This window comes from Phyllostomus hastatus, unplaced genomic scaffold (genome assembly GCF_019186645.2).
Source record: "Phyllostomus hastatus isolate PE091 unplaced genomic scaffold, TTU_PhHast_1.1 phas_scaffold_216, whole genome shotgun sequence".
Taxonomy (NCBI): Eukaryota; Metazoa; Chordata; class Mammalia; order Chiroptera; family Phyllostomidae; genus Phyllostomus; species Phyllostomus hastatus.
In genome coordinates, this window is record NW_025334018.1 from 2,807,189 (window position 1) to 2,948,613 (window position 141,425).

General features: G+C 45.5%; 4 protein-coding genes and 2 non-coding genes across 12 annotated transcripts; 5 read left to right on the top strand and 1 right to left on the bottom strand.

Annotated features, from left to right (window-relative positions):
- Window positions 1-2,947: 2,947 nt before the first annotated feature.
- On the top strand, window positions 2,948-60,666 carry ARHGEF2 (Rho/Rac guanine nucleotide exchange factor 2). 6 transcript variants are annotated; one of them, XM_045816548.1, is made up of 27 exons: window positions 2,948-3,188; window positions 12,727-13,010; window positions 14,489-14,606; window positions 30,595-30,712; window positions 31,297-31,339; window positions 32,505-32,598; window positions 45,021-45,165; window positions 47,365-47,432; window positions 47,767-47,830; window positions 48,472-48,601; window positions 48,827-48,936; window positions 49,063-49,209; window positions 49,946-50,196; window positions 50,405-50,530; window positions 50,901-51,018; window positions 51,215-51,463; window positions 53,055-53,131; window positions 53,779-53,948; window positions 55,154-55,221; window positions 56,255-56,455; window positions 56,856-56,975; window positions 57,069-57,136; window positions 57,279-57,314; window positions 57,529-57,579; window positions 57,788-58,231; window positions 58,533-58,716; window positions 59,551-60,666. In XM_045816548.1, exons 2-27 carry the CDS (start codon window positions 12,748-12,750, stop codon window positions 59,622-59,624), a joined length of 3,537 nt encoding a protein of 1,178 aa, XP_045672504.1. In that variant the 5' UTR covers window positions 2,948-3,188; window positions 12,727-12,747; the 3' UTR covers window positions 59,625-60,666. The 6 variants fall into 6 exon arrangements, with proteins under 6 accessions (XP_045672504.1, XP_045672503.1, XP_045672508.1 ...); XM_045816547.1 differs by lacking the exon at window positions 2,948-3,188 and having other exon boundaries at window positions 49,069-49,209; XM_045816552.1 differs by lacking the exons at window positions 2,948-3,188; window positions 12,727-13,010; window positions 14,489-14,606; ... (1 more) ...; window positions 31,297-31,339; window positions 32,505-32,598 and adding an exon at window positions 35,617-35,637.
- A 3,126-nt stretch (window positions 60,667-63,792) lies between these two features.
- Window positions 63,793-65,188, bottom strand: RXFP4 (relaxin family peptide/INSL5 receptor 4). The gene has a single exon (XM_045817109.1). The coding sequence runs from the start codon at window positions 65,151-65,153 to the stop codon at window positions 64,029-64,031; it is 1,125 nt and encodes a 374-aa protein (XP_045673065.1). The 5' UTR covers window positions 65,154-65,188; the 3' UTR covers window positions 63,793-64,028.
- Window positions 65,189-104,063: 38,875 nt separating this feature from the next.
- KHDC4 (KH domain containing 4, pre-mRNA splicing factor) lies at window positions 104,064-120,205 on the top strand. Of its 2 annotated transcripts, none has more exons than XR_006783193.1 (14): window positions 104,064-104,163; window positions 104,652-104,868; window positions 107,544-107,672; window positions 108,034-108,113; window positions 110,108-110,160; window positions 110,407-110,570; window positions 111,351-111,562; window positions 112,136-112,196; window positions 113,469-113,526; window positions 113,770-114,029; window positions 115,900-116,079; window positions 116,996-117,080; window positions 117,967-118,058; window positions 118,920-118,976. XR_006783193.1 is itself a non-coding variant. In XM_045817107.1 (14 exons), the coding sequence occupies exons 1-14, from the start codon at window positions 104,126-104,128 to the stop codon at window positions 119,117-119,119; spliced, it is 1,857 nt and encodes a 618-aa protein (XP_045673063.1). In that variant the 5' UTR covers window positions 104,064-104,125; the 3' UTR covers window positions 119,120-120,205. The 2 variants fall into 2 exon arrangements, 1 of the variants encoding a protein (XP_045673063.1); XM_045817107.1 differs by having other exon boundaries at window positions 116,968-117,080; window positions 118,920-120,205.
- Window positions 110,871-110,999, top strand: LOC123804891. The gene has a single exon (XR_006783241.1). It is a non-coding gene; the product is annotated as a small Cajal body-specific RNA 4 (non-coding RNA).
- On the top strand, window positions 114,923-115,059 carry LOC123804886. Its single transcript, XR_006783235.1, has one exon. It is a non-coding gene; the product is annotated as a small nucleolar RNA SNORA42/SNORA80 family (small nucleolar RNA).
- A 1,163-nt stretch (window positions 120,206-121,368) lies between the features above and the next one.
- On the top strand, window positions 121,369-128,050 carry RIT1 (Ras like without CAAX 1). Its single transcript, XM_045816726.1, has 7 exons — window positions 121,369-121,496; window positions 121,727-121,830; window positions 122,174-122,321; window positions 122,497-122,553; window positions 125,133-125,206; window positions 125,434-125,625; window positions 127,275-128,050. The coding sequence occupies exons 3-7, from the start codon at window positions 122,216-122,218 to the stop codon at window positions 127,503-127,505; spliced, it is 660 nt and encodes a 219-aa protein (XP_045672682.1). The 5' UTR covers window positions 121,369-121,496; window positions 121,727-121,830; window positions 122,174-122,215; the 3' UTR covers window positions 127,506-128,050.
- Window positions 128,051-141,425: the final 13,375 nt, after the last annotated feature.

Sequence of the window (141,425 nt, forward strand, 5' to 3'; positions counted from 1 at the left end):
TGCAACCCCCCAACTGGGGACTTGGCCACAACCAGGCATGTGCCCTGACCAAGAATCAAGCCAGCAACCTTTCAGTTTGCAGGCTAGTGCTCAATCCACTGAGCCACATCTGCCAGGGCTGATTTTATTTTTAATGCCTCCACTTTGAGCTCTGGCCAGGCAGAAGCACCTGGATGCCCCGAGTCGTCCCCTAAGCGTGGCCTATGGGAAGGCAGTGGTTTCTGCTGTGGCAGCAGTGGGGAGAAGGCACTCTGAGCTGACTCCGTCCAACCCAGGAATGCCGTGGTCCGAGAACAGCCTCCCAGGCAGGGGAGAAGCCCAACAAACACCCGCTTTGTTCCTGCTACCAAGTTTCCCAGTTTAGATTCTGTTGGGGATGCGAAAGGGAGGTTGCTGCCCAACTGGTTTAACCTTTCCTTCGCCTAGCAGTGAGCCTCTGGGCCCCAGGAAGGATGAAAAGGACATGGAGACAACGGGAGGCTCCAAATGGAGTCTCTCTCCACCAACTCACATCCCTCCTTCACGGGCTGTGGCTGGGACACCCCCGGACTGGCCAGGTGAGAGTGCAAGGAGGACGCATTCGCTCTTGTGTTTCTAGTGGGGACCTGGAACTTGCTCGGGAGAGGGGGAGAAAGCAGTGGGTCAGCAGTTTAGGGTTGAGAAGTGCAGGGAAGGAAAAGGGAGCTGTTTGATACGTGTCCTCTTGCTCTCCAGGGCTATGAAGTATTAATCTTGGGAGGAGGGAGCACACTTTCCCTTCCGTGTGGCCTGCGCTGAAACAGTGAGCTCACCTGTAGGAGGAGGTGTTCTGCTTTTAGAGGACAAGATAAGCTTCATAACCGGAAGGTGATGGAGTTTTCTTCCTCAGTCCAACCCAGAGGTCCTCCTTTCCCAAAAACAGGGGCAGTCCTTCCCTCCCCTTGCAGAACTCAGCATTTTGTGTCTGGGCCCTTGTTAGAATGGAGGAGACTGGAGAGGGGGTGGGGGCAGGCCAGGCAGGTAACAAGAGAAGCATTGTGAAGGCAGCTAGTGTCGCAGGCACCTTGCAAAGCAGCCAGAACCAGATACTTCCTCTCTGAAGAGGTCCGCTTCCAGTGGTCGGGATGGAATTTGAGCTTCCCCGAAGCGGTGGGCTTGGGGAATGCTAAGAGCCTCTAAAATCTGTGGACAGACTTAGCTGGAAGAGTTGGCTTTATGATTGAATTCTTGTAACTTCTTGAGGTAATGGGACAGGAGGAGGAGTGGCAGACAGCAGTCCCTTGCTCTCACAGAAACCGCCCTAGGAAGGAGGGAACTCTGTCTCCAGATTGCCTGCAGATCTGCCAGGGAGAAGGAAAGGAAGCCCCGGCCTTATGTCCTTCCGGGAGGTTGGATACCCAAACGGAGGGGCTCCTCCCTAAAAGGCAATACAGACAGTAACCCAGCTGCCAACACATTCCAAATCCCACCTGCACAACCAGCCGTCCATTTCTCCCACGTCGTCCACACTTTCAGCTGGCACCTGCTCACCCACAAACCCAGCCCTGGTCCCAGGAGGAACCGGTGCTCAGGTTTTCACCTCCTTCACATACTGGCCTTGGGACCCTACCTGAAGAGTCAGTGGAAAACAGGTGTAAGAATTTCCAAGGAACTGGAGTAATGCAGCAGCTCAGGGTGGTGGAAGCAGCACCGACCACAGACAGCAGCCAAGCTGGGTGTCCCCAACCCCATCCACCACTCAGTGGCCTCAGGTAAATCAGCTCCTCCCAGACGCTGTGTCTGAGCAGTCAAGAGGTGGTTTACTGAGAGGATTTCTGAGGAACCCCCACACCAGTCAAATGAGGCAGGTGTTTTCCCTGTTCTTGGGAAGTGAGAAGCTCCCTCTGTCACCCATCATGTGACTTGGGGCCCAGCTAGGCAGAGAAGGTGCACAGTTTCCACATCTGGCAGCAACTGCCCTCCTTTCATCCAGAGTAAGAGTTTTAGAGCGAACCCTCTTACTTAACGGGTCAGGAAGGCACAGACAGAGTGAATTGGCTCATCCAAGGTCACACAGCAAGTGGTAGCTAGCTTATTTACTGAATAACTGGTACAGGCTTGGCATGTGCGTGTCACTATGTGCAGCTATCTCACTTAACACCCCCTTTTGACAGACGAGGACACCAGGCGAACAGGTCACTTCTCCAAGGCCCCATAACTAGGGAGCTGGCAGAGCCACCCAAGGCTTTCCCGCTCCAGGAGGGCTGTCAGGAGGAGGACTCCTCCTTACCTCAGGAAGTGCAATGTCTGCCCAGCTGTCCTCTGCCCCAGGGAAGAAGCCAGAGTGAGTCAGTCCCCACAGGCTGTTATCAGGGAATGGGTGGAGAATGGGTCAGATAGCCGGTGCCTGGTATCCACCACAGGGTGGAAGGGAGAAGGGAGTGGGAGCTGTGTGTATGCTGAGCTGCCTGGTCACTGTGGACTTGTGGGCAGAAGGGGGGGGCCTCCTCAGATGTAGCTGCCCCTGTTCAAGCTCCTCCCTGTATGCATTTCATCACAGAAAATACAATCTTTCTTCCTCTACCCGCTGCTATAACCTGCCTCTTAAAGGGACCGACAAGCAGTTTTGGAGCCAAATTTGAAAGAAGGCAAAGGGCCTCCCTGACCCCAACAGGACCTTGCGATTAAGTTTCCAGCGGGGGGTCTTTCTCTGAGATGTCCCGTTTCCCCACTCAGCTTCACCCTGTTCTCACTGGAGGGAGGGGAAGGTTCCCTAGGGTATCAGGTTCCCACATACTGTCCCCTCAGTGTGACCCCAGCTTGGCTCCCTCTACCTGTTTCCACATGAGCCTGAAATCCAACACGCCCTTTGTCCAGGGAATGCTGGGCACGGGGAGCCCAGGAAGCCTCCAGAGCAGCGATGGCACCCAAGGGGTTAAAGGCCAGCGCACAGCACGCCCTGTAGAAGGTGTTTGAAGTGGAGCGGGGAGGGAGGTGCTGGAGGGGTTTAAGTGGCAGCTGGTCTGGACTGGAATGAGTCCCCCCTGTCTCCTATGCAAACTTCTGGATCATGAGCCCTTCCCTTAAAAGGACCAAGAGAGAGGCACCCCCATCAAGGTGCTGGACTGGATTCTTAGAGGCTCTACCTGAAGCAGGACTTTTTCCTATATCGAAGTCACCAACTGAGGGCAGGGACAAGTCCCCCATCTTTGGGACATCTCCCAGGTCTGGTGAGTTTCCCCCTTCCCTTTTCTTGGGTCCTTACCCTATAAATCCCTATAAATGGGCATTCCCCCAGGAGCAGAGATCTTCAAGTACCCCCTACCCCCCAGGAAGGAGCAGAGCAGTTTGTAGCTTCTCTACCAGCCCCCTGCATTCAGCTTCCATTTTTAATTAGGGGGCAGTGTGTGTGTGTGTGTGTGTGTGTGTGTGTGCACATGCATGGGCAAATTGGGAATCACAGTTATGGCCAACAATACTTAACTATTTGTGTGACAAGTGATGCTACACCCTTCATATACATTCTTAATCTCCCCAACCCTATGCGTTTGACATACCATAATCATTATACTAAAGATGAGGTTTAGAGGAGTTAAATAGCTAACCTTGTCAACTGAGGTAAGTTGCAGGACTGGTGTTCGGACTCAAGTTCCTCTGACACGGAAGTTTATTATGTTGTCTTCTGGTCTCGTTTCTTACTAAGGAGGTATGGACAGGAAGGATGGCTCTGGGATTTTTAAACCTCGATATCCTGATTCATTCAGGGTCTTCTTCCTCCAGTACCTAACATTGTCCCTTTATTCTGCAGGTTAGTTGTGAGATTTAAAAGGCCACCAACTCATACCTGGAGCCAGAAACTTCCTGATCCTAATGATCCCATCCATCAGATTAAAGATTCCTTGCTCTGCCCACTGCATTTAGTTGTCCCCTGGGATCTGATGGGTTAATTCCCCGAGACACAGTGGCCAAAGTCTTCTCAGGTGTGTCCCTCTGAACCTCAGACCCTTTCTTGCCCCACCTTTCTGGCACAGTCCCCATGACACATGCCAGGAAACTGGCAGGAGGATGTAAAAGAGAACTGATTGGTCCCTCTCTTCTGTAGGCCCCACACGTCATGGGCTACCCTGGGTCCCAATAAGCATGAAGGTCCAGCAGAAAGAAAGAAGGTGATTTTGCAAACCTAAGTTTGGTTTGCAAATCAATTTTAAAAAAAGTGGTCACACTTGGAAACCCAAAACAGCAAAATTCTTGGGTAATTTGTGAGCCTAACGTTTACCAAAGATGTGGGGCTACTTGGGGTGGTTGTTTGAGATGCCTGGCTGCTGGCTGAGAAGAAGATGTGCTTAGGTCAGGGCTGGGGACGCCTGGCTCTCCAGCTTCGAACTTCGGGATTGAGTCATAACAATAAAATCGATAACCCTGCCCCATGGGCCCCGGAAGCAGGTGGGCGCCTCTCAGAAGTCAGCCGGGAAGCGGATGTGGCAGACGGCTTTTGCCTGGACTTAGCCCAGTCCCACTAAGAGACAGCACACATGTCCCCCTGTGGTGTTTGCGCATGGACCCTTCTGGGTGCTCTTCTCCGTGTCTGACACCTGAATGAATGACTCCTTTCTCTATATATACACTTTGCCTTTCCTTTTATTTTTTTTAGCAGTTGACAGGAGAGTCAGAGAAGAAAAGTGAGTTCCAGGACACCCGTGTTCAACACATGTCAAACTCTCATGTGTCTCACACTGAGCAATAGAGCAATGATGTGGCCAAATCATTGGGTGAGGAGGGAGATACGAGAGGCTTGTGTGCTATGACGTGCCATAGAATGGGATGTCCAGGGTCCAGGGCAGGAAGGAGCTGTGGTTCCCGGGGCCTCCTTTACCTGAGGATAAGAGAAGCCCTGATTTGGCCCCCTTTGCAGAGGCTCTTGGATTAATGGTTTACTTGCTACGGAAGAAAAAGCAGGTAGGTTAAATTTTGAACCATCAAAGGGTTTTCTATGACCCTGTCCTCCCCAGGCCTAGGAGATCAGGGGGAGAGCCAGCAGGCCTCTTCCCTCTATTCTGTATTATCTGCTTTTTTGGGTCTTCCACCTTTTTGCCCTCCTTCAGGAGATTCAGGGCCCCAGAGCTAGACCCAGGAGGCACCCCCCCACGCTATGGAAGGGCTGTGTGGTTGCCAGCAGCAGCTACTGTCCCGTGTTTGCTGGCAGTGAACATGGGCAGAGAAGCCCACCTGCGCCCACGGCCGCATTCAGATTTGTAAGGGAGCAGAGGGAGTAGAGAGAACAACTTTAACTTCTTTGGAGGCCCCATCTAATTTCTTCAGAAGTTTCTTCTTTTCTTTGGCTGGGGTAGGGGTGGGGTGGGAATGGGGGTTGACGAATAACAATATTGCCAAGTTTCTTTCAAAACTAGCTACTTGTACTCTTTGCTGGCTTCTCTTCTGGTTTCAGAAAAAAAACCCAGGCCTGGCTGGTGTGACTCAGTGGATTGAGCTCAGGCTGTGAACTAAAGGGTCACTGGTTCGATTCCCAATCAGGGCACATGCATGGGTTGCCGGCCAGGTCCCCAGTGGGGGCCACATGAGAGGCAACCACAATCGATGTTTTTCTCCCTCTGTTCCCTTCTCTCTAAAAAGAAATTTTTAAAAATCCTAAAAAAGAAAAGAAAGAAAAGAATTCAGGCCCCATAGTGTGACAAATTTGCTTTGAACACTCAGCTCCCCTCCTGCAGCCTTGGGGCCTCAGCAGGTGACTTTACCTTTCTGTGCTGCCTGTTGCTTCAAATGAAAAGTAGGGATAATGGTGTGTTTCAGGAAATGGTGAGGATCCCACAAGGTGATGTGGGCACTCATGGGTTAACTTTCTTCCCCATAGGCTGCGGAGGCTATTTAGGAAACAGGTACATTGGGGTCTTCAATGCCCCTCCTCCCCCAGCTAGTGGCAGAATGACTGGTTGGGGTGCAGCCCAGCCTTGATGTCTGTCTTTGATCTCTTCTTCCTGCCCCCTGAGAGTTAGAGAGCCAGTTGCTCTAAATCAGGAGTCTGCAAACTTCTTCTGTAAAGACCGGGGTAATAAATATTTTAGGCTTGGTGGGTCCCATGGTCTCTGCTACAACTAGCGGTTTTGCTGTAGTGGTGCAAAGACAGCCCCAGATTAGGGTGAGTGAATGAGCATCGCTGTGTTCCAGAAAGACTTTATGAACGCTGACATTTGAATTCCATATCATTTTCATGTGTCACAAAGTAGTATTCTTCTTTTGATTTTTTCCAACCATTTCAAAAAGATAGCAGGACAGTGTGGCCCGTGGGCTGCAGTCTGTCCACCCTGCTTTGAAGCGCTAGGGCCACTCTGTACCCCCTTCTGTGTGAAGTGGACAGCGTCATCAGGGTTTGTCAGGGGCCCAAAGGACAGAAAAGCTGTTTCTTCTTCTTGTTCGTTTTTAAAAAGATTTCATTTATTTATTTTAGAGGGAAAGGGAGAGAGAAAGAGAGGGAGGAAAACATCAATGTGTGGTTGCTTCTCACACGCCCCCAACCAGGGACATGGCCTGGCCCACAACACAGGCATGTGCTCCAACTGGGAATAGAACCAGCAACCCTTTGGTTCGCAGACCAGTGCTCAATCCACTGAGCCACACCAGCCAGGACAGAAAAGCTGTTTCTTATTGCTCCTTCTTGCTTTGGTTGTGTGCATTCTATTTCTATCAGGAGTTATTTATGATAATTAGTTCCCAACACAGTTGTGACTTGTGGGCCTATGGGTTATTTATTCTTTCTCTTTTATAAGAGAGGATGGTGGGGAAACCATCATATAATACGCATTCCACTTCTGGTTTGGTCCTTCCTTTCTCCAGCTCTCTGTTTCTCTATGGCCCTGATAAAACAAAGCAAAACAAAACAAAACAAAACAAAAAACAATAATAGGGACAACTTCCGGCCAAGATGGAGGCATAGGTGGACGCACCATACCTCCACGCACAACCAAGAGTGGAACAACAACAATTTAGAGGCAGAATAATGCCCAGAACTGATAGAAAATTTATCTGAATGGAAGTCGGACAGCCAAGAAGTTGAAATAGACCCATTCATCCAGACTGGTAGGAGGGGCGGAGACAAGCAGCTGGGCGCGGGTAGCAGCGTGGACAGCAGGGAGAGTTGGGCGCCTAAGGCAACTGGGAGCGCGTAAGGCATCTGGGGCACGCAAGATCGCAGTGGATGGACCCTGAGTTTGCAAGTGGCAGCTGGCAGACCCAGTGAGGCGGCGATTGTGGACCAGGGCAGAGCGCACAACCCAGAATCCCAGGGAAGGGACTGAGGTCCTATGGAGAACAGAGCTACTGCCATTGTTCCCTCTCGACCCCGCCCCCACATACAACCTCACAATCTAGTAACTGGGGTGCCCAGCCCTGGTGAACACCTAAGGCTCTGCCCCTCACCATAGCAGGAGCAACTAGGCCAAAAAAAGAGAGAGAGAGATGGCTCAAACAGAAGAACAAATCAGTGCCCCAGAACTCATCCTTTTGAACAACCAAGAGATAGCTAACCTATCAGATGCACAGTTCAAAACACTGGTGATCAGGAAGCTCACAGAATTGGTTGATTTTGGTCGCAAATTAGATGAACGAATGCAGGTTACCATAAAAGAAATGAAGGAAAATGCATAGGGAACCAATAGTGATGGGAAGGAAACTGGGACTCAAAACAATAGAGTGGACCAGAAGGAAGAAAGAAACAACCAACCAGGAAAGAATAGAGAAATAAGAATTCAAAAAAACGAGGAGAAGCTTAGGAACCTCCAGGACATCTTTAAACATTCCAACATCCGAATTATAGGGGTACCAGAGGGGAAGAGGCAGAGCAACAGATTGAAAATGTATTTGAACAAATAATAAAGGAGAACTTCTCCATTCTGGCAAAGGAAATAGACTTCCAGGAAGTCCAGGAAGCTCAGAGAGTCCCAAAGAAGTTGGACCCAAGAAGAAACACACCAAGGCACATCATCATTACATTAACCAAGGTAAAAATGAAGGAGAGAATTCTAGAAGCAGCAAGAGATAAGGGGACAGTCACCTACAAAGGAGTTCCCATCAGACTGTCAGCTGATTTCTCAAAAGAGACCTTGCAGGCAAGAAGGGGCTGGAAAGAAGTATTCCAAGTCATGAAAGACAAGGACCTATATCCCAGATTACTCTATCCAGCAAAGCTTTCATTCAGAATGGAAGGACAGATAAAGTGCTTCTCAGATAAGGTCAAGTTAAAGGAGTTCATCATCACCAAGCCCTTATTTTATGAAATGTTAAAGGGACTTATCTAAGAAAAGAAGATGAAAAAAACATGTATAGTGAAAGGACAGCAAACTCACAATTATTAACAACCACACCTAAAGCAAAACCAAAAGAAACTAAGCAAACAACTAGAACAGGAACAGAACCACAGAAATGGAGATCACATGGAGGGTTAGCAACAGGGAAGTGGGAGGAGGAGAGAGGGGAAAAAGGTACAGAAAATAAGTAGCATAGATTGTTGGTAGAAAATAGACAGGGGGAGGGTAAGAATAGTATGGGAAATGTAGAAGCCAAAGAACTTATATATATGACACATGGACATGAAATAAAGGGGAGAAGTGGGTGGGAGAGGGTGTACAGGGTGGAGGGTAGTGAAGGGGGGAAATGGGACAACTATAATAGCATAATCAGCCCTGGCTGGCATAGCTCAGTGGATTGAGCTCGGGCTGGGAACCAGGCATCGCAGGTTTGATTCCCAGTCAGGGCACATGCCTAGGTTGCAGGCCATGACCCCCAGCAACCACATATTGATGTTTCTCTCTCTCTCTCTCTCTTTCTCTCTCCCTTCCTTCTCTAAAAATAGATAAATAAATAAATAAATAAATAAATAAATAAATATTCATTAAAAAATAGCATAATCAATAAAATATATTTTTAAAAAAGGACATAAAAAACAATAATAGTACCATTTATTAAGTACCTAATATGGTGCAAGAACAATCTTAGTATAACATACATTGGCATTTAAGTCTGTCAGCATCCTTATAACCTTGGTATTATCATTGCCATTTAAAACAAAATACTTATCTGTAGAGAGAGAGGAAGGGAAGGAGAACTAGAGGGTGAGAAACATTGATGCGAATGAGCAACATCGATCATTACTCTCAAACACACCCTGACTGGGACACTACCCATAACTAAGACACGTGCCCTGAATGGGAATTGAACCATCCACCTTTCGCTTACAGGACGACACCCAGCCGGCTGAGCTGCGCTGGTGAGGACTCATCCCTTTTTACAGGACATCAGTGTCAAAAACATTAAGCAAGTTCCCAAGCCATGTGGCTTTTGAAGGTGGCAGAACTAGTGAATCTGATGGGTTTCAAATCCACTATAAAAGAAAATAAAAATAAAATAAAAAATATACATATGGTCTCAGAGTTTTGAATAATGGATGTCTCTCTCTATTAAAATGTTGTTTGCTCCCACCTCACCACCTGCAATCAGCTGGTGGAGGTTACACACTCAGAGGTGGGCAGAGACATAGAGGGTCTCTGCTGGTGGAGAAACCATCTAATCCAGGAGCAGGAAGTAAAATGACTTTTTTTTAAAAAAAATTGATTTCAGAGAGAGAGGAAGGGAGGAAGAAACATCGACTTGTTGTCCCACTTGTTTATGCATTCATTGGCTGATTCTTGTATGCGCCCTGACCAGGGATCAGACCCGCAAACGTGATGCAGCAGGACAATGCTCTGAGCAACTGAGCTAGTTGGCCAGGGCTTCAGATGGCTTCTGAGAGCCCTTCTTGCTTTCCTCCCCTGCCCCATTTCAGGCCTTTGATCCCCAACCTATGGTATTTCAGCACCTTCTGTCTCTCTGCTTAGCAGAAGCAATGACGTGATGTGATGTGATGCGATGTGATGTGATGAGATGACATTTGGGAGCTAAACAAAGCCAGCGCGTGAGACCCAGCCCTCCCTGGCTGCTCCCTTGTACAATTTCCTGAGCTCAAGAGGACAGGGGAAGGCGGAAGGGGAGCTGGAGGGTCAACACCAGAAGAGGAGGGAAGCCCTGGTTGGGTAGCCATGTGGTCAGAGTGTCAGCCCAATATGCCAAGGCTGCAGGTTCAGTTTCTGGTCAGGGCGCATACAAGAATCAACCATTAAATGAATAAGTAGAACTACAAATCGATATTTCTCCCTTTCTGCCTTCCCCTCTCTCTTTAAAATCAATTTTTAAAACCTTTTTTTTTAAAGAAGAAGCCCTGGTCGGGGTAGCTCTCTGGTTGGAGCATCTTCTTGTAGGCTGAAAGGTCATGGGTTCCATTTCTGGTCAGGGGACACACCTGCGTTGCAGGTGTGGTCCTGGGGCATACGAGTGGCCACTGATCAATGTTTCTGCTTCACATCAGTGTTTCTCTCCCTCCCTTCTCCCCTCTCTAAAATCAACAAGCATGTTCTTGGGTGAGGAAAAACAAAGGAGATAAATAAATAAATAAGAAGAGGAGGAAAGCAACCACAGACAGCTGTGGGGGCCCCAGCTTGAATTCCAGGAAATGGAGGAGGGGATATCTCTGGGAGGGGGCTGAGAAAACCTTATCTCTTTGCAGGATAGAATAAAATTATTGACATTATAGCATGGAGGGGTCGAACTTAGGAAACAGGAAAAACTTTCTGAGAAATGGAATGAAGATATGAAAGAGAAGGAGCTGAACGGATTCCATTTTTCCAGAAGGCAGAGACCATGAATGAAATGGCAAAGATGCTTGGGAAAGGGGCATCTTTTAGAAGAGGCCAGAATCCAGTTGTTCTGAGGTGGAAGGAGAAGGGTGAGATCTCAGAACATAAAGATCTCAGGATTGGATCTGTCCACCAACCAGGCCGGGGTGGCAGGGTGCCATCCCTAGCAGGTGGCATTTCCAGGGATGGAGGGAAAGGAAAAGGCTTCAGGTCACTGCATGTCATTAATCTTGCCGAATCCAGCCTTGTGGGCAGAACTGGGGCAAGGAGAACAGATAGAGACTGGGTACAGTAGGTATAGCTCAAGCAGTGTTTCTTCTTTTGTAAGGCCACCAAATGCCAGAGCCCCCTCAGTGCCTCTCAGTATCTGACCTGTTCCCAGTCCCCATGCTTCAATTCCCAGTGAGCACCGCCAGTTGCTGCTCTTCCCTCCACTCCTGCTTCTCACAATACTTTTGGTGGACCCCCTCACTCTCCCCAAATCTTAGCTTTGGAAACCACTGGTTGGCAGGGGCTGGCACTAGGGCTCTGTCCTGCTCCCTGCAGAGCCGCACATCTTGTTTGCAGCCGGCAGGAGGCCCGAGTCTGCAGGCCAGGAGAGGGTCCCTCCTGTTGGCTGCTGAGGGGTGCCCTCTTCATCACTCCCAGACATCGTGATCATGGATGGACACAGGGGTTTCCTAGGCCCGTCTGTTTTTATCCTCAAATCTACCCATCGGAGTGACAGAATGCCACTGCAGAGGCCTGAGCACTTGTCTCCTCCCCTCTGTGGGAGACAGGCAGAGCGCCTTCTCAGCAGTCCTGGTGGGCATGGGGGCAGTGCACAGATTGAAGTGAGAGGCAAAAGGAGATTGAAGGACAATTTTTCAACAAGCTGGAGGCTCCTGGGTGGGTGGGGTAACCAGATAACAAGAGGAGGCTTGACACCCTCATGGAAAGCCTGGGAGGAGGCAGTTTCTGCCTCACTGCTTCCTGGTCCTCCTGGGCACACCCAACAACTCAGTGGGGGGGAGGGGGAGGCGGGGGTGGTGGGGCTGTCCTGGGAGAAGGGGAGCCTGGGAAACATATTCTAGCAGAAGGCCCAGAGTGACTGGACTGGAAGTGTGGTGTTCAGAGGTTGCAGTAAATGTAATCCTTCACCACCTTTGCACTCTGGCATTTGGTACTTCTTCCTGGAATGGGCTTATCGTTTGCAACTTTAGGAGCACCTGAGGGCTCTTACCTTTGACACACTGAGGTGAGCCCTGGTGGCGGCAGAAGTGCTGGGCAGTGAGAACAATGCCCACCTGGGAGACAGAAAGAACTGCCACATGTTTGGTTTTGGAGCCCTTCTCTCTGCTCCTTGGGAGGGGTCACAACACTGCTCTTACTCCCCATAGAAGAAATCAGTTTCAGAAGAAATCATAATACTTCCTTACTCATGAGCCTCGTCTCCCTACTGTTTTATCTGCCTAGACTCCTCTCTCTCCAACTTGGTCAATCCTAACCACTCCTCGCCTCCAGGCTCATCTCAAAGACGGTCACCTTCCTTCTGGTTCCCTTCCTCGAGTCCTCCAGCTGGAGGACATTCATTCCTTTGATAGCACAAAGCCTTTCGTTGAAACTTCTCGTGCCATTTGACACCCTCCGGCCCAGTCGTCATTTGTGATTTGTGTTTTTGTCTGTGTCCACATGTGCACATATGCATGAGTGTCACTCACTAGATTGTACATTCCTTGAGAGCAAGAATATTTCATTCTCTTTGCTCAGCTTGGTTTTCTGCCACACAGGTGCTCACCAAAGATACAGGAATGAGTGATTTAGGGTGTCGTTACGAACGGGAAAGAGCACTAGGCCGGGAGTCAGAAAACCCCAGTGCTGGGCTTGGCCGTGCAAGTCCCCGGTGTGATCCTGAGCCGTCTCCAAGTCTGCGCCTTGGTAACGGGAGGGGTGACTCGTGCTGTAGGCCTGGCTGACTGTGACATCTTTCTAGTTCCAAGGCTCCAGAGTTCTAGAACCCTGCTCACCCTTCTCTGTCTTCTTGACTCAGACTGGCCTTCGTGTGCCCCCCATGAACAGCGACACCCCAGAGGTGTCCATCACAGGTGGAGACCTGGTGCCCCAAGACCACACTCGCTGCTGCCTGCCTGTGGTCGAATCCAGAGAGCAGCTGGAGGAAGAGGAAGAAGAGGAGGGGGAAAAAAAGGAGAGAGATGGCTTCCACGCTGTGCCCCTCCGAAGATCAGGAGCCTTCCATCTCCGTAGCCATAGCTACGACCCCTTCAAAAGACATAGTTGGGGGCCAGACAGGGTGCACCAGGATCCACTGAGCAGGTAAATCCGAGGGGCCTCCTACCCCTACTTCCCTTAAATCCTAGATCTGGTTGGAAAGTAACGACGGGGCTTAAAGAGACCAGGGTCCCTAGTTCCTTCCCTGGAAGCTTAGTACCCACACCTACGGTGAGCCCTTGGGGAAGCTGGACCCTGTCTTTCAAAATGTGGCTTTCCCTCATATTTCTAGCTCTTTCTTTCTACCTGGTCTCAAGGGCAGTGGGGGGGTATGGAGATGGGGTGAGTGTCAGGACACCTGGATCTTGTTGCCTCCACCTCCTCCTTTGGGTTCCTAAGAACATACAGTGGTTCAGTGCTGGAAGGGATTCAGGGGTCACATGGCCCAATCTACTCATTTTACAGATGAGGAAACTGAGGCCCAGAGAACTGGGAGTTTCTTGGAAAAAGTGGTCCCAGGATCGGGGCATTGAACTCGCCCCTTTCCCAAACTGCTGCCTACTTGCTAGCTCCAGGCTGAGGCAGAGGGCAGAGGGCAGAGGGCAGTGGTGGCGATGTGTGTTTCAGGAGCAAACTGCAAGCCCTGAGATGCACCTGGGGTTCTCCCTTACTGCAGAGCCAAGAGGACCTGCACACCTTTCTGTCCTTGTCCAAGATGTCTTGGACATGTCAGTGCCCCCCTCAGTGGGGGAAGTGTGGTCTTGCTCAGAGGGCTGCGTATGCTTAGCAGATGGGAAGAGAGGACCCTTCTCTTCCCCTCTCCTGGAAAATCCCTGACCACTTCCCCAAAGACAGAGGAAGTCAGAAAGAGAAGGCCCAGGGGTCAGCATAAAGAGTTCGGTGTGGGTGGTTATTGTGAGGGCCTGCTAGCGATGCAAAGACCCTGTCTCTCTGCGTTGGCAACAGTCTTGCACAAGTTTCCTTAGCTCTGGTGAGTGGACTGATCTCTTCTGGCTCTTGGGCAGGGCTGGCTGAGTGGGTGAGGGGAGAGGACCCTGTGGCTTGCCCATGAACTGACTTGGACCGAAACTGTAGTGAAAAGCCTTGGCTCATGGCACCTTGTAAGAACAGCCTGTTGAAGACAGATGCTCTGGGTACCCCTTATGTGGTACCAACTGTACCACAGGTCTTCCAGGTGTCACTTTTCACTATCAGGCATTAATTATGCTCCCTGAGTAGAGAGAGAAGGGATCCCTGGATACATCATTTCGATGAATAGGGGCAAAAGCTGGCTTTAGAAAGCAGGCAAGGAATGAGAATCCAGCTTGCTCTTTGCCTACCTGGAACATGAGCTTTCTTCTGGGGGGCAGTACTGTCTTTTGACCACCAGAGGCCACCCTTACCTGCAGCCAGCTCTCAAGCACAGCTCCAAAGGAGGCCACTTTGGGTCTGGGCTGCACCAGTGCCAACAGGAAGGGCTGGGCTGGGGGCAAGCAACAGGGCTGGGCTGAGGCGGTGTTCCTCTGTGGTGCCCGTCACTGGCCACTGGATACAGAGGGAAGTGGTGGCAATGTGTGTTTCAGGAGCAAACTGCAGGCACTGGGATGCGCAGGCCCCCAGGAGGCTCCCTCACTGCAGAGCCAAGAGGACCTGGACCCATTTCTGGAACTGCAGCACGAAGGTGGCCAATCTTCCGCCGTGGTATGGACAGACAAATCCCCAGGAAGCCCCCCACCTCCTCCCCTTACCTGTCCAGCCCTCACTCTATGCCTTTTCTGTTCTGCCAGCTGCTGGGTCTCTGTACCCAGGCATCACTCCGACTGCAGGTCAGCTGACCCCGTCTGAATCTGTTGTCTGTGCCCCCTGGGTCTGCGTTCTCAGGCCCCCACGCTGGGTCTCCTGTCTCTGCCTCTTTTCCCTCAGACTCCCTGTTCCTTCCTTGCTGGGTCTGTGTCTCTATGTAGATGTGGGGATCTCTGTTCATCTCTCATTAAAAGGCCCCTGTTCCCCTAGTTGTTACAACCACTTCTCAGATTTGAAGCTGAACTTATAGTTTGTGGGATGAAACTAGGCATCTGGTACCCCGAAAGACAATAGTTCTCTAGCAAGATAATCAGAGGATTATTGAATGAGAAATAGAGATTGGCCAGCCTTCTGGTTTAAGGGTACACAACTGAGGGGTTTCAAAACAAGAGCCTTGGGCCACTGAGGGTACACAAGAGCTTTAGAGATACCCCTCGGTTGGCCAGCTCAGGGTTCCTGAGTACACAAAAATGTCTCGAGCTTGGTGACTAAAAGGCTTCCTCTCTTCAAGCTCTTCTTTTAGCTGTCTGGGGGAACCAGCCCCAGCCTCATTGTTTGGGTGACTGTGGTTTGGGAAGGAGGCTGAGAGAAGGGGACTGTTACATGTCGCATGTCGCAGCCCCCAGCAGAGCAGCAGGACCCGTCCTGCCCATCACCCACGTGTCTCCACGGGCGTCTCCGCGTGCCTTCCTCACCTCCCTTTCAGTGGGACACGGTAGAAAGAACAAGATTTCAGGATCAAACTGACTCCTAATTCTTCATTTACCAGCTAAACAATTTATTTTATCTTTCTGAAAGTCAGGATAATTAAAACAACCTTTTAAAGTGATTATTACATGAAAAACAATTGTCAAAGTACAGAGGCATAAGGATGAGACATGAGTTTCTTTTTCCTCTTCTCTCCTGCATTCCTTTGTACTGCTTTCCCTCTTTCCTGCCTTTCTCTTCTGCTGCCCACTTCTTCCCGGCTGGTCACTATGGGTTTACCTCTTCCCCCTTTTCCCCAGTGCTTCTCTCTGCCTTCCTGCTCTGATTCCCCTCCCCTCTCCGTCCAGTCTTTAAGCAATCCCCTTAGATTTCTCCTTGTCTATAGGTTTGGGGTTTTTTGTGTCTTCCTGCAATCGCAAGTGCGTATAAGTTCTCCACCAAAGTCTACAGACCAAAAGTCTGAGACTCGTTAAGCCATACTGGGGCTTGCAGATGGAGGGCCCATGAGCCAAGACTAGCTCCAAAATTTATTTTGTTTGGCTAGCATGATGTTTATACTTTTAAAAATTCACATGTTCTTAAATGGGACCTGTGTTCTCCAGTTTGCCAGAGTTGCTAGTACTCTCTATTGTGTTTTTCATTTGCTTTTTATTTTTTAGAAGATTTTGTTTATTTATTTTTGGAGAGAGGAGAAGGGAGGGAGAAAGAGAGGGAGAGAAACATTGATGTGCAAGAGATGCATCAATCTGTTGGTTGCCTCTTGCACGCCTGCAGCTGGGGACCTGGCCTGCAACCCAGGCATGCGCCCTGACTGGGAATGCAACCGGCCACCTTCTGGTTGGCAGCCCGCGCTCAACCCGCTGAGTCACAACAGCCAGGGCAACTTTGAGATTTTGATTGTAGTTACATTAAATCTAAAGATTACTTTGGGGAAAGTTGACGTCTACAACATTTGCTTCTTTCTATTCATGTTTTCATGGTATACCTTTACATTTCATGTCTTTCATTAGTGTTATAGTTTTTTTCTATTGAGATATTGTGGATATATGTTAGATTTATTCTTAGGCATATTATATTTCTTTTGTCAAGTTTTTAATTTTAGCCATTCTTGCAGATGTCTTAGAGGTATCTTATTGTGGTTTTAATTTGCATGTCCCAGTTGAAAAATTTTGTTATACTTTTTAATATTCTTTTAAAAAGTAAAAATTTTAAAGATTTTAATTTGTTTTTAGAGAGAGAGGAAGGGAATGAGAAAGAGATAGAGAGAAACATCGATGCACGAGAGGTACATCAGTCTGTTGTCTCTCACAGGCCTTGCAACCCAGGCATGTGCCCTGACTGGGAATCGAGCTCTTCAGTTTGCAGGCCGCCCTCAGTTCACTGAGCTACACCAGCCAGGGCCTTTTCCTATCCTTCTAGGCCATCTGAACATCTTCTTTTGTGAAATGTCTATTCAGATCTTTTACCCAAATTTTAAAACAGCTTATTTTTTTCTTATTGATTTGTAGGAGTTCTTTATATATTCTGGATTTGAGTCCTTTGTCAAATATGTGTACTGTGAATATTTCCTCCCAGGCTTTGATTTGCATTTTTATTTTAATTGCATATTTTAATGAACATGAGTTTTTACTTAGATAAAGTCCAGTTTATCCATTTTTTTTTGTGGTTAGTGATTTTGATCATGTTTCAGAAATCTTGCCTACTCCAAGAATGTGAAGATTTTTCTCTAGTATTTTCCTTTAGAAGCCTTCACATTTAGATCTATGAACTATCTAGATTCTTGTATATGCTAGAAATCAGGTTTTGTGGTGGTTTTCCTATATACCATATTTTCGGACTATAAAACACACCCCCCCTCCCCCGCCCCATTTGGGAAGAATAATGGTTGTTAATGCTGCTGTTGAGTTGTTTACATTTACATTGGTGAAATATTATGTTATTTATGTTATTAAATATTTTACCACATTTTTTGCTTCAATTTTTCCCCCTATTTTTCTCCTCTAAAACCTAGGTGTGTCTTATGGTCTGAAAAATACGATAAATATTTAGTTGCTCCAATTAAAAAAAACTTATTTTTCCATTGAATTGCTGAAAGTTTCTTTGTTGAAAATCAATGACTATATTTGTGTGAGTCTTTTTCTGGGCATTGTTCTCTATCCCACTGATATGTTTGTCTATCCTTATGCCAATATCACATTGCCTTAATTAATGTAGCTTAAATGTAAGCCTTACAAATGTAGTAGTATAAGTCCTTCACTTATTATTTTTAAAAAGATTATCTTGGCTATTCAAGGTCCTATGCATTTCTATGTGAAATTTAGAATCAGTTCATCAATTTCTAAAAAAAACAACATTCATGCTAGATTTTTTTAAAAAGATTTTATTTATTCATTTATTTATTTTTTAGAGAGGGGAAGGGAGGGAGAGAAACATCAATGTGTGGTTGCCTCTCAAGCGCCCCCCACAAGGGACCTGGCCCGCAACCTAGGCACATGCCCCAATGGGGAATCGAAACAGTGGCCCTTTGATTCACAGGCCAGTGTACAATCCACTGAACCACACCAGCCAGGGCTAGATTTTGATTGAGATTGTATTCAATTCAAAGATTGTTTTAGGACAAATTGACACCCTTCTAATATTGAATCTTCCTATCCTTAGAAATAATGTATTTATGTAGTTAGGCTTTCCAAAAATATATATATGCCTTTTAATAAAATATTAGTTTTCTTCATACAGGTCTTGTCAATATTTGTTAAATTTATTTCTAGGTACCTTGTAGTTTGTGTTGCTATTATAAATGCTTTCTTATATGTAAATCACAGTTGTGGTTTATTGAAATGAAATTGGATTAATTATAGTCATTCGTTTTTTGTAAGTAGACAATTATGTTATCTTTATATAAGCTTTGTTTCTTTTCTCCCCCCAATATTAATTCCTTTCATTTCTTTCTTTTTTCTTTTTTTTCCTTTTGCCCTACTATGCTGTCTAGGACTCTAAGGCAGTGCTGAACAGAAATGGTAGTAACGTGGGCGGGGGGGTAGGTAGAGGTAGGTGGAAACTGGGACGAAAAGAGACCTTGCTTGAGATGACTGGGCGCACGAGGCAGGGTGCAGATGACGTTTTGTTGAGTTGTGCACTTGACACTTGTATGGTTTTGCAAACCAATGTCACCCTCAATAAATTCAATTTTAAAAATTATAATAATGGGTATCCTTTGTCTTTTTTTTTTGTTTTAGAGGGAGTTTGTCTTATGTTTCACTATTGGAATTGATTTTTGGCTGTGAATTTTTGAAAGATACTCTTGATCAGGTTAAGGAAGATTCTTTCTATTCTTAACTGCCAAGGCTTTGATTTTACAATGAGTGAATATTGGATTTTATCTTATGCTTTTCTGCCTGTACTGGGATGGTTATGTTTTTTCTCCTTTTAATATGTCATTGAGGTGCCCTGGCTGGTGTGGCTCAGTTCCTTGGAGCATCATCCTGTAAACCAAAAGTCATGGGTTCAATTCGAGGTCAGAGCCCAAGCAAGAAGAAGCCAATCCATGTTTCTCTCTCTTATGTTTCTCTCACATCAGTGTTTCTCTCCCTCTCTTTCTCCCTGCCTTCCCTTTTCTCTAGAATCAATGAGCATGTCCTCCGGTGAGGATAAAAAAAATGTTAGTGAGATAAATTACATTTAAAGATTTTTCTCATATTAAACCACCCTCGTATCCTTAGGATAAATGTAACTTTGTCATGTTGGGTTAACTTTTTTAGACGTTGCTGGATTTCTTTTGTGGATCAGTTATCCACTGCTGCATAACAAATCAACCCTAAACTTAGTGTTCTAAAACATCAGCCTTTTTTTCCTTCATAATTTTGTGGATAAGTAATTTGGACTGAGTTCACCTGGGCATTCTGCTGCTGGTTTCGCTTGGGCTCGCTTATGTGACTGCAGTTTTCTGGTGGCCTGAACAGGGCCGATGGTCAAGGACGGCCATACTCACACCTGTTGGTTAGCAAGCTGCTAGTTTTGGTACCTTGGTTCTTACCTCATAGTCTGTCCAGGAGGCTTAGGCTTAGGCTTGTTCATATGTAAATAGTATTCCCAGTGTAAACAAGAGTGAAAGTTTTAAGGCTTCTCAAGCTTCAAAAATCACATAATGCCATGTCTGCCACATTCTGTTCATCATAGTAAGTCACGGGCCAGCCCAGACTGAAAAAGTGAAGAAACAGACTCTTCCATGGTGGGAGCAGCTGCAAATAGGACATTAAAGTCTATTACAGTTTGCTGTTAGCTCTTTGCTATTTTGTTTGGGAATTTTGTGCTTATGTTCATAACAGGGATAAGCCCATAATTTTCCATTGTCATATTGTCTGTGTGTAGTTTAAGAATCAAGGTTATACTTGCCTTATAGAAAGAGTTAAAGAGTTTTTGTTTTTTAGGCCTTGGAAGAGTTTGTAAGCCTAAAAAACACTCTTTAACTCTTTCTATAAGATTTCACTGATCTATTCTTTAAAAAATCTATCCCTTTCCTATAAAACTGGTTTTGGCCTGGTATGTCTTATTTATAGAAAGGTTAACTACTGATTCCATTTTTTATTAGGACCATTCAGACTTTCTATTTAATCTGTCTGTTTGTCTATCTATCTATCTATCATCTCTTAAATAATTTGGGTTTTTTAAAGATTTTATTTATTTTTTTTTTAGAGAGAGGAGAAGGGAGGGAGAAAGAGAGGGAGAGAAACATCAGTATATGGTTGCCTCTCAAGTGGCCCTCACTGGGGACCTGACCCACAACCCAGGCATGTGCCCTGACTGGAAATTGAACTGGCAACCCTTTGGTTGGCAGCTCACACTCAATCCACTGAGCTACACCAGCCAGGGCAAAAGAATTTGTCTTGACTGCCTGCTACTTGAACTGGAGTCTCAACTTCTTACCTTCCTCCTTGAACAACATGAGCTTCAGCACATGCTCCAGCTTTTCCACAAATTCCTGGATCCTGAAGTTCATGCAGTCTTTCAGCCACCAGGCACCGGCTGGCCAGCAGCATGGTCAGCATCTATGCAGGCATGGGGGACTCTGGCTCCTAGATCTCCATATTCCACTCCACCAGCAGGCAGGGCAGCTGGAGATCCAGGAGCTTGGGTGTGGAGATGGCTGGGACTCTGGTGGGCATAGGGTCATCCAGAGCGAGAAGGGGACCATGCGATGCCTGAATGACTGCCTGCCCTCCTACCTGGAGAGGGTGAGAAGCCTGGAGGCTGATAATTGGAGACTGGAGATCAAAATCCAGGAGCACATGGAGAAGAAGGGACCCCAGGTCATATACTGGGCGCATTATTTCAAGACCATTGAAGACCTGAGGGCTTAGATTTTTGCAAGTTCTGTGGACAATATCCACCTTTCTGCTGAGGACTTCAGAGTAAAGTATGAGATGGCACTTGCCACACGCCAGTCTGTGGAGAGTGACATCAATGGGCTCCGATTGATGACACGGAGACAGAGAATGAGGATCTCAAGGAGGAGCTGCTCTTCAGGAAGAACCACGAGGAGGAAGTACGTGGTCTCCAAAGCCAGATCGCCGACTCTGGGTTGACTGTGGAGTTAGATGCCCCCAGATCTCAGGACCTTAGCAAGTTCATGGTGGACACCTAGGCCTAGTATGATAAGTTGCCTCGGAAGAATTGAGAGGAGCAAGACAAGTACTAGTTCCAGCAGACTGAGGAGCACACCACTGTGACTGCCCCACAGGCGGCTGAGATAGGAGTTGCTGAGGTGACATTCACAGAACTGAGATGCACCAGTCCTTGGAGACCGACCTGGACTTGATGAGAAATCTGAAGGCCCATTTGGACAACAGCCCAAGGGAAGGGAAGATGCACTATGCCAGGAAGATGGAACAGCTCAGCAGGGTCCTACTGCACCTACAGTCAGAGCTGGCACAGACCTGGGCAGAGGGGCAGCACCAGGCCAAGGAGTACTAGGATCTGCTGAACATCAAGGTCAAGCTGGAGGCTGAGGTTGTCATTACCACTGCCTGCTGGAAGAAGGGGAAGACTTCAATCTTGGTGACACACTGGACAACAGCCAGGCCATACAGTCATTCCAAAAGACCACCACCTGCAGGACTGTGGATGGAAAAGTGGTGTCTGAGGTTAGCAACACCGAAGTTCTGAGGTGTTAAAGGCAACAGAAATGGGCCACCCCTTGGAGGTGCAGGAAGCCAATAAAAAGTCTGGTGATAGCCCTGGTCAGATGGCTCAGTTGGTTGGAGTGTCATCCTGTACACCGAAAGTCTGTGGGTTCAAGTCTGGATCAGGGCACATACCTAGGTTGCAGGTTTGATCCCTGGTTGGGCAACATATGGGAAGCAACTGATGGATGCTTCTCTCACATTGATGTTTCCCTTTATCTCTCTCTCTCCTCCCTTCCCCCTGCTTCCTCTCTCTCTAAAATCAATAATTGCTTCCTTGGGTGGTGATTTAAAAAAGAAGTTAAAAATCATTAAAAAAAGGAATTTGTCTTGTGTGCATATTCAAAATTATGGGCATTAAGTTGTAGGTAGTGTTTTCTTTTTATTTATTTATTTTTAGAGAGGGAAGGGAGGGAGAAAGAGAGAGAGAGAGAAACATCAATGTGCGGTTGCTGGGGGCCGTGGCCTGCAACCCAGGCATGTACCCTGACTGGGAATTGAACCTGTGATGCTTTGGTTCCCAGCCCGTGCTCAATCCACTGAGCTATGCCAGCCAGGGCTTTTTTTTTTTTAATTTTTTAAAAAATATTTTATTTCTTTATTTTTAGAGAGAGAAGAACAGAAGGAGAAACAGAGGGAGAAAAACATCAATGTGTGGTTGCCTCACATGCCCTCCCCTACTGGGGACCTGGCCTGCAACCTAGACATGTGCCCTGACTGGGAATTGAAGCAGCGACCCTTAGGTTTGGAGCCCATGCTCAATCCACAGCCACACCAGCCAGGGCTCCATTTACTTTTATTTGTCTCTTTTTTCTCTTTATCATTCTTATTTTCTATTTTACTTGCCTAAAAAACAACTCAGCTTTATTTATCTTATCTGTTTACTACTTCACTGATTTCTGCTTTATCTTTACTATATCCTTCCTTCTCTTTTCTTTGGGTTTGTTTTGTTGTTATTCTTCTAACTTTTTTAGAAAAGATTTTATTTATTCATTTTTAGAGAGAGAAGTGGACAAGGAGAAAGAGAGGGAGAGAAACATTAATGTGTGGCTGCTTCTCACGTGTCCTGCTGAACCAGGGACCCGGCTCACAACACAGGCATGTGCCCTGACTGGGAATGGAACCGGTGACCCTTTGGTTCACAGCCCATGCTCAATCCACTGAGCTACACCAGCCAGGGCTATTCTTCTAACTTTTAAGTTGACATAGCTCATTAATTTTCAGCTTTAAAATTTTTTCAGTATAAGCATTTTATAGCCACAAACTACCCTTGAAATACCACTTTGGCCATCTTCCACAAGTTTTATTCTGCAATCTTTTCTTTCATTTTTAAAAAAGTTTATTTATTGACTTGGCTGGCGTAGCTCAGTGGATTGAGCATGGGCTGGGAACCAAAGCATCACAGGTTCAATTCCCAGTCAGGGTACATGCCTGGGTTGCAGGCCATGGCCCCCAGCAACCGCACATTGATGTTTCTCTCTCTCTCTCTTTCTCCCTCCCTTCCCTCTCTAAAAATAAATAAATAAAATCTTTTTTAAAAGTTTATTTATTGATTTGAGAGGAGAAAGAGAGAGAGAGAGAAACATTGATTTGTTGTTTCTCTTATGCATTCAGTGGTTGATTCTTGTATGTTTTCAGACTGAGCAGGGATTGAACCCGTGACCTTGGCATATCAGGACAACACTGTAACCAACTGAGTGACCTGGCCAGGACTGTTCTATATGATTTTCATTGTTGTTGTTATAAACTATCTTTATTTTCTTAAATATATTTTATTGATTATGCTATTACAGTTGTCCCATTCCCCCCTTCATTCCCCTCCACCCTGCACACCCTCTCCCACCCACAATCCTCCCCTTAGTTCATGTCCATGTGTCATAATTTCTTTAGCTTCTACATTTTCCATACTATTCTTGCCCTCCCCTTGTCTGTTTTCTCCCTACTGTCTATGCTACTTATTCTCTGTACCTTTTCCCCCTCTCTCCTCCTCCCACTCCCCTGTTGCTAACCCTCCATGTGATCTCCATTTCTGTGGTTCTGTTCCTGTTCTAGTTATTTGCTTAGTTTGTTTTTGTTTTTGTTTGAGGTGTGGTTGTTAATAATTGTGAGTTTGCTGTCATTTTACTGTACATGTTTTTTATCTTCTTTTTCTTAGATAAGTCCCTTTAACATTTCATAAAATAAGGGCTTGTTGATGATGAACTCCTTTAACTTGACCTTATCTGGGAAGCACTTGATCTGCCCTTCCATTCCAAATGAAAGCTTTGCTGGATAGAGCAATCTTGGATGTAGGTACTTGCCTTTCATGACTTGGAATACTTCTTTCCAGCCCCTTCTTGCCTGCAAGATCTCTTTTGAGAAATCAGCTGACAGTCTGATGGGAACTCCTCTGTAGGTGACTGTCTCTTATCTCTTGCTGCTTCTAGGATTCTCTCCTTATCTTTCATCTTGGGTAATGTAATTATGATGTGCCTCGGTGTGTTCCTCCTTGGGTCCAAATTCTTTGGGACTCTCTGAGCTTCCTGGACTTCCTGGAAGTCTATCTCCTTTGCCAGATTGGGGAAGTTCTCCTTTATGATTTGTTCAAATAACTTTTCCACTTGTTGCTGTTCCTCTTCCCCTTCTGTACCCGTATAATTCAGATGTTGGAATGTTTGAAGATGTCCTGGAGGTTCCTAAGCCTCTCCTCATTTGTTTGAATTCTTGTTTCTTCATTCTTTCCCATTTAGTTGTTTCTTTCTTCCTTCTGGTCCACTCCATTGATCTGAGTCCAGTTTTCTTCCCATCACTATTGGTTCCCTAGGCATTTTCCTTCATTTCACTTAGCATAGCCTTAATTTTTTCATCTAATTTGCGACCAAAATCAACCAGTTCTCTGAGCATCCTGATCACCAGTGCTTTGAACTGTGCATCTGATAGGCTGGCTATCTATTGGTTGCTTAGTTGTATTTGCTGTGGAGCTTTGATCTATTCTTCCATTGGGGCCATTTTTCTTTTTAGTCTTGTCGTGCCTGTTACATATGAGGGACAGAGCCTTAGGTATTCACCAGGGTGGGGCAACCCACTGGTTGGGTTGTGATGCTGTATGTGGGGGCAGGGTCTGAGAGGGAACAATGGCACTTGCTCCACTCTCTGTTGGACTTCAGTCCCTTCTGCTGCTTCCCCCAAGCAAACTGAGCCTTTCTGGTGCTGATTTCCAGGTGGGTGGGTTTATGTACATTCTAGGACCCTGTGGGTCTCTCCAACGAACTCTCCTGTGAGGCTGGGAGTCTCTTCCAGCACCTCATTCCCCTCAGGTGTTTTTAATTAGTGCCCGAGGCTCTATTTCCAGGCGCTGGGACCCTGGGTTGCACAGTCTGTCTAGCTCTCCAATTTCTCCTGGTTTATCTGTGTGTTAATGTGGGACCACCTTGTCAGCCAGCCGCCTTACGTGCAGTGCCTCGTTTCATAATCACTGCCTTGCTGGGTCTGCCCGTTGCCATCCTGCATGCATGGTCTGCCAGTAGCCGCCTGTGCACCCAGGGTTTGCCCACTGCAGACTTGTGCACCTGGTGCCACCACTTTTTGTGCCTCAACCCCTCTCTGCCCTGCTGCCCAACTCTATCCTTCCTACCGGTCTGAATGAGTGTGTCTATTTTAACCTCCTGGTTGTTCGACTTTCATACAGTTCAATTTTCTATCAGTTCTGGTTGTTATTTTGTTTCTAAATTATTGTTGTCCTTATTTTGGTTGTGCGAAGAGGCACAGTGTGTCTACCTACGCCTCTATCTTGGCCGGAAGTCTCTATAAACTATCTTTAAATTTCCATTATGATTCACTTGACCAGTAAGTTTATTTAAAGGAGTATTTAAAAATATCTTCTTTAAATTTTTGTTTGTTTTTGTTTAATGTATTGACTTTAAAATATATTTTTATAAGTCACAATTTGGAGAAATTTAGGAAAGTACTAAAAGGGTAAATGAGCTTAAAGACATGGTGATGGAAGATTTGCTTTGGGTGGCACACACACAGTACGATATACAGATGATGTGTCACAGAACTATACACCTGAAACCTACATAATCTTTTTAGCTAATGTCACCCCAATAAATTTAACTAAAAAAAAAGAGTACATTTGCATCATTACACTACACACATATACACGCATTTATGAATCAAAGAAGTTCCATGATACCATGCCTTCACTCAAGCTATGTACTCTGGTGTTTTCCTCTTCCATTTAGTTCCATTTCATTATTTTTCTTTTTGCAATTTTTTATTGCAAAAAGGTGTATTTTTTTGCAAAAAAGGTATATTTTATTGATTATGCCATTACAGTTGTCCCATTTTTCTCCCCCGTATTCCCCTCTGTCCTGCACACCCCCTCCCATGAGCATTCCCCCACTTAGTTCATGTCCATGGGTCATACATGTAAATTCTTTGGCTTCTACATTTCCTATACTATTCTTAACCTCCCCCTGCCTATTTTCTACCTACCATTTATGCTTCTTATTCTCTGTACCTTTTCCCCATTCTCTCCCCTCCTGGCTGATAACCCTCCATGTGATTTCCATTTCTGTGATTCTGTTCCTGTTCTAGTTGTTTGTTTAGTTTGTTTTAGTTTTATTTTATTTTTTTTAAGTTCAGTTGTTGATAGTTCTGTTTGATGTCATTTTACTGTTCACAGTTTTGATGTTCTTTTTCTTAGGTAAGTCCCTTTAACATTTCATATAATAAGGGCTCGGTGATGATGAACTTCTTTAACTTGTCCTTATCTGGGGAGCACTTTATCTACCCTTCCATTCTAAATGATAGCTTTGCTGGATAAAGTAATCTTGGATGCAGGTCCTTGCCTTTCATGGTTTTGAATACTTCTTTCCAGCCCCTTCTTGACTGCAAGGTTTCTCTTGAGAAGTCAGCTGATAGTCTAATGGGCACTCCTTTGTAGGTAACTGTCTCCTTTTCTCTTCCTGCTTTTAAGATTATCTCCTTATCTTTCATCTTGGGTGATGTAATTATGATGTGCCTTGGTGTGTTCCTCCTTGGGTCCAACTTCTTTGGGACTCTGAGCTTCCTGGACTTCCTGGAAGGCTATTTCCTTTGCCAGATTGGGAAAGTTCTCCTTCATTATTTTTAAAAATAAGTTTTCCATTTCTCGCTCTTCCTCTTTTCCTTCTGGCACACCTATGATTTGGATGTTAGAACATTTAAAGTTGTCCCGGAGATTCCTAAACTTCTCACTTTTTTGAATTCTTGTTTCTTCATCCTGTTCTGGTTGAATGTTTATTTCTTCCTTCTGTTCCAGATTGTTGATTTGAGTCTCAGTTTCCTTCCCTTCACTATTGGTTCCCTGTGTGTTTTTCTTCATCTCACTTTGCATAGCCTTCATTTTTCCCTCTGTTTTGCAACCATACTCAACCATTTCTGTGAGCATCCCGATTACCAGTGTTTTGAACTCTGCATCTGATAGGTTGGCTATCTCTTCATTGCTTAGTTCTTTTTTAAAATATATTTTATTGATTATGCTATTACAGTTGTCCCATTTTCCTCCCTTCACTCCCCTCCACCCTGTACACCCTCTCCCACCCATATCCCCCCTTTTAGTCATGTCCATGTGTCATACTTATAATTTCTTTAGCTTCTACATTTCCCATACTATTCTTACCCTCCCCCTATCTATTTTCAACCCACATTCTATGCTACTTATTCTCTGTACCTTTTCCCCTTCTCTCCTCCTCCCACTCCCCTGTTGCTAACCCTCCATGTGATCTCCATTTCTGTGGGTCTGTTCCTGTTCTAGTTGTTTGCTTAGTTTCTTTTTGGTTTTTGCTTTTGAGGTGTGGTTGTTAATAATTGTGAGTTTGCTGCCCTTTTACTATACATGTTTTTTTAAATCTTCTTTTTCTTAGATAAGTCCCTTTAACATTTCATAAAATAAGGGCTTGGTGATGATGAACTCCTTTAACTTGACCTTATCTGAGAAGCACTTGATCTGCCCTTCCATTCTAAATTAAAGCTTTGCTGGATAGAGTAATCTGGGATATAGGTCCTTGTCTTTCATGATTTGGAATACTTCTTTCCAGCCCCTTCTTGCCTGGAAGGTCTCTTTTGAGAAATCAGCTGACAGTCTGATGGGAACTCCTCTGTAGGTTACTGTCCCCTTATCTCTTGCTGCTTCTAGGATTCTCTCCTTCATTTTTACCTTGGCTAATGTAATGATGATGTGCCTTGGTGTGTTTCTTCTTGGGTCCAACTTCTTTGGGGCTCTCTGAGCTTCCTGGATTTCTTGGAAGTCTATTTCCTTTGCCAGATTGGGGAAATTCCCCTTTATTATTTGTTCAAATATGTGCTCAATCTGTTGCTTTTCCTCTTCCCCTTCTGGTACCCCCTATAATTCAGATGTTGGAATGTTTAAAGATGTCCTGGAGGTTCCTAAGCTTCTCCTCATTTTTTTGAATTCTTATTTCTTCATTCTTTCCTACTTGATTGTTTTTTTCTTCCTTCTGGTCCACTCTATTGTTTTGAGTCCCAGTTTCCTTCCCTTCACTATTGGTTCTCCATGCATCTTCCTTCATCTCTTTTATGGTAACCTGCATTTTTTTCATGTAATTTGTGCCCAAAATCAACCAATTCCGTGAGCTTCCTGATCACCAGTGTTTTGAACTGTGCATCTGATAGATTGGCTATTTCTTGGTCACTCAAAAGGATGAGTCCTGGGGGACTGATCTGTTCTTCTGTTGGAAACATGTGTCTCTCTCTCTCTCTCTCTCTCTTTCCCCCCACCCCCCACCCATGTCTGGTCGTTCTTGTTATCGTGAGGGGCGGAGCCTTAGGTGTTCCTCTGGGCTGGGCACCCCAGTCGCTAGATTGTGACGTTATATGTGGGGGTGGGGCGTGCGCGACGATGGGAGGGAACAATGGCGGTAGCTCCATTCTCCTGGGATCTCAGTGCCTTCTCTGGGATCCTGGGTTGCGCGCTCTACCCTGGTCCACAGTGCCGCCTCACTGGGTCCACCAGCCGCCTCTTGTGTACTCAGTGCCCACCGCTGCGTCCCAAAGGCTTATGCACTCCCGGTTGCCTTATGCGCCCAGTTCTCCCCGATCTCCGTGCGCCCATTCCTCCTCTCTGCCCCTCCTACCGGTCTGGATGAATGGGTCTACTTCAACTTCTTGGCTGGCCGACTTCCATTCAGATAAATTCTCTATCAGTTCTGGGTATTATTCTGGCTCTAAATTGTTGTTGTTCTAATCTTGGTTGTGCGTGGAGGTACCGTGGGTCCACCTATGCCTCCATCTTGCTGGAAGTGTCACAAGTCATTCATTGCTTAGTTCTATTTTTGAAGATTTGATCTGTTCTTTCATTTGGACCACATTTCTTTGTCTTGGCACACCTGTTTGTTTGTAAGGGGCAGAGCCTTAGGTATTCAACAGGGTGGTGCAATCTACATCTCTGTGTTGTGGTACTGTATGTGGGGAAGGGGTCATAGAGGGAAAAATGCTGCTTGCTCAGCTCTTGCCCTGCTTTCATCACTTCCCCTGCCATCCGCAAGCAATTGAGCCCTTCTGGTGCTTATTCCCGGGTGGGTGGGTTTTTGTAGGACCCTGTGGGTCTCTCCAGTGAACTCCCCTGTGATTTTGGGAGTTTTTCCCATTGCTGCAACCCCCGCAGGTTTTTATAGCCAGAGGTTTTGGAGGTTTATAGCCAGAGGTTTCTGTCTCACTCTCCAGTTGTTCATTCCATTTATCTGCGTGCAAATGTGGGACCGCCTGCTCTACCAGCCGCTGCCTCAGCTGCCTGGCCTTCCATGAGCAGCTTTGCTGTGTGTCCTTTCCACCCTGGCTGCCTGTTTCTGCTCCTCCTTCCAGTCTGGATGAATGTTTCTTCTTTATCTCCTTCGTTGTTGGACTTCCATACAGTTTGATGTTTTGGCAGTTACAGTTGTTTTTTTGTTTTTAAATTTGTTTTTGTGCTTCTTTTAGTTGTGCCAGGAGAAAAAGTGTATCAACCTATGCCTCCATCTTGCCCAGAAGTTGGTATTTCAAAATTTCTAAATCATAGAGACCTTTTCAAAACTTAAAAGTTTTTAAAAAATATTTCATACAGAAAAGCATATAAAACTTACATGTACAATGTAATGAATAATTAGGAAGCAAACACTAATGTAACTACCGAGTTAAAAAAAAAAAAGAGAGTCTCACCAAAATCCATATGCTCCTAACAACACTCCTTTACAACTCTCTCTTTCCTGGCAGAGATGATTACTTTCTTGCCTTTGAGATTGATTCTCCTCATAGATTTAGCACCTTTATATGCATATATCAACAATATCAATTAATTTTGCCTGCTTTAAACTTTATATGAATTTAATCATACAGCATGTAAATCTTTTGTGTCTTGATTTTTTCACTCTGCATTATGTTTGTGAGCTTCATCTATATTGTTGGGTGAGCTGTGGTTGATTCACTTTTATTGTTGAATAGTATTTTGATGTATAAATATATCACAGATTCCTTATCTGCCCTATTGGAAAGGGATTTCTGGGTTGTTTCCTATGATCTCTTTGACACAGATTATTTGAATTATTAAAATTTGCCTTATGACCTGATATGTAGCCAGTTTTGTAATACTCCATGTGGGTTTGGAAAAAAAGTATTTTCTAATGGTTGGGTGTGTGGTTTATAAATATTTTTATTCCCTATTGTCTTAAACTCAGACAGGCTCAGTTTTTTTCATTACCTATCTGGCCTCCATAGACTGAGTTTGTCATCTCTGTAAACCGTTCAGGGACAATCTTTTCTAAGATGTGTTCTTTAATAAGGAAGCCTGCTCAGAGTAGTGACTAGTAACTAGCAGGAAGAACTTCCCAACTATTTCAAATGGAATATCCCAGGTATGGGTCCTGATGAGGGGTGAAAGGCCTGAGGCCCTGAAGAAGGATCAGGCTGTGAGGGGAAGTGAAAAGATGGGGGGAAGATGGATGAAGCCTAACCCTGTGTGAGGATTCTTGACGTGATTCTAGGGTCAGTGTTCCTGTCATCCGTCTGCTGGCCCTTTGGACCACTCAGCCACTGGCATGCTTTCCAAGTCTGTATCCATGAGTAGCATCAACTGCTTCTTGGGTGGCTCAGATCCAGCTGGTGAGTCAAGTGGGGAGCAAAGCAGTGGTAGCCCTTTCCTGTCTGTCTCAGCACCATTCCTCAGGTCCCGCTGTGTAGGGTTCAGCTGCCCTAGGTTATATCTAACTACTATTTGGAAACCCCAAAATGCCTTTATTTAGGTGAGAGGTCTGAATTCAGGACGCTGACATTCTGACACTCTTCTTCCAATGAAGGAGAACATAGGACCGCCTGAAGCTCTCCAACTTTCCTTATCACCAGAGATAGGACAGTTAACTGCAATGTACATTGTCCTCAAGATGAGGCATTGAGAGCTCAGTGTGAAACCTCTGCCCTCCCCATTCACCAGAAATAGGACTGAGATGTTGAGTTCATAGCTCCGTTCTCCACATAACCCTGGTGCTCTGTTTCTCTGGCTCCCAAGTTCTTTAGCTCTGCTCAGACCCCGCCTTCCCTCCCTATTCCCCAGAGCTTGCCCTGCAGAATGGCGTCACCTGCACCTGCAGCTTGGGAACCTGATCCAGGTGGAGGGGGTGGGGGCGGCAGCCCTGGGCGCCTTTGTCAGGCTTCAGCCAGACACTTCTCGTCTCCTTTTGTATTGGCAGGAAATTTATCCCAGTCGCCTGCCGCAGCCGACCTTAGCCAAAGGTGAGTTTGGGGAGGCTTGGAGCCCTTCAAAGGCCTGGTTGGGGGAGGAGCAATGCTTCCTAAAAGATTGCTCCCCTTAACATTTTTGATATAAGACAAATATCCTTCTCCCTGAGTTGCATATAATTGATTCCCTTCTCAGTGGTCAGGGAAGGCACAAGAAGGTTCCTCTTAGCCCATGGGATAGGGAAGAAATTAAGGAAAGAAAAGGAGTAATTGGACCCCAAGGTGTCAGGGAAATAAAAGACAGTGGGAGTAGCTTGCTGTGTCAGTGCCAGAAAGCTGAGCAGGCAGACAGGCTGTTGGGCAGCCTTTGGGAAAGACAATGACCTAGGACCATGGATCAGCTTTGGGTGGCTCAGCTGATTGACCAATGAGAAGTGGCTCCCAGGAGATCTGGGCAATGGCTCTGAGGAGAGCCTCGAGGGGAGAGGGCAGGGGCTGAAGGCACAGTTCAGGAATCTGGGTAGAGACTGGATAGGACATTTCAATAAGTACAGTTGTCAATAAGCATGGAAAATCAGCACCTGTTTATTTGGCTCCTGCAGATGAAGCCTGATTAGAGTTGGTCGGGCCTCTAAGGCGGTGTGGGTGTGTGAGCTATGAACGGGCCCTTTAAGATATTAAGCTCTGATTTGTGGTCCTGAAAATCTCTAGCTGACACATCCTCCTGGCTCTGGGTTTGGGATTAGCTCATGGGATGGGGCTGATGAAATCCCAGGAAATTCAGTCCTTACTGGCTTTAGGCCCAGAGGCCCTTTCCAAACAGCAGAGAGGGTCGTAAACAGGGCTCTTGTTTTACAGGGGAAAATGCCACCCGGGAGAGCCCCCATCCCATACCACTTCCGTTAGGAGCAGCATGAGAGAGGAGATTGGGCCGGGATTAAGTAGGGGGTTGGGGTGAGGGTGGGTCTGCATTTATCTGGGAGGAGCCTGGGGTTTTCCTCATAAATAGAGCAGCCTGGGAAACCATAGTATCCACATCCAAGAAGTCCTGGGAGGTAGGGGTGGGAGTATCTTTCTCTCGGAGTCTTTCCTCTCTCTTCCTCACCCTTTCTCTGAGTATATTTCCTCCTTTCCTCTCTCTCTCTTTCTCCTTATCTTGGCACCTTCACTCACCATCTCTCTGAGAGTATTTTTTCACCTCTTCCTTCTCTTTCTACAGCTGTAGCCAATTGGAAAGGGGCTCAGGGACCTGGGCAGGCTCCTCCCTGCGTCGGACCTTCAGCTTCCTCTTGGGCATGACCGGAAAGGCCAAGGTAGGAGTCAGCTGGGGAAGTAGGAGGCCTGGGACTCACTGCCTCCCCAGTTCCCTTCTTCCTCACTCCACCGTCTGCTCGCTTCCCAGGTCCCCCTGGTAGACAGGGACTCAGGGCAATGTTCAAGTTTCAAGAGAACATACGCCATCTCTCCTGATATTCTAGTAAATCACCTTTCTTCTATTTTTCCCATGTCTGCAGCTTAGCAGCCAGCTGTGGACATCTGGAAGAGACAGCCAGAAACCTCAGCAGCTGTAGAGTGGAGTGGCCTAGCCCCCCCTTTCATTAGCACTCACACAGCTAAGAAATGGGCAGCAGAAATCATAACCACTAAGCACAATAATAATAATTACAGCAGTGCTTTTTACTTCTTCATATAGTCTTAGGGTTTGCAAGGTGCTTTTCACACTCATAATTTTATGGGAGAATATAGCAACAGCAGGAGTCGAAATTAAACTATAGGCAGAGGGGCAGCCAGGAACGGAGATGATAGGGAAGGACACGCACGCTGTCCATGTAAGGCCACGTGCAGTTCTGACCCTGGGCAGGTGAAGGCACATTGCTCTCCTCCTTACTACCAACCCCTGGACTCTGGTAAAACCAGGAACTCTGCCTGCTGTTTGAATTCATTCCACTTTCTCCATTTACTGGCAGAATGAGCCACCCCTTTTGCTCTGGTGGCCCCCCCTCCAATCATGCATGTACTTTCCACCCCAGGGCGGCTCCTGAGCATTGAGAGACACCCCAGGGAAGGCATCTCTTATTCACGTGGAAGAATCATGGGAGTCTCACCGGGAAGGTTGTCCAGGCTCCACCCAGCCCCAACCACAGTGCCAGGGCTCTCTCCTCCACCAGCCTGTTAGCCAGGATTCCCCTCCTCTGGGTGGACCAGGATAAAAGAGATAAAACCATATCATTAGCACCTTCTCTCTACAGGCCAACGTGGGGGGTTGGGGCTTGAGACCTCCTAGTCTTGAGAAGAGGAGGAGCAGCTGGAGAAGCCTAAAGCTGGGGTTGGGGGAAGGCAGGTGGGTAGTGAGGCCTGTCTTCTGCCATGAGGGAGCAGAGCGCTCTGGAGAACAAAGCTTATTCAAAGCTTTGGGTCTGAGCCCCATCTCCCCACAGGCTCTCTGGCTCAGTTCAGGGTAGGAGAGTCCGTTGGCAGAATTGCCCTTTCCTTGTGGTGGGAATGGTAGGGGAGCGGTACTGCCCTGGGGCCACCCAGATCCCAGTCGATCTGCATTTTTGTCCACCCTTGGCCTAACAGTTGGTGAAGGACTGAGTAACCCGGTGTCGGGGAATGTGGGCAGGGCTTTGGAACCCAGACAAGAAGCAGGAAAGAGCCAGAGTCAGTCAGGACACTGTCCAACTAGACCTTTCCACACCAGCACCTTTGGCCCCATCTTCTTGTTTTCCTCTCCACCATCTCCTGGTCCCTTTTCCTTCCATGCTCATGAATGTATGTGCCTGCCTCACCACATCTCTTCTTCCCCTTCCTCCCAGCTCAGGACAGGGGCCGTAAACAGGTAAACGTCAGGGGTGAGGCTGGAGAGAAGTTCGGCCAAGCAGTGAGAGAAAGAAGGGCTTATTTTTTCCTATTTGATTAGCATTGTAGAGTTGACAAGACACTTTTCCAGAGGTCATTTTATTTGATTCTTATAACACTCTGGGGAAGATAAACATTTTAACCTCCATTTTTAAAGACAAGATAACTCAGAGGCTAAATTACTTGCCCCAGATCCCATAGCTGTAAGAGGTGGAGCTGTAACTATAGAATGTTACCTCTGCCTGTGAGTAAAGCTAATGTAATAAGTTATCCCTTCTCTTCCCTTCTTCCACCATCTTCTGAAGGTTGGCCGCTGGAGTTGGTTATGTCTTAATCATCCCCTCCCAGAATGCACAAGGTCCAGAGTAATAAGAAAAGCAGGTGTCCTCCTGGGCACTGAAGCAGTTGGGCCCAGGTGTCCCTGGGGCTCTATCCGTTCACTTATTGGCCACGACTCTGACTCCAACAATGAGGTTCTTCCCGGGGACGGGCTCCTTGCCCCTGAGATGTGGGGGACACATCTGTTAAGTTAAATGAACTAAGAAGGTGGTGGCCACTTTTAGATTCTGGCAGAAATTAGGGTTGGCTTTTATTTTGTATATTTAAAAATAATTTCTGAATATCTGGGAGAGATCACTCGATAAGAGTCCAAGTGGCTGGGATACAAGTGGCTTGGGTGGAGGGGCAAGGGATGCCAAGGAGGAGGGGAAAGGGCTCAGCATTCCAGAGGACGCAGAGAATGGAAATTAAGTCAAGCTGCAGGTCTAGCTCACAAAAGCCCAGGTGTTTTTTTTTTTTTTTAATTTGAGCAATTTTTTAAAAAGGTCTTATTTATTTATTTTTAGAGAGAGGGGAGGGAAGGAGAAAGAGAGGGAGAGAAACATCGATGTGTAGTTGCCTCTCTCGTGCCCCCCTACTAGGCAGGGGCCTGGTCTGCAACCCAGGCACGTGCCCTGGCTGGGGACTGAACAGGTGACCCTTTGGTAGGCAGGCCCATACTCAATCCACTGAGCCATACCAGCCTGGTCAGCCCTGGTGTTTTTAAAGGTAAACTGGTTTCCTTTTCCAGTCCACATGTCCTCCTCCTTGCTACCCATCTCCTGTGAGGAGGAAGAGCACAGGGCAACAGGCAGCAGATGGGCCGGAAGGCAGCCTGAAGACTGGAGTGGGCAACTGCGGAGAGTTGGAAGGTTAGGTAGGCCCTCTTCATAGAGAGACCCCTTAAGTTTAGTTTAGGGAATGAGAGATCCCTCAAATAACTTTGGGATTCAGGTCTCAGGTTTATTGGGTACTCAGACTGGAGTTTGGCCCTTTAAGATTCTATCGTAGCTTGCAGAACCCTCCCACCTCCAGGCCTGGGAGAAAAGCTGAGGTCCCAGCCCACCTCTGGTCTCTGGGCCCCCAGTGGGTGGAGCCATGAAGCCAGGGTTCTGGCTTCTGTTTTTAAATTTAGTACATTCTTCAGCCTTGGCTGCCCTCTGGGTTGGGGGTAGGTAAGTCTGGGGCTCTGCCTGGGAGCCTCTGGACCGCTGGTTTGGGGGAGTTCCTAGGGCCGTCCAGGAGGTCTCCCCAGCAGATGCACTCCTGGAGGAATCGGTCTCTCTAACCATCCTGGGGAAGTCCTTTCTGCTTTCTACTTTCCATCTAGCCTAGAACAGGCATGGTTCTTTCTGCTCCTTTTTTTCTGGTCTTTGCTATATAAGGATCCTAACAGGGGAATGGGTGAAGAAGGAGGTGAAGGAGTTGCTAGGCAGGAGGGGAAGCCAGAGGAGCAGTGTGGGGGTGGTGCTGGGGGTGAGGAGCCCAACCAGCTCAGCCAGTGGTGAGGCAGTAGAGCCCAAAATAGTGGCAGAAGCTAAAATTGGCACCTACAAGAGGGCTGAGCTGGGCTTGAAACCTGCAGCCTGGCCCTGCTGCCCAGCCAGCTGGGCCAGGAAGCCACTAAATCTGGGTTGGGCTCCCTCTCCCTCCCTCCTCCCCCACACCTTTAGGTACCAGAATTGGGCAAAACTCTGCAAGCATGGGGTACTCTGTCTCAGGCCGTTCCGTGCTCCTGGTTTCCCCAGAGAAATGGGAGACCTTAAGAGGCAGAAAGGAGCTGCAGTGTGAGTGCCTACAGCTAGCGAGCGGAGGAGGAATTTTCCCAGCAGCAGGAAGTTCACCAACGGTGGAGCTTGCCTCAAGGGCTGGGGCAAAGTGTCCAGAAAGGACCTGCCCCACCCACCTTGTGGAGAGACTGGCCATGGCCCAACTGTCCCGATTGATTGGACAGGCTTGTTTCTGGTCTTTTTCAGGCTTGTTCTGGCGTAATTTGCAACTAGTTAGACACAAGGAAGGACTTCCTCAGCTTCTTAGCTTTTAGTAAAGGTGGCGAATTCCTCTCTGGCTCCACAAAGTATTCCTCTTTGGCAGAGTCGGGATAGGGGTGGAGGCGAAGGGACCCGGACAGAGTGAGATCAGGAAGATCCCAGAGGGGCGGGGCATGCGGGAGAATTCTCTCCTCTCCGTGTCTGTCCTCTGGAAGTACTACTCTCCTTAACGCCTTCTAAAGACCCAGTCTTCAGTTCCCCTTTGACTTCCCCGCCCTCTTCTTCTCCGGCTTGTTTTGATGGGCTTGAGGGCCGGGAAGGAACTGTTTGCGGGTTCCCTTGAGAGCTGGGGGCGGCTGGAATCCTCTGGCATGCGGGTCTTTAAGTCCTGCAGACTGGAAGGAGGGGGAAAGAGGACCTGGGCTGGGGTGAGGGCTGCGGGGCTGGGCAGCGGTGGCTTTTTGGAAGACCAGAGCTCAGGCGGGCCTCTGGGGCTAGAAAACGGCCCAAGCGCTGGAGGGGACCCTCAACTTGCTTGCGCAGAACCCCTCTACTCCTCCGAGCTGTTCCTGCACCGACCAAGCAGTTAGTCCCGCGGGTACCCGCCCTGCTCCGCCCCGCCTCCCCCTTCCTGCGCCCGGGCAGGGGGTGGAGACTCGGGTTTGAGGAACTGGCGCGGGTGCCGCGAGGGGAGTCAGACTTCCTGTCCCCAGAGCGTGTGCTGGGCAGCCCGTTCCCTCCTCCCCCACAATAGCTGGACGCCTGGGTCCCTAGTGCCCCTCCGGCAAATCCCCACCGGGGGATTATGTCTCGGATCGAATCCCTCACGCGAGCGCGTATCGACCGGAGCAAAGAGCTGGCGTGTAAGGTGGGCTTTACAATCCCTCTCCTCTGCTCACTTCCCCAGGGTGCCCTTCGATCCCCTCGCGCTGGCACCCCCCTCCCCCCACCCCCCGCACTGCCCCCGCCCCTCCAGCCAGTCTCCCCGCACCAAAATCAGCGGAACATCTGCCCGGCAGGCTGCCGGCCAGGTGGGTGGGGACTGTTAAGTGGGGAGGGGTGGGGGGCGGTAGACTCGACCCTACCACGGCTAGGGTCCTGGGAGAGAGCGGACTTGATGTTGGTGGCCTCCGATCTGGCCGGCCGGATCGGTGTTTGGGGCCTGGGCATTTGAGGTCGTAGGAAAGAAAGTTGCTCTGGTAAGGGACAGAGCGGGAGGGAGGGGTGTGTGTCAGGTTGGGGGTGGCAGGGGCTCGGTGGCACCCCCTCCTTCTGGCTCCCATCGGCTGGTTCTCGACCTCCCCACACCCTGCAGTTGCTGGCTCAGTCGTTCCCCCTTTGTCCCCGCCATCCGGCGGAGGGGGCGGGAGGGGGTGGTTTCCCGGGCTTCCTCCCACCATCACCTCCGACGCCACCCCTCCTAGACAAAAGTCAGCTCCTCCTTGCAAATGGACTTTCCAGCTGTGATTCAGTTCTCTCCGGTAGGCGGGTGGCTGGGGTCAGGGAAGGCTTAGTTTTCCCCAAGCCCATCGCTCTCAGGTGAAGGGAGCAGAGGTCTTTGTGTAGCTGGGATCCTTTCCTCCATCCTTAGGGGCCCTGAGCACCCCTGTACCTGCAACACAGGATTCCCCATCCCTGCCTGCCCCACTAGCTTCTGAACTTGTTCTTACAACCCCAAACAACCTGAAACCATTAGGCTGACCCACTGGGCGCTGTGCCCGCTCTGTCCCTCCTGCGCTCCCCACCCCCGCCCCAGCTCCCTCATTTCTTCCCCTGGGGATGTTCACTTACCATTTTCAGAGTCTGGGAGTATAATTATCCTCTCACCCACCCCTATCTGACCACTCCTTTCCAAGTATCCTTTATCCCTGTGTACCCAGGCCCCCTCCCAAAGGCCGTGACTGCTCCATGGGCCCAGGAAGTGATGCAGCTGACTTGTAGGTGAATAATTGAGAGATGGGAGGAAGGCGGTGCATGCAGACACCACCTTCCAGCCCTCAGGGTACCCACACTGGAGCCATTCTAGGGAAGGCCAGGGTGCGGCCCATAACTGCTTTAATCTCTGGCTTCTCACCCACCTCAGGACTTTGGTGCCCTCCCTGCCCACGGCTCCCACCCCATGCTGGTCACTAGCACCAACCTCAGGCAAGGAAGCAGTACCTTTTGGAGCCCTCAAGGATGGTGGAAATCCACCCACTACTAGCTCCTAGCCTGCCTACCTGTCTTGAGGCTAACTTGGGAGAGGTTTCATCCTGGAACTTTTCCTGTTAGCAGATAAGATTCTGCTAACAGGAAAACAGCTGGGGAATCCGGTAGGGCCTGAGACAAGCCGAGGGTTGGGGAGGGGGCTGAAGTGTGGTGGAGCCGAGGGGTGGCAGGCAGGCTCTTCTCAACCCTGTGCCAGGCCAGGCCCTGGCTTTGAAAGTCTGTTTATTTTTCAACGGTTTGAGCTGAGACCCTGGAGTAGAGCCAAGGGGGGTGGAGAGGTTTTTGAAACCACGGAAATTTGGTTTCACCCTGAAAAGGAAAGCCATGGGGGAGCCAGTGGGAGACAGACCTGGGGAGAGGGGATACTGGGGATCCTTCTTCCATTATTGGGAGGAGCAGCTGGATCCTCAAGCTGGTTTTGTTTGTTTGTTTTGGGTAGTGGGGAGCTGGGAACCCGGCAGCTTGGTTCTTTCTAGCCTGGGGTGGTCATGGTAGGGGAGTGTTGGGGATCCGGTGGGGCTTGAGGGGTGGAGGGCTGAGTGGGTGGACTTTTGAGGGCAAAGAGGCCACTAGAGGAGAGTGGTTGTCAGTTTGGGCCGATCGGAAGGGGAGGGCCACCTCCGGAAAGCTGTGGTTACAAAGGGGGGAGTTGGTTCTTAGCCAACAAACCCTGGATCCCCTCTCCCCCCTCCCCCATGCACACCAGCTGTCTCTTTTCTTTTTATACTGTGGTGGGAAGTGGAGGGGGGCCTGTGGAAATGAGATTATTTGAGGAAGATGGTCTCTCCTGCTACCTTTTGGGGGGGATGGCTCAGAGCTAAGCCATGACCCCCATTTCTTTCCTTATTCCTTAGTACCTCTTTGTACAAGAAGAAATTTAAGTCAAACCTTTTTTCCTTCCCACCCTCATAGAGTCTTTCTGTACGGCTCCCATGCTTCTTTTTTCCTTTCAGTCCATGTTTGTTCTTTCAGGCTGTCTGCAGCCCTCCACCCCCTCTCTTCTCTCTGCTCTACTTCCTACCTCCACAGGCCCAAACGCAGAGGTCCCCTGTCTCCCTTTAGCACCCCCACCCCATCCTTCCCTTTCTCCTCCCCCAAACCCTAACCTTTATTCCTCTCACAGAACAAAGGGCCTTTTCCTGCCTAGGAGCAAGCAGGGGCCAGAGGTCCAGGGATTGCTGTGGAGGCTGGGGGGTCAGTCCCCTTGGAATCTCTAGGACCGCAGCATTGGAGTGTGGTGGGCAGGTGGAGCAGAAAAGGAGAGAGGCTATTTCTTTGTCCTGAGTGATGGAGAGAGGTGGCTGGCTTTGTGTGCAGGACTGGGAGTGGAGCCACAGAGGAAGGCTGGGTGAGCCCAGGAGGGAGCTGAGGGGCGTGGCAGTTTGGGGGGAAGTTGGAGAGTTGGGGATCCCCAGGAGGCTGAAGCTTTGAGGGGCATAGGAAAAGATTCTAGGGGTCATGGAGGTGAGGGAAAGAGCTGAGGGGGAGGGGAGAAGCAAGGATGGGGGAGGGGAGCCGAAAGCTTAGGGAAGTCACTGAGTGGCGACAGAGTAGTTGGATGAGCCTAGACAGGAACCTGCTGGGGCTGACCAAAGGATTTAAAGAGGGGTCTGATCTCAGTCCCCCTAGGTTCCTGGGTCCCTGCCCTTGGAATCAGGGAGGGGACAGATCTGAATGTATGAGTCCCATGCATGCACATGACCTGTGTTGGGGTGTATATGTATGTGTGTCTGTCCGTCCCCAGATGCTCTGAGTTACTGCTTTGAATGGTGGTCACCAAAGCAGGATATGAGAAAACTGTTCCATTCTTAGCTTTGATCTCTGGTTTGAAGTATCGTCCAGGAGCCTGAGTGAGCAGATTGGTTGGAGTTCCGGGGCTGATAAGAGAAATGGCTGAGAGGAGCTGGCTGGGCCTTTCTGGGTTTGTTTATGTCTCTTGGGGGAGGGGGCCTGCAGGCCGCAGCTGCCCCCCTCCCAGCTCCACCGGCCTGCCTTGTGCCAGGAGGGCAGGGAGCCCTGGCACAGCTATTGTTCGCTTGCACAAACGCCTGTCTGTCTGCGTCACTCCCCCGCCCCTCTTCTGGGCTCCCTGTCCTGACCCGACAGGTGTGGCTGGGTGGGGGGCAGGCTGGGGTCCAGGATGCCTGGGTCTCAGGGTCTCTAGCCTGATTTTATTCCCAGTGGCCCTGAGTACCCCTCTTCTGCTTCACCAGTGTGCCCACCCCCATTGCCCAGCGTCTCATCCTCATCCATCAAGCAAGCATTTATTAAGAGCCTTTGTGTGCTCAGCGATATTTTTGTGTGTTGTGTGTCTGGCTTTGGCATTCGTGTTTCAGTTGGCTGCCTTCTCCTGAGCCTTCTTTATCTTGTCCCTGGAAGCTCATAAAGGACAGAGCCTTGTGGAGACCGTCCTAGCCCTCCTCTCAGTCCCACGAATGACCGCTTCTCATTTCCCGGCCCTGAAGTTCATCCCCGTGACTCACGGTCCTCACGGCCTACGACTCTGTACTCCTACTGGCCAGAGGCTGAGCCACAGATGATTCAAATCCCGGTCGAACTCTCCAGGGCCTTCTGGTCACCATACAGAGGACCTAGACAGAGAGGCCTTCCCATCTTGGGGAAGGGGCTGCTGCCAGTTGCAGCTGGAGCAGGGACAATTTTGAGTGCCCCGTGGCTCCCCCAGAGCTCTTGGTCTGGACACACCCGATGCGGAACGGGGACATCTGAGGGCTGAGGCTTTGCCTTGGGGAGGCCCTGATGCTCCTGCAGAGTCTCCGCCGACCCCGGCTGCCCCCGGGAGGACGGCAAGCCCAGGTCCAGGCTTTGGCAGCACCTTGTCCTTCATTTATGCTACTGTTTTCTCTCTTCTTCTCTCGTCCGGGGAGACTGCCTCGGCCTTGGGTTTTGGGGCCACCGGCCACAGTGCCCTATGCCATTTACCCAGTCTGTCTCCAAAAGTGACCAAGATCTGGGATGGTGGTGCAGGAAGGATTGGGTCGGCCTTTGGGCCTCCAGGTCTGAACTCAAAGGAAGCAAGAGGAGAGGGGGTGGGGAGCCCTTCAGGAAGAGGGAGAAAAGGAGCATTGAGGGCCCTTAGGACAGGAGCAAGGGTGCTGCTGGGAACCTTTGTCTTGGTGTCCATCCATCCATCCATCTGTCTATCTATGTGTCCACCTATGCTTCCTTTCTGTCCTTTCCAAACATGTATTGATTATCTGTTGTATACCAGCCATTGTCCTGGGTGCTTTATTCACTTCTCTTTGATGTAGCAGCGGTGTAGATGAAGCTGTGTAGCAAGAAAGACTTCCCCGGGGGGGTTATGAGCAAGAGTGACTCTAGACACGGGCCGCAGAGTGCTGAGTCAAGCAGGAAGGGCCTCCAAGTGTTGGTGGTGGGTGTCATGGATTGTGAAGTGATGGGCCCTTTCCTCGGTGGACAGATTGGGGCCTGGAGGCGAAGGGCTGTCTTGATGGGGGGTGAGTACACGGGGGACCAATGTGATGATCTTCAGAATACCTGGAAAAGAGTAGGAACAAACCGATTCGCTCCTTCTCCGGGCCAGGCACCCCGGGTGAGCAGGCCCTGTGTCTTCCTGTCCTCACCAGCCTGAGCCCTGGGGCGGGCACAGCCTGCCTCCAGGACAATAGTGCTGGGCAGTGCCTGGGTCGCTCACTGCTGGGCAGTGCCCGAGTTGGGATGTGCTGTTGCTGTGGCTGCTGCCCACTGCTGGCCCACCCAGAGAGGGGGTCACTTGGAGAGAGGGTGAGTGTTGGGAGGTCGAGAAGCCTGGGCACAGAGCACCTAGGTTGCCCATGGGGCACCGATGCCAGTGAGGGAGGAGCACTACAGACCCACTCCCTGGCAGCCCCAGGCCTCCCTCCCCACGCCGCTCCTTCTGGGTGAGTGCTCCTGGAGGCCTAGGGCTGGGGGGCTGGGGGGCTGGGGGGCCGGGGGCTGGGGGCCGGGGGCCGGGGCCCGGGGCCGGGGTGGGCGAGGAGAGTGGTAGCGGCATTAGGGCAGATCTGTAGCACTGCCCATTCTGCAGTTGACCTTGATTTAGACTTGTTACTTTAAAAATATGATTATTGTATCAATATTCATGTATTTGCTTGCTTTTAAGTCCAACATAACAAGTGCTCAGACTTTTTGTCTGTGTCCTAGAGAAAACTGGGCAGGTGGGTGGGCAAGGAGGAGAGGTCTGAGTGTGTGTGGCAGTGAGAAAAGGACATTGGCCTTGGTCTTTGAGGTTCTGTAAGATTATTATTCAGAGTAGGATTTGATCTTCTAAAGAGCAAGACACATGCAGGTTAGGCCAAAAGGGGAATTTTCTAGTAGTCCAGGTAGGTGGGTTCCAGAATAGAAAAAGGGAGGTGCCCTGGCTGGTGTGGCTCAGTGCGCTGAGTGCGGGCCTGGGAATCAGTGGGTCGCTGGTTCAATTCCGGTCTGGGCACATGCCTGGGTGCGGGCCAGATCTCCAGTTGGCGGGTGTGCTAGAGGCAACCACACATTGATGTTCTCTCTCTGTTTCTCCCTCCCTTTCCCTCTGTCTAAAAATAAATAAAATCTTTAAAAAAGAGAAAGAAAAAAGGAGGCTTAAAATATTGGAGGCTAGAGTTAGAGGCTGCTCAGCTTTCTTAACCAGGCCTAGGAAGAGGAGCGGGGAGGGAGAGGGCCAAGGGCAGTGGAGGGGAGGCAAGGGTGAGAAAGGGAAGGTAGAGGTTGGAGGAGGAGGGAGGGCATGGGATGGGGAGGAGAGGAGAGGAGAAAAAGGATGACCTGGGTGGGAAGTGACTTAAGACCTCATCACCAGACAAGCCTGGAGCCTCTGGAGGCGGGGGTAGCGGAGGGGAGGATCCTGGGCCACCAAGTCTGGAGGCTGAGCTAGGGCACTGTGGCCCAGCGCCCCGGGCCCTGTGGTGTTGACTCAGTCCCTCTGCACTTCCCGTTTCCACCGTGAGCACCAGACCAGTGTGTCCGTGCCCCTCCCCCACCTCTTCGCCACTAGTGTGCTTGGGCTGAGAGGCAGGACTGGCTTCTAAGGTCCATCCTGAGGGCTCTTCCCAGAGTTTTAATTCTCTGTCTCAGGCCCCACCCGTGTCCTCCAACTTGAGGCTCGTACCCTTGGCTTCAGCAATAGGATCCACTTGTTGGTTCTGAGAAGCTGGGAAACCAACTTAGAGGGTGGTCTGGTCGGCTCCCATTCTCGCTTGCCTTCCTCTAAGAGTGGAGCGGAAATTCCAAAATCCGAGGTGACCGCCGCAGAAGGCCCTGGAATAGGTGGGAAGGACGATATCCCATCTTCTCACCTCCTCAGGCTTTCAGGGAAGTCCGGGGCTTGTGGAGGGACAAAGAGGTACGGAGATCAGAGGGGAGCAGGAGAAGAGGGCAGAGATGGGAACGGCCCCCCTCTGAAGTTTTGAGGAAGGGCACACAGTGGGCCCCATCTTGGGAGACCAGAGCCGGAAAAGCTGGTGTTGCAGCTGGAGCATGGAGGGTGGTTGCCGGAAGGGACTTCTAGGATGGAAGATACTCATTGGGTGGGGAGGAGTAGAAGGAGCTACCTTAGGTTTTGGAGGGTTGTATGAGAGAGATAAAAGCTATGCTGCAGGAGAGACTTCCTGTCAGAAATGACACCCAGCCAGCTGGGTTTCCTTCCTTCAACAGCCAGAGGAGGAGAGGGGGAGTGACCCGAGGCCGAAACCAGGCAGGCTCCTCCTCCTCCCTCAGGAGAACACCCTGCCTCCTGCCTCCTGCCTCCTGCCTCCTGCCTCCTGCCTAGAGGCCCTCAGTACCTTGGCTGAGTGTGTGTGGAAGACTGGGAGCTTTGGGGCCCTGCCTCTGGGTTGAAGGGGGTAGTGGAGGGATGCTGCCCCCTTCCGCCAATCTAATAAGGGAATCTCCTGCCCCCCCACTGTGACTGCCTCAGAGACAGACAGCAACTCCAACTCCAGTTGTCATGGTAATAAGAAGAGCTAACTCCCATAGATCTGAAGGCTCTGGTGAGCTGGCACCCTCTGCTTCGCCTGCTCTCCCTTCCTCTCTGCGCATATTCCCCTGGCACAGAGAAGAGAGCACAGCAGCTTGGGGGCGAGCAGAGCGAGGGCTTTGAGGTGGAGTGAGGACGCCGAGGTCTAGAGCTGGGAGATGAGTGGCAACAGGAGGCAGCCCAGCCGCAGGGGCCAGGTAGGTCAGGGGCCAGCCAGGCCCTCGGGGCCAGCCCGGTCAGCCCTGGTCGGCTGCGGTGGGCCCTGCTTCCGGCAGTGGTGTCTTTCCGGCATCCTCCCTGGCCTGTCTCTCTGGATCCCTCGGCCACCCTGGCGTTTCCCAGCTCCCTTACTGTCTCTCTCACCCTTCCACAGACCCGGGAAAAGGAAAAGATGAAGGAAGCCAAGGATGCCCGCTACACCAACGGGCACCTCTTCACCACCATCTCCGTTTCGGGCATGACCATGTGCTATGCCTGTAACAAGAGCATCACAGCCAAGGAGGCCCTCATCTGCCCGAGTAAGTTGGCCCCGAATGTCACTTTGACTTGGTGCCCACTTACCCTAATCTTCCCATCTGTCCTTTCTGCCCTGGATCCGTAGGGGTCACTTTCCTCTCAGAGTCCCAGCAGGGACCAAATGCCAGGGCCAGATGCTTGATCTCTCGCTCCCTTTCCTCCCAAGGAGGGGCGGGCGGCGGCGGCAGTCGGAATACAGCACAAGCGGGACTTTCTGGGAGGGGATACTAGGATGGCTCCCTGTGCAGCTGTCGTCCTCTGGGTGTGTCTGGCTCCCTGAACAGCTGCTGACGGTTAGGGGAACCGATGGGAGAAGGAGCAAGAATGTACGCGAGGGCAGGTGGTGGGGGGGATAGGAGAGCTGGGTGGCAAGCTACCGACTTTGCAGTTGTTTCTGTCTGTCTTCCGGGCAGAACTGGACATTGAGGGCTTCAAGGGCCCTTTGCCCCTCCCTTTCTGTTCACTGTGGGTGGAGCATGAAATCTCTCAATCTCTGCAGCTTGAAGCAGAGGATGGACTTAGGACCCTGTATTTCACCTCCGAGACTAACTGACACGCCTTGGGAAGAGGGCGCACAGCAAGGGTGTGTGTGTTTTGGGGGGTGAGGGTTAGGACTCCTGACCTTCACCCACGCTGAGGGTGGTCCTGGATTTAGGAAGTACAGTTTTCCCTTCCCGATGCCTGTGTGTCCACACAGAGGGCTCCTGCCCTGTTCCACCCCACCCCCAGTTTATGGCCAAGAGCTGCTCGTGCTGAAAGCAGGACTGAGGTGTTGTGAGCTGCGGCTGCAAAGTGAGACCACAGTTCCAGCCTCTGAGTCCCTCAGGGACTGGGGAAGGAACCCCCAGAAAGAACCAGTGAGGCCTCCCTACTTTCTTGTTGCTCAACTTAGACTTATGAAGATGAGGAGGGAACCCCAATCTAGAGCCCTTTAGAGACCTGACAAAATTCCCCATCCAGAGCTTGTTGCCAGGGAAACCGGTGAGGCGGGCAGCCAGCAAGTGCTATTTTCAGAGCAGGTGGAAAGCGGAGGTTCACTCCAGAGACACTGGGTGCGCGGTGGGGGGGTGTCGGAGAAGGGAGCTCCAGGGGGGTGGGGGCACCCCCCCCCTCTTCTGTCTGCCCTTCTGCCCTCCCCTGCTTGCCTTGTATTTGTGGAAGTGAGTGAGGTGCTGGGTATTGTCTGAAGGAGTTAGCAGAGTTTCCGGTGTTGTCGGGAGGGGGAGGGGCAGCTGGAGAGGGTCAAGGGTGTAGGGTGTGTGTTGGGGGGAGGGACAACCAGTGATCCCAGTGACTGGGCTTGGCTGCTCTTCCTTTCCTCTCCTGTCCTCCCCCTTGGCGAGGTGTGGCCGGTGGTGACGGGAAAAGCAGGCGGAGTGTGAGAGCTCTAGGTTCCCCTTAGTTGGAGAACACGACTCCCTGGGCCTGGAAGCTAGAAGGCAGATTGACTGGAGGCAGAGCCAGCTGAGCAGAAGGCGAGCAGCGGAGGGTGGGGCTGGGCGGGGCCTGTGCCCGCTCCATCCCTGGGCCCTTTAGCCCTCACACTGCTCGGGTCTAAGCCAGTGTTCGCGGGCAGATGTGGGGTCCCACAGAGAGGGCACAGCCTGTGCACTCAGCCTCAGTCAAAATACCGGCCTTATCTCAAGCTGTAGGACCTCTGGCAGATGATCTGACCTCTCCAGGACAGGTTCCTCATCTCTGAAATGAGGAAAACTGAGTCTGCCTGCAAGGGTCGTGAGGACCAAGTACATGTGGAACGTCTGCTGGGTGCTCGGGGGAATGTTAATTTTCTCCCTCAGCCTGAGCCCCCATCCCAGCTGCTCCTGTGCCATCTTCTGTCCCGTGGGCGTCCTCTCTTCCATCTGTCGTTCTCAACCACCTTTGTGCATCTTGAGCTCATCTCTGGCAGCCAGTAATCCCTTCTTCCCTGCAGTTTACCCCTCAGGTCACCTTTGAGTCGGAACTGCCCACTGCCCTGACCGTAACTGCGGTCAGCATGTGTGCCTCCTCACTTCACTTCCTGCTTTAAGGAAGGGGCAGGCGGGAGGAGAGGGCTGGGGTGCGGTGATGTTTGAGGAGTCTGGGCAGGGGGGACAGTCTCTGAGACTGTGTGGCCAGGGGGAGATGGGTGTCTGCATACGGGTATGTCCCCTCCTGCACCACCCGGCCCTCCCTTCACCCTCTTTACCCCACCCTCCCAGCCTGCAATGTGACTATCCACAACCGCTGTAAAGACACCCTCGCCAACTGTACCAAGGTCAAGCAGAAGGTGAGATGGCAGGGAGGGCCGAGGGCTGGGGGAGAGGGTAGTGAGTATGCGGTGCCCTCTGCCTTCTTCATTCGTTTCCTGCCCTGTGTTCCTCAACCCCTGTCCCCGCCATGGGGCAGCCCAGACCCTCACCCGCAGACCTCGGGCCCTCAGCGGGCCAGCCTGTGGCTGGAGGCGTATCTCCCCAGCACTGGGCTCAGCCACCCCAACGCCCTCAGCCATCGTGACAGCTTTCTCCCAAGGGGGCCAGCTGCCCAACTCCTGCCCTGTGCCGATGGGGGTGACTTCCGGGTGACAGCTGTCCTTGGTATCTCTCTCTTGCTCTGTCTCACAGCAACAGAAAGCTGCACTGCTGAAGAACAATACTGCCTTGCAGTCTGTTTCACTCCGCAGTAAGAGTGAGTAGTGAGCGAGTGCAGGAGCCCCCGTGGGGTCCTGGACCCAAGCCTTTCTGCCCATGGGCTCTGCCACCCCTTTGGGGCTGTTCCCTGGGTCAGCACCTTCCTCCCCTTAACTGGAAGCAGATGGTGAGATGTCCAGACTCTTGGGCTCAGGGGGCAGAAGAACAGGAGAAACCAAAGGGGGTGAGGGTTTGGGGTGGCTGGTCATCTGAGCCTGGTCGCCCTGCATTATTATTATTGTTTACACTGCATTTGGGTGTTTGTGGCAGCTGTCACGTGTGAGTTAAGATAGTTTTGGGGGAACAAGAAGAGCATGGTGCTTAGTCAAAAAGACCGGAGTCTGCATCCCTGCTCAGCCACTGGCTGAGTCACCTTAGACGAGTCTTGTAGCTATTCCGAGCTTTAGTTTGCTCAGAGGCATGTTTCGGGGAAGAGATAAGACAAGAAAAACTCTTTGTGTATTGAAAGTCTTGCACAAACATAAGGTGGCATGACTATTACCGTCTTTCTTTGACTAGAGGGGGCTAGGGGCTAGGGGCGGGGTGGGAGAGGAGGCCTCACCTCTAGTCTGGAGCTGGGGGGCCTGACGCCTGGGAAGGCGGCAGATTTGACACGTGCCTGCTTCGCACTCCGGACAGCCACCACGCGGGAGCGGCCGAGCTCTGCCATCTACCCTTCTGACAGCTTCCGGCAGTCCCTGCTTGGTTCCCGCCGCGGCCGCTCCTCCTTGTCTTTAGCCAAGAGTGTTTCCACTACCAACATTGCTGGGTGAGCCTCTGCTTGGGGATGGGAGAGCCAGGCAGGCAGAGAATGTGGCAGTGGAGACCAGGGAGGCTGAGGGGTCCTCGCCATCTGCACCCCTGGGCTCCGAATTCTAGACAGACAGGCACGGAGAGCTCAGGGCGACAGCCCATTGGGTCCTGGCCGTGGCCCTGCGCCTGGGAAGGGCTGTTGCCTGCGTTGGGGTGATGCAGTCGCCCCCTCCTCCCTCAGTCACTTCAACGATGAATCTCCGCTGGGGCTGCGCCGGATCCTTTCCCAGTCCACAGACTCCCTCAACATGCGGAACCGAACCCTGTCGGTGGAGTCGCTCATTGATGAAGGTGACCGTGCGGGGCCCTGGGGGGTGCCTAGGGGGAGGGGCTGGCGGGCAGGCCTGTGGAGGGGGCTCGAGAAGGACCCAGGATCTAGGGGACTGGCTCTGAGTTGTTTCCCCCACTGACGGTCAGGTGCAGAGGTGATCTACAATGAGCTGATGAGCGACTTTGAGATGGATGAGAAGGACTTTGCAGCTGATTCCTGGAGCCTTGCTGTGGACAGCAGTTTCCTGCAGCAGCACAAAAAGGAGGTGATGAAGCAACAGGATGTCATCTATGGTGAGCAAGACCTCCCTGAGACTTCTCTTCCTTCACCGGGCCCTGGCAGTGCCCTTCCTCTGCCAGCCCCCAGCCCCAAGACCCTTCCCTCTTACTCCACTGCCCTCCGAGACTCTACCCATATCCCTTCATTCAGGTCAGTTCCTAGTCTTTACTCTGTGCCCGTTCCATGCCTGACACCACACTAGGGCCTGGCAGACCCAGACGTGCAGAGGACGCATGGTTCTCGCCTTAAAACCGCTTACTACTCGAGAAGACTATCATCAGGATAAAAGTTGGTTAGAAAGTTCTCTAAGGCCAGTCTCGCTCTCCCTCTCAGGAGCACACCCCATGCTCTTATTCCCTCTCGGGGGGCATCTCCTAAACTCTGAGGGTCCCCATGAGACTTGCAACCAGGGGAGCAATGGCAGCAACAGCTCATCCTGGGCCTACCCCCGATCCTGTCTCCAAGGCCCCTTTCTCTGACGACCTAGTGAGCAAAAGCAGCCCCTTCTAGGCTCTCCTGTTGCTTCTTCTAAGCTATGGCCTTGCTCGTTTTACTGTCCTGAGCTTTTATAAACGTACTCTCAAAATTGAAAAAGAAAAAAAGTAGTAAATGATCTAAGGTCATAATAATGCAGAATGTTAACCTGGAAGGAACCTTGAAAACCTCTAATAGAGCTCCGAGGCCCCCAGCCTAGGTCCCACCAATTGTGGCCAAGCAGGACAGAGGTCAGATGTCCCGTTGTCCACACAGAGTTAATCCAGACGGAGCTGCACCACGTGCGGACGCTGAAAATCATGACCCGCCTCTTCCGCACGGGGATGCTGGAAGAGCTGCAGCTGGAGCCAGGAGTGGTCCAGGGCCTGTTCCCCTGTGTGGATGAGCTCAGCGACATCCACACCCGCTTCCTCAGCCAGCTGTTAGACCGCCGGCGTCAGGCCCTGTGCCCTGGCAGCACACGGAACTTCGTCATTCCTCGCTTGGGTGACCTACTCATCAGCCAGGTGAGAAAAGGGAGGACCCACGGGCTACACGCATGGGAGAAAGTTTGACTGGAGTGGGCATTTCCTACCTCCGAGCTCCAGGGGGTGGGGCCAGGGAGGTCTGGAGCGGCAGGAAGCCAGCCTGTTTGGCCAGAGGCCAGAGGGTATCAGGAGATAAGGTGTGGCTTTGGGGGATATGCTGACCCAGCCTTGCTCCCCCAACTCCTAGTTCTCAGGTGCCAGTGCAGAGCAGATGCGGAAGACCTACTCAGAATTCTGTAGCCGCCACACCAAGGCCTTAAAGCTCTATAAGGAGCTGTATGCCCGAGACAAACGCTTCCAGCAGTTCATCCGGGTAAGCAAACCTCCTCAGGACACACACTTGGCCTCCTTTAGTGGCCCAAACCCAGCCTGCCATATTCATGGGATGCACATATGTGCTGCACCCACCCGCACATGAGGTGCTTACCAGCTTCTGTGGACCGTGAGCTGGCGGAGCCCCTTGTGGCAGTAGAGCAAAAGCTTTTCAGTACTTGGTCTGATTGTCCTCACAACAAACCTGTGGCATCATACCCTCATTTTCCAGATGCGCTCACCTAAGCCGGCATGAGGTCAATGGCCAAATTAGGGCCAGCACCAGAGTGTAGGCTCCAAATCCAGCATTCTCCATGTTGCCCTTCCCTCTGGGCCCACTCTGGCCCTGAGCCCTGCCTCTGCCCTTGTAGAAAGTGACCCGCTTGGCTGTGCTGAAGCGGCATGGGGTGCAGGAGTGCATCCTGCTCGTGACCCAGCGCATCACCAAGTACCCAGTGCTCATCAGCCGAATCCTGCAGCATTCCCACGGTGAGAGGGAGGGCCCGGGAGAGGACGGGGCTGAGGGCTGTCTGGGTTATGAAAAGGCTCGGGATGACAAGAGAAGGGGTAGTGACAGATGTGGAACCCTAGGCAGCCTCTGACAGTGGGATCGAGACTAGACGGGAATGGGGGCTGAGGTGCAGCTGGCTGGCTGAGCCATCCCTCCTGCCGACCTCGGTGCCAGGGCTTGAGGAGGAGCGCCGGGACCTGACGACGGCTCTGGGGCTGGTGAAGGAGCTGCTGTCCAATGTGGACCAGGATGTGCATGAGCTGGAGAAGGGGGCCCGCCTGCAGGAGATCTACACCCGCATGGACCCCCGGGCCCAGACACCGGTGCCTGGCAAGGGCCCCTTTGGCCGAGAGGAGCTTCTGCGGCGCAAGCTCATCCATGATGGTTGCCTGCTCTGGAAGACAGCGACTGGCCGCTTCAAAGGTTAGTGGTCACCTTGGCAGGCCGAGCAAGAGTTTGCAGTCAGAGATTGAGAGGGAGAGACATTCAGTCCTTAGATCTCTGTGTAGCCTTATACCCAGGGTGAGACTAGTGAGAGGAAAAAACATGGTCTTTGTTTCAGTGAAAGTCTGCATTCTGGATTTAACTCTATGCACCGCACAGGGGCTTCCTTGTCAGTATTTATTCATTTCTTTGGGCCCTTCATGCCCAGAGAGCTACCAATTTTGATGAGGAACACAGAGAAGCTCCAGGACCATACGACAGGCTTGGGGCAGTTGGCTCTACCCACTGGAGTCCCAGCCACCGGGGTGGGGAATGGGCAGGAGCCTTGGAAACACAGCTGGGAAGGCCCACAGAGGGGGTGGGGGGTGGAGCCCAGCAAAGAACAGAGAGACTGCAGAAGACAGAAGAGCCAGGGGGCGCGTTGGGAGCATGGGCACACTTTCTCAGACTCCCTTCCCATGCGGCACTGACCAGGTCTTTCCCACCTAAACCAGGGGAGACAGTAGCAGGCCTGGCTTGGGGTGAGGCGTGGGCGGCACAAGTAAGTTGTGCGCCCTGAGGCCAGAGCCTGGCCGAGCCTCTGTCCCGTGTTGGGATCCCCGTGCGCCTGGGGATTGCAGTCTTCCTCACTGGCCTCTTTCCTTCCTCCCTTCCTCCCCTTCCCATCCGTCCCACACAGCAGCTAAGAATATAATAAGCCTTGGGGGGAGGTCAAAACAAGCAAGACTGGGGATCTTTATTTCAGAAGCATTTAGCAGAAACCCTCCCTTTCTGTGTGCCCGCAGTTCAGTATGATCTCCAAGGGAATAGCGTGAGTGTGTGTTTTCTTGACCACAACATCTGAGTTGTATGGACTTGACCTTTGTTTCCTCTGCAGTCTGGAAGTGCAGGGCCTCATAGGGTGTGAGAGCCTGGAAGTCGGGGCAGAGGAGGAGGGCGAAGGGGGCTGCCAGGGTAGAAGGAGACGGCCTCATTCAGCTGTGGGAGAGGGGGTGAGGGGCCCAACCTCCCCGCCTCCCCAGCACCAAATGAGAAGTGGGGGCCTGCTGGGCACAGGGATTGGGGTCTGATAACCCCACGGTCTTAGGTTAGCTAGGGTTAGAAACAGGGGTGACAAAGGATGGCCCCTCCTGCTCTGGGAATCCTTTTTATTCTCAGCTTCAGAGGGTTTGCAGAGCCTGTACAGCCAAGCAGTGGACATGGGAGGGGCGTCTGGGCCCCGGGTTAAGAAGCCTGCCTCAGTTGGGTAAAGAGCGCTGTCTTCGCAGGCGTTAGTTAATCTCCTGGTGTCTGTCATCGCAGGCGTTAGTTAATCTCCTGGTGTCTTCTAGCCCAAGAAGCTGTTTTACCTGGCACATGCATCCTTTTTTCCCCTCGCATTTCAGAGCTGTAAGAGTGGGGAGGTGCGAGGTCTGCACAGGTGGAGGAAGCAACCAAAGGGAAGAGAGGCCAGGAAGGGGGTCAGGAGCTCTGACCAGACGGGGTCGCCTGGCCTGGTCCTTGAGCAAGAGGGAACTGCTGCTCAGACCCTCTCATGCTGACTGCTCTCCCCACCTCTGTCCCCTGCCAGATGTGCTGATGCTGCTGATGACAGATGTGTTGGTGTTTCTCCAAGAGAAGGACCAGAAGTACATCTTTCCTGCCCTGGTGAGGCCTTCCACCTCCTCTGTCAGCACAGACCAGTGTTTCAGGCCCTTTTTGGTTTCCTACCTGAGTCCGAAAAAACCCTGGAATCCTCTGGAGTCCAATGGCTGTGGTTGTACCCATTATTGTAATAAAATAAGAAGAAATAGGAAAACTTGCAGGGATTGGTACTGTGTGCAGGCACTTTCACACTTGTGAGAAAGGCCAGTTAATATCCTCTTTTTGTAAATGAGGAAAGTAAAGCTTAAAGTTAATTAAATGGCCCTGGCTGGTGTAGCTCAGTGAATTGAGAGCAGGCCTGCGAACCAAAGGGTTGCCAGTTCAATTCCCAGTCAGGACACATGCCTGGGTGGCGGGTCAGGTCCCCGGTAGGGGGTGCACCAGAGGCAGCCACACACTGATGTTTCTCTCCCTCTCTCTTTCCCTTCCCCCCTCTCTAAAAGTAAATAAATAAAATCTGTTTTAAAAAAGTTAATTGCCAAGGGTCACACATGCTTCTAGGTCCTCTGGCTGGCACCAAAGTTGGGGCTCTTATCTTGTACTGTGGGCAGACTTCTCTTTCCTTTGGTTATTCTAGAAGAACTGAAAATCATCCATTATCCAAGGATCAGGATTCCCAAGCTTAATCCTTCTTTTCCCCTGACCGACAGGACAAGCCCTCCGTGGTTTCGCTGCAGAATCTCATCGTTCGGGACATTGCCAACCAGGAGAAAGGGATGTTTCTGATTAGTGCAGCGCCCCCTGAGATGTATGAGGTCCACACGGCATCGAGAGACGACCGGAACACCTGGATCCGAGTCATTCAGCAGAGTGTGCGCCTGTGAGTGTGTGTGTGGCCTCAGGGTGCCTGCGGCTTCGGGCCCCCGGCCACAGCACTCTCTGGGGTTAGGACCTAGGGTTCAGAGGTGGAGGCAGAGGCTGGGTGGGAGACAGGATGGCCCCAGGCAGAAAAGGTCATCCTTTATGTTCTCATATATGACAACCCTGACCGCCTTTCAAACGCAACATGAGCTGACAAGCAAAGGAATATCTTGAGCTGTCATATGGTGGACCAGCTGTCAGTCCAGCAGTCCAGTTTCAGCTGCCTTAACATCTTGGTCTGTAGGCAGTAGGCAGTTATTTGGGTTGTGTTGCATTTTACCTTTATTTTCTAAAAATGAATGAAAAAGAAAGGAAAGCATTGATGCTAGGGATAAGAGGAGCAAGTCTCATACACAAACTCCGTGCGGTGGAGGCGAGAAGGAAAGTGTGCAGTGAGCTAAAGCAACAACTCCGGCCTTGGTTGGACACCCGTCACATTTGCTCAGCTGCGTGTCTGTTGTGACAAAGCCAGTCGGGCAAAGTGCATATATGTAAAGTGTTGAAAATGGATTCTTAAAGATTATACTCAATTAGGATGTTTATAATTCTTTTTTAGCTTTCAGAAAAATGGATTCTTTTCCACTTCATAATATGTAAACCTATTTTGTTAATTTCTGCAATTTAGACTTTTGCACCAAGTTTTCAGAAATGCATACAAAACTATGAAATTGCCTATTTTAGCAAAATACCTGTCACATTGATATTAGATCCACAGTGGCTTCTTTGTTAATAGTATTAATATTTGTAATTTTTAAAATTATAATGAAAATTAATTCACTGTAGTTTACTGAGCTTCCACCATTGTCAAAAGCACTGTTACATTATTACATTTAATCCTAACGAAAAACCTGTGAGATAGTATCCCCATTTTCCAGAGGAGGAAGTAGAAAGTCGATCACCTGGTAAACCGTGGCACCAGGAGGTCAGCCCCGTTTGCCAGGTGTCAGAGGCTGGAGTTGCCCCTCTGCACCGGCTGCCTCCAGGTGGCCTTAGGAGAGGTCCGTACAAGGCAGCAAGTGCAGACGATCAGTGCTGAGAAAGGGGAGGTTCGAGAACGAAGGAAACCAGGGCATGTGGCCAATGGGTCTTACGGGAAAGCGCAGCACATGTCTGGTCTGTAACCGCTTCCTTCCGCCCCTCCCACCCGCTCTGTTACGCTTCCAGCTGCCCATCCAGGGAGGACTTCCCCCTGATTGAGACGGAGGATGAGGCTTACCTGCGGCGAATTAAGAGTAAGTCCACCTACAGAATTTGTTAAATAATGTATGATATATTCACACAATGGGATTATATGCAACTATTTTAATAAATGAGATGGCTCTATGAGGGCTGATGTAGATCAATACCTAAAATACATCATTAAGAAAAAAGAACAAGGTTTAGCCCTGACTAGTGTGGTTCAGTGGATTCAGTGCTGGCCTGCGAAGCAAAGGGTCACCGGTTCGATTCCCAGTCAGGGCATGTGCCTGGGTTGCAGGCCAGGTCCCCAGTGGGGGGAGTTCAAGAGGTAACTAACTGCACACTGATGTTTCTCTCCCTCTCTTGCTCCCTCCTTTCCCCTCTCTAAAAATAAATAAATAAAATCTTTTTTAAAAAAGAAAAGAGCAAGGTTTAAAACAACGTGAAGTATATGCTACCTTTGGTGTAAAAATGATGGGGACAGATATATGTCAAATGTATTATGTGTGTGTTTGTAATATCTCTTCAAAGATAAGATGTTACTGTGGCTGCCTCTGGGAAGGGGAACTAGGGAGATCAGGATTGAGACAGTAACTTACTGTTTCACTATAGGGCCTCATATTAGTTAGGGTGTAATTGGCACCCCAGCTAGCAAGGGGCAAGGAGGAGTAAAGAAACAAGGAAAGTTTGTGCCCCTTTCTTTTGAGGGTAGACCTGGAAGGCGCACCGCACCCATCGCCCCAAATGTAGTCATGTGGCAAATTCTAGCTGCAAATCAGATTGGGAGATGTGGCCTCACTGGGCGCCATGTGCCCAGATGAACTCATACACATTCTCTAACTAAAGGAAGGCGGGGATGAAGGCTGTTGGACGGCTGCAAATCTTTTTTACTTTTGTTTTTAAAACAAAAATGCCTGTGTTACCATTCCCCAAAACATTTCTTTTTCTTTTTCATAATTACCAAAAAATCCAAATTCAGTTGTGCAACTCTGCCCAGGCATGGCCCCTAATCCCTAGGGCTGCCTCTGGGAGGGCTGCCGCTCCGCTGCTGGCTCTTCGGTGTGCTCACCTGCTCCTTCTCCACAGTGGAGCTGCAACAGAAAGACCGGGCGCTGGTGGAGCTGCTGCAAGAGAAGGTTGGACTGTTCGCCGAGATGACCCACTTCCAGGTGGAAGAGGACGGCAGCAGCGGGAGGCCCATGCCCGCCCTGCCCAGGGGCCTTTTCCGCTCCGAGTCCCTTGAGTCCCCTCGTGGCGAGCGGCTGCTGCAGGATGCCATCCGTGAGGGTGAGGCAGCCCTGGGGAAGAGCGCATGCTCATCCACTCACTGTCACAGAACGTGCACACGTGGTTAGACCTGGCTGCACACAGACAGAGGGGATGTCCGCCCCACAGTCCCTAAGCTCCCTGGAATGCCTGCTGTGTGCCAGGTGCTGGGAAAGTCAGGGGAAGAGACGTGGTTCTTACTTCTGTTAGATTCCTCTCATGCTGCACACATTTGGGCTGCCCTTGGGCACCTTTGATGAACTCTGCTTCGTGCGTGGCGATGTGAGTGAGAGCCCGCCTCTGCAGGGCCATTCCCCTAGACAGCCGCGTAGCCCCCTTATATTGCGCAAGTGTCATCTCCTCCCATTCCCCACAGGGGTCTGTGTTGCCTCTGCCCTCACCTCTCGCTCTTGCCCTTCAGTGGAGGGCCTGAAAGACCTGCTGGTGGGGCCTGGAGTGGAGCTGCTCTTGACACCCCGAGAACCAGCTCTGCCCACGGAAGCAGAAAGTGGTGGTAACATGAGTCCTGGAATCACTGCCAGTGAGTGCCAGGGCAGAGGACCAAGGTAGGGGTGGCCGAGTGGTCAGGGTCCTGGGGGAGTGAGCTCAGCTCGTTCTTTACTCCTTCCAACAGATGGTGAGACCAGAACCTTCAATGGCTCGATTGAGCTCTGTAGAGCCGACTCGGACTCCAGCCAGAAGGTGGGTCCTCAGGAGGTGTCGGGACTTGGCTAGAGGATGGGAAAGGGACAGCTGGCCTATGGATTCTTGACACAGAGCTATCAGGGACAGGTACTAGAGACTTGTGTGCCTGCTGACTCCCTGCCCTTGCCCATTTCTGCAGGATCGAAATGGAAATCAGCTGAGATCTCCGCAGGAGGTGAGATGGGAATTTGATGGTGTAGGAGACTGAAGGGAGGAGTCTCAGTCTGAGCAATTGGAGCCCAGGTTGGAGGGGCGTGGGAGAGAGTGCACACCTCGCAGTGTCTGGAGTCTTACTGTCCCCACACCCACACTTACTCAGCTTCCAGGCAGTTCTCCCGTCCCGCAGCTTGGGCCCTGTTCCCACCCTCTCCTCTATCCTCTATCCTCAGGAAGCATTACAGCGACTGGTCAATCTTTATGGACTTCTACATGGCCTACAGGTCAGTGGGGCAGGGGCTAGACTAGGGAAGGGGAGGAGCCAGAGCAGAGTTGCCCGGGTAGGGCAGAGTCCTTCCAGCTGGGCTTTCTGCACCTTGTCCGAGTGGGAGCACCTGAGGAATCCTGACTTGGCCCCTGGGGCTGAGGGTGAGGGCTAGAAGAAATGGGGTGGGGTCTCTCATATACTCATCTGTCCGCCTTCCACCCCAGGCGGCCGTGGCCCAGCAGGATACTTTGATGGAAGCCCGATTCCCTGAGGGCCCCGAGCGACGAGAGAAGCTGACCCGAGCCAACTCTCGGGATGGGGAGGTTGGCAGAGCCGGGGCTACCCCTGTGGCCCCCGAAAAGCAGGCCACGGAATTGGCGTTACTGCAGCGGCAACACACGCTGCTGCAGGAGGAACTGCGGCGCTGCCGGCGCCTTGGCGAAGAGCGGGCAGCTGAGGCTGGCAGCCTGGAAGCCCGGCTCCGGGAGAGCGAGCAGGCCCGGGCGCTGCTGGAGCGGGAGGCTGAAGAGGCTCGCAGGCAGCTGGCCGCCTTGGGCCAGGCCGACCCCCTCCCCTTGGAGGCCCCCTGGGCCCGCAGGCCTCTGGATCCTCGGCGTCGGAGCCTCCCTGCAGGCGATGCCCTGTACTTGAGTTTTACTCCACCACAGGTAAGGAAGCTTGGAGCAGTGGACTGACCTGGGGTGGACCTCTGGGTCTATGGGAAAACCTGAAAGGAACCGGGGATTTGAGCCCAAGTGAAACTGGGCAACAGACTTGAAGGATATTGGGATACTAGTTAGAGGGCTGGAACTTTTCGGTGGGTGCAGAAAGAAGTTAGTCAGTGATGGATCTACTGGGAGCATTCAGCCTTGGGGCCCAGCAGGGTGCACTGCCTGCAGCCGAGCAGGGTCTGCCGTCTTCCCACTGCTCATTCCCTGGCCTGCTGCTCTTCCTGCCCACCGTCCACAGCCCAGCCGAGGCCACGACCGCTTGGATTTGCCTGTGACTATTCGCTCTGTCCATCGACCCTTTGAAGATCGAGAGAGGCAGGAGCTGGGCAGCCCTGAGGAGCGGCTACAAGATAGCAGTGACCCTGACACTGGCAGTGAGGAGGAAGGTAGCAGCCGTCTGTCTCCACCCCATAGTCCACGAGGTGAGATCCTGGCAGAAACACGGAATAGAAGGGGGCGCAGCCCTTGGTGGTGTGGCTCAGTGGATTGAGTGCTGGCCTATGAACCAAAGGGTTGCTGGTTCGATTCCCAGTCAGGGCACATGCTCAGGTTGCTGGCAGGTCCCCAGTTGGGGGCGTGCAAGAGGCAACCACACGTTGAGGTTTCTCTCCTTCTCTTCCTCCCTCCCTTCCCCTCTCTAAAAATAAACAAACAAACAAATAAATAAATATCTTTAAAAAAGGGAGGGTGCAACCTGGGTTCAGGCCCTTGGGCTATGCTTTCCAAATGGAGCCTGCATCCTGGAGCATGGGAACATTTGGGAAGCTCCTAACCAGCCACCGAGGCCTCCGGGAGCTCTTGGGGTGGACACGAGGACTTCCTGTTTTGTCTGACGGTGAAGGAGTGGAGAAACTCCAGGAAGCAAAGAACGTAGGGACCACTTGTCCAATAAGTCAGTGATTCCCAAACTTTTCAAGTAGAAATAGATTTTTTAAAGTAAAAAAAAAAATGTCAGAGACCTGCAAATTCTTATAGTTGGTTCAGGAAATACAAAATAACCAAAATCCACTATAACTTCATATAGTTAATCTTAAAATAGTTTGAATCTTACTAATCAAATTGTATCTTCATATACTTACAAAGTGTACAAAGTGCCCAGGTGCGGGTACATTACTTACTTTGTTGACGGAAGGTTTCCCCTCACTCAGGGGCTCCTGGCCTCGGAGCTCCGCCGCCTGCAGGCAGGGAGGCTTCAGGGTGCGGGTTTGTGGGGGCTCCTGCTCGCTCGCTGACTTTGCCCTGTCTGTCCCCTTCAGATTTCACCCGAATGCAGGACATCCCAGAGGAGACCGAGAGCCGTGACGGGGAGCCTGTAGCTTCGGAGAGCTAAGGGGGCCCCTCCCTCCTTCCTGTGCCCCCTGAAGAATGTTGCTGAGGGAGGCACACCTTGGGGACTCCAGCCTGCCAATGACCAGGGAACATTTGAACTGCTGATTGTCCCTGCCAGCTCTTGGGATCCTTGGATACCAGGGGCCATTTAGGAAGCTGGGGGAATTAGGCCACAGTGGCCCCTGGTGGCATCCAGAAACTACACCACAGATGCCAATTTTTCATGCCTTCTTCCCTCTACTTTAGGAAAATTTATTTATTTATTGTTTATTAGTTATGGAGGGAGACGGGAGATTAGAGGACCAGGGACATGGGAACCAAGCCATAGGGATCGGGGGCCTTGCCCTTTAACACTACTGGGGTTTACTCAGGCTGAACCGTGCCCGCTGCTGGGTTCTCGCCCCGACACCCTCCCGGCAACACTGTCTTTAAAGACAGGCTGCGACCATAGGACCCTACTGCTCCTTTGAGAAGGGCTGTGGGCAGGGCCATGTCCCTCTTCCCTCAACCTTGTACTGCTGTTCTCTCTCTCCGTGCTCCGTGGAAGCCCCGGGAGATAGAGCCCGGCTCCCTGGAGTTGATGGGATGGAGGTTGAGGTGGCCAGAAGGGTCGGTTGGGGGTGAGGGAAAAACCCGCAGGGGCCAGAATGTCTTTTTGTTGTTGTTTTCTTTTTTTGTACCAAAGCCAACTGCACGTGTTTTATATTTTTAACAGAAGATTGTAGGCAGTTAGAAATTGCAGCCTTCTATCTGCACTTCTCCGAAGAACTTGGGGGATGGGGGAGTAATGACTTCTCCCCTCCTTCTAGTAACAGGGGACCTAGTCCGACCTCTCCCCCAGCCGTCTGGGAACAGTTCTGGGGCGAGTTGGAAAATCTCTACAAGCCCTGACCGTCTCCTGCACCTCACCAACACTGCTGAAACCTCAGCCTGAATTTGGGGGATTTTTCAATGGATCCCCAGTGCCCACCAGCCCCAGCCAGTTTGGTTGTAAAAAAACAAAAGATAAAGCAAGGAGAATTAAAGACCTGGGACCCTATGAAGCGCTGTCTGTGACTGCCTGCTGGTTCTGAGGGTGCTGTGAGGGGGAGAGCCAGGTGGCACCCTGCGTTCCTCCAAAAGGGGCCCTTTCCTCTCACAGAAGGGGCAGGTGGCCTCACTGAAGACAGGGGACCTAACAAAAGAGACTGCTACCAACTTTTGTTACCATTGTTGATATTCACGAACACAAGGGTAAAGATGAAGGGTGCTTAGGTCCCAGTGGCTGCTGGGGATTCCAGTACTAGGCAACTTGTCTTCATGTCGTCTGGATGCTGTGCCGAGGCTGCGTCAGCCTCGCCCCCTTCTCTACCTTCCGACACAGTCCCCCTGAGCGTCTTCCCAGAGTCGTTTGTTTTCAGGTTCAGCTCCCACTCTACCCTGGTTCTCCAGGAGGAGCCCTGGGGTAACTTCTCAAGATGCTTCCCCTCAGAGCAGCTGTTTGCTTGCTTTTTGGCTCTTTGACAGATTAGGTTGATTTCATTTCTCATTTTGATTAATTTTACTTCCTGTTTCTGGTTAATACCCTACCCTGGGGCTGTGGGGGAGGTGAGTCTAGAGTTGCAGAAATGCTGGCCTGTGTGCCCAGATCTCCACGGGAGCTCAGGGGGTGAGATGAGAATGGGGCTCGAGACCTCAGCTGGAAAGAGGGATTGGAATCCCACGGTGGACAGTGGGACTGCGGAGCAGCCAGCACCCTCTGACCCTCTGATTCTCACCCAGCATTAGGCCCTTGCCAGGTGCTTTCTCATCCATTACGGAATATGCAGTAGGAATCGCTGTCGTCTTACAGACACGGAAATCTAGGTGCAAAAGGGTTGCCAGGCCCAGATAGGGCCTAGGAAGAGGTCAGTCCTTCACGCACACACATGCACACAAACACATGCACCCCGCCCAACTCTGCCTAGGAATACCAGGGCTCCAGGTTCAGACACACCGACCCACAATGGCTCAGCAGCCCTCTGCTGTCAGCTGGGACTCACAGCTATACAGGTGGACAGGATGGAAAAAGACCAGTGCTGGGTGAGAGGAGGGTGTTAGTGTCCAAAGACCACTGACGGGAACATGGCCTCCTCCCACATGCTCACAGGGACCCAGTGCAAGATGGTGGTCAGGGCCAGAGCTTGTGTGGAGAAGCCCACGGCTCTGTTCCCGGCGGTGCCACCCCTCCTGCAGCCCCCTGACCAAACCCCCTCCTCATCTTTGGAAACACGATGTCACTGCCCATTCCCAAACCCCATATTGGAAACGGTCTTAACTCTGTCCCTCCTGCAGTTTCAAAGCTCCTTGGCTTTGTGCTGCCGGGAGCCAGGGCCCAGCTCTTTGCCACAACAATGCCTTTCCATTAGGAGGTAGCTAGGCGCTGCCCAGCTACCTCCATTGCTGCACCCTCCCCTGGCACCCTGACCCCTTCTAAAGGTGAGCCTACGTGCATTCATCTCTGGATTGGACCTGTTTCAACTCTGTCAATATTTACCTCTGAGTCTCATCAGGCAGAGGGGCCCCTGGAGGAGCCAATATCCGGAGCCCAGCAGAGGCAGGGCCATTGGAGGGGCTCCGGGTGGGGCCGCAAAAGGGTACTCAGGTGGGTAAGGGTTTCCATCCTGAATTGGCTGGGAACAGACCTGTAGTGTTATAGCCAGTTTAAACATTATCCAAAACGGAAATTAAACATCGAGAGGCTAATTAAATCTTTATATTAGTCAATACATGGTGAACTGGGTGGCTATTTACAACCTCTCCTCGGCAACTGGACTGAGCCGGTGCAGGGCACCTGTGGCTGCCCTCCAGAGCGGCTCCGCGTGCACGCGCTGCCCTCAGCCGCTGCGGTCGGGCCTCGAGTGGCTAGAGCTGTTACAGGTCGTAGGACATGCCAGAGCTTGGGGGTGGGGCAGTGGAAGTGGGAGCTCCACCCCAACTTCTTTCTGCCACCACCTCCATTTCCAGGGGCTGCCCCCCAGAAAGTCCCTGTGGTGGCCAACCTTTGTCGTTGCTGGGTCTTGGGAATCTGGAAACCAAATGGGAACCCCCTGCTCCAAAGAACACCTTCAAGAGGGGCTTGAGCCAGCTCCTCACTCAGTTCTTATGGAAAACTTTGATTTTACTCCAGAACGTGTCACATTCATTCCAGAGGAGCCCTGACCTGTGGCGGCTCACTTACTGAGCATTGTCCTGCAAAGGGAAAGGTCGCTGGCTCCATTCCCGGCCAGGTCCCTGGTTGGGGGTGCATGTGAGAGGCAACCAAACAGTGCTGCTCTCACACGTCCATTTTTCTCTCCCTCTCCTCTTCCCTTTCCCTATGTCTAAAAATAAAATCTTTTTAAAAACTTTCAGATGAGACCTCTATGGCCTCCCAGCTACCCCCTCATTTTTTTTCTTTTTCCGCTCTGTCTCCACTTCACATGGAGCGTGAGGACAATGGCTAGCACTCCTTCGGGCAGCAGCCCGTTCCACAGATGTGAGAACGGGTGCAGAGAAGGTAACTCACCGAGTCCCCTTGGAGCTAGGATGTGAACCCCTGGGCCGTGATGCTGAGAGAAGCTGGTGGGGTGGGGAAGACCAGCACCACTTTCCTTGCTTTCCCAGTCTCCAGCCCCACTTTCAGCTTCCTCTTCTCCCCCACCCTCCCTCCGCACCTCTCACCTCACCGTGCCTCACCTACATCCTTGACTTGTTCTCACTTCTCCCTCTAAATCCCGATTTAAGGGAGACACACAGGGACTCCCAGCCACCACCAGGGTTTTACACTCCAGGCTTGGCTGGTGCCAGGGATCCAGCAAGATTCCACATGTGGCATCTCCCGGCAGGTTAGTCAGCTTTTGCAGCTGAGGTCTTTGCAGGTGCCAGCCTCGGGGCTCCAGTGAGAGGGTAAGAAGGTGGAGATGGCCAGGGGACGAGGGCATGTTGGGCCCTCTCACCAGAGGACAAGAGCACACCCTGTCTGAGATGTGGGGACAGGGAGGACAGGCAAGAGGGAGGTAAGCATTGACCTCAGATCCATGAGTTTAGAACCCTTAGGGAACATTTCCTGGGGATCCTCACAAGGAGGCAGAAGTGGGGCAAAGAATGCTTTTGTCCACACTGAAATGGAGCTGGAATTGGGAGAAAAAGTCAAGGCAATTTGTGGGTGATCCAGAGATTTATTTTAAGATCCTCTTCTTTTCCACCTCCAAATGGAGACACAAGCTTTGTCATACCCAGCCCTGACCTGGGCCCAGGCCTCCCCCATTCTGCCACACCCAGAGTGAGACCGCAGCTCAGACGTCCGATGAGGGCATCACAGCCTGGCAGACAGGCCAGCCTCTCCCTAGGATGCATGGATCCTGTGCCTGGCTGGCCCCAGAAAGAGGGTGTTTAGCTTGCACCTTCACCCAGGTGTTCCTGTGTCCAAGGTGGCGAGCATGGTGGAAGGGCCACTCTCCTGGGGGGTGGTGCTCTGTACTCTGCCTACCTCCTTTAGGGCCACCTGCTTCACCCAGCCGGGGCTCTGGGGCCACAGTCGTGCTCGAAGATCCCTGAAGGTGTCTGCCAGGGCCTGCCGGGGCTCCCGCCGTAGGAGACAGTACAGCACCGGGTTGAGGCAGCTGTTGCTGTGCGCCAGGCAGGTGGTGACAGGGAATACGTAGGTGTGGATGGTGTAGAAAGTGCTGTTCCAGGGCACCAGGTCAAACTTCACCAGGACACCCCAGAGAGTGACCATGTGGTTGGGGAACCAGCAAAGGAAGAAGGAGGCCACGAGGATGCGGACGGAGCGGGCCACGATCCTGCTATCCTGCCGTCGCCGTCGCCGCCGTCGCAGGAAGGCCAGCAACAGCAGGTAGCTGGTGGTGATGATGCCCAGGGGCACCATGAAGGCCAGCACCACCCTCTGCAGCTGGTAGGCCCCCAGCCAGTACCTGCTGGGGAAGCGCAGCAGGCACAGACGCACGCCCCACACCTCCCCCTCGGCCCCAAAGACTGCCGTGGGCACTGTCAACAGGGCAGCTGCCACCCACACTGCCAGGGTGGCCATGCGGGCCCAGAAGAGCGAGAGGTGCGTGCCTGGTCCTGCTGCCATGGCCACCACCCAGTACCGGGCGACACTCAGCGCTGTGATGAGGAAGATGCCGGCGTAGATGTTGAAGACGGTGGCTGTCAGGACCATCTTGCAGAGGGCGCCTCCAAAGGGCCAGTGGAGGTCCAGTGCCGACTCAGCTGCCCAGAAGGGGAGAGTAAGTGCCAGCCCCAGGTCTGCCAGAGCCAGGTTGAAGACGAAAGTGTCCGACGGTGGGCAAGGGGCTCGCTGAGCACAGTTGCCCAGCACCCACAGCACAGCCAAATTTCCCAGTAATCCAATGGCCCCTACGAGCCCATAGGCCAGGGCAACCACAGCCCTCAGGGCTAGGAATTCGACAGGCATCGCAGCAGCAGCATCCACACTCAGCACACTGCCTGCAGAAGAGGTATTGACCCAGGAACTGGGGAGCAGGGCAGAGGTGTTGGGTGTGGGCATCTCAGGGCATCAGAGGTCTCAGTGACCGGCAGCAGAGCCAGCAGGGCCAGACTGGCAGGGGACAGCGGGGTAGGGCAGGGGGACTCTCAGCAGGAGGCCCCAGACCTCTGAGGGCGGGGTGTAGATGGGATGACACACCCCATGCCTGTTGGTCAGGATTGGTGGTGGGTGGGGCAGGGTGAGAGAGGCGGGGAGATTGGTGTGTGCGCACGCGCATGTGTGTAGAAAGTCTGTTATGGCAGAAAGGGAGGAGAAAAGAGGGAATCATCACATTATGAAGGGCAGCTCCAAGCCTCCACCCCAGGGAGAGAACCAGAGATGCCCCATCGTGGGGATGACAGGAACCAAACTGCAGCCCCCTTCTCGGCAGAGAGTGCCCCCTTAGGGCTGGGGAAGGGGCCTGGGAGGGGGCCTGTGACAGGAAGTCAGAGGGGTGTCAGAGAGAGGGAGGGAGGGAGAGAGCAGAGGTTCTGGAGTTCTAGATCCGCCACTCGCTTGCTGGGTGACTTTGGGTCAGTTACTTCATTCCCCTGAGCCTCAGTTTCCTTTCTTAAAATTTTCAGGTAAAAGTCTCTGCTTCACAAGATTGGTGTGATGAAATTATATAATAGTGTAAAGATAAGCACTTTGTACATTGCTGTTTGAATGGATGACTGTTTCAAAGGAAAAGTTTGGGGTGTTTGGGACAAAAGGGAGCAGGGTACTGAGCAGTTATCACCAAGCCCAGGGAACAGTGCCAACTACAACACAGGTTGGAATTCATTGCAGCAGCAAGTGACCTTGAGGCTAAGAGCAGGGAGGGAAAGGGGAGAGGAAGTCACAGCTTCCTGTTCCCTCCCTGCTGGGCACAAGGCCTGGGAGGACCTGAGCAGACCTGGGCATGCCCTCGCTTCTGCTCCTGCTCCTGAGTATTGAGTAGTCCTGCTAACCTCTGCTTTTGCACCTTCCCTGCTGTAGTCTGTGGAGCCACAGGTCAGTAGCACCTGCACTGTCTTCTCCAGTCCCCAAATCTTGTTTTAGAGCTGTGGTTCCTGAGATACATTCTCACCACACCTCATCCTGTCTCCCCATGATCTCAGTCTCAACTGGAAAAGGTGCTTCACTGGGTCCTCCCCTTTGGTGCCCATGTCCCTACCCCTTGCTTTGATGGGGAAGAAGGGGTGGGAGGTAGGGTACATAGAAGAGTGAATCTTTTTCAGATTCTAAAATATTCAACATCTTCTTGCCCTCTGCCAACTAATTACAATGTTTGATGTTCAGTTCGCTTGGAGTGAGGGGAGGGGCCCTTCAGAACAATAAATCGGTGGTGGGTTTGATGAAACCTCTAGAAGAAACCCAGAGGTAAAGAGATGCAGATGGAGTGCCAGGATGTTTGGGTTTTTCAGCAAGGAATGGGTGTAGACGGGATAGCAGAAGGGGAATGCCCAGCCCAAGTTCAGGTTCATCCTATGGTTTACCCCCTGGCCTCATGACCATGTTCATTCTTCCACCCCTCCAAATGTCACTTTGCCAATCTAGCAGTGAAGGTGTCTACTTAATGCATTAGACCTATTTTCTCTTGCCTTGGAGAAAAGAAGCTGGCTCAGATTCCAGGGTTCATCTAGTCCTTTGAAATAGCTGGTCTTCTGATCATTTCTTTTTTCAAGATTTTATTTATTTTTAGAGAGAGGGGAAGAGGAGGAGAAAGAAAGGGAAAGAAACATCAATGTATGGTTGCCCTTCACACGCTCCATACTGGGGACCTGGTCCAAAACCCAGGCATGTGCCCTGACTGAGAATTGAACCCGGCGACCCTTTGGTTCACAGCTTGTACTCAATCCACTGAGTTACGCCAGCCAGCTCTTTTCCCCCTCCCCTCCTCTCCCCTCCCCTCCCCTCTCTTTTTTTTTTCTCCTTCCCTTTTCTTCTCTTTCTTTCTACCTTTCCTCTCCTCTCCTCTTTCCTTTTCTCTGCCCTTCCTCCCTCCTTCCTTCCTTTCTTCTTTCTCCCTCTCTCTCTCTCTCCCTTTCTCTCCCTTTCTCTTTCTCTCCTCTCCCTTTCTACCCTTATTAATTTCTAATCTAAATTCTTTCTCTTGCTCTGCCAGCACTGGGCCCCCCCACCCACCCCAGTTTGTGGTTATGTAGAGAAATAATGCCACCAGGTGGCCAAGATAAGAACTTCACTTTGGGCCCTTGCATTTGATAAAAATTAATAAAATAAGGTTTCTTGTCCCATAAAATATAATAAACTTTTTGAGATGAATGGGATCTCTAAGGTCATCTAGTTCAAGTTTTCATTTTATAGGGAGCAAAAGTGACATGCCCAAGGCCACCAGGAAAGTGGTGGCAGAGTTGGGATTTGAGTTAAAAGTCTCTTGACTCCTAGAATCTGGCTCTTTCCGTTATATCACAAAACCCTTTAGGTATTTCCATCTATAACCTCTTCCCCTTTTCTGAGTACAAGAAACACCAGTGCCTTCCCTTGGGAAGCTCCTAGGCTGCAGAGGGAAACAGGATGTGTACAGAGGGACAGTGCAGTTTGTTTATATTAGAGAGAGGGGAAGGGAGGGAGAGAAACATCAGTGTGTGATAGGAATGTGTGCAAGAGATGGACTGGCTGCCTCTTGCACACTCCCAACTGGGGACCTGGTCAGGGACCAGGCATGTGCCCTGACTGGGAATTGAACCGGCGACCTTTCAGATCTCAGGCCAGCACTCAGTTCACTGAGCCACACCAGCCAGGGCTCTAGATGGTTTTCACTCACAGCTACTGGGAGATGAGGAACTGGAGTCAACAAAAGACTTCACGGTCCCTCGCATTTGTATACTTCACCAGCCCCATTTTCTATCTCAATAGAGCATGAAGGCCTGTAGCAGGAGATTACGGTGTCTGACTTCTAATGATTGGGCCTTCCAACATTACTGAATATCCAGCCACCCTCACCTCAGCCCACAAGTCTCTCCACCCCACACCCCTGTCCCTGCATTCCAGAGCCTAGGCAAAGAGCATAGGAGGTGAGGAGGCCGGAGGGTCTGAGTTATCTTTCTACAGGGCAAAAAAAGGACCCTTTGGTTCCCAGGCTGGCACTCAATCCACTGAGCCACACCAGCCAGGGCTCCAAAGGGCTTTTATTGACTTTCGAAGTCAATCTTTATTCCTTAAAGCTTTTTGCTGATATCCAGAATCTAAGTGTGTCTCTCTCCAGTGTGACATTCCAATCAAAGTCTGGATTAATAACACCACAACTGGAAACTGGAAAAAATCAGATTCCTACTGGATTTTTGCAAATAAACATATTGTCATGAAAATACTAACACTCATTAAGAATTTTTAAATTCTTACAGGTGTAAGTAGGGAGAAAAATATAAATGTGTCAATATTGACAGTTCAGCATATTACTCTAAGAAAACAAACAGCAATAATTTGAACAAAGTTATAAGAACAATAGTTATCAGTCCATTCAGTCCCATATTAATTTTGTATCCTGGTTTTTGCCAACATCTCTATGAATCCAGTCATTTACCAGAACCCTACAAATTCCCATCTATTTCAAAGGTATGATTTGAAAATTTATGCTCAGAAACTCGTATGAGAAGGGACCCCTACAAAAATGGAATTATCGTCTGGAGGGCAGACCCCTTTGTAGTAGTGGCTTCCCTTGCTAAGTGAGTGTTCTAGGAACCCATCTGTATCGCTGTACCAGCTGGTGTTATTGTGAGAGGCTGTGTTTAGGGTCAGTAAAATTTTTTTGAAGACGCAACTCATTTGCCCATTTCATGATGGGTGATTTACAAGCGCACCTGCCCACATTTTGCTGAGTGTTCAGCAGTTTTTTATCAAAAACGGCATGACCCCGGTGCCCTACCCTCCCTATTCACCCAATCGCACCCTAAGCGACTTTACTTTTTGTTTCCCTGGATGAAAAAAGTCCTTAAAGGGAAACATTTTACTGATGTGGAAGAGGTGAAACAAAAACAGCAGAAGCACTAAAGGCATCAAAATTGATGAGTTTGAAAACTGTTTTGAGCAGTGGAGAAACATGTTGGTGGGTGTATTGCATCAAGTGGAGAGAACTTTGATGGTGACTGAAGTTTAAACATTTAAGAATAAATATACCATTTTTATAAATAAATTCCAGTTTTGGGGGATCCACTCTCATATTTTATAATAAGTCAGGGTCCTTTCCATGGATCTTTTTGACAACAAAACATTCTCACAAATGCATCAGAAAAAAATAATACTATCTCTAAATGACAAAAATATATTTAAAATGACATAGTTACCAATCTGATTACAATGCAATTGACAAAGGAATTTGCTTTTTTTAGTATTAACTTTTTAAGATAACACTCAGAATTGCAAATGAGAGTACATTAGACTAAGAAATCAATTAATTTGTTTCCTACTGTCAATGATACCTGGGCTTTTTAAAAATATATATTTTATGGATTATGCTTTTACAGTTGTCCCATTTCACCTCACCTTTGTTCCCCTCTGCCCTGTATACCCCCTCCCACACCATCCCCTCCCTTTGTTCACGTCCTTGGGTCATACATGTAAGTTCTTTGATTTCTCCATTTCCTATATTTTAACCACTCCCTGTCTATTTTGGACCTACTGTTTATGCTTCTTCCCTGTACCATTCCCCCCTCTCCTCCTCCCCCTTCCCATTGATAACACCCCATGTGATCTCCATTTCTGTGATTCTGTTCCTGTTCTAGTTGTTTGCTTAGTTTTTGTTTTTAGGTTCAATTGTGGCTAGTTGTGAATTTGTTGTCATTTTACTGTTCATAATTCTGATCTCTTTCTTTTTCTTAGATAAGTCCCTTTAACATTTCACATAATAAGGGCTTGGTGATGATGAACTTCTTTAACTTGACCTTATCTGGGAAGCACTTTATCTGCCCTTCCATTCTGAATGGAAATTTTGCTGGATAGAGTAATCTTGGATGTAGGTCCTTGCCTTTTGTGATTTTGAATACTTCTTTCCAGCCCCTTCTTGGCCTGCAAGGTTTCTTTTGAGAAATCACCTGGTAATCTTATGGGAATTCCTTTGTAGGTAACTGTCTCCTTTTCTCTTACTGCTTTTAAGATTCTCTCCTTATTTTTCATCTTGGTTAATATAATTATGATATGCCTTGGTGTGTGATTTTTTGGCTCCAATTTGTTTGGGACTCTCTGAGCTTCCTGGATTTCCTGGAAGTCTATTTCCTTTGCCAGACTGGGGAGGTTCTCCTTCATTATGTTATCAAATAAGTTTTCAATGACTTGCTCTTCCTCTTCTTCCTCTGGCACCCCTATGATTTGGATGTTGGAATGTTTAAAGTTGTCCTGTAGATTCCTAAGCCTTCCCTCATATTTTTAAATTATTTTTTCTTCATTCTGTTCTGGTTGAATGTTTATTTCTTTCTTCTGGTCCACACCATTGATTTGAGTCCTGGTTTCCTTCCCATCACTGTTGGTTCCCTGTACGTTTTCCTTTATTTCAGTTTTAATAGCCTTAATTTTTTCCTCTATTTTTTGACCATACTCAAACATTTCTGTGAGCATCCTGATTACCAGTGTTTTGAACTTTGCATCTGATAGGTTGGCTGTCTCTTTATTGCTTAGTTGTATTTTTTTGTGGGGGAGCTTGGATCTGTTCTTTCATTTGGGCCATTTTTTTTCATCTCATCGCACCTGTTAGGTAGTAAGAGGCAGAGCCTTAGTTGTTCACCAGAGTGGGGCAACCCCCGTAGCTGCACTGTGGCGCTGCCTGTGGGGGAGGAGTCTCAGAGGGAACAGTGCCGCTGGCTCAGCTCTCCACTGGCTTTCAATAACTTCCTTCACTCCCACAAGGAAATTGGGCCCTTCTGGTGCTGATTCCCAGGTGGGTGTGTTTGTGTACATTCTAGGACCCTGTGGGTCTCTCCAAGGAACACTCCTGTGAGGCTGGGATTTTCTCCTGCTTCTGCTTCAACCCCCACAGGATTTTTATAGCCAGAGGTTTGAGGCTTTATTTCCCTGCACTGGAACCCTGGGTTACGCAGTCTATCTCGCTCCCCAGTTGTTCCTCCTGGCTTATCCACACTTGAATGTGGGACCTCCTGCTCTACCAGGTGCAGCCTCACCCAATCCAAGAGCTGCTGCCTTGCTGCGAGCCCTCTCTGCCCTGGCTGCCCATCTCCACACCTCCTACCAGACTTGATGAATGTTTCTTCTTTAATTCCTTGGTTGTTGGACATTATGTTAGATTTTATGGCAGTTCTGATTGTTTTTTGTTTTTAGATTTTTTGTTGTCCTTCTTTTGGTTGTGCGAGGAGGCACAGTGTGTCTACCTACACCTCCATCTTGGCCAGAAGTCTGTACCTGGGCTTTCTATCAGGAAATAACAATTGGTTTTTATTTTTTATTTTATTTTTAAAAGATTTATTTATGTTTAGACAAAGGGGAGGGAAGGAGAGAGAAGGGGAGAGAAACATCAATGTGTGGTTGCCTCTTGTGTCCCCCCAACTGGGGACCTGGCCCTCAACTCAGGCATGTGCCCTGATGGGAATTGAACCTGTGACCCTTTGGTTCACAGGCCAGCACTCGATTCACTGAGACACAGCAGCTTGGGCTGGTTTTTAAAAATCAAAGGGATCTGTTGGCCTTTTCATTTGTCACTAAAATTATGACCTTGCTCTACCATTTATCTATGCGCCTTTCCTTTTTCTCTCATCACTTTTTTCCCATTTTCATTTTCCTTCTTCAGAATTCCTCCTCCAATGTCTTTCCTTCCTGTATGTCCCTTTCCTTTATTCCTTTCTCACCTCTTTTCACTTCTTCAATTCCTTCTCTTTTTGCTTCTTCCGTCTACACCAGAATGTCCAACCTTTTGGTGTCTCTGTGCCACACTGGAAGAAAAAGTGTAGTCTTGGGCCACACATTAAATACATTGTGATATGTAATCATAAAAAAAAATCTCATAATGTTTTAACTAAATTTGTGATTTTGTGTTGGGCCACATTCACAGCCATCCTGGCCTGCATGCAGCCTGCAGGCGCAGATTGGAAACTCCTGACTACACAATCTTTCTTCAACTTGCACAGAACTCTTCAACTTACACAGACCCTCCACAACTTACACAGATCCTCTTACTTTTTTCTTCTTAGATCATTCAGAAATAACCAACTTTAGAACAATCCACTTTGAATTATACTTCTATCAAAATATATTGCCATAATTTACATATGTTATTACTGAAACCATATATTTTCCCAACCTAATTAGAATTTTTTAATATTTTATTTATTTATTTTTAGAGATGGGGGAAGGGAGGGAGAAAGAGAGGGATAGAAATATCTATGTGTGGTTGCCTCTCGAGTGTCCCCTACTAGGGACCTGGCCTACAACCCAGGCATGTGCCCTGACTGGGAATTGAACCAGTGACCCTTTGGTTCACAGGCCAGCACTCAATCCACTGAACCACACCAACCAGGGCTAATTAGACTTTTTAAAAAATATATTTTATTTATTAATTTTTAGAGGGAGGGGAAGGGAAGGAGAAAGAAAGGGAAAGAAACATCAATGTGTGGTTGCCTCTCATGTACCCCCACAATGGGAATCTGGCCTGTAACCCAGGCATGTGCCCTAGACTGGGAATGGAACCAGTGACCCCCTGGTTTGCAGGCCCATGCTCAATCCATGGAGCCACACCAGCCAGGGCTAGAATTTTTAATTTTTAGTGACAACTAAAAGTAAGTACTTAGCATTCTTTAGATTGAAAAATTTATAAGTACATTTTATAACTTTCAGAAATAGAGTCCCCCCCCATTGGCAAATACACTCACATTTTTATTCTTGGTGATTACTACATTCCTTTAGTGTGCTCAAAAGTGAGGTGTTTCATTATTTAGTGGGCTTGACAACTTTTAAGAGGCAGAGGAGATATCAGGCTTGGCATGACATTAGCTGATTAAGTTTAAAAATGCCCATATCCCCTCCCCACAACTTCGCATTGAGGTGGGGCAGTCGCCCTTGCTCTTCCTGGAGTTGCACAGGGTTTGGAGGTGGCATTAATTTCCCCATTATTCCTGGGACTGCAGCAGCTCCCAAGCCCCTAGGAAGAGGATTGAGACTGTTTTAAAAGACTCATTCCCTAGCCCCTTTTCTTCCTGAGTTTTATAGTCTGGGAGGGCAATGGGATCTTTTCCTCTTTCAAACCATTAACTTAAATCTTTTCTGAGTGGAACCCTTATGATGTAACAACATGAAAGCTTGCTCATAAGAGATTTTATCTCATTTACCAGACCTTTGAAAAACCAATTCTAATTAGTCTAAAATGCAAACTAATAGATTTTCTGTTGGGATCAAGGCCAAGCTGCTCCTCTTCAAAACAGAAACAAAAACAACATCTAAAACAAAGACAAAGTTCAAACAAATGAGTGCTCTCAAACTAACTCCTCTAAAAGGAGGGACAGGTACACTAGCCTCAAAATCTTATCTCAATGACCAGGTACCACAAATGACCCTGACAAGGTCCAAATGGCAAAGACAGGATGCCTGCTATGTACAAACCACCGAAGATCAAACCAAGTCCCCCAAAGATAAGAAGGTAAACAAAGAACAACTGTAACCAAAACAGACAGATAAGAGAACCAAAGTTTTGTTTCAGACAGATGAGTGCTCTCAAACAGAAACTGACTTCGTCTCATGGAGGAACAGAGAAACAAAACTAACAGACATTTAAAAAGCAGTATTGATAAGAACACCCCACAACATACAGCAATTAAGAGCAAATAATACCCAAATATCCATATACCATAACCAAAATAGTGCTCCAAGGAAATCCTACACTGGAGAACTGGGATATTTCTTGTCACTGAGCCATGCCTACCACCAAGAAGCACCTACTGTTTCCTACAGAATCCCAAATGGTTCAGAGAACCCAAGTGGTAGGGCAGGAGTTCCTGGTTGTACACACCAGCAACTTACCCAGTTTGAAGTTAGTTGACTCACCACAGTCACCAGCAAAGCATTTAAAGGCAGCTGATGTCTTGAGGAGAACAGGGAGAGTCCCTGAGATAAACAGCTCTTGGCAGCTGCTGGGAAACTCCTGCAACCACAACACCTGTCATGGGGTCAGCCTGCCACAAGCAGATGGAACTCCCAGCCCAGCCTGCCAGGTCTTAACAGGGTCCACATAGTCCCAATCAAGTAGCCAAAAACTGTAACTGAAGTCAGGTCCAGCTGTCTGCTGCTTTGAAAGCCAATACTCCAGAGGCAGTGCTGATGTAAAAGAAAGTGGTTTATTTTCAGGTGCTGGCCACCTGGAAGATGGGGCACTTGTGTGTGAAAGCCCATACCCCTGAAGAAGGGGTATTCTCATCTGAAAGCCTAACTCTACAGCTCAGTGGAGGCAGAAGATTTTGTTTGTTTGGGTTTTATCCTCACTTGAGGACAATTTCCCATTGCCTTGAGAGAGAGAGGAAGGGAGAGAGAGAAACATCAATGCAAGAGAGAAGGAGTGATTGGTTGCCTCCTGTGTGAGCCAGGACTGGAGATCATACACACCCAGACTGGGGATCAATCCTGCAACCCAGCCAAGTGTCCTGATTGGAATTGAACCTGCAACCTTTCAGTTATGGGATGATGGTCTAACCAACTGAGTCACACTGGTCAGGGCAAAGGCAGTGGTTTTGATAAGGAAAGAGAGGGAGACAGAACAAAGAGATCAAGGGAGAGGGTTGAGAAGTTCTCTATGAGCAGATGAGCAGAGCCCATTCTGATAAGGCAAGTGGTGGTCCGGTGTGCATCATCCTGGTTTAGTCATCCTGGATTCACATGTCTTCCTGGCTTTAATTGTTGAAGGTCAGCAAATCTCCTGGAGCTGGGATACCTCAAGGTTGGAATCTATATCTTTTGAAGTCAGTTCCTAAGATTCTTTTTTTTTAAGGTATTTCATTTTCTTTCAATGGGGTATTTGTTTTTTTTTAAAGATTTTATTTTTATTTATTTTTAGAGAGGGAGGGGAGGGAGATAGAGAGAGAGAGAAACATCAATGTGCGGTTGCTGGGGGTCATGGCCTGCAACCCAGGCATGTGCCCTGACTGGGAATCAAACCTGCGACACTTTGGTTCGCAGCCCGCGCTCAATCCACTGAGCTACGCCAGCCGGGGCAGTTCCTAAGATTCTTATACAAACATGATGTTTATCTACAAACCACATATTAGTCAGAGTCAGTACTTACAGAAATAATGTCAAAAGACTGGTGGGGTGGGTTACAATCCCCCAATGTTACAATTTTCCATTGTTACAGAAGTGGAATGGGGAAAATGATAGAATGGAAACCAACAAACCTGTGGGACCCTGAAAGTCTATGGAAACTCCAGTTTAATGGGGGAGTGACTAAGAATTTTGCTTCTCACCTGGCTTGTGTGGCTCAGTGGATTGAGTGCTGGCCTGCGAACCAAAGGGTCACTGGTTCGATTCCCAGTCAGGGTACATGCCTGGGTTGTGGGCCGGGTCCCTGGTGGGGTGGTGCTGGCAACCACACATTGAAGTTTCTCTCCCTCTCTTTCTCTCTCCCTTCCCCTCTCTGTAAAAATAAATAAATACAATCTTAAAACAAACACACCAAAAATCTTGCCATGGCTGGTGTGTCTCAGTAGATTGAGCACCAGCTTGCAAACCAAAAGGTCACTGGTTCAATTCCTGGTCAGAGCACATGCCTGGGTTTAGGCCAGTTGGGGGCATGTGAGGGGCAAGCATTTGATGTTTCTCTCTTTCTCCCTCCCTTCCCTCTTTCTAAAAATAAAAGAAAGGAAGGAAGTGGAGGAAGAGAGGAAGGGAGGGAGGGAGGGAGGGAGGAAGGAAGGAAGGAAGGAAGGAAGGAAGGAAGGAAGGAAGGAAAGAAGGAAGGAAGGGAGGGAGGAAGGAAGGAAGGAATTTGCTTCTGAACAAACAACAAAGAATGGTTTACAGCCATAGAGGCAGTCTAAGGAAAGTAAATATGTCATCGATTTTAAAAAGCAGTATTATCCAGCAGAGAGCATATCAGTGAAACTTGCATAGGTTGTCAGATGTTTCAGGATATTAGAGAATAATTTCATTTCCCCCTCCATAAACCATTTTGCTCAAAAGAGCAACTTAAAATGTACCATAAATCATTTGTTCAGCAACCAATAAACACTTAGAAAAGTTATATATACCCTTCTTTTTATTTTTTAAAAAAGGTTTTATTTATTTTTAGAGAGATGGGAAGGGATGGAGAAAGAGAGGGAGAGAAACATTGATGTATGAGAGATACATTGAATGGATGCCTCTCACAAGCCCCCAACCAGGGACATGGCCTGCAACCCTGTCACATGCCCTGAATGGGAACCTAACCAGCAACCCTTAGGTTTGCAGGCTGGCACTCAATCCACTAAGCCACACTAGCCAGAGCACCCCTCTTTTTAAAATTAAATGTATTGGGGTGACATTAGTTAATAAAATTATATGGGTTTTATGACACATCATCTGAATATTGCATTGTGTGTTTACCACCCAAAGTCAAATCTTTTGTCCCCATATATTTGACCCCCTTTACCCTTTACTACTCCCTCACCCACTGTTCCCTCTGTTAACCAGCAAACTGTTATCTGTTGTGCTATTTGTTCATTTGTTACTATCAGATTTCTCTCCCACATGAGTGAAATCAGAAGGCTCTTGACTTTTTGTAGATGACATGCTTCTTATTTAAAAAATTCTGCCCTGGCTGGTGTAGCTCAGTGGATTGAGCGTGGGCTGCAAACCAAAGCATCACAGGTTCGATTCCCAGTTAGGGTACATGCCTGGGTTGCAGGCCATGACCCCCAGCAACCACACATTCATGTTTCTCTCTCTCTCTCTCTCTCCCTCCCTTCCCTCTCTAAAAATAAATGAATAAAATCTTTATAAAAATTCTGAAGACTTTTGGAAAGAATAAACAAATACAAAAAAATTGCAGGATACAAAATAAATGTACAAAAATCCATTGCATTTCTATATACTAACAACGAAATTTCAGAAAAAGAAATAAAAGACACAACCTTTTGCAATTGCAACAGAAAGAATAAAATACCTAGGAATAAACTTGACAAAGCAAGTGAAGAACCTATACTCTGAAAACTACAAGATTAAAAGACATTAAAGCAGACATAAAGAAATGGAAAGCTATTCCATGTTCAGGGACTGGAAAAATCAACAGAGTTTAAATGGCCATATTATGCAAAGCAATATACAGATTTAATGCAATTCCCATCAAAATCCCAATAACATTTTGAAAGAAATAGAACAAAAAAACACATCAGATTTGTATGGAACCACAAAAGATCCCAAATAGCCAAAATAATCCCAAGAAAAAGAACAAATCTGGAGGTATCACACTCCCTGACTTCAAATTGTACTCACAATGACAATAATCAAAACAGCATGGTATAAGCAGAAAAACAAGACATACAGACCAGACCAATGGAACAGAATTGACATCCCAGAAATAAACCCACATGTATATGGGCAAGTAATTTTCCAAACAAGGAGCCAGAAATATACAATGAAAAAAGCCTCTTCGATAAATGATGCTGACTAAATTGGAAAACCACATACAAAAGAATGAAACTAGATTGTTGTTTGTACCCATATACAAAAATCAACTCAATTTTGGTTCAAAGACCTAAATACAAGGCCTGAAACAATAAATAATATAGAAGAAAACATAGGGACTTAACTTATGGACCTTGGCCTTAGAGAGGATTTTATAAATGTGACTCCCAAGGTAAGAGAAGTAAAAGCAAAACTAAAAGAATGGGAACCATATCAAACTAAAAAGCTTCTGCATGGACCCAGACACCAGCTGGCAGTGTCTGCAGCATTATGGATGGGATGTGGGACCAATTCACAGTGACTACCGAGTCCTGTGGAGGAAAAGGGGCAGGCCACTCTCTCTAGGGTAGAGCACCCTGATCCTTCCATTCACAGATTTTTATTGGCTTTTAAATTGTACAGGAATACAGGTAAAGTTCATTAATCATTATCAGGCAGTAAGGATCAAACAATAGATAGTATACAAAGAACTATGAGGGCTTATTCTGAGTCAGGGTCTATCAGCTAAAAGGCTACACAACTTTGGGAAACAAACTCATTTCCTGCTTGGGCCTTTATCATTTAACTAAGAGCATTCTTAGCAAAGCAGGTTTCACAGGATTTTACATATCTTTTCTCAGGCCTGATTATCTGAGGAGCCCCTCCTATCTAGCACAGGGCTGCACCATTCTCTGTCATTATTTCAGGCTTAAGTCAGGCAGAGGAGGCAAGATAGCCAGGAAATTAGGAGACTTCTCACAGGCAGAATGAGGACTTTGTCAAAGCTAAGGGGGCGAGGGTCCATCACCTCCTTTCTCCATAGCCCCCCAAGTTCTTCCCTGGGGCCTCCATGTGATCATGCCTGTCTCAGGTTGTTCCCCCCCTCGGCAAATCTTACCCATCATTGGCTAACTGATCAAGCATTGGGGGCTAGATATGGAAAAAGGAGCAGAAGTGGTGCCCCTGCCAGGGAGATAAGCTTTGTTTCCTTAGTGGCTTATGGTTCGAAGGTCGCTCACTCAGCCTTAGCCATGGTGGGTTACAGCTTCTGAAACCAGGCAGGGTAGCTCCCAACACTGCACAGCAAATGAAACCATCAAAACAAAAAGGTAACTAATGGAATGAGGGAAGGTATTTACAAGCAACAGTGCTGACAAAATATGTAAAGAACTCATACAACTCAACAACAACAACAAAAAATCCAATTAAAAAATGGACAGAGGACCTGAACAGACACTTCTTCCAGGAAGACATACAAATGACCAACAGATATATGAAAAGATGCTCAACGTCACTAGCTATTAGAGAAATGCAAATCAAAACTACAATGAAATACTACCTCACTATCTCTGGCTATTACCAACAAGACAAGTAATGAGAAGTGTTGGGGAGGTTGTGGAGAAAAAGGAACCCTTATTCACTGCTGGTAAGAATATAAACTGGTACAGCCACTATGGAAAACAGTATATAGGTTCCTCAAAAAATTAAGAATAGATCCCTGGCTTGTGTGGCTCAGTGGATTGAGTGCCAGCCTGCAAACCAAAGGGTCACTGGTTCAATTCCCAGTCAGGGCACATGCCTGGGTTGTGGGCCAAGTCGCCAGTAGGGGGCATGTGAGAGGCAACTACACATTGATGTTTCCTTCCCTTTCTCCCTCCCTTTCCCTCTCCACAAATAAATAAAATATTTTAAAAATTAAGAATAAGCCCTGGCTGGCATAGCTCAGTGCATCGAACTCGGGCTGCAAACCAAAGTATCGCAGGTTGATTCCCAGCCAGAGCACATGCCAGGGTTGCAGGCCACGGCCCCCAGCAACCACACATTCATGTTTCTCTCTCTCTCTTTCTCCCTCCCTTCCCTCTCTAAAAATAAATAAATAAATCTTAAAAAAAATAAGAATAGAGTTACCATATGACCTGGCAACCCCTTTTCTGGGTATCTACCAGAAAAATTTGAAAACATTTATCCCCAAAGATATATGCTCCCATGTGTTTATTGAAGCACTATTCACAGTGCCCAAATCATGGAAACAACCAAAGTGTCCTTTGATAGATGATTGGATAGTATGATATGGTACATATATACAATGGAATACTACTCAGACAAAAAAAAATGAAATACTGCCATTTGTGACAACGTGGATGGATCTTGAGAATATCATACCAAGTGAAATAAGTCTACTTTTTTAAAAAATATATTTTATTGATTATGCTATTACAATTGTTCCATTACCCCCTTCATTTCCCTCCACCCTGCACACCCTCTCCCACCCATAATCCCCCCTTTAGTTTATGTCCATGTGTCATAAGTTCTTTATCTTCTACATTTCCCATACTATTCTTGCCGTCCCCCTGTCTATTTTCTACCTACCATCCATGCTACTTATTCTCTGTACCTTTTCCCCCTCTCTCCTCCTCCCACTTCCCTGTTGCTAACCCTCCATGTGTCCTCCATTTCTGTGGGTCTGTTCCTGTTCTAGTTGTTTGCTTAGTTTCTTTTGGTTTTGTTTTAGGTGTGGTTGTTAATAATTGTGAGTTTGCTGTCCTTTTACTATACATGTTTTTTTTTAATCTTCTTTTCTTAGATAAGTCCCTTTAATATTTCATAAAATAAGGGCTTGGTGATGATGAACTCCTTGAACTTGACCTTATCTGAGAAGTGCTTTATCTGCCCTTCCATTCTAAATGAAAGCTTTGCTGGATAGAGCAATCTTGGATGTAGGTCCTTGCCTTTCATGGTTTTGAATACTTCTTTCCAGCCCCTTCTTGGCCTGCAAGGTTTCTTCTGAGAAATCAGCTGATAGTATTATGGGAACTCCTTTGTAGGTAATTGTCTCCTTTTCTCTTGCTGCTTTTAAGATTCTCTCCTTATCTTTAATCTTGGCTAATGTAATTATGATGTGCCTTGGTGTGTGCTTCCTTGCGTCCAACTTGTTTGGGACTCTCTAAGCTTCCTGGACTTCCTGGAAGGCTAGTTCCTTTGCCAGATTGGGGAAGTTCTCCTTCATTATTTTTTCAAAGAAGTTTTCAATTTCTTGCTCTTCCTCTTCTCTCTCTGGAACCACTATGATTTGGATGTTTGAATGTTTAACATTGTCCCAGAGGTTATGCAGCCTCTCCTCATTGTTCTGAATTCTTCTTTCTTCATTCTGTTCTGGTTGAATGTTTATTTCTTTCTTCTGGTCCACACTGTTGATCTGAGTCCCAGTTTCCTTCCCTTCACTGTTGGTTCCCTGCATGTTTTTCTTCATTTCACTTTGCATAGCCTTCACTTTTTCCTCCATTTTGCAACCATATTGAAACATTTCTGTGAGCATCCTGACTATCAGTGTTTTGAACTCTGCATTTGATAGGTTGGCTATTTCTTTACTGCTTAGTTCTATTTTTGGAGCTTTGATCTGTTCTTTCATTTGGGCCACATCTTTTTGTCTCTGTGCACCTGTTATATTGCAAAGGGAGGGAGCCTTAGGTGTTCATCAGGGTGGGGCAACACACTTCCCCAACACACAGGTGGGGAGTTGTGGTACTGTATGTGGGGGAGGGGTCCGAAAGGGAACAATGCTGCTTGCTCAGCTCTCACCCTGCTTTCATCACTTCCCCCACTACCCTCAAGTAAATTGGGTCCTTCTGGTGCTGATTCCCCGGCAGGTGAGTTTGTGTACATTCTAGGACCCTGTGGGTCTCTCTAACAAACTCTTGTGAAGCTGGTAGCTTCTCCTACCTCAGCAACTTCCACTGGTTCTTTCAGTCAGAGATTTTGAGGCTTTATTTCCCCATGCTGGAACCCTGGGTTGTGTGGTCTGTCTTGCTCCCTCATTATTCCTCCCAGTTTATCTGCATGCAAATATGGGAACACCTGGTCCACAAGTCGCAGCCTCACCCACTAGGTCCTCCAGCTGCTGCCTTGCCACAGGTCCTCTCTGCCCCTGTGTCCTGTCTCCACCCCTCCTACCAGTATGGATAAAAGTTTCTTCTTTAACTCCTTGGTTGTTGGACTTCTATACAGTTGGATTTTCTGGCAGTTCTGGTTATTTTTGTTTTTAAATTTGTTGTTGTTCTTTTGGTTATATGAAAAGGCAAAGTGTATCTACCTACACCTCCATCTTGGCTGGAAGTCTCTATTTATTTACTTTTAAAGGGGAAGGGAGGGAGAAAGAGAGAAGGAAGGCATCAGTGTGAGAGAGAAACATTGACTAGTTGCCTCCTACATGTGCCCCAACTAGGACCAAACCTGCAACCCAGGTATGTACCCAGATGGGGAATTGAACCTGTGACCTTTCTCTTTGAGAGACAATGCCCAACCAACTGAGCCATACTGGTCAGTGCTAAACTACATTTTTTAAAAAGATTTATCAAATCTTTAATAACAAATGATTTAAAGAGAGGAAGTGCAGGGGAGAGAGAGAGAAATGTCAATTTGTTTTTCCTCCCATCCACATATTTATTGGTTGATTCTTGCATGTGCCCTGACTGGGGATCAAACACACAACCTTGACACATAGGGAGGACACTCCAACCTACCTGGCTGGGGCCATATAAAATACTTTTGGGTAGTGTTAACAAGTTATAAGAGAGCACTATTCAAGATTATTTTCTGGTGAACCGGCATATACTAGAAAGAGAACTGCTTTAGTTTTTGCTTCAGTAACTTAAACTTAGAATAAAGTGAGTGAAATAAACATTTCATGTTGAAATGCCCTGTAGTTTATCCCCTTGTGAATCCTTCATTTAATTGTCAATAGAAAACTTAAATGACCACCCAAATAAGCTGCTGGAAGAATTTTTTTCCAGAAACCAAGTTAAGTGTATCTGATGGTATCAGTACCCATTTAGCACTAAGTCCTATTTTTTTGTGCAGCTCTTACAGAACTGAGCATATGCTATGAGAACTGATACTTATAGTCAACACCCTGGACAGTGTGGCTCAGTGGATTGACTGCTGGCCTGCGAACCAAAAGGTCACCAGTTCGACTCCCAGTCAGGGCACATGCCTGAGTTGTGGGCCATGTCCCCAGTTGCAGGGGCCAGACAAGAGGCAACCACACATTGATGTTTCTCTCCCTCTCTTTCTCCTTATCTTCCCCTCTCCTAAAAATAAATAAATAAAATCTTTAAAAAATTTTAAAAAGAATAAATTAACATCATATTTATTCATTCAATACATTTTTTGCAGGCATTGAGCTAGGTGGTGAGAATCAAGTTGAAGAAGTTAGACATGAAGTCTGCCCTCAGTGAGCTTATAGTTTAGATGGAGAAAAGAAAAACAGAGCAAACAGGGCCTAATCTAGATTTGGCATAACAACAAAGGGGAAAAATGACTACAAACTGAAAAATAGCAAACATGGGCCAGGTGAAAGAAGAGGACTGAGTGATTCAAGCAGAATGGCAAGTGGAAAAGGCCATTCTCTCTCAAGGAAACATGTGTCTTCTTAACAGACCTGAGGAGGTTCAGTCATGTGGCCAACTTCAGTGGTGTCGGTTGAAATTTTCAATTTTATAAAACAAAGGATTAAAGCATAAATTCTATAAAAAATTCCTATGTTACTGAAAATATTATACAATTTACATATGTATATTCACAAAATTTAGCTGAAGTTTGTATATGTAAGTATGAAGATTAACTCATACAAAGTGTTTACTACTACAGGATTATTGATAAAATTTCTAGATAATTATGGGAAAAGCACACTGTCATAAAAAAATAATTTAACAGTAAAATATTTGTGATTAAAAAATTACTTTTAATTTTTTTTGAGAGATGGGGAGGGAGGGGAGAGGGAGAGAAACATCAGTTTGTGAGAGATACATTGATCAGTTGCCTCTCGCACACCCCCAGTTGGGGACCTGGCCTGTGACACAGGCTCGTGCCCTGACTGGGAATCAGACTGGTGACCTTTGGGTTTGCAGGCTGGTGCTAAGTCCATGGAGCCACACTAGTCAGGGCTTGTCTGTGATTTTGATACACTTTTCCTACTGTCTGATAAGATAGTGCCAAACAATGCAGTTATTGAATTGTTATCATAAATAATGAAATCTAATCCTGGAAACAGAATCATTATATTCTAAGATAATTTATGTTCATTTATATATTAATATATATGTGCATATATCATTTATTTAAAATTAATCTATTCCCCAAATCTTGATATTCTGGCTATAAAGCAAAAATTAGCACATTTAATTCTCAGTAAAATTCCTGTTTACTATGCCATGAATGCAGACTATTAGTGGCTTAAAAAACCAGTCTTGTTCATCATATTGGAAAATAAAGTACCAAAGCAACACCAGATATCATAAACACATTCTGTTTATGGGCAAGAGCATTTCCTACTAAAATATCTAAGCAATTAATTCATTCACAAATTTATGTTTATGGAGCACATAAGATTTTTAAAACAATGTTGCTGAATACCAAAATGAGAAAAATTTTAAAAGAAACTATTGTTTTCTAAGGAATAATGGAAGCATATTTTGTTTTAAAATTTGAAACCTTTTTAGAGGCAAAAAGTCAAGTTAACAAAGTCCAGTAATTAACTCAGGGACTGCTTAACCAAGAAAAACTTTGGGCACTTAAAACATAAAACTGTCAGTTTCCTCTGCTTGGGAAAAGAAGTGCAAAAAGCAAATATTCACTGCTATATTCTCTTAGATGTACAAGACAGAACTAACTTTTGTGAAAAGTGATCACTCTGAATAGTTCCACCTGTTATTATTTTTATGCCATAGCCCCTCAAAATTGGTTCTAAATTTCAAACCTCAGAATTATCCTGAGTAGATGTCAATTACTCTAGTGTACATTACTCCATAAATTTGTACGGAAATGCCATCATTTATTAAACTTTGCTAGAACTCAACATACTAGTATGCTAAGCTGCCTGTGCTGGATGTTACTGAATATAAGCTACCATAAACAAGTAAAACTCTGTACAAAAGATCTCAAAAGGCTGATAACATAATCATTCGCATTCTATTTCTTGCAAATCTAAATAAAGGATACTGATGGTGTGAATAATTTAAGTGTTCTCTTCCCTGAAGTAAGACACAGTCATTTCAAGCATCATGTGATAAACTGGTCAAATATGTATTTATAACCCTGGACTATAGAACTTGATGGAAACACTGAGTAACTAAAATTGTCAAAAATATGTCACAGTTGATGCTTAAAATTGTTTCAAAATTATACCACAACTCATCATACTATCATTCAATGCATTTGCTCACACAAATGGGATAACAAAGTCCTGCTCAACAACAAACAATAAGTCAAATTATTGTTTTATAGTATATAGGCTTTCTTCTCTTCTTATACTGCTGTCTCCCAAAAAACAATATTACAGCCCTGGCTGGTGTAGCTCAGTGAACTGAGTGTCAGCCTGCAAACCAAAGGGTCACTGCTTTGATTCCCAGTCAGAGCCCATGTCTGAGCTGGGGACCAGGTCCCTAGTTGGGGGCATGTGAGAGGCAACCAATGGATATTTCTCTTGCACATTGAAGTTTCTCTCCCTCTTTCTCCCTCTCTTTTCCTCTCTCTAAATGTAAATAAATACAATCTTAAAAAACTAAAATTCCGCCCTGGCTGGCATAGCTGAGTGGATTGAGCGCGGACTGCGAACCAAAGCATCGCAGGTTCAATTCCCAGTCAGGGCACGTGCCTGGATTGCAGGCCACAGCCCCCAGCAACAGCACATTGATGTTTCTCTCTCTCTCTCTTTCTCCCTCCCTTCCCTCTCTAAAAATAAAATAAAATAAATCTTTAAAAAAATCCCCTAATACCCTGGCTGGTGTAGCTCAGTGGATTGAGCACGGGCTGGGAACCAAAGTGTCCCAGGTTCGATTCCCAGCCAGGGTACATTCCTGAGTTGCAGGCCATAACCCCCAGCAACCGTACATTGATGTTTCTTTCTCTCTCTCTTTATCTCCCTCCCTTCCCTCTCTAAAAAATAAATAAATAAAATATTTTTTTAAAATCCCCTAAAATTCCTAAGTATGACAGGCAAAGAGGTAAAAAGTTTGCTATGTCACAAATATATAAATAAATAAAGCCATATATAGCAATAGTTTCTTAGGTTAGAATGGATTACACAGTATCTAAGGGCCCCTTTTCTTCAGATCTGCCTCCCTCCCTCTCTCACTCCACACTCTTTCCCTCTCCCCCTCCCCTTCTTCTCTCTCTATCTTTGCCCCCTTTTAAATAGGAACCAAAATTGGGAAAAACAAAAAAAGAAAAAAAACCTGCTTATACTCTTATCTAACTTCCTATTCTCCATTTCTAATCATTATTGGTTTTATCTAAAAATTTCATTATCAATGATACATTGAATTATTCAGGGAGTGACAATAGTGTGCACATAACTAAACATTAACAATGATATGCTGAACTATTCTGGGAGTAAAATGTACATGACAGGTGTGTACATAAGTATAACATTAAAAAGTTAAATGACAAAGTGAACATGAAAGATCATGTATACATATTTAAACAAAATGTATACATTGTAATTTTTACCATTGACCTAAAATTTTGAGAGTGACAGCTTTCTTACATAAAATTTATCAAAATACAAAGAAACAGTAAATAATTAGGACATTCTTTCAATGACAAAAGTTGTCTTAAGAATAGGAAATTTTAAAGTAGAATAAACTGGTTGGAAAGGGAGTAAAATAAACTGTTCATTGTGATTTAGTTTTAAATAACTGTAACTTTCTTATAGTACAATTTACCAGATCTTTTAAAAAATATTTTATTTACTTTTTGACAGAGGGAAAGGGTGGGAGAAAGAGAGGGAGAGAAACATCAGTGTGTGGTTGTCTCTTGCATGTCCCCGAGTGGGGACCTGGCCCACAACCCAGGCACGTGCCCTGACTGGGAACCAAACCAGCAACTGTTTGGTTCACAGGCAGGTGCTCAATCCCCTGAGTCACACCAGCCAGGGCTAATTTACCAGATCTTATATCCAAAAAATGTAATGCAAATTTTTTCTAAATATAAAGGAGAAACATCTTTTACCATTTGCTTATAAATTATAAAAATAATGTTTTATGTTACTCATCACTTGGGTATATAATTGTTTTGTCCACTTGTACCTAAGTTATTTTTCTAAACTTTCCTAAGTTTGCATAACTGAGGAGCAAAATTTGTAATAATCTTTTAAAAATAACTTCTAATAATAACTTAAAGTATTAAAGAAATAATTTGTACTTTTTCAATTTATAATTTAAATTGATTTATTAACTCAAAAATTCAGCAGCCTAATACAGAAAGTATTATTTTTGAAAATCTCAAAGTTATATCTAGAAATAATTGACAAAGAATTATTAACCATTCAACAATTAGACTAATTTTTGAAAAAATTTATTCATATGGGCCTTGATTCCAATTACTGTATATCTGACCAGTTTTAATTTCCATCAGTTGAATGGTACTTTTTAAAGTTAAAGTAAGCTAGATTATCTTTCAAACTGTTTGATGGCATCGAAAAGTAAGGCAGAGACAGAGATCCAAGATGGCAGCAGACTCGATGGAAGCTACACTCACCTTTTCCCAGGACCAGACCGGAATTACAATTACATTATAGAACAATCATCCCAAATAACCAACTGAAGGCAGGCTGAAGAGAAACCTTATAACCAACAATTTACAGAAGAAGTCACATTAAAATCGTAGGAAGGGCAGAGATGCAGAAAGGGCTACCTCGCTCCCATGGATAGTAGTTTAGGTTCTGGAGGGATATCTTAGCTCTGGTGGAGGGTTCTCCATAAGAAGCCTGGGTCTAAACCCCTAGCCCAGAGCACATGCAATGGGAAGAGGTATCCACATAATATCTAGCTGTGAAAAGAAGGGCTTTCTGTACACCAGAGAGAGATGGATAGAGACATAGGCACCCTCTTAAAGGGCCAACACATGAGATTTTGTTTGCAGTGCTCATCCTGGGCTCCAGTGGAGGAAAGGTGGAGTGGACTAAAGTTGCATGGGAAGAGTCTGGAGTTTGTGGCTCTGTGTAGAGAGCTGACATCATCTTTCTTGGGTGGAACACTCCCCTCCTTGCAGCATCAGCCTGGAGAAAAAAAATAGCCCCACTCTCTGGACCCCCTCTAGCCCCACCCCATGGAGCTCATGTTCTGTTGAGGAGTACAGCCAGAGGCTATTTCAGTGACTGAGTCTAACAGATACCTGTCAGGCAGATGAAGGCAAAGGCAAATGTTGGGGTGCTTGGGGACTTTTCCTGACCTATCCCTGGAACCAGTGCTGGTAAAAGTCAGCTTTGGTGAGCAGCTTGGTCCTTCCTGCATGCACCTAGGCCCAGTAGAGGCAACCACAAACTTTGGATTGCTGGTTGCTCCAAACAGGTTGCCCAGGGCCAGTCCCAAGCAGTGTCACATATTGACCTATACCACAGTCTCTCCCAAGAGGCCCAGATCAACACACCCAGTGGCCAGCTTCAGACAACAACAACAGAGCAGGTTCTAATAAGTTTCATAAGCAGCATATGCAAAGGGAGATCTCAGCAGCAAATCTCCCTTTGCAAATCTCTGAAGCAAATTCCACTTCATGCTATCAGCACCTAAACAGCAAACTGCATACTGTTTCTGGGGTTGAGCCTTATTATCAGCCGAGCTGAGGGTTGATCCCAAGAGTGAATAGGCCAACAGCAATGAAGACTCAATTACAACTTGAGAGCCCACGTAACTCACACAGGAACATTCCTGGAGCATCCAGCTCAGGTGATTAAGGAGACTGCATCACTGAGTTGCCTACAACAGGATGCCTACAACACAGTCACCTATGAATACTAGGAATCATAGCAGCTCTAGCTAATACATAGAAACACAATGAGGCAACCAAGATGGGGTAACAAAAAAACACTCACCAAATGAAAGAATAGGAGAAATCTCCAGGAAAAGAGCTAAATTAAATGGAGGCAAGCAACTTATCAGATGTAGAGTTCAAAGTAATGGTTATAAAGATGCTCAACAGCATGAAAAAAAAGGCATAGAAACTATAAAAAAAAAGGACCAGTCAGAAATAAAGAATACAATATTTAAAATGAAGAATATACTAGGAGAAATAAATAATAGGTTAGATGAAATAAAGGATCGGATTAGCAATTTGAAAGACAAGGTAGAAATTAACACCCAATCAGAGCAGCAAAAAGAAAAAAAGATTTAAAAAGTTAGGATAGTTTAAGGGACTTCTGGCACAACATCCAGCATAAATACATCCACATCATAGGGATACCAGAAGTGGAAGACAGAGAGAAAGGGACCAAGATCCTATTTGAAGAAATGATGACTGAAAACTTCCACAAACTGGTGTAAGAGAAAGACAAGTTGAGGAAGTGTAGAGAGTCTCAAACAAGACAGACCCAAAGAGGCCCACACCAGGGCAGGTCATAATCAGACTGGCAACAATTAAAGACAAAGAGGGAATCTTAAAAGCTTTTCAAGAGTGACACCCAACCCACAGAGCCGCGCTGGTCAGGGCAAGATCCATGTTAAAGAATAGAGTTAAAGAATAGAGCATATTAGATTCCACCATCAAGGTGTAAAACGTATTTTCAGTTCACATACATTACATACATAAAACACACCTGTGTAAGCATGCACACATACCAGCAATAATTTAAACATAGAATAGCTATCATGGACACTTGAAGCATTTGCAGACATTTACACTGCTAGATTTCCTCTCACGTTATAGGATACCTATAATATATAGGAGATCTCATATTATGGGATACCTTATAATATGAGAAGAACTGTGCCAAAATTACACAAATCAAAATACGTTACCTTTGTTCAAACAATACTGCACCGTACTGTATAACAGAAAGTGTCACATGTAATTAGCTTGGGAACCAAAATAGTGGTAGATTCTTTGAGCAGAGTGGTGTGGAATGGTTTGAAGCAAAATTGAAACATTAAGTAACCTTAAGGAGTGGGGATCATATGGGAAATTGATGAATCTTTATCTTCACCTAAGGATACATTTACTGATTTTAGAGAGCAAGGAAGGGAGAAAGAGAGAGAGAGAGAGAAAATATTTTTATTTATTGATTTCAGAGAGAGAGAGAGAAACATTGACTTGTTGTTTCGCTTATTTATGCATTTATTGGTGGGCTTTCATACGTGCCCTAACCAGGGATCGAACCCTCAACCTTGGTGTGTCTGGAGGGCTCTTAACCAACTGAGCTACCTGGCCAAGCTGTATCAGGTTTATTAAAAAGGTAAAAGATTTATACGATCTGAAGAGAAACCAGAATATATTTATCATGTTTATTGATTAGCAGTTATTGTACCAGTTTTGCATTCCCAGAATAAATCTTATTTAGCCATGGTGTACGATCTTTTTAATGTATTGGTGGATGAGATTTGCTAACATTTTGTTGAGGATTTTAGCATCTATGTTCATCAGGGATATTGGCCTATAATTTTCTTGCCTTGTAGAGTCTCTATCTGGTTTTGGAATTAAGCTGATGCTGGCCTTGTACAATGATCTTGGGAGTCTTCCCTCCTCTTGAATTTTTTGGAGTAGTTTGAGGATAGGTGCTGGTTCTTCTTCGAATGTTTGGTAAAATTTAAAGATATTTAGTCTAGCACTTTTGTTTGCTGGGAGTTTTTTTGACTACTGCTTTGATTTCATTAGTTCTAATTGATCTGTTTACATTTTCTGATTCTTCCTGATTCCATTTTGGAAGATTATATTTTCTAGGAATTTATCCATTTTGCCAAGGTTGTCCAATTTGTGGGCATATAGTTGTTCATAGTATTTTCTCACAATCCTTTGTGTTTCTATGGTGTCAAGTGTTACCTTGTCCTCTTTCTTTTCTGATTTTATTTATTTCAGTCCTCTTTATTATTTTTTTTATGAGTCTGGTTAAAGGTGTGTCAATCTTGTTTATCTTTTCTCTTTTTTTGTTTATTATAATTTTGTTATCCCCTTTACCCCTTCCTCCCTGCATCCTACCACCCTCCAGCATTCTCCCCCACCACTTAGTTCATGTCCACTGGTTGTAGGTATAAGTTCTTTGGGTTATCCATTTCCTATACTATTGTTAACCTCCCCCTGTCTATTTTGTGCCTACTTATTATGCTTCTTATTCCCCATACCTTTTCCCCCATTCTCTTCCTCCCCCTCCCCACTGATATCCTCCCTGTGATCTCCATTTCTCTGATTCTATTCCTGTTCTAGTTGTTTACTTAGTTTTTGTTTTTTAGGTTCAGTTGTGAGTTTGTTGTCATTTTACTGTTCATATTTTTTATTATCTTCTATTTCTTAGCTAAGTCCCTTTAACATTTCACACAATAAGGGCTTGGTGATGATGAACTTCTCTAACTTGACCTTATCTGGGAAGCACTTTATCTGCCCTTCCATTCTAAATGACAGCTTTGCTGGATAGAGCAATCTTGGATGTAAGTCCTTGCCTTTCATGACTTGGAATACTCCTTTCCAGTACCTTCTTGCCTTCAAGATTTCTTTTCAGAAATCAGCTGATTGTCTTATGGGCACTCCTTTGTAGGTAACTGTCTCCTTTTCTCTTGTTGCTTTTAAGATTGTCTCCTTATCTTTCATCTTGGCTAATGTAATTATGACATGCCTTGGTGTGTGCTTCCTTGGGTTTAACTTCTTTGGAAGTTGATCATGAGCAGATCCACAATCTTATTTATCTTTTCAAAGAACCAGCTCTTGGTTTCATTGATCTTTTGTGGGGTTTTTTCATTAGTATCTGTGTAATTTATATCTTCTCTATATTTATTATTTCCTTCCTTCTACCTATTCTGAGCTTTTTTTGTAGTTCTTTTTCTATCTTTTTTAGGTGCAGGGTTAGATTGCTTATTTGAGATTTTTCTTGCCTGTAATGCTATGAATTTCCCTCTTAGGGCTGCTTTCACTGTGTCCCACAGGTTGTGAGTTGTTATGTATTTATTTTCATTGTCTCCAGGTAAATTTGTATTTCTTTCTTGATCTCATTGTTAACCATTCATTTTTAAATAACATGTTACTTAGCTTCCATCTGTTTGAGTGTTTTTCAGTTTTTTTGTTGTAATTAATTTCTAGTTTCATATCATTATAGTCAGAGAATATGCTTAATATGATTTCAATCTTCTTGAATTTATTAAGACTTATCTTGTGTCTCAACATATGGTCTGTCTTAGAGAATGTTCCATGTGCACTTGAAAAGAGTGTATATTCTGCTGCTTTGAGATGAAATGTTCTGTAAATATAAACTAAGTCAATCTGATCCAGTATGTCTTTTAAGGACACTGTTACCTTGTTGATTTTTGTCTGGGAGATCTACCCATTGATGTCAGAGGGGTGTTGAAATCCCCTACTATGACTGTATTGCTTACTGATTTCTCCCTTTATGTCCACTAAGATTTTCTTTATGTATTTAGGTGGTTCTATGTTGAGTACATATATGTTTACAAGAGTTATTTCCTCTTGTCAAGTTTTCACTGACTGGCAGAGAAAACAAAATTAGAATATGAAGTCTGAGAGATACAACACACGACTACTCCTCGTACCATGGAGAAGGCCACCTGAGAGAGAATGCAGCAGGCCTCTGTAAGGGGAGAGTGGCCTCCGGCTGACAGGCAGCACAAGAATCAGGGACCTCAGTCCTAGAACCACAACAAATGAATTGGGCCAAGAACTATACTGAGCTTAGAAGGGAAACCTGAGCATGAGATAAAGATGCAGCCAACTGACACCTGGATTTGAGCTTCATGAGACACTGAGCAGAGAACCCAGCCAGTTTTTTCCAGACTTCTGATCTACAGAAGTGTGAGATAACAAATGTGTGCTGTTTTAAACCACTGCTTTTGACATCTGTTAATATTCCTGTGTTGGCCTGGACAGTGTGGGTGGGGGAGGTGGAGAGGAAAGGAAGAGTAGTGGCAGACAAGGAGGAGGGACAGGAGCAGACGGAGGGATGTGAAGAAAACGGGTGGGTGAGGAAGACTGTAAGGAAGAGGGAGAGACAGGGAGATGAGAGAGAGGGATTCAGGAATAAAAATGAGGGAGGGGAAATCCCAGAAAGTCTCAAGTCCAGTTCTGGGCACATAAGAACCCCAGGGCAGTAGAAGGAAGGCAATTACAAAGGAAAGGAAAAGAACACTTTTTTCCCCCCTCTGGTAGAAATTTTACTCCATGGTAGCAAAAGCCAGCGATCCAGGTAGAGCAGGTGGATTGAGGGAAGACTAAAAGCCTTTCCCTGCTGCTGATCCCCAGATGGATTTGGTCTCTTTCCAAGGGACCAGCCAGGAGAACTTGAGTCCAAGATTCCTGGGGCTTTTCAAGGGAGCAGGGTACCGGGATCAGGAAGGGAGGGGACTAGGTGGCCTCACCCCTCCCCCATCTCCCCACTCCTGGCCTGGGTCCAAGGTGGCACCATTCTTCCAAGGGGTCACAGTACACACTCTGGACTCTGATCCAGGGACCCGAGTTCTAGTCACAAAGGAATGTCTCCCCACAAGCCTGGTCTGATGGCCCTTAACTTGGGCTGGTCCATACATGGTTTTTCCTCTGGAAGCCAACTCGTCCTGTTGACAGGAGAGACCTGGTTCTTCTTGCTGACACATGTAAAGAATTACATATCAGCAAATCTAGTAGTATGTAATCAGTTCATTAGTGGTCCATTCCCATGCAAGCGAACAGGACTGGGTAGAGTAAGGGGTGAAAGGCAAAGTTTCAGGGCAAAACAGGGTGACAAAAGCAAAAGTGGCTGAAGACCAGGGTGGCAAGTCCCTGGGCAGCTTGAGGCTGGGTGGCTGAAGGCCCAATGGCCTGAGAGCCAAGAGCACCCCGAGCCCCCTGAGAGAGAGAGAGAGAGAGAGAGAGAGAGAGAGAGAGAGACACCTTTGTTTTGAGGACTTATATACTTGGTGGGATAGGAGGAAAAAAGTTACATATTTATTAACAGGTACATGCAGTGCCAGCTCTCCTGGGGGGATGTGAGTACCCAAACTTAGGTATGTGTGGGGGTCTGTTAGCCCAAACCCTTATCTTGCTCCAGACCCCATTTGTTCATCTTGTTGTAAAACAAGTACATGACAGGAGGCAGTTAATTAAAATTGGGGCACTTTCCAAAGTTATTTATGGGCTCTTTCCATAGGCATCAGGGACTCCCTCATAAAACAGATAGTGACCAGAGGTAGGCAATTAACCAAAGATGTTTTCTGGGCTCTTTCTGTGGACACCGGGGACCCTCTCCCACATTCAGGCCTTGGGACGAAAGCACAGTTTCAAGGCTTTCTTTCCCAGATAGTGGAAATGCTACATAGACTTTCAGGGACTTCCCTTCTTTCTTGCTAACATAGTGTCTCTTATGATGTTGGAACACCTGGCAATATTATCAGACCAGGCTCAGGACTTCTGAGTTAGCATGTGGACTTGTCTCCTTCCTCCTCCCTGCATCGGTTTACTATTTATTCTAATTGGTAAAAGGCGTTTCCTGGCAACCAGGGGTGCTAAATGCTGGCCAGTAACAGTATTTCAGTCTCAGAGTTCTTCCTGTGCTGTCCCCTGCCTCAGTCCTACCTATGGAGGGAAGAGCTGGGCTTACCACCACCCCGGCATCCCCCTCCAGGCCAGAGGAGGGTTTCTGTCCAGAGCCCTCCCGCTGCTGCCCACTGCATCTCCCCAGCTCTTGCCTTCCCCCCAGGAGTCGGGTCCGGACACCCTGTCCTCAGAGGGGCGTGGTCCACATCAATGTGGCCTGCAGCTGCCCAGGGGCCCAGCGACGTCACCAGGGCCACCCTATCTTCAGGGTCAACCCCAGACTTTGGGGCTAAAAGGCAGGGGCTGCATCCACCAAGTCCTGGCCCACAAGGGGGTCTGCACACAGCATGTCATCCCTTTATGAGTTAGTGGGAGGCATAAGACACTGATGTCGCCGCACTGTCATTGGTGATTGAGTCTTAGTTTAGGGGTCAGGGGTTGGGGACCTATGGCAGGAGCTCTGTGGTTTATTTAAATGTCCTACTTTATTCTGAATTTTAGTATATTCTATTCTAGTTTATTCAGATTTTATTTAGAAATGCTAGCCCTTAGTCTCCATTAGACACCAAAGCTGCTGTCACACTAAACTTGGTAACTTGACTCCAGGAAACCTCATTCTTTGATCCCAAGCACAGCAGGGAAGAGGGATCTGGGCCGGATTCAAGTGTCCCTGGAGACCAGCAGGCTGGGGCACTCTCTTCCTAAGGTGTTGGAACTGGGTGTACCCTCTTCTGTTCAGGAGAAAAATTTGGTCTGGAGTTCTGAAGTCTGGCACAGCTAGTGAAGATGTCCCCCTCCAGAGCTCACTTAGTTTTGGTACATTCAGCAGTTAAAAATGACTGTAAAACACAACTTTTTCAAGGGCTTACTTTGGGGGTTTGAAAAGAAAGAGGCGAGGATCCTGAAAGGTAGCTGAGGGAAGGAGGGAGGAAGAGGAGAAAGGGGGAAAGGTGGGGATGAGAAAACAAGGAGCCAGGCGGTCACAGCCCTGTTCAACTGTGGCCTCAGGCAACAGAGGCTCCTCACCCTGGGGCATTCCATTCAGGGTTGGAATCTCTTATTGCTCTCCCCAGAATCTTGGCTCTACCTGGAAGTAAAAGGGTCAGGCCAGTTTCCCACCCCACCAGACTGCAAATGACCCAGTCAGGCCAGTTTCCAACCCTCTGGACTGCCTATGACTCAGTTGTCCTGACTGGCTTGGTAGCCCTCGGCTTAAAACTCCCACCTCACACAGTAGATACCTGGCGCCAGCCACAATGGCCTGCGGTCAGTCTGACCCTCCTGTCCCTGGGAACAGCCTGCCCTTTACCTAACCCATTGTCCCAGCTCACATCCTGAAACCCTAAGGCACACTCCTGGAAGAATAAGAGACTAATCCCTCACAAACCCTGTGCTTTTTCTTTTAAAAATCCCATTCCTGCCTTCCCCTGGTACTGAAGTTGACCCCTACTCAGCCTGCCTGCAAGAGCAGCATCGAATAAAGACACTCGGATGAGATCATCAGGTTCTTCCTGCCTCTATATCTCACACATTTCTCAAGGAAGTACTGAGCCTGGTTGCCTGGCATTTACCCTCGCAAAGTCTCTTTTCACATGGAGGTGTGTGTCAGGGTAGGAGGGTAAATATACAAGTTTCTGGAAACCAAGTCAACACCTTGTTGAATTCCTTCTAGTTAACCTGAAAGTCAGCTCCTCTGCCTCCCCATTTCTTTGCTTGCAGGATGATGCCTGCAGGGCAGGGCCTGGAGAGCTCCAGGGCACCGAAGACCAGGAAGATCTGGCTGGAGACGCAGTGGCTGAGCAGACTGCACTTCCGGGGCCTGGAGTCTGGGGGTCTGGCCTGGAGCCAGCGCAAGAAGACCAGTCAGGGTTAGTCAGCAGGTTTTCTCCACAACATTGCAGACATTCCTTTTTACCCCCAGCCTTTCATCAGGTCTTCCACCTCCTTTCCCTAAGGACCCTTTACTAGATATGGAGATTTTAGTACCCTTATCTGACTATCTTCAGCTGCCTTTGGTGGAAGTTCCCTTACTCCTATCAACACCTGAGCTCCAGACTTGACTCTGCTTCAAGGAGAAAATGCCCCTTTCTTTTCCCACCAGAACTGCCCTGGCACAGGCCCAGTCTCTGCCTGGTGACTCGGACAGCACCCAGGGCTGATTTTCCTCATTTTCCATCTTCTCAATGGCCCCCAACAGATGTTTGTGACATCAGTGCACAGAGGCCTGTGGGAGGCCCGCATCTCTCAAACCTCCTTTCCCCTCGCCCTGAATCCATCCTCTACTACATACACCCATCACAGACTGATACGCTTTTATTCTTGTCCTTGTTGCCTACCCAGCACCCCAGCATTTTTCTTCTTTCTTGGAATTTTCGTTCCCTCTTTGGATGTTGTCTTCCTGGTACCTTCATGAAAGCGCCCTGCCCTTATTTGCTCAAGGAGAGGACACTCCACCCAAGCTGAGACAATCAGATCTGTACTACCCTAGAATATGAACATAGGGAAGGGCAGGTGACCTAAGGTTAAGTAAAAGTCTGGTTTATCCACTTGAGAGAGCAAAAACACTACTTTTTTGTTTCTGCTATTTATGTCCTATATAGCTATACTGTGAATAGAGTTTACATATTAAAATAGTATAATTGACCCATCAAACTAAGATTCAAATATTTCCGAGAAAAAGGCAATGGGATGTGTGTTAGAATGTTGTTGTGATGGTAGAGGAATATGTTAAAGAGATAGTGCCTAAAATTTGAAAATCAAGAAGTAATATATTTATTTAGAGATAAGAAAATAACAAAATAATTTGTTACATGTGCTAAAAATTTGTGGAAGCATATCAGGGGACTGCTGTTTTTCTAAACAAATTTATGAGTATATATAGCATTGATAAAAATATGCCCTAAATACAATAATTCCATTGCTGCTTGTGTACATGTATGTATTTAAAGTTAATTGTTTGTACTTTGAATACAAATTTTTAAGTAATATACATTTTTTAAGGATTTTTTATTTTTAGAGAGAAGGGAAGGGAGAGAAATATCAATGTGTGGTTGCTCTCATGTGCCCCTCACTGGGGACCTGGCCATCAACCCAGGCATGTGTCCTGACTGGGAATTGAACCAGGGGCTGTTTGGTTCACAGGCCTGCACTCAATCCACTGAGACACACCAGCCAGGGCCTTGAATATAAATTTTTATGTAGTCATATTAATTACTCTTTTCATTAAAGGATTCTGGGTTTGGAGTCATACACAGGATGTCTTCCCTCAGTGGGTTTATTGAAATGTTTGCAAAAATAAGTTAAAAGAAAATGGTAGATAAGTACTATCCAATTTGGGCAAAATGGTGGATAAAAGAATATTCTCATAAAATGTTCAGAATGTGACCTGCTACATCTTTTTTTCTTCAGGGTAATTAGGTAGGAATTAGCAAAATTAGAAATGTATAATATTTTAATATGGCAAGTCCATTTCCAGGAATCTATGGAGAAACAGACAAGTGATGGTAGATATATATAAAGCAGTTCCCTTCACTAGTATTTGTAATAATAAATGTTGGAGCCAGTTTCATAACCATTAATTAGAGAATGTTGATGGTGACGGCACTGATAAGAGTGAGTGCGTATTGAACATTTACTATATTTGAGGCACTGGGCTTCACCTGCACATCTCATTTGGCCCATTTCACATGTGGAAATGGAAGCACAGAAGAGTCTGTGGACTGATTAGGTTCCCCACTCAGAGCCTGTGGTTTCACCACAGGTGTGACCCACCTTCTCTTGTTTTCCATTTTAGAGATTTCCAGTGTCCCAAATGTGCTAAGCTATAAAAGCCAAACCTTGAGGAAAGTAATAAAAAATGTGTGGTGGGCTCCAAAGCATACTTTTTTTTAACCCAAAACAGTACTCTTTGCTAGAGGTGTCTTAGGAACTAGAGTCTTGGGACAAGAGGAAGGGAAATTTGAGGATAAAGTGAGGATCCAAAGGAAAGATGGAAAAACAGAATTTGCAGAAACGAATGTCCCTTTGTGGGCTCAAGCCACCAACATTTCTTCAGTTAATAGCCCAACACACTCACTGATTAGGCCACCGAGACACCATATAGCATCTGTGGTGGATTATTCATCAATCAAATTGTATACAAGTGTTTTGTATAAAGGTGGTCAAAAGGCGAAAACGTTCAGTTATAAATAGTTACTGATGCTGGAACATACAACATGATTACTGTAGTTAACACTGCTGTGTGGTATATTTGAAAGTTGTTAAAGTAGATCCTAAGAGTTCTCATCACAAGAAAAAAACACCTTTTTGTATCTATTTGAGATGGTGGATATTAACCAAACTTATTGTGGTAATCATTTCAGAATATATGTAAGTCATGTCATTATGCTGTACACCTTAAACTTGTAAAGTGCTGTATGTCAGTAAAACTGGGAGAAATTGCATCATACATAATCCTCTCATTATATAGGGGTAGAGAAGTGTTCTCTACCCCAAAGCTGGAGCACCCTCAACTCTTCTATTTTGCCTCTACTCCATAACTTCCCCCAAGCACTCCCCTCTCCCGGGGGCTGGTTGTGGAGCTGCTGATGAAGGCGCAGTTGGCCAGAGCTGAGTGATTGGAGGACTCCAACCAGGCCCCTAGGTAACAACCGCAGCCTCTCGGTCTGAAGTCATCTGCTTTCCAACTCTTTGCTCCACTTCACCCGTTGTACTTCTAGCCAGTTCCCCCAGATCCTCGCGGGCAGGTGCGCGCGCACAAGCGGGAAGGACAAAATCGGCTGTGTCTCCACTGCGCTGCCCACTGTCGATGCCTTTCGATGGGGAATCCACCGGGCAGAGACCTTGAGTTTGCCCAGGATGCTGCCCCTCGCCCAGAACATTGCCCGACATCTGATAGGCCCCCAATACATGCTCGGTAAATGATGCATTCTGCCGCAAGATCCTGGGGAAGAAGGGAGAAGGCACCAAGAATTCCACCGTGAACTGAATTTTAGTTCTCAAGAATCCTCGGAATGGAAAGACGTGAAAGGGTTTTTTCGAAAGGGGCCATTCTTTAAAACCTTTGTATCAGCAGCTGCTTTAGAACCAGGTCAAGGTCCTGATCGTGGAAACGCCTGACAGCACCACCTGGAAAGGCTGAGCTCCCCACCCAAGACAGTGCAGTGGCCTCACCTGGGGGACGCTGGTGGCAGGGAGAAGGGTGAACGCGGAAAGCTGAGGAGAAGAAAGTGAGTGGCAGTGAGGGGCAGTCTGGGGTATGAGAAAGAAAGGGCGGAAGGGGTGGGAGAGAAGACAGCTCGAGCCACGGAAAGAGAAACTCCAGCTACTACAAGCAAAACCAGTGAGAAAACGTTGGAGCTACTTGTGTCAGTAGCACTCACCTACAGCACTGCAGGTTGTCAGTGGCACGTGGTGAAGTACAGCGGTTAGTATGTTGCGTTGCGACCTCAGCAACCTTGGCTTGAATCCGCTTAATGACATTGTTCTACTCACTATTTTCCTTTTTAACCCCCCACTGACGCTGACAATACCATGTGATTTCCCGCTTTGAAATTGCAGACTCAAGAGTTGGGGTTTTAAAAAAGATTTTATTTAGTTATTTTTAGACAGGGAGGGGAAGAGAAGGAGAAAGAGAAACATCAATGTGTGGTTGCCTCTGGTGCGCCCCCTACTGGGGACCTGGCCCGCAAACCAGGCATGTGCCCTGACTCAGAATTGAACCAGCCACCCTTTGGTTTGCAGGCTGGCACTCAGTCCACTGAGTCACCTTGGAACAGTTGAGTGAGGCTATGGAGGCCCCGCGTAGCAGATACTCCCAGTCTCATTACACGACAGAGAGGAGACCCACCTAGCCTTGGGGAAACGCTGCAAGTCAACAAGTGCAAGGTGTGCGGCACCTATTTTCCCCAGTAAAGGAGGCAAAGACAGAACAAGGGCCTGATTAGGCTGCATGGGAGGAAAGGCAGCCACGGAGACCATGGACCTGGAACCACTAACCTAAAATTATATGTGAGGCTCTGAAGAAAAAGTATCTAGCATGGCCTTGGAAAGCGAATCCTGAAAAGTTTGGGTAACTGAACTAATAGGTAAAAGGCAAAATCCCTGCTTTTCATCATCCTGCTTGCTCAGTCCATAATGTATGACCTCTGCTGATGTTTTAATTACCATATAGTGACAGTGACTTTTTCTTCTTTTGGTAAAAAATGCTCCATAAATTTTAGCATGTGTACATATGTTGTAGTCATCACCATAATCAGAATACATAGCAGTTTCATCTCCACAAAAACATTCCCCCTGATCTTGAGTTATAGTAGTATCTCCCCACAATCATAAGCCCTAGCAACCGCTGATCCACTCATCACTGTAGTTCTACCTTTCTGAGAATGTCATCACAATAAGAGTATTATTTCAAGATTAGCTTCTTTCACTCAGAACACTGACTTTGAGATTTGTCCAAGTTCTTGAAGCTTGTTCCTTTTTATTGCAGGGTATTCCATCTAGTGGGTATACTGCAGTTTGTCTATCAATTAGCCAGATAAAGGATATTTGACAATTCTAGTTTGGGATATTACAAATAAAGCTGCTGTGCCCTGGCTGTTGTGGCTCACTGGGTTGGCATCATCCATAAACTGAAAGGTTGCTGGTTGGATTCCAGGTCAGGGCATGTGCCTAGGCTGCCAGCCAGGTCCCCACTTGGGGGCCTGCAAGAGGCAACCTATCCATGTTTCTTTCTCCCTTGCCATCTCTTTGAAAATAAATAAATAAATAAAGTCTTAAAAGAAAATAAAGCTGCTATTAACATAGCTGTAGAGATTTTTGTGTGAACATTAAGTTTTCATTCTTCTAAGGTAGATAGACTGTGCTTGTTGGATCATACGGTAATTATATGCTTTACGTTATCAGAAGCTGCTAAATCTGCTCCAGCTGCTATGCTATTGTACCAGTGGCTGTACCATTTTGTGTTCTCATCAGCAGTGTATGAGAATTCCAGTTGCTCCCTATCCTAGCTACTTGGTATTGGCATTGTAATAGTGCATGAGAGTATCTCATTGTGGTTTTAACTTACATTTCCTTAATGCTTGGTGATGTTAAACATCTTTTAATGTGCTTATATCCTCTACTGAAATGTCCATGTCTTTTGCCTATTTTTTTGTTGTTGTTTCCTTATTGTTAAGATTTTTAAATATATTCTGGTCACAAGTTGTCATATTTGTGATTTACTAATTTTTTCTATCAAACTGTAGCTTTTTTTCTCTTAACTTTTTTTTTTGCAAAGCAAACATTTTCATTGAAGTCCAATTTATTTATGTTTTCTTTAATGGATCATGAGTTTGGTGTCATACTTAAGAACACTGCCCAACCTCTTGTCATGAAGCTTTACTATGTTTTCTATAAATTTTCTAGTTTTACATTTCATGTTTAGTCTGTTCTCTGCTTTCAGTTAGTTTTGCATAAGATGTAAACATTTTCTGCTTTTGTTTTTTTTTTTTAAGATTTTATTTATTTATTTTTAGAGAGGGAAGGGAGGGAGATAGAGAGAGAGAAACATCAACATGCGGTTGCTGGGGGTCATGGCCTGCAACCCAGGCATGTACCCTAACTGGGAATCGAACCTGTGACACTTTGGTTCGCAGCCCGAGCTCAATCCACTGAACTACGCCAGCCAGGGCTTATTGTTTTTCTTTATTGTTTTGTCACTTTATATATTATTTATTTCACTTTCTATTTTCAGTATTTCCTTCCCTTGACTTTGTTTTATTTTCCTCCTTCTTTTCCCAGGCAAAGCAGGAGATACTGATCCCAAAGGAACAAGGGCAGGAGGGAATGGTGAGACTGGTGAAGGACCAGTCCTGGTCTGATATAAGGCAGTTTTGATGGCAAAAACTGTGAAGGTAGAAGGAAAAATTCCAGGTACCAGTAGGGATGTGATGATGACTCAGGATGCCTAGTGTACTGACAGCTGGAGATTGTTGTGAGATAGAGAGAGGAGAACAGAGCCTATTTACAAACTTTCAATTTTATTAAAAATAAAAAGCAATGACTAAATGCTCCTTGAGAAGAGGGAGAGGACCTGAATGAGGGGTTAGGAGTAGAAATGTCTGGGTTGCTGTGGAGAAGCCTATTGATCACCCCCAAGAAGTTTCCCTTTACAGTCTTCTGGACAGACCTTGAGTCCCTGGATGTGCAGTTAGCTCAGCAAAGGAATCTCCAGCCAGCAGTCCTTGACTAGATGATCTCAGCTGTCCTGAAACTCCCCAGGTTCTGCAGACACTCAGTCTGCAGCGGGGAGTGAAGGAAGGAAGGTTGGGGGTAGAGGTACCTTCCAGTCAACACTAAGAAAGCCAACAAGGTACCCTGGCTGGTGTAGCTTGTTGGTTGAGCGCAGGCCTGTGAACGAAAGGGTCACTGATTGCATTCCCAGTCAGGGCACATGCCTGGTCTGCAGACTAGGACCCCCAGTAGAGGGGCACATGAGAAGCAACCACACATTGATGTGTCTCTCCCTCTCCTTCCCTTCCCATCTATCTAAACAGTGCAATTACAACCTCAATCCCAACAGTATTGTTTTTCAGGAGACAAGGCAAAGGGAAAACAATGCTGTTTTAATCTAAAATTTACTTGGGGAGTAGGGGCAGGACAAATTGGGTAAAGAAAGTCAAATATATGGCAATAGAAAGAAACTAGACTTTGGGGGTGAGCATGCATAGAGTACATGGATATTGAATTATGTTGTACACCTGGCAGTTATTAATTTAAAAATAAATAAATAAAATTCACTTGCAAAAAAATACACTTGTGTGTAGGGAATGTAGAAAAATGTGAATCAGCTTGCCCTAACGGATACTAAAATATACAGTACAGAAAACAGATAGCAAATCAAATGCAACATATATGATATAGGTGGCATTTGTATGGAGGGGATAGTTATTAAATGCTTAAGAAAAACACTGTAAATTAGACTTTTAAATGAATTTGTATGTTATTAGTCCTATCAGAATGTAAACTCAGTTGAAAAATAGCACTGTATTATATTTATTTTGGTAGAGACTCCTTGCAGCTCCAAGAAACCTCAAACGTTGAACATCTCTGGCTTCCAACATCAGCTCAAACTTCTCAGCTGGCACTCAAGGTCTTTCATGATCTGGCCCCCTCACTGCAGCCAGTTCCACTGTTAAGTACTAGATCGCAGAACAGGGTTTCATAACCCATGCTGCACCACTTCCTCGCCCTCACCCAAATGTTCAGTTTTCGTTTCTTTCAAATACATGCGTGTGAGTCCCACCAAGCTGAACCTTTTATCTTCTTCACCACTGCTTATTTATTGTACAACCTTACTGTATGCATTTGCCTGCGTGCCTACCCCGCCACGTTGTGACTAAATAGGAAGGATTCGTAGTTTATTAATTTTTATGTTTTTATATATGCCCTCCTCTTAAAAAGAATGCTTGCTGCACAGAAATGGGGAGGAGGGGAATGGCCTTTGGAACGAATAATTTTCCTTTTCGTAAATGGGTAATTGAAACGTGAAGCGGGCAAAAGTCGCCAAAAAGCTCTCTCACCGGCTAGAGGCTGGGCTTCCAGGAGAATACAGCTCAATTTGAGGAGATACCGGCTTAATTCCGTGGCTCATGCGTTATTATCCGGTAAATTACCAACCGCCCACAACAAAAATGGATTCTTCCCGCCCCAATTTTACCTTAAAACGAGGGTTAGTAATCATCTTTCTCCAGAAAGTTCACACCCTACCACTGTCAGACGCCAAACGCCTAAGTAACGCGACGTAAGGAGAGTCCAATCGGAATAAACATTTTAACCGGAACCGCTTCTCCTCCCAACCGGAAGAGACCCTGCGTAAGGGCGTTAGGGGCGGAAGTGACGGGAAGGTGGTTGTAGGGTAGTTGGCGGGTGGTTGAGCAGGACCGGTCGCCATGTCCGCGGGGAGCGCGACACATCCCGGGGCCGGCGGGTAAAGCTTCGCGGGCGAGGGAATCGCAGCGAGCAGGGGGCATAGGAGAGGCGGAGGGATCATGGGGAGGTGCATATGGGTAGAGGGGCGCTTAGGTGGGACCTGTACGCATAGGAGAGCCAGTCTGTAGAGAATGGTGGTGAGAAGGCCTGGAGATCCTGAGAAAGGCCGGCGAGAATCAGGGATTTTTGGAAGGACGAGCAAAGAGGAAGGCGAAAAACGACCGCATGTGGGACAGAGTGAAGTCTTGATAGGGGTGACGGAAGTGGAAGGAAGTAGAGTCTGGAAAAGGATCGAAAGAAGTGAGGATTTGGGGAAATACTGCAGTAATTTTCTATTTAAGTTGGTAATTTCAAGCCCCGATAGGAGTTTTGCAGGTGTGAAGGGAACATGATAGAGGAAAAGATGGTGTGCTAAGGCATAATAAGGGAGTAATACTACAAATGAAAGCTTTTGGGGGCCTGTTATTTTCCTTTTACTTACTGTAGGCGCCGCAGCAAATGGGACCAACCAGCTCCAGCTCCCCTTCTCTTCCTCCCACCGGCGGCCCCAGGTGGAGAGGTTACCAGCAGTGGGGGAAGCCCTGGGGGTACCACAGCTGCTCCCTCTGGAGCCTTAGATGCTGCTGCTGCTGTGGCTGCCAAGATCAATGCCATGCTCATGGCCAAAGGGAAGCTGAAACCAACTCAGAATGCTGCTGAGAAGGTATTTGTAGTTGGAGAGACTCTGCTAATTGCGGTCTTAATACGGGTTATTTCGTAATCCTGTACTGTCACAGTCATTTGTGTTAATAAAGGAGAACACGGGACGGTAATTTAAAGATCACTTTGTTTTGGAATATATCAGATGACATTTTGTTACTTATTTTTACAAGGCAGTTTTGGTTGAGCTGTGACTACATTTATGGACCAAATAACTTGTTTTGGCTATGTTCACTCATTTCAGCTTATCTATACAATCATGAAAAGCGATGTAATATGTTTCTTGATACATGTGCATTTCCCCTAAATTCTGAGTTCAAATAAATCAAGTGAACTTTAAAATGTCTCTATAAACTATAGATTCAAATTCTAATTTCTGCCTAACTCAAGGGCAATTACACATAAAATAAAAGAATAATTTATATGGGTGGTTTTGTAGTTTTCACACAAATTGAGGGAATTACTTGGTCATTTCATAAAATCCCTGGTATAATAAGGGTCTTACAGCTATAATGGATCTGAACTTGGAATCCTTTAGTTTAATTACCATAGCATGCAAGAATCTTCCTGCAGGGTAATAAGTATATAGTGACTGTATTGCATGAATGTAAAAGAACTTGTCCAAAGTCTGTACATGGTAGGCACTGATGTCTACTTAAACAGTCACCTCAGACAATTGGGTGTTTAGCTTTTGCTTGAAGGTCTCTAGAGTTGTAGAATTCAGTGTGCTTCAAGACAGCCCATTTAATTGTAAATATACTTTTTAAAAATTCTCTTAGCTTAAATTTGCCATCTTTGCTACCTGTGAAGAGATGAGTTCTGTATTTGAAAATGTAATGAATGTAAGTTGATGGGTATATTAGTTAGCATGTTTTTGGTGACTGTTTCACCAAGTAATTTTAAAGCTTATACCTCAATAAAGGTGGGAAAAAAGAAAATGAAGTTTGTTGTCAGCCTTTCAAATTGTCAGTAGGTGACATCAGCAGAGTGTTTATCAGGAGGCCATAACCTGTCTGAATGCTTAGATATTCAAGTTCTGCAGATCAGAACTTTTAGAGAATTGGAAGTTTATCATTGGTATTTTTGTGGTTTGCAAAGATTGTGTGAATCAATTGTCCATTTTAAGATATCCAAGGAAATATTAAAAGGACACTGATGAAGCTGGAATGCTACTTGTATATTAAAATTCAAAATACTGGTGTTAACCATTTAGACTAATTTTTTTTTCCTCTAAAAAATAGTCTTTAAAAGGGTAAATGAACTCAGCAGGAGGTAGCATGGTTCATAAATACTGAATTTAGAGCCAAAATACCTAGGTTTGAAACCCAGAATCCTCAGTTACTGGTTGGGTGTCTTTGACAGATGAGCCTTATCTTCCTCTTTTGTAATGGGGTAGCTATATAAATTAAAATTTGAATTAAAAATAAAATTTAAAATTTAGTTCCTCAGTCATACTAGCGATGTTTCAAGTGCTCAGTAGACATGTGGCTAGTGGTGTCCGGTTTGGACTGCCAGCTACAGGTCACCTAACGTCATCACAGAAAGTTGTGTTGGACAACACTGAAATGTACCTTTAAAAGAGGCTGGAGGGGTTCAGTGAGATAGGTTGCATGATGTGTATTGAAGTGGACTATACAAAGGTAAGGAGATATGTCTGTTTAGCTTGCCTCCACATTTAAAAAATGAATCTAACACACAAACTATTTTACCTTCCTTGAGCAGATTTGCTAGATGTCAGTTTAGGGTAGCTATGGTTGGGGAAGGCTATCTTGAGAATTGTTTTTTTAGATAACACTCAAATCCAACTATCTGCAGTTGCCTGTAATTTATTTGTTTATTTAAGATTTTAAATTTATTTTTATTTTTAGAGAGAAGGACAGGGAGGGAGAAAGAGATGGGGAGAAACATCAATGTGTAGTTGCCTTTCACTTTCCCCTACTGGGGACCTGGCCTGCAACCCAGGCATGTGCCCTGACTGGGAATCGAACTGGTGACCCTTTGTTTTGCAGGCTGGCGTTCAAGCCACACCAGCCAGGGCAGTTGCCTGTAATTTAAATTGAGAGGAACCAGCTCAGATTTGTGGATCTTACTTGGCTTTTCATCCATTCTCTTTGTTTTTCCTTAAGAGGGTAATAGGGTGGAATGTTAATTAGATACAATTTAAGGGCTTTTGATATTGCAAGGATGGCGTTAGTTAGATTTGATGTGTTGTGATTATAGTGTTGGCACAAAGGCAACTTCCCATTAAACAGATGTGATGTGTGAGTTACGCATTGTACTTTGAACTCAACCCTGTTTTTACTATACACACAGCTTGCTAATTGAGATGTAAAACATTTCTTGGCCCTTTAGTTTTTCTTTTGGAGATAGCAGTTTCTAGTCCATAGACTTTCTGTAATTATGTGACCATAAAAGTGCACACATGGCCAAGGTTGTAGAGAAATCTGATGGTGGCCTTCAAGTCAATTGTTTATACTTGGTGTCATTTTAGTGAGGTTTTATTTGCTTGTTATTTCATTAATGAAAAATGATGAGGAGTGTTTCCAGGTATGTTTGCAGGCAGGTAAAGGGAAAGGTAAGGAGGCTGCAGGACCTGGGCAATTGTACTTGTAAATTGGGCAATGAAAAGATACTAATTTCATTAAATAAGCTTTTTAATCTTTAATTCTCTTTTTATAGCTTCAGGCCCCTGGAAAAGGCCTAACTAGCAGTAAAAGCAAGGATGACCTGGTGGTAGCCGAAGTAGAGATCAACGACGTGCCCCTCACATGTAGGAACTTGCTGACTCGGGGACAAACTCAGGACGAGGTGTGGAGATATTGGGCTTCTGTGGGGAATGTGGCTGTGGGTGTGGTTTCAGAAAATCAGACAACTAAATACAGACAGACATGAGTCAGATGTTTATTAGTGGCTTTGAGTCACAGTCTTCAAATCAGGGTTGGGTTTGATTTAACTGCAGAGGGATGACTTAGTGAAGGTAAAGACACAGATAGGTATGAATTCCCCTGGGTTGGTCTGAGTGAGAAACAATAAAACTACAATTTCAGACACCAGAGAGAACTCATTCCTACCTTATTGTTGGGATGCATGGATGGGGAAAATCTGTCTTGTTACTTGTCATTGAAATCAGTTGCCACATTATCTTTTTAATAGAATGTTTCCTTTTTAGATCAGCCGACTCAGTGGGGCTGCAGTGTCGACTCGAGGGAGGTTCATGACAACTGAGGAGAAGGCCAAAGTGGGACCAGGGTGTGTCTGCATATCCTCTACTTTGGGGAAGGCTGGGTATATGACTCACATTAGCTTCAGATTTTTATTCTTAGGGAACATAGGTAAATGTTTGATTAGTAGCTACTTTGGTTAATAGATATGCATGTGTGTATATGTGCTTTATTACAGAATTTGGGACATCCTCAACAGATACAAGAAGTGTTGTAGTTATTCTTTTTCCTTTTGTGCTTTAGTTTTTTAGTTGACAGTGTTTTTATTGAAGGCAACAAGTTGTACAAAAGTGTAAAAGAAGATAATTGTTAACATTTAATGTATATACTTCCTTTTTAAAAATTTTTATTGATGTTAGCCCTGGCTGGTGTGGCTCAGTGGATTGAGTGCTGGTCTGCAAACCAAAGGGTTGCCAGTTCAATTCCCAGTCCGGGCACATGCCTGGGTTGCAGGCCAGGTCCCCAGTGCGGGGCATGCAAGAGGCAACCACACATTGATGTTGCCCTTCCTTTCTCCCTCCTTTTCTCTCTCTAAAAATAAATAAAAATCTTAAAAGAAATTTTTTTAATTGACGAGAGAAGGAAATTTTAGAGAGAGAAGGAAAAAAATCGATTCGTTGTTCTACTTACTCATCCATTCATTGGTTGATTCTTATATGTGCCCTGACTGGGGATCAAACCCATAACCTTAGTGAATTGGGATAAGGCTCTATCCTACTGAGCTACTTGGTCAGGGCCATACATACCTCTAAACTGTTTTCCCATGGAAATATTTCTCCCAACAAATGAGCTTTACTTTGTTAAAATCTTCCTTTTTAAAAAAAATGTTTTTATCAGACTCCTTAATGCCTTCCTGATGATTATAAGTTACAGGTTATACATATAAAGATTTCATCTCAGTTTAGTTTCATCCTTTCTAGTATTCAATTTTCGAGAGCAGGTACTCAGGCAAGATATTTTTTTAAAGTATTTTATTTATCTTTTAGAGAGGGAGAGAAACATTGATGTGATAGAGAAACATCAATCAGTTGCCTCTTGCACACCCTCAGCTGGGAACCTGGCCCACAACCCAGGAATGTGCTCTGGCTGGGAATTGAACTAGCAGCCTTTCAGTTTGCAGGACAGTGCCCAACCCACTTAGCCACACCAGTCAGCACCAGAGAATATTTTTTTTTAAGATAATTTTTTAAAAAATATTTTATTTACTTATTTTTAGAGAGGGAAGGGAAGGAGATAGAGAGAGAGAGGAACATCAATGTGCAGTTGCTGGGGGTCATGGCCTGCAACCCAGGCATGTACCCTGACTGGGAATCGAACCTGCGACACTTTGGTTCGCAGCCCGCGCTCAATCCACTGAGCTACGCCAGCCGGGACCAGAGAATATTGTTAACATTGGCTTAAACTGAATATCATTAGGAGGCAAAAATATACCCTTCAATCTAAGGGTATGTTTCAACTTTAAATGTGCTGGTTGCTGTTTCAAACTTGTCTTTAAATACAGTTTATTTTTTTTATCTACAGCTTTTTACTATGGTATGGTTATTGGTCACTTTCTTCATTATTATAATAAAAATCTGGATCTAAGCCATTTGTACACTTGTGATCTAAAGAGTCTTAGTTGGTGTGGGCTTTCAAAGAAATTATGTATATGCCACCATCACTTTCTCCCCATTAATTTATATAGCCATGAGTACATTTGCCTGTAACCTATTAGACAACCAAAAGAAAAGAATTCTGTTCTCAAACATCAGGTTATCTCAGTTGACTGGATACTAACATTCATGAACCCATAGGAACAAATTTGATTCCTATGTGAGTAGGTTAACTAAGCAATCTGAAAAGTTGATTCAGTCCCCTGCCATCAAACCATGCTCTTAGAAATTAGCAACAGCCATTTCCATGCACTGTATAGTCCCTTTCACTGATCTGGAAACTTTAAATGTTACCAGTTAGTTCTGGTAACTCATTTAGCACCTTCTTTGGTTATGACAAGCTTGGGATCATTTGTATTTTTCTTCGTAGGGATCGTCCATTATATCTTCATGTTCAGGGCCAGACGCGGGAATTAGTGGACAGTAAGTAATGTTTTTGGCTCATACACACTTTCTGTGAAAGGCAAAGTTACAGAGCTGGGTGTACTATTGTTTATGAATTACTTATGAATGTACATAGGGGTTTAGTGATTGGGAGCCAAACACTTGAGTCACCTATAAAGTGGATTAATACTAATGGAATAATTGAATATTGACCTGTGTTTATCATTGGGTACTAGTCAGTTCATTAATTTCTTTGGTACAGTATCTTACTCTCTTTTTCCCCAGGAGCTGTAAACCGAATCAAAGAAATTATCACCAATGGGGTGGTGAAAGCTGCCACAGGGACAAGTCCAACGTTTAATGGTGCAACAGTCACTGTCTATCACCAGCCAGCACCCATTGCACAGCTGTCTCCAGCTGTTAGCCAGAAGCCTCCCTTCCAGTCAGGGGTATGTTTTGTGGAGAGATCACTCATTAACAGCTTTGCCATTTCTATGAAAATGATATATGCTGAATGGAATACAGCAAATGTGAAGAAAAAAATAAAATTCTGAAATTCCATCCTGAAAGTTACCCGCTATTGATACCGTAATAATGGATCATTTAGGCTTCTAAGATGTAGCGGACATGTGAGCACACATCTCTTCCCCCTGATACATGCCAGAAAGGGGATTTTGATATATCAAAGAGTATGCACGTTGTACATTTGAAGGTAGTGTTTTCAGTTTGCATATGTAAACTCGATGGCAACTGGAGGACTAAGAAGGCGGAGTCTGATGAAGCGAGACTCTGCTGATACAATCCTCCTAGAAAAAAGGGTTGGAGAGAGCAGCCCTTACTGGAGAAGGTTCCAGGGCTGACTGTGCTACCCAACATTCTACTCCAGTCTTACAGGAAACTGTCTTTGCTGTAATTTCTTACTGTATATTAATTAGTCAAGAGGAAGTGGGTATGTTTACTCAGTATTGGATTTAGATTTTCACATCTTAGATTTTGCTGAACAGAGTAAGGTGTTAGTGTTGTAAGTAGGTTTGTGGACTGTGGTTCTCATTTAAATTAAGCTGCTTGATGGGGTTTGTTCTTATGGGCTCTTGGTAGAAATTATAGGGGGTCCTTATTCTGGAAATGATTAAAAGTATCTGGAGAATTCTTTTGTGTAATAATTTCCAAGATTAGGCTTTAATTTTATGTAGTCTCTGTTTAACCAGAGGTGTTCTGTTCTTCTACAGATGCATTATGTTCAAGATAAATTATTTGTGGGTCTGGAACATGCTGTGCCCACTTTTAATGTCAAAGAGAAGGTAGAAGGTCCAGGCTGCTCCTATTTGCAGCACATTCAGATTGAAACAGGTGCCAAAGTCTTCCTTCGAGGCAAGGGTTCAGGCTGCATTGAGCCAGCATCTGGCCGAGAAGCTTTCGAACCTATGTATATTTACATCAGGTATGGATGGATGGGGCTGAGAACTTTTGAATTCTTGTCAACTTAGCAGTATAGGCAGCAATGATTCAGGAGGAATAAGAGAAAAATGGGTTTAATAAGTAGTAACATGAGGAACTTAAGTTAACACTAGGAGTAGTCATTTTATAATTAGTTAATAAAAACTGTTGGATTAGGGGATAGATTATCTTTTTTACTGTTCAAGTCTTTGGGTTTTATACAAATCTGTGATCCTAAAATGATCTGTTCCGAGTCTACAATAACTTTGACTGAAACCTATCACAATGTGTTTTCTTTTAGAATTTATTGGAGTGACACCGGTTACAATATTTTTAAATGTCTTAATATCAAGAAATACTATTATTCAGAGAAAGACCAATAAAATAATGTGGTATTGATACTAGTTTTGCCTTAAAGGGCTTATAATATTATTCTCTGTCCCTATCTTGTGGTTTTTAGAAGCTTAGATTTCTGCTACATTGAAAAATTAAGTTTATAAAGCAGCACACAAACTGAAAGAATCCTGTATCCTTTACTTTTCTTCCCTTTGAATTCTTGGTTCTGAATTCTTTGCAGTCATCCCAAACCAGAAGGCCTTGCTGCTGCCAAGAAGCTCTGTGAGAACCTCTTGCAAACGGTGAGGTATACTTGTCTGTCTGATACTCATTCAGAGCAGCTGTTGCCCCTTTGGACTGTGTCTTAGCTGTTTTTCCCACCTGTGTTAGTTTCCTTGGCTGCCCCACACAGCTACCACAAACTGGGCGACTTGAAAATAACAGGAATTTATTCTCTCAGAGTTTAGGAATCCAGAATCAAGGTTTGGGCAGAGCTGGTTCCTTCTGAAAGCTCTGGGGGAGAACCCATCCCGCCCACACCCCCTAGCTTCCTGTGACTGCCTGTGGTCCTTGGCACCCTTTGCTTTGCATCAGCGTAATTCCCGTCTCTGCCCCCATTTTCTCTGTGTCTTTCTCTTCTAAGGGCAGCAGTCTTTGGATTTAAGATGCCCTTTAGTCCAGTATGATCTCAACTTAAAATGTGCAGGCAAAGATCTTGTTTCCAAATATGGTCATATTCTGAGGTTCCAGGTAGACATGGATTTTGGGGGGGACACTACTCAATACTACACCACTGTAGCAATTAACATTCCATTTATCGAAAACACTTCCCTGGTCAGTTGTGCAGTGGCCATGCATTTCTTCAGCAGCTGTTTCAGTATGGAATTTTGAACCTCTAGTACATTAGTTCTATAAAATACTAGTGTTGTCAGTTATTTAGATTAATGCTTTTAATCCTGGTCAAGTCATTAAGATGGGCATTCCAGATTCTTTTTGATATTAGCTTTAGCTAAAGTAAGTATAGAACTGTAATAGTTTAAAACCAATTAGCAGCACCTTTAGGATAATTGCTTATTTGATTATACATTCTCTCTGTTGTACAAGCAAATAACCAAAAGTTAAACCACAGGGCTGTTTTTATAGCACCTAAAGGAAATCAGGTTTGGGGACTGAATGTCTTCCCCCTTGTGTTACATCACATTGAAGGATGCCCTTTTGGGATGCTGCTGTTCTCTTTGCTTTTGTAAAGGAACCTGATTCACCAGCCTTTAGACCAGATAGCTTCCCTGACCATTCCCTGTCTTTTTCTTTGTTGCTGCTTGAAGTTGTGGGCTTAGTGAAATGCTTATGATGAAGAACCAGAGCAGGGAAAGTACTAAACATTTATTAAAGCAGGAACTGCTTGAGAACAGGTCACTGAGTAAACAAAAGAATAAACAGGTTTACATTCGAAACATCAATGGAAATATTTTAATTCTGTATTGCCTTGGTCCTCAGATGGTATAATTAGATCCCTGTAAATACTCAGTAAATTAGGACTGTCCCATACTAATTTGTTTTTCCTTCTCTTTCAGGTTCATGCTGAATACTCTAGATTTGTGAATCAGATTAATACTGCTGTACCTTTACCAGGTGTGTATGTCTTAAAGTATTTAACTAAAAAATATTTTTGCTAGTGATATTTATGAATAAAATAATGATACTTGAGGCTAGACTGACTGTGCCAGAACACTAATATTGTTCCCTTCACCTTAGGGTAATTTGGAAAGCCATTTGAACCTTAGTATTTTTCTTCCCTAGAGATTAAGTTTAATATTCAGCTAAAATGTCTCATTCTGCTGCAGCTGATTAAACACTTTTTTTCTTCCCCCTCAGGCTATACACAACCCTCTGCTATAAGTAGTGTCCCTCCTCAGCCACCATATTATCCATCCAATGGCTATCAGTCTGGTTACCCTGTTGTTCCCCCTCCTCAGCAGCCAATTCAGCCTCCCTATGGAGTACCAAACATAGTGCCACCAGCTGTTTCATTGGCACCTGGAGTCTTGCCAGCATTACCTACTGGAGTTCCACCTGCACCTGTGCCAACACAATACCCGATAACACAAGTGCAGCCTCCAGCTAGCACTGGACAGGTAAGATGCCAGGACATGAAGCATGATACCATTGAATTAGGAAAAACGGGCAGGAAAGGGGTGGAAAGGTGGTGGTATTATTCAGAAGTCATATGTAATGTGAAGTATTGTTTTCCTGTTACTGCCACCAAAGTACCTGTATACTTGAGAATAGTGTATGTGCGTCGATTCATCTTGAAGTTCACGATTAGTTTCTTGAGTCTTGCCGCCTTATAGTGAACAGCAGGAGTTGGTGAGCTTTTTACAAAGGGCCTGATGATAAATATTGTAGGCTTTGTGAGCCACTTGATCTCTGTCACAACTACCGCAACTCTGCTGTTCTAGCACAAAAGCAGCCACAGACAATACCAAATGAACGTGTGTGGCCGTGTGCCAGTCACACTTGATTGACAAAAATAGCAGGCCAGAATCATAGTGTGCCGTACTGTAGCCATCATTTGCCTGCGCCTGGCTTTACAGTGTTCAAGAATAGTCTTCAAGGAGGAGGCTGGCCTATACTACACCTTTAGATGCTTGGAACAGAATTGCTATTCTCGGAAATATACCATATATTAGTGTTCCTAGGCCAAGATATGTGAACTCACCAAACGTAAGGATTGTAAGTGCTGGTGTATCCTTGGCTGGGTAATTCAGTTGGTTAGAGTGTCGTCCTGATATAGCAAGGTTGCAGGTTTGATTTCTGGTCAGGGCACGTACAAGAATCAACCAATGAGCGCATAAATAAGTGGAACAGCAAATAAATGTTTCTCTCATATCAGTAAATTAAAAAAAAATAAGTGCTGGTGCATATTTCTCAAACTGTAAGAAACCAGAATTTTAGGGAGAGTAGGCAGCTAGCTCATTTAGATGCATTATATACAATCCTTAGAGGCAGAGGAGAGATGAATGAGAGAGCATGGTAATGGATTTATGGCGGGCCCTCCCCTGTGGGCCTCTCATAGTGTGCTCATGCCAGAGTAAATTGCAACCTCGAACCATTGCCCAGCCTCCTTATCTATGGGCTGTGAGCACTGAAGGGGGTTGTACAGTGTGAAACAAAAAAGGTCTTCTGGACTGAATTCTGTTGTGGTCCCTAGTCATAACTGCTTTTCCTGTTGTGTTTAGGCAGAGCTCAGTACTGTGTAGTTCTCCAGCTCTGAGCCATATTCTTTTGTAATTAGAAAACAGTGTAACAGAGTAATTATTTTTGAGCTTTGTGATGTTGGAATATAACATAACCTATTTAGGCTTCAGTTTTCCTTCTATATAAAATGGGCAAAATAACATCTCAAAGCGTTGCAAGGATTAAGATAGTCCAGGTAGTCATTAAATATTAGCCATTTGTCATTCATAAGACTTTTTCTTTTAAATGTGCTTCTTTAATATGTACTGTCTTTTGATAACCCCTTGTTCCTTTTTGGAACAACCTCCAAAAGAGTAGACAGACTTGCTCTTGATATAACTTATCCATGGAAGTGGTAGGTAAGTTGTCTTTGCCACAAACATTAGCGAAATTAATGGTCCAGAAAGCTAGTCGCATTGGTTGAAGGGCTCTAAGTAAGAGAGAATTCTTGCTCAGTAACTTCTGAACTAAGTAAGTGGGTGGAGTTTTTGTGTGTTAATGGTCATGTTTGCTCCTAATAGCACAAATGCATGATGAGTTTTTCCTGAGGGTTGAAAGCACTGTAGAGATTATTAATTTTATGTTTCCCTACCATGAAGGTGGGGAAGACTAGGTAATACTGTTAGCAAATTATACATGAAGGAAACTAAGGACCAGAAGGTAAAAGATTCATGTTGTGTATGTTGATCATTGAAATGTATTGTAGTCATTGTTTATTTTGCTAGGGATTCTCACACCGTTTTTCCTCTTGGTTTGTTTTTGTCCCAGAGTCCGATGAGTGGGCCTTTTATTCCTGCTGCTCCTGTCAAAACTGCCTTGCCTGCTGGCCCCCAACCCCCGCCCCAGCCCCAGCCCCAGCCCCCACTCCCAACTCAACCCCAGGCACAAAAGAGGAGATTCACAGAAGAGCTGCCAGATGAACGAGAATCTGGACTTCTTGGATACCAGGTTAAATAAAATACCTTGTTTTATTTTCCTAATCTTATTCGATATTCTCCCTTTAAAGGAAGATAAATTCACATCTGTATCAACTGTCCTCCCAATAGTAGGATTCCTGCTTTCTGGAATCTATTTAGATTAGTTTTTTATCCTTGGGAGATTAATTTAAAGCAAGAGTGATTCCTTTTGTGTGGGTTTTGTCTTTGAAGCATACAAAACTCTCCACCTAGAGAGCTCTCCTGACTAGCATTTGGAAGGAGTTCTGTAGAATTTTGTACTTCTCTTATTCGTACCCTTGCAAGCTTCTGATAGTTCTTCGCTGCGCATCTCACTGAAAGCTCAGTATGTGGTTATATTTAAAGCCTTGGCTTTCAGTTTACTATTCTCTAAAAGAGGGTGATATTTTTTCCTCCAGTGTTTCCCCCAAAAAGTGCCAGAAATGCAGTGATTCTGTGCATACACATAATTATAAACATAGTCATTCACTAGCAAGTTTTTAAAAAGATTATTAAAATATGTAGTTTTGATGCATTTTGTTTTATCAGGAGAGGCTCCATTACTTTTTGCCAGAATCCTTGAAGCATTCTTTTGAAATAAACTTTTAAGTATTTCTATAGTTTATAACTAGATTTATACAAACCAGTTAAGTTATGGATAGTGGAAAACAGATGGACATAGCATAATAAATCACAACATTCCTGACCATCCTGACAGAGAAAAATAATCTCTCCAGATATGCTCTGGACTGTACTTAAATGCTCCAGATCCCAAGGAGCTATGTAGTTCAGCTCACTGCAATTTGTCAGAAAGATGAGGCACTTGACAGTTACATTAAGGAGCTAAAGTCAATACAGCAGTTGTAGATTTGCTAATGCCACTGTATTTTTCTGCTCATAGCATGGACCCATTCATATGACTAATTTAGGTACAGGCTTCTCCAGTCAGACTGAGATTGAAGGTGCAGGATCGAAGCCAGCAAGTTCCTCAGGCAAAGAGCGAGAGAGGGACAGGTAAGTTAGTTGGAAAATAATTATATGAATATATCCATATGTCATTTGTTTGCACCATTAATGTAAATAATGATCATTGCTACGAGCTTCCATGTTCTAAAACAAATGAAATCACTTGGATCAAACGCTCCTGTTATAATTGATGCAGTAGTAAAAAGTGCAATAATATGACTTCCCCAGTCTTAGAAGCAGTAACACTTAATGGTGAATAATTCAATGCTTGCTCATTCAGACATCTTCTTTTACTTTCATTGTCTGCATCTTGGCCTTTTTTTTTTTTTTTTTTAAATTTAAAAGATTTTATTTATTTATTTTTAGAGAGAGGAGGAGGGAGAGTGGGAGAGAAACATCAATGTGTGATCTTGCACGCCCCCTAGTGGGGACCTGGCCTGCAACCCAGGCGTGTGCCCTGACTGGGAATCAAACTGGGGACCTTTTGGTTTACAGGCTGGTGTTCAATTCACTGAGCCACATCAGCCAGGGCCTTGGCCCTTTTTTTTTTTTTTAAGGGTAGGCAGTAGTTACATAATCAACCCATTTTTGCTACTTAGAGTCATACTCTTAACAGAAGTCCAGCCCGCCGTCCAGTGCTTAAATTCTCCGTTTCTCTATAATTATCAACCTTCGTAAGAGGGACCTCACTTCTACAACAGTTCATTTTGTTTCCGGCATGGCCAGGGTATATAGACAAGGCCTTATAACTTGAAAATAGCTTGAAGGACAGAGGGTCATGTAAAAGGGTTGAAATTAATGGTGAAAAGGAACATGAAACATTAACTGCAGGCTGTATTGTTATTCTTACTGGAGAGTTTAAAATTGAATTTATCTGAGTGGCGTTTTGTTTTGTTTTGTTTTGTTTTGTTTTTGGTGGTGGTGTTTTTAACAGGCAGTTGATGCCTCCGCCAGCCTTTCCAGTGACTGGAATAAAAACGGAGTCTGATGAAAGGAATGGGTCTGGGACCTTAACAGGGAGCCATGGTGAGTAAGGTATAACTGGGGGGTTGAGGGGGGGCCTTAAGGTATTAGTTTTTAACCCAGTGTTCATTCAGGTGTGATTCATTTAGGCATTTAATCCAAGCTCTATAATCTAATGAGAACGATTTTTTTTATTTATATGGACAGCATATAGTTACACAGACTATTATTTTCAACCAACGTGTGTCTAGAAGAGTCAGTCGACTTATATTTTAGGTATAACATCAGTGACATTAAACCCTAGGAAATACTAATGATTGGTAGGTCATTTCAAAATTTTGTTGCCTCATCTAAATACTTTGAGCTAATTTGATCCAGACTTAAATATTGATTTTTTTGTGTTGAGAACTGAGCCACATCTCCCCTCAAAGCACTCTTGGTTGGGAATGGTCAGCCTGTGGCTGCTATAAAAAGTGTTGCTTCTTAGTATCCCAGAACTCTAGAGGTTCATGGGATCTTTTTTGTTCCTTGCCTGTAGCCATAATAAAAATGAACAGAAGAAAATAAATTTTTTTCTTTTCTTCTTTTCTTTAAACTCTTTAAAAGGTGAAATATCAGCCTCCTCAGACTCACTTGCTAACTTTCCTTTTTTTTTCTTTTTTTTTTCTTTTTTTTTTTCTTGTGTTTCTTTTTTCTTTCTCTGTTTTCTTACATGGTTCTGGTGGATTCACATTTGCTGATGCTGGTGCTGTTTTTCGTGTGACCTTCAACGCTTTTGGGTGACCACTGACCCTGTGACCTCAAAATGGTGTCCAACTAACCACTTAAAATTAACGTCTTTTTTTTAATTAACGAATTTATGGTATTATCTTTTTTTTTCCCTTGTTGGGGAATGGGGTTGGGGTTTTTTTTTCTTCATTCTAGATTATCCAGTCAAGAAGATGAAAACTACAGAGAAGGGGTTTGGCTTGGTGGCTTATGCTGCAGATTCATCGGACGAAGAGGAGGAACATGGAGGTCATAAAAATGCAAGTAGTTTTCCACAGGGCTGGAGTTTGGGATATCAATACCCATCATCACAACCACGAGCTAAACAACAGATGCCGTTCTGGATGGCCCCATAGGAAACAGTGGAACAGAGTTTTGACCCTCGGTGACTCTTCTTTAGCAATAATGCATGCACTTGATTTAACAAGACTTTGGCCTGTACTGGGAACCATCGTGGACCTTTGCAGAAGTTAGAGATGCAGTGTCCCATTTCTTAAAAGGCTTTCATTCTTTTTAAGATATCTTTTTTTTTTTTTCTTCAGTGGCATAGCATCTGTTAAAAATTTACTTCGGATCACAAATTTGTCTCAGAAGATTTTTTTTAACAGTTTGTGAAATGTGCGTGTTCAACAAAGCATCCCAATGGGATCATTCCAGTATATGTTGACCTGGTCCGGCCTTTCCAAATGCGTAGCCCCTATTATAGACAGTTTTATTTGTATTTTACTACTGTATGGTCAGTTTTGATAATAACTGGTTACAAACCAAGCCTTACTATTTATTAGTGGGGAAATGATTTTAAGACCATTCTTTCTTTTCAGTACTAAATCTGCGAACTCATCCCTAGTCCATTTTTGGATCCTTTACTGTTTGGAAAGTGCAGTTTTACTAATTTAAAATTGTCAGATATAGCTGGATCCTGGGTAGGAAAAAGAAGTTATTTTTTTCATTGTATCTTTTTATTGGGATGATCCAAAGCTGGCACCTTCGGGCACACTTGTCTCACTCACATAGCCGTTGCTGTTTTTATTGCTCGTCTAAGCTCTTGTCTTCAACTGGGTCAAAGAAAACTACTTGATCAAAAGCTGGTCAGAACTCATCATAGAAATGAAACAGTGGTTCTGTCTCTCTCAGAACTGGTTGCAGCTAAAATAGAGAGATTTGACTGCTCGCAATAGGATGGTGGACTTAGTGACTGAAATGGCAACTGTCCTTTTTCTTGGCATTACAGGTTTTGCCAAAAGAACTTTTTTGTATCAAACATTGATGTGTGAAAGTGAAGGAGCTAGTCTGCTGAATCAGTAGTTTGAGATACAGAACTGTCATTTTTGCACATTTGAATACTTTGCAGGCTGGCTTTGTATAAACTTACCCTCTGGTTTCCTATATGTTGTAAATATTTAGACCATAATGTCATTATTAATAAATATATAAATATTCTGCTTGTGGCTTCTCTGTTTTTTATTCCAAAGCCCATCCATACACTGTGATCTATCGGTAAGCATGTTTACTTGTAGCACAATGGCATTCTAACCCCACCAGGAAAACACAGGGACCCGGGAGTTTGCATACAGTTCTGTGAGTTTCATGACTTTCCAAAGTAAATCCTTGGAAATCCAGGTGAAAAAATGTAAGGGATTATTGTGCTGGGTGTTTTTCATTTTTATATTTTAGCCCTCCTTTGTTAAATATGGTTCAAGGACCAAGTAAATGAAACATTTTTAAAGGAAATGCAAATTACTCTTTGAAAAACATTCTGAAAAAAAAGTAGGGTGGGCAGAAGTTTTAACAGATTTCCCTGTGTAAAGATTTCCCTTCTAGTACCTGTACTTAAATAGAGGAATCTGGTGATACTGTCCTTATTTATTTCTGATTCAATTCAAGGCCACCTGAAAATTCCAATTTTATTTCTTGGTGGGTAGTCCACTTGTTTACAACAAAACAAAAATTTTAATGGGTTTCATTTACATGTGTTTAGAATTGAAAACTGGTCAACTAGAACAGGGATTTTCAACAGTGCAATACCTGAGTAAGGGGTACTGACCTGTTGATTGTCAGAGGAAACATGATGACACAACAGCTGTCTGGTGTGAATGAGTCAAAATACACTCTTGGGGGAGGGCAGCTCTGCACAAAATATTTTTTGGTGTGCCACATTATTTTAATAATTTATATGTACCATGAGATGAAAAATGTTGAAAATCACTCAATCAGAACATCTGGTTTTTGACATCTGATTTGCTGTTTCCGAGAGCCCAAGTCATAACTTCCTTTGGGGAAATTTTGCTGCTTCTGCTATTAAGCACTAAACGGACTCTCAGTTCTGTTCCGGGGGAGGGTTTGGTGGGTGCCCATTTCCAGTTTCCCCTTACATTTGGCCAATTACTGTATCACAAGCAGCAGACAATCATGAATAAGTTACTTTAAGGGACACCTATATGTGTCTTACCATATCTTCCATCATCCTTTTTGACTTGGGTAAGGTTTGTGTTTGTGTGCATTCTTGGAGCATGGTACTCGACCGAAAGGCCTTTAGCAGTGAGTCGCCGGAACTGGGTTACAGGGCCTGGTGGGGTCATGTCCCTCCCCGGTCGCTACGTCAGGGGACAGCTCCGCCTCTCTCAGCGGTGGCGCCATCTTCCCCCGCCGCGGGAGGGGTCACGGGTCAGTACTGGCGCCTGGAGGGAAGGAGGACGGAAGCGTGGTCGGACTCATAGCGTTCACGTCCTGAAGGTACAAGCAGCGAGACTCCTCTTGAGGAGGAAGGGTGGGGGGCATGATGGTGGCGGGGGTGCCCCTGAGGCCCGGACGCTTTGTCGAAGAACGGGAGGGGGCGGAACCTTGGGACGGCGGGTGGGCGGGCGTAAGAGCCCCTGCGGCCCCAGAGGCACTCCGCCTTTGATCCCTAAACCTTTACTTTTTTATTTTTTAACTTAAAAGATATATATGTTTATTGATTTTAGAGGAGAAGGGAGACAGAAAGAAACATCGATGTGAGAGAGAAACATTGATTGGTTGCCTCCCCTGACTGGCCGATTCTGGGGACGGGATGGAACCCGCAACCTAGGTGAGTGCCTTGACCAGGAATCCAATTCCCAACCTTTTCGAGTGTGGGACGAGGCGCCAAAAACTGAGCCACCAGGCCAAGGCCCCAAACCTCAGCTTTAGCACTCGGCTCCTCCTCCTCCTCACTGTGCGGTGCCCCAGTCTGAAAAACTGTAAATTCCTTTGTGTCTTTCATTTTTTCCTTTGGAAAACCTGTGATGTGTCATGGGACCGAACTGCCCTGGAGGGCCCCTACAGTGCTCCAGCAGGAAGCAGGAGTCCTATGGGAAGGCAGGGCACTGACACTGGGACTGTCCTCAGGGTTGTTGCCATCCTGGATTAAATATTTTCTTCTTTCTCGGTAGGTGCCTTTTCCTTGGGGCAGCCCGGGAGTCTCCAAGAAGAGAATGGATTCAGGAACTCGCCCAGTTGGTAGCTGCTGTAGCAGCCCTGCAGGGCTCTCACGGGAATACAAACTAGTGATGCTGGGTGCTGGTGGTGTAGGGAAGAGTGGTAGGTGACATCTTTCTTCCATTTTGTAAGAACTAAGGATGAAAATTTCTTAAAACAAATGACTTCCACTCAAACCAAATGGGAGACTGCCTGTCATGCAGTGTTGATACTTAGAATTCTCTCTGTGGATCAGGAACCTTTGAGTGGGTTTTAACTTTCATTTCTTGTTTTGAAGCCATGACCATGCAATTCATCAGCCACCGATTCCCAGAAGACCATGACCCCACCATCGGTAAGCCAGAGTGTCACTTAGGTTTCTAAATAAACCTTATAGAAGTGTCTTGATGTCAGTTTTTAAAACAGTTTTTAACTTTTTATATTTTGAGCCTTTCTTGGTGTTTAACAAGTGTCACAGCAGTTGGTAAGCAAATGAATACATTTTTTTCCTCACTTAACTCTTTGTGGATATAAGCTATCTTTAGTCTCTTTTATTGAACACTTATGGGACACTTTCTTTGTCATATTTTTACAGTTATACTATGTTGCTAGATCAAAGGAAAATTTTAAAGGCCACTTAACAGAAACCTTTTGCCGTCACTTCTCTAAGGGTCTGACTTGGGACTGACTCTGTAACTATGAGTCAGCTGGTTTGAACTTCCACAAAAGGAAGCAGAAAAACAAGTAGAGCCAGTCTGCTGAACCCTTACAATCCAGACATGCAGAGCCTGGCCTTCCACTGAAGCTCTTCATTTACTTCCTTATAGCTCAAGTTTGTTAAATAGTAAGACCTGCCTTCATGTCTTTTATGATGCTTAATGCTCTGTTGATGGCAAAATGGTAAAAAGTGGTAAAAAGTAACTTTATTTTGCCTTTTTGTATTGCTTTTCTCTACAAAGACTTAAGAACATTACTGTCATTCCTAAACTATAAGGAAGCAGGTTTGATTCTAAGGGGCTATATCTCAAGATAAAACCTGCAGGCACAGACGGTGTGCCATACTACTGGTATGTTCAGAATGTGACACTTGGTCATGGTCGTGGGTCTCCAGGAAGGATTTCCATTGACTCAGGCTCCTGCTGCTCTGTTTTCCACAAAGGCAGTGAATGTCTGGGCCAACCCAGCTCTGGATGTGGTCGTTTTATGTAGTAGATGCTGCTGTGGGTGGGGGAAAATAGAAACAGTGCTTGCTTTTTCATGTGCTATATTAAATTAAAGCATTGTTCAGGGATTCAAACTCTGGTAGGAATTCTAGGAATAAAACCAAGTTAGGGTTTAGAATAATTTACTTAGAATTCCAAAAATATCTTTTTTTTTTCCCATTGATAATCAACTACTTTCCTGACAATATTAACTGATTCACCAGCAAATACCTAGGTCACTTGAGTTCCTTTTACTTCCCAAGCACTGTGGTAGGCCCTGGGGGTAGAGTGGTGAGCAAAAGGACATGGTGCCTGTTCCCACTGAGTTTATCATTTAGTGCATTTTGTTTTACACTTTGGCTGCTAACTCCAAGAAAAAGTCTGTATTGTAACTAGTACAGTATGTAACTAGTAACTAGTACTAGTATGTAACTAGTACATACACATAAGTGTGTGTACATATGTATGTATACACATGCACGTGTAATTAAAGTATCACAAAACTGTATAAGCTACATGCAGTGCACCCTTGTATTTTCTCTTTAATTTAAAGTTTCTGCTAATTTTATTTAAGACAATGAGTTGAGGCCAGCTCATTAAATTCATTCACAACTCACTAAGCTTAATGGATTTGTAGTTTGAGAAACATTGGTTTAGTGAGCTCTTCACTTTTGTGGAAGAGTCAGAAGCAGGGGTTCAAGAAAAAATTTCATAAGAAAATACATCAGGATTTAAGTAGCATTTGTTGGAATGATGGACATGGAGGAACTATGGCATATGGTTAAGTATATAGGGCTTTTGAGTCAACTAGCCCTGATTTTTAATTCTGGCTATATTATTAATTAACTGTATAATGTGGGGAGATTCAATTTTTAGAGTTTAATTCTTTTATCTGTAAAGTGGAGATAATACCTCATTGGATTATTATTGAAGGAGTTAATGTATATAAATTACTTAGTGTAATGCCTGGCATCTAATAACTTTTTTTTTAATCCACACCCAAGGACATGCTTACTGATTTTTATAGGGAGGGGATGGGAAGGAGAGGGAGAGGGACATCTCTGTGAGAGAGAAACATCAATCTGTTGCCTCCCGTACGCTCCCTGACCAGGGGCTGAACCTGCAACCCCAGTATGTGCCCTGACCAGTAATCAAACCCATGACCTTTCAGTTTATAGACGATGCTCCAACCAACTGAGCCTTACCAGACAAGGCCAATAACTATTTAATAAATGGTAAAGTTACTTTTTGGCCTAATATTTTTTTAAAAAAACAATCTCTCAGAATCCTTTTTTAGCTTAGAATTGTAGGTGGCCCTGGCCGGTGTGGCACATTAGTTAGAATATCATCCTATAGACCAAAAGGCCATGGGTTTGATTCCCAGTCAGGGTACATACCCAGGTTGTGGGTTCTATCCCCAGTCTGGGCGCATAAACCAATTAATGTTTCTCACATCGATGTTTCTTCTTTCTCTCTCCCTTCTCTCTCTAAAAGCAATGAAGAAAGTCTTCAGGTGAGGATTTAAAAAAATAGAATTGCAGGTAAAGTCTTACAAGCTTAAGCTGTGGAGAAAAAACAAACCTTAGTTGAAGACCCACTTTATGTATCTTGGTGAGAAAATGTGGTCAGTTAAAGAACTTGTGTAATCTGTTTTTCTATAATATGGATTTTAAAGAAGGGTTGCATATTCCTGCATTTATGGATTCATAGTACACCTTTCCTCTTTCTGTAGAAGATGCTTATAAAATCCGGATCCGTATTGATGATGAGCCTGCCAATCTGGACATTTTGGATACAGCTGGACAGGTATCAAATCCCAGAATACTATGAACAAAGACCTTTTCACTCTAGTAAAGAGAAGGAGAAGGCTTATGTAGAGAACATCACTAGTTCATGTCTTTTAATTTTTCATGCAGTCTCTGACTCAGGATAGCAGGTAATCGACCTGTCTCTTCTTTAATCTGAAATAAGTAGCTAATATGTATGTAGGTCTAGGTTGTATCAGTACATTAATGACCCTTGTTTCCTTCTAGGCAGAGTTTACAGCCATGCGGGATCAGTATATGAGGGCAGGAGAAGGGTTTATCATCTGTTACTCTATCACCGATCGTCGAAGTTTTCATGAAGTTCGGGAGTTTAAACAGCTTATTTATCGAGTACGACGTACTGATGATACACCTGTGGTTCTCGTAGGGAACAAGTCTGATCTCAAGCAACTAAGACAGGTGAGGATAGAGTTGAAAATGCTTTCTATAATTTAGTGGGATTTTGTTGCTCTGTTTACAGAGTCATCTGTCTTAAAGTAAAAATTTAAAATTAGCTTCTCCAGCCCAGGCTGACGTGGTTCAGTGGATTGAGTGCCGGTCTACAAACCGAAGGATGGCCGAATCAAATTCCAGTCTGGTCACATGCCTGGGTTGTGGGCCAGGCCCCGGTTGGGGTCATGCGAGAGGCAACTGATTGATGTTTCTCTCCCTTGCTGTCTCTCTAAAAATAAATAAGTACAATCTAAAAAAATAAATAAAATAAAATTAGCTTTTCCCTAACCTTGAAAATTTCCTGATATATACTAATTTGCTATTATTTGGGATAAAATTTGAATTTTAGAAATCAGTTTACAGGACAGAATCCACAGGATAGTACTCAGATGACACAGAGAGTATGCATTAGGTCAGCAGTCCCCAGCCTTTTTGGCACCAAGGACCGGTTTTGTGGAAGACAATTGGCAATGTTTCCTTGGAGCAGGGTGGGGAGGATGGTTTCAGGATGATTCAAGTGCATTCAAGCTCATCTCCTGCTGTTCAGCTGGTTCCTAACAGTCCCGGACCAGTACCAGTCTCTGCCCTGAGGTTGAGGACCCCTGCATTAATAGGCGACAGATTGGGGAGAGTTCAGTTCCTAAAACATCAGAAATAAATCTTGTTTATATTGCATAAGAAGAAACTTAAGTTTGATTTTAAGATACTTCCTGATGGTGAGGATTATGAGCTGTAGAAGGAGAGAATAACAGAAATTGCAGAGGATTTTAGACTGTGATACCTTTCAAGTTAACAGTCATATTTAAAATGTTGCTGTTTGGTGTAGTGTTTCTGAACGCGTAGTGAAACAGGCACTTATAAGTAGCAGTGGAAGCAATGAATGGCACAAATAGTTGGAAGTAGTTTGACTTTGAAAAATCTAAAAAAAAAAAAAAAAAAGCCCTGACTGGTGTAGCTCAGTGAATTGAGTGTGGGCTGGGAACCAAAGTGTCGCAGGTTCAATTCCCAGTCAGGCCACATGCCTGGGTTGCAGGCATGACCCCCAGCAACCGCACATTGATGTTTCTCTCTCTCTCTTTCTCCCTCCCTTCCCTCTCTAAAGATAAATGAATGAAGTCTTTAAAAAAAATCTATTCAGGGATTTCTATATAAAATGTTTATTGCCAGGCTATTTACAGTAGCAAAAAAATAGAAAAAGTCTAAATATCCAATAGTAGGAGATATGGTATATTCATAACTGGACATACCGATTTCCAGTTCCTTACAGTTTTCAGTGTCGTGGTTTAAGTATACGTCTGTTTGCCTTGTGTTTTACTTTCTTAAAATGAAAAGTATAAAGAAAATTAAGATTGCATGTTTGATGTAACTGGTCCCTGTTCCAAAAAGTTATCTTTAAAATAAAGTAGAAATGAATTCTTGTAATTTAAAGGCAGCAGGAATCATATAACTCATGTAATTCAGCCTCCCAACATTATAATATGCACAGCTTTCGGCTTAAATACCTCCAGCATTGAGGAGCTCTCTTTCTGTTAAGGTAACCTCTGCACTTTTTCGGGTGGTTGTAATTGTTTTACATTGGTACCACTGTCAGTTTTCTCCTATTTACATTTTTAAAGGTCACCAAGGAAGAAGGATTGGCTTTGGCCCGAGAATTTAGCTGTCCCTTTTTTGAGACATCTGCTGCATACCGTTACTACATTGATGATGTATTCCATGCCCTTGTCCGGGAGATACGTAGGAAAGAAAAGGAGGCGGTACTGGCCATGGAGAAAAAATCTAAACCCAAAAACAGTGTATGGAAGAGGCTAAAATCACCATTCCGGAAGAAGAAAGATTCAGTAACTTGAAGGGGTGAAGTGTTTATGTGTGAACTGCAGTGCTCAAACAAAGCAGCCCGCTGAAAGTAACTGATGGAGGGGACATGCCTACTAGGAGCTTTCAATGACGTGGTATTTAATATATTGTCTTTTAGCTAATTCTGATTTATTAACCTAGTAGAGCACTGTCTGCTTTTAAATTGTCATATTAGAATTTGATTTATCATAGTTTGGGGTTCTTTTGCTATTAATTACTGTAAATTGTTTGTATCCAGGGGAATATATATACCATATGTGTTTGACTAAGCTCACAAGAAGGATTTTTTTGCCATATACTGTTACACATTATCTTTCAACTTCAGTTTCCTGGGATTATTCCAGAGAAGGACCTCTGTCTTTTCTGTTCACCTTAATGCTTCCTAGAGACAGAACAAAAAATCATATAGGGAAGGCAGTGCTAAAGAGATCAGTGCTACAGTTCAGAAAAGAGCTGTGGGACTGACTCCTGTTGCCAGTTACGCAGTGATGAGATTTGGGGAAATCAGGTCGTGTGTTTTGGTTAGGAAAAAAGAGAGTCAGAACAGTATTCACAGTATGGGCCTGGCTTTTCTAAGAAATGTACTGGGATGGGTGAGAACAAACGGAAGCATGTAAGATGTAGTGAAGAGTTCTCCTATGATGTTCTTTCACTCTTTCTTTCGGAGTTTCCTTACCTTCAAAGGTAATGCTTTGGGAACCGTTACTGCATCACTAAACTCAATCCAAATCCTTAGTTGGAACAGCCAATGCCTTGTCCAGGTTTATTGCTTTACCCGTAGATACACTCACCAATATATTTACATTAATTGTTTCCTGGGGCTTTTCCTTAGTTCCCTGTGCTCTTTAGAAGAGCTCAGCCTGGCAAAATGTTTTCAGGCCATTCATCAGACTGACTGCATTTTCCATACAGAACAGACTTCAGTTTGAGTAAAATTGTATATGTGCCTCCTTTTTTTTATTTTTTTAATATTTTATTTTATTTTATTGATTATACTATTACAGTTGTTCCATTTTCCCCCTTTCATTCCCCTCCACCCTGCACACCCCCTACCACCCACATTTTCCCACTTTAGTTCATGTCCATGTGTCATAAGTTCTTTAGCTTCTACATTTCCCATACTATTCTTGCCCTCCCCCTGTCTATTTTCTACCTACCATCTATGCTACTTATTCTCTGTAGTTTTTCACCCTCTCTCCTCCTTCCACTCCCTTGTTGCTAACCCTTCATGTGATCTCCATTTCTGTGGGTCTGTTCCTGTTCTAGTTGATTGCTTAGTTTGTTTTTGTTTTTGCTTTAGATGTGGTTGTTAGTAATTGTGAGTTTGCTGTCATTTTACTGTACATGTTAGATAAGTCGCTTTAACATTTCATAGTAATAAGGGCTTGGTGATGATGAACTCCTTTAACTTGTTCTTATCTGAGAAGCGCTTTATCTGCCCTTCCATTCTAAATGAAAGCTTTGCTGGATAGAGCAATCTTGGATGTATGTCCGTGCCTTTCATGACTTGGAATACTTCTTTCCAGCCCTTTCTCGTCTGTAAGGTCTCTTTTGAGAAATCAGCTGACAATCTGATGGGGTCACAACCCAGCAACTAGGCTGACCCACCCTGGTGAACACCTAAGGCTCTGCCCCTCAAACATAACAGGTGACAAGATGAAAAAAAAAATGGACCAAACAGAAGAACAGATCAAAGCCCCATAGCCAGTACTTTTAAGTGACTAAGAGATAGCCAGCCTATCAGATGCACAGTTCAAAGCACTGGTGATCAGGATGCTCACAGAATTGGTTGATTTTGGTCACAAATTAGATGAAAAAATGAAGGCTACACTAAGTGAAATGAAGGAAAATGCACAGGGAACCAATAGTGATGGGAAGAAAACTGGGACTGAAATCAATGGACTGAACTGGACTAGAAGGAAGAAAGAAACAACCAAACAGAAAAGAATGAAACAAGAATTCAAAAAAATGAGGAGAGGCTTAGGAACCTCCAGGACATCTTTAAACGTTCTAACATCTGAACTACAGGGGTACCAGAAGGGGAAGAGGAAGAGCAACAAGTGGAAAAGTTATTTGAACAAATCATAAAGGAGAACTTCCCCAATCTGGCAAAGGAAAGAGATTTCCAGGAAGTCCAGGAAGCTCAGAGAGTCCCAAAGAAGTTGGACCCAAGGAGGAACACACCAAGGCACAGCATAATTACATTACCCAAGATTAAAATGAAGGAGAGAATTCTAGAAGCAGCAAGAGATAAGGGGACAGTCACCTACAAAGGAGTTTCCATCAGACTGTCAGCTGATTTCTCAAAAGAGTATACGTGCCTCCTTGACATTGACAATCATGAGACTCAATATTCTAAGAAAGCCTGTGGTATTTCTGTTTAGTGAGCCAGCCAGAAGCTTTAAAATGCCCAGGCGATGAATTTCTCATTGGAGATTTCTTTACTTACAAGGATCTCACTAAGTTCACCTCAGGGTGTCTGAGTCTTGACAAAGCTTAGCTTAAGAGAATACCACTTTGATAATCTGCATAATTGAGAAACTATTGTCCTGGGAAGAAACAGCTTTAAATATCAGTGGTTGGTTCTCTCATTTAGAATCAGGATTATTTTAATATCTGAACTGGTTATGTGTGGAGATTTAAGTGCAAAGGTGCTAAGAGTAATATAGCATATATTGAACATTCCATGTCACTGAAGCAGTGTTCTTGTCCACTTCGAACTCTTTAAGAACAGGATTTTGTGTAGTGCCTCTTAAAAAGCACACAACTTCACTTACTGTGTCCATTTTTAATACAGGCAGAAGTACAGGGTTTCTGTGTGTTTCCTTATACTCAACACTCTACGTTTTAAGTTTAAAGAAAAATGATGGTTGTAACTTTTTTAGCTTAGTGGTTCCTTTTGAAATTCTTGGAAATGTTTTTGCTACCAAATAAGTCATGTTTTATGGTATTCAAGCCATTCAAAAGTAAAAGACCCAGAATTTAAATGTTGCAGGACAATCTTATGGGAACAGAATGGTTCATGGAGAAGCATGAAGGTAGAAAATACAGTGCAATTCAGTTTTAACAGTATTTTACCACATTCAAACTAACCTATAGCCTTTTAAGTTTAATGCTGTTGCTGTCATTACTAATGACCCAGGGAGCTGTTACTAGCATCAAGCAAGAAGTTAACAGCTATGTACTTACTTGGGATAGACAAGGTAGCAGAGAACATTGCCAGAAAGATAGATCTGTAAGACAGGAGGGAATTTGTATTGTATACAAGAAAAATTAGGAAGTAGTGTTTTTAAGACTATCATATCGGGGCTCTTCCTTTTGGGAGCACGCCCAAGCCTTTCTTCTTTCTCAGGTGTGCATCTCCTAAACCCTAAGGATCCCCATGAAACTTGTACCCAGGGAAGCAATGGGCAGCAGAATCTTGTCTGGGGTTAGGCCTCCATTTCTCTGACTTTCAATAAGCCAATAGTAGCCCCTCTTGGCTCACTTCTGTCACTGTGACTTTTACTTCCCAGTGAGCTAACAGCAGGCCCATCCTGGCTCACTTCTTTACTTTAATGTCTCTAGGGAGCCATAGCAGCCTCACCTAGTCTCTCCTGTTGCTTTTTCCTAGGCCCTTCCTTGTTTCACTGTCCCCAGCCTTAAACATACCCTCAAAATTAAAAAAAAAAAGACTATGACTGTCATATATTTGATTTTTGGATTAGACTATCAATTAGTACTGAGAATTCTCTTCATGGTGCTAAATAGTGTGAGGTATATAATATGTATAAGTCATATCTCTTAGTGATCATACAGTGTATGTAATTTATAAGCTCTAAGTAGTCAGCTTTATCACATTTGTGGGCATTAAAATCAATTACTGCCTGAAACGTTGAAGAGAGGAAAATTCAGGGACAAGTTGAAAAGCACTGGAACTATTCATGTCCATACCAGATTGGTAAATTACAAAATTTAGAAGCTAGTATCTAGATTTATCTGTTTAGAATTCAGAAGGATAAGAGTGGCTCAGAAAGGGATATGTATTTTAACTTCATTGATATATTAGCAAGAACTGGTCTGTTGTGATGTTTGGGGAGGAGAAAGGGGAGACATTGTTCACTTACGCCCTTGTGTATGAAGACAGTTTGTATGACACAATACAAAACTTGTAAACAACTTGTGGGCTTTTTCTTTACTTACCTATGTGTGGGGAGAAATGTTTGGAATCATTGCAAAGGTCTTTTTAAGAAAAAAATGTAATGCCATGTGATTTCATATTGTGGAAAAGACTGATTCAAAAAAACCTGTAATGTTCACCATGAACACAACAACTGTGACAAGTGCTAGGGAGCATGCCGTGAAGTGCTCCCTCATTCAGATGACCTCTTAGGTGGGGAGATGGGAAAAACACAGTGAAAACGATAGCATCTTTGCCACCTGATCAAGGGTTAAATTTGCTTCAAGTGAGTATACTAAATGTGAGAGCACAAGAATAAATTTTTATGTGAAGGTCATTGCTTTTATCTCCACTTCTCTAAATGGGCATCACTGTTGGTAGAGAGACTTAGTTTGGACATTAAAGGAATTTATTTTCATGTCTCTTCATTATTTAATATTTAGTGAGTGTCACTAAAGGGTCAGTAACTGTCAATGTAGTTCACTATTGAGACAGGCAACAAAGGCATGGAATTCCATTCTCCAATGTCAGGTTTGTTGAGAAAGGCAATGGAATTATAGTCAAAGTGTATATGAGCCTTTTCTGTGCACTGAGCACTGTTTAAGAGCTGTAAAGGATTCAAAAGAACATAAAATAATTGCTTTTGAACTTTCATAAAATTTGCAAGTATAAAACAACCAGAGATCAATGGTAAAGTACTGCAGCATGTTATGTGCTCCAAACTGAGAATATTACAGGAATTCAGAGAAGGAATTAGCATGGCCGGGCCTATCAGAGGAGCTGACCCTTTAAGAAGAGACAAATAGAGCCCTGGCTGGTGTGGCTCAGTGGATTGAGCACCAGTTCAATCCCTGGTTGAAGCACATGCCTGGTTTGCTGGCCAGGTCCCTTGAGAGTGTGTGAGGGGCAGCCCATCAATGTTTCTCTCCCTCCCACCACCTTTCTCTAAAAATAAATTTTAAAGTCTTAAAAAAAGAAGAGGCAAATTAAGGAGAAACTGAATTTAACCTGAATATAATAACGAGGTAAGATCAAAGAGATGTAACTTACAAAGTTTCTCATGCTTAGTCGTTATTATTTTCTTAAAAGATTTTTTCTTAACTATAAATTCCGTAAGCTCCTAACAAATAATTGGAAAAGTTTCATCTTTTCCAAACTATCTTAAGAATGATGAGACAGTCCTTGCTAAGTTTGACAAACACTTGGCTTTTAAAGATAGCCGAATACTGAAAATGTTGGATTTATAGTAATCCTGGATTTTCTCAGCTTCAAATTAAAATTTACTTCCAAATTATCCCACTTTTCATCAGTTTAGCTGGAACTGAAACTTAGTTCTGTACAAGTTCTCTGACTAAAGAAATTATTCACCTATCCTCAAAATATCTCTAAATGACCTTACTGCAAAAACTAATGTGTCTTTCACCCTTTTTTCCCCAATAGAATTGGGGTAAAACAATTAGGTAAAACATGAATTAGAATAAGTACATTTGACCTCTGGTCAAGATGGAGGTGTAGGTAAACACAACTCCCCTCCTCATACAACCACAGCAAAAATTACAACTAAACTACAGAACTATTACCCAGAATCGTCAGAAAATCTGATAACCAAGGAATTTGAGAAGTCACATTTATTCAGACTGGTTTTTCATGTGTGTCTAAGGAAATAGACACACATGTCTAGGAAGCACAGAGAGTCCCAAAGAAGTTGGACCCAAAGAGGACCACACTAACACACATCATAATTAAAATGCCAAAGATTAAAGAGAATCTTAAAAGAAGCAAAAGAAAAGCAGAGAGTTACCTACAAAGGAGTTCCCATCAGACTGTCCGCTGATTTCCCCAAAGAAATTTTGCAGACTAGAAAAGATTGGCAAGAAGCATTCAAAGTGATGAAAAGCAAGCACCTACAACCTAGATTACTCTATCCAGCAAAGCTGTCATTTAGAATGGAAGAGCAGATAAACTGCTTCCCAGACAAGGTAAAACTAAAAAAGCTCATCATCACCAAGCCATTATTACATGAAATGTTAAAGGGACTTATTTTAAAAAAACAAAATCGAAACTATGAACATTAAAATGCCAATAAATTCACAACTATCAACAATTGAATCCAAGGAATAGACTAAGCAAACAAGCAGAACAGAAGTAGAATTATAGATACAAGGATCATTTTGATGGTTACCAGTTGGGAGAGAGAAGAGTGAGAATGGAGGAAAACGTGAAGGAATTAAGTACGTATTGGTAGGTGCAGAATAGGCATGTTAAGAACAGTATAGGAAGTGGAATAGCCAAAGAACTTATACACATGACCCATGGACATGAACTAAAGTGGGGATTGCTGGAGAGAAGGGAGCATCCTGGGTAAAGGAGGGCAAAGGGGGAAAATTTGGGACAACCGTAATAGCATAGTCAAAATATTTTTTAAAAAATATATAATTTCAATTGAACAATAAAATAATTTTTAAAAATATATATAATTTCATGGACACACACATACACACACACAAAGCTACTTGACCTGGCTGATGTGGCTCAGTGGATTGAGCACTAGCCTGTGAACTGAAATGTCGGTGGTTCAATTCCCAGTCAGGGCATATGCCTGGGTTGCAGACTAAGTCCCCAGTTGGGGGCACGTGAAAGGCAGCTGACTAATGTTCCTCTCACACCATTGATGTTTCTCTTCTTTCCTTCCCCCCTCTCTAAAGTAAATAAAATCTTTATAAAAAAGAAAATAGCAACTGTATATTTCACTCAGAAGTTTTGACAAGTTTTTCCTCAGTGAAAGTTAGATGAGTCTGTTACTATTCTTTCCTGGTTTCTTGGTTAACTGTTTCAATGGTGTGCTGTTCACCTGTGTGGCTAGACTGCACCCATATCCTTGAAGAAACCTAGAACTTACGTAGCTCTTATTTGCACAAAGACTGATGAGTTCCTGTAACATTCTCAGTTTGGAGAACATAACTGACTTGCTGCCTGTTTGGCATCACTGTTTGAAGCATGGGACCAAGTATGGCCTGAAGGAGCCAGGATAGATTTTAAGGGAAATGGGGGTCAGACAGCATTGAGTCAACTTGTCTGTTCAGCCTTGCAGACCTGTTTTCCTTCACTAGCCAAAGCTGGTGTGTGGACAGCTTCCTTACGCTGAAATGAGTCAACCTCCCTAAAGACTCCTAACACATGGTTTTCTCCTGGGAGAATATAATTGCTTGAGAAGACAAGGCAACATAAAAACAGGCTTTACATTGGCTAATTAAAACAATATATTGACAGATCTAGGATTAAATTTGTAGGTGGAGTTAGACCATGAAGATTTCTCAAAAGGAGTAAAAGTGACTTGGAACAACAGAGAAGTCAAGAATGGCATATATAGAACAACTCTGATACAGGATTTGAGAGTGGGAAAGTCAAGACTATTACGTTACACACAGAATGGACATCAAGAGGGAAGTTTGGGATTAAAGGATATGAACTGGGATATACAAGAGACCAATAGGCAGAGGGATAACTGGGCAGAAAGTCATGAAGATTGGTCTAAAGAGTGTCTGGGTCCCAAATATCTGGTTATTCTGGTTATTTGTGTTTTTTTCTCATTTTCTCAACTTAGTCTCTGGAAATTTTCACTTGATAGATTTCTGATAGGAGCCAGGAATATAGTAAAACAAAAACCTCCCCAGGTGATTCTGATTGCAGCCATGCAGGCATTCCTAGATTCCTAGAATCACTGAGGTAGATGACAATGAGGGGCCTGGGAAGATCATTGAAGGGCTGTGTAAAGCAGTGATAGGTTGTAGTTAACAGGTGTAGAAAGTTTCAGTGAGTATATTTCTGCAGAATGGTGCAGGGATGGGGAGCAGCTGGGAATAAGCAACAAGAAAGATGCACTAATAGTTACAAGTAAAGAAAGAAGAGACTGAGGGCAAAGAAGAAAACTAAACTCATACCTTTTGATGAAGGAAATTACTGGGTCAAACAAAGGACTGATACATGTTCATGTTCGAGGTATTCTGAAATTTCCAATCAACATTTTTTTTTTTTTAGGGAGAGGAATGGAGGGAGAAAGGGAGGAGTAGAAACATTAATGCAAGAAACATGAACTGCTTGCCTTTCCCCAACTGGGGACCGAGCTTGCAACCCAAGCATGTGCTTACCAGGAATCGAACCAGCGACACTTGGGTTTGCAGGACAACCCCCAACCAACTGAACCACATTGACCAGGGCTCCAATCAACTCTTAAACATGAGTTGATCTTGAGACAAAATTACTGAAAATATGCAGCCTTGTCTATCTAATAGTCCTTGCTTAAAACAAAACAAAACAAACCCAAACACCTTAATGGACAGCTTTTTGGTATAGTGTGTATGTTCCTCAGCACACATGATCATATTATTATGTCACCCAGGTTTTTTTTTTTAACAAAAGCTGCAGGGGTGGGACATGTATCATTTCCTGCCCTTCCCAGAGCTGGTTATTGATAGAGGTTATTACAGTTTGATCTGAGCCAGGAGAATGTCTTTAGATCTGAAAACATCCCCCACCAGATGTTTTTCTTAGTTTCCTTGCAGAGTCTGTGGGTGAGGGAGTGAACATAGAGAAATGTAAAGGTTTATATGAAAGTGAGTGCAGATAATGTCCTCAGTTACAGTATAATCCAACATAAAATCTGCTGGTCAGGAAGGGACGCATGTATATAAACTTAGTCAGAAATAACTTAGAGTCCCACCCAAAATTGTGACCACTTTTCCCTTCATATCCATAGACTTCTCAGAGAATATGTGGGTCTGATTGTAACTAACAATATACCCATCACCACCAACAACAACAAAGCAATAACAAAAACAAAACTCAACTCTAGACCAAACTTCTTTTGAAACTCTGACTCAGAATAAGTAGGAAGAAGAGGCATTTGCTTTAGTCTGCTTCCTAGGCAGTATTTTGCTTTTATTTCCTAGCTGTCTGCTTTCATTCAACAAACCTTTAGTGAGTGCCTCCTGCATGTTAGGCATTGTGTTGTGTGTTGGGAATTTAACTGTGAATAAAAACAAGCACACGGTTCTTGGAGTCTCAGTTCTGTTCTTTGGGCACCTCTAATTATACATGCAAAATTTCACATGAAAGATGTGGATTAGATGGTGGAAGAGTGAGAAGGGGTAAGGCACAAGTAGGAATTTCAACTACTTAGGAAAGAATAATTAAATATTGGCTTCCAGTCAAGATGAAAGCATAGGTAAACACGCTTTACCTCCTTGCACAACCACAAAAAGAATTACACCTCAGTCTCAAAACAAATTATACTCAGAACCATCAGAAAATTGAGCTGTATGGAAGTCTGACAACCAAGGATTTAAAGAAGCCACTTTCAACCAAATGGGTAGGAGAGGTAGAGACGTGGATACAGGCAAAGAGGCGGTGGCAGTGGAACAGGTGGTCCCACATTCACATGTGGTAGTTAAAAATCAGGAGGGATACCTTAAGAGTGATTGATCCCAGCCCCATGCCACAAGGCACAGCCCAGGATTCCAGCACCAGGAGGATAAATCCCCATAATTTCTGGTTGTAAAACCAGTAGGGGTTGGGGCAGTGGAAGAGACTGCAGATTTTCATGAGACTCTGCTTAAAGAGCCTGCACAGACTTAGAATGTTTGCAGAATGTACAACCCATGGACATGAACTAAGGAGGGGAATGCTGGTGGGAGTGGGGTACAGGGTGGAGACGAATAAAGGGGAGAAAAGAATGGGACCACTGTAATAGCATAATCAGTAAAATATATTAAAAAATAAAAATAGATAAAATAAAAATAAAATGAGTCACTCTTTATGGTCCTTTCAGAGCTTTCCAATAGACTGAGGGTTAATGTAATATTTAAGGTGAATTACAAGCTTCCCAGGTGTTGGGAACCGCCCTGACTGGTATCAGAGGCTGAAACCCCCGCCTAGGCTAAAGCTAAGGGAACGCCCTTGGAACCGTGAGCCAGCAAGGAGACAAAAGCTTGTCTTCCTGGCAGGAATGCTGCTTCTGCTGCTTTATTCATAACAGAACCCCAAAAAGCTTGGTCGGTTAGCCAAAGACGGGTAAGATTCCCCACGGGGGGGAACGACCTAAGACAGGCACGATCACTTTGGGAGGTCCCCCAAAAGAAGGACTTGGGGGGCTGCAGCAAAAGGGGGTGATGGACCCTCGCTCCTCGGCTCTGACATAGCCTGAGTTCTCAGCGTCTGGGAGAAAACTTCCTTGTCTCTCGGTTGCCTTAGTTCCCTTGCTCCAAAGGGAACTAACACTAACATTGTTTCAGGTTTCCTAAGCCTGAAACAATGACAGGGTGGTGCAGCTCGGTACTGAGAAGTGCGGATTCCCCGGGGTGATCAGGCCTAAGAAAGAATATGTAAATTACTGTGAAACCTTCTTTGTTTAGAATGCTCTCAGTTGAATGAGAAGGGTCTTAGGAGGAAGTTATTTTGTTCCTCAGTCTTACAGCTCTTTGACCCCCAACTCAATAGACCGGCAGAGTTCTTTGTTTTCTATAGTTCCTTACTTCCCCCTAATGAGTACTGTACTTTACCTGAATTATTATGCAAAATGAGCCCAATAAAAGCAGGTATGGACGGTAAATCGGCGCACTCCTCACTAGAAGGGGTGGCCATTTCGTCCCTACTTCTCCACAGAAACTAGTTTGTCTCTGTGCATGTTTTTTCTCGCGTGTTTATCGTCAAGCCATCCACAGCGTTCCGTGGTCACTGCTGGCCGGTGACCCACGCGCAACACCCAGGCTTGAACACAAGAGCAGTTAATGAGTTCCCAGGCTTTTATCCAGATTTTTTCCTTCCTTCCTCCCTCCCTCCCTCTCTCTCTCTCTCTCCCCCCTCCCTCCTTCTCTCTCTCTATTGAATTTAGAGAGAGGAAGGAAGGGGATAGAGAGAAAAACATAGAGCAAGAGAGAAAGAGAAAGAGGATGAAACATTGATTTGTTGTTCCACTTATTTATGTGTTCATTGGTTGATTCTTGTATGTGCCCCAACCAGGTATCAAACTTGCAACCTTGGCATATTGGGATGATGCTATAACCAACTGAGCTACCTCTCCAGGACCCAGATTTTTCTGTTAGCATGGCTATTCCTTGGACTGTTAAGCCATAAGACCTCCTCTAGGAGTTTTGTTCTTGAACAGCAAATAGAGTTTTGAGCATTTCTCAGAGGTACTCAGAAGTTGATATTTAGTCTAATACAGTGTTAGGCAATTGGTGTGCTGTCTAGTTTACTGTCTTATCAAAGTTATAATGATGGATGTTCTCAGCTTTCTCAAAAATTTTGCCCTATGACTAAACTTATGTTGCCCTTGACTTATTTAAAAAGACTTAATGCGCTGGCTGGTGTGTCTCAGTGGATTGAGCACCACTTGTGAACCAGAGGGTCACTAGTTTGATTCCCAGTCAGGTCTCATGCCGGGGTTGCAGGCCAGATCCTTGGTTGGGGGTGTGTGAGGCAACCAGTTGATGTATCTCTCCTTCATCAATGTTTCTCTCCCTTTCTTTCTCCCTCCCATCCCATCTCTCTAAAAATAAATAAATAAAATATTTTTTTAGAAACCCACAAGGTATGGAGAATGATAAAATCTATATGTGAGGCACTTAGGAAGTTGGCAACTCTTCTTGGAAAGTTTGTTGTAACAGTGATTTTCAACTGCTATGCCGCAAGAATTTTTAAAGCGTGCAATACCTATTTAGTCAGGTATTTAGTCTCTTTTCCCTTAGGCTGCCAAATTTAAAAAGTGACAATAGCCAACACAATAATAGCTATCTGGTAGAAATAAATAAAAATTATACCTATTTTGGGGGGGGTCAAATTGGCAAAAAAAATAAATTTTGTGTGTGCTACAAAATTTTAGCCATTAGTCTATATGTGCCATGGAAAATGGGACATATAGGTGGAAAATGTTGATATTCACTGTGTTATAAAATGATCACAGGAGAGAATAATTGGAGTGAGAGGTACCACAGAATATGATGTTGTATTCTTTGTTGGTTTCCCACCAAAATCCATTCCTCCTTCCAAAGAAAATGGCATTTTATTCAATAATCTACCAGTTTCCCATACTTAGTTCCAGAGAAGTCCTATTACTTCTCAGTGTTTTGGCTAGAATCAAATGCAGAGAAGTCCTAAACAGCCTGGATAATCCCAACCCCTTTGCCTGTGATTACTTCAGAAGCACCTTTGCAACACATTTTGGACCAGCAAGAGTAGAGAAGAGAATAGCTAGAGGAGTCTTCTTTTCTGGGAGAGTTCTCAAAGCAACATCCTCTTTCCCCCAGAAGTGAATGAAGAAGCATGAAATGCTAGAAGTAGTTCTGTAAAAATCATAAAAGTTTTAGGATTAAGCTAACATTGAATGTCAGAGTGGGCCCACAGAAAAAACCTGGGCCACTGATAGTTTCCATGACCTTTTGCTGCAGTCAGCCCTGAAGCCTGCCCCCTACCTCTGAACTTCTAGTTAGGTAAACCAATACATTTTCTTAATGTTTAAGCCAATTTGAATTATTTTCCTGTTCCTTATAGCTAAAAATACCCAAAGTTCCAAGTTACTCTCATTATCATTTTGTTATATCATGTTACTTTTTAAAAAGACTGTCACCTAGGGAAAGAATATACAAAATTATACACATGGCATGATTGTGATCATAAGATATTTCAAACAAATCAGAAGGAGATGAATAATGTTTGTCTGTAGGTGGATTGTTTTCTCTATTTCTGTGAACTTACACTTTATCTTACATATTTTCTATAATGATCCTGAGCAATGCTATTAGGGAAAAATGCACAGGAAATAAGACTGGAAGAGAAAATGGTTGTTAATGTGTTGGAATCGGTTGATTTCTTTTTCCTCTAATTTTTCAGTTTTCATTTTTCTTTTTTTAAAATATATTTTATTGGACATCACACAGAGGGAGTTTAATGTGGAGGGGGAAGGGAGGAATAGTGGGGAAAAGGTACAGGGAAGAAGAAGCATAATTCGTAGGCATAAAATAGATGGGGAAATAGAAAAAATGGTATAGGAAACAGAGAACTCAAAGAACTTATATGTACAACCCATGGACATGAGCTAAGGCAGGGGGAATGTTGGGTTGGGGGGCAGGGTGGAGGGGAGACAAAGGGGGAAAATTTGGGAAAACTGTAATAGCATAACCAACAAAAATAATTTAAAAATATATGTTTTATTAATTATGCTGTTACAGTTGTCCCATTTTTTCTCCCCTTTATTCCCCTCTGCCCTGTACGCCCCCTCCCACCATCAGTCCCCCACCTTAGTTCATGTCCATGGGTAATACATATAAGTTCTTTGGCTTCCCCATTTCCCATATTATTCTTTTTTTAAAATATAGTTTATTGATTATGCTACAGTGACCCCTCACCTATTGCGGCAGTTACGTTCCAGAGACCCCCGTGATAGGTAAAAATCCGTGAAGTAGTGGCAATATATTTATTTTATTATTTATATATATTTTAAGGCTTTTTTTTTAAAGAGAAGTAAATTTTTAAAAAATATTTTATTTATTTATTTTTTAAAGAAGGAAGGGAGGGAGATAAAGAGAGAGAAAGAAACATCAATGTGCGGTTGCTGGGGGTTATGGCCTGCAACCCAGGAATGTACCCTGGCTGGGAATTGAACCTGGGACACTTTGGTTCCCAGCCTGCGCTCAATCCACTGAGCTATGCCAGCCAGGGTATATTTTAAGGCTTTATAAACCCTCTCCACACTCCTATA

What these genes read in the sequence shown, in the direction of transcription:
- ARHGEF2 (XM_045816548.1), top strand. Translation starts at nt 12,748, where the DNA reads ATGAACAGCGACACCCCAGAGGTGTCCATCACAGGTGGAGACCTGGTG. An exon ending in GCAACAGGATGTCATCTATG is followed by an intron (nt 49,210 to 49,945) that starts GTGAGCAAGACC and finishes TTGTCCACACAG; the next exon opens with AGTTAATCCAGACGGAGCTG. An exon ending in GTGACCTACTCATCAGCCAG is followed by an intron (nt 50,197 to 50,404) that starts GTGAGAAAAGGG and finishes CCCAACTCCTAG; the next exon opens with TTCTCAGGTGCCAGTGCAGA.
- RXFP4 (XM_045817109.1), bottom strand. Translation starts at nt 65,153, where the DNA reads ATGCCCACACCCAACACCTCTGCCCTGCTCCCCAGTTCCTGGGTCAAT.
- KHDC4 (XM_045817107.1), top strand. Translation starts at nt 104,126, where the DNA reads ATGTCCGCGGGGAGCGCGACACATCCCGGGGCCGGCGG. An exon ending in CCTATGTATATTTACATCAG is followed by an intron (nt 111,563 to 112,135) that starts GTATGGATGGAT and finishes AATTCTTTGCAG; the next exon opens with TCATCCCAAACCAGAAGGCC. An exon ending in AAAGAGCGAGAGAGGGACAG is followed by an intron (nt 117,081 to 117,966) that starts GTAAGTTAGTTG and finishes TGTTTTTAACAG; the next exon opens with GCAGTTGATGCCTCCGCCAG.
- RIT1 (XM_045816726.1), top strand. Translation starts at nt 122,216, where the DNA reads ATGGATTCAGGAACTCGCCCAGTTGGTAGCTGCTGTAGCAGCCCTGCA. An exon ending in AGACCATGACCCCACCATCG is followed by an intron (nt 122,554 to 125,132) that starts GTAAGCCAGAGT and finishes CTCTTTCTGTAG; the next exon opens with AAGATGCTTATAAAATCCGG. An exon ending in TTTTGGATACAGCTGGACAG is followed by an intron (nt 125,207 to 125,433) that starts GTATCAAATCCC and finishes GTTTCCTTCTAG; the next exon opens with GCAGAGTTTACAGCCATGCG.